The sequence below is a fragment of the Acinonyx jubatus genome, chromosome D4 (genome assembly GCF_027475565.1).
Source record: "Acinonyx jubatus isolate Ajub_Pintada_27869175 chromosome D4, VMU_Ajub_asm_v1.0, whole genome shotgun sequence".
Classification (NCBI taxonomy): Eukaryota; Metazoa; Chordata; class Mammalia; order Carnivora; family Felidae; genus Acinonyx; species Acinonyx jubatus.
The window spans coordinates 91,104,841-91,249,019 of NC_069391.1; the positions used below are offsets into that span (position 1 = coordinate 91,104,841).

General features: G+C 40.2%; 1 protein-coding gene and 1 pseudogene across 21 annotated transcripts; both read right to left on the reverse strand.

Annotated features, from left to right (window-relative positions):
* Positions 1-37,888: 37,888 nt before the first annotated feature.
* ZNF169 (zinc finger protein 169) lies at positions 37,889-97,852 on the reverse strand. 21 transcript variants are annotated; one of them, XM_053205388.1, is made up of 7 exons: positions 77,241-77,328; positions 75,875-75,961; positions 75,599-75,793; positions 65,532-65,674; positions 53,420-53,546; positions 52,837-52,932; positions 37,889-39,592 (listed from the first exon to the last, which is right to left on the reverse strand). In XM_053205388.1, exons 5-7 carry the CDS (start codon positions 53,538-53,540, stop codon positions 38,076-38,078), a joined length of 1,734 nt encoding a protein of 577 aa, XP_053061363.1. In that variant the 5' UTR covers positions 53,541-53,546; positions 65,532-65,674; positions 75,599-75,793; positions 75,875-75,961; positions 77,241-77,328; the 3' UTR covers positions 37,889-38,075. The 21 variants fall into 21 exon arrangements, with proteins under 21 accessions (XP_053061363.1, XP_053061361.1, XP_053061354.1 ...); XM_053205386.1 differs by lacking the exon at positions 77,241-77,328 and adding an exon at positions 76,421-77,234; XM_053205379.1 differs by lacking the exons at positions 65,532-65,674; positions 75,599-75,793; positions 75,875-75,961 and adding exons at positions 93,660-93,877; positions 97,514-97,852.
* On the reverse strand, positions 53,553-57,436 carry LOC106985726 (heat shock cognate 71 kDa protein-like; annotated as a pseudogene).
* Positions 97,853-144,179: the final 46,327 nt, after the last annotated feature.

Genomic DNA, 144,179 nt, shown 5'->3' on the forward strand with positions numbered 1-144,179 from the left:
GGGCCGTCGCGGTTCCCCTCCGAGGGCGCGGGGCCGCCAGGCCAGCGGAGCACAGGTGGGGCCGCAGGAGCTTGTCCGCTGGGAGTGTGGCACGTGTGTTCGCACGTGTGGGGTAGTGCGGTCTCGGGGCGTTTGTGATGAAGGGGCCAAGCCCGTGTGTGAGCGCGGGCGGAGAGGCGTGTGTGGACCGGGAGTGCCTAGCTCCTCGGGGAGTCGGCGGCTAGCTGTCGGGACTTTGGGGAACGTGGCACGTGCGATTGTTTCCCCCTCTGACTCGGGGGCTGGTGCGAGTCGCGGCAGACGTGGAAGGATTAGGCGCATGTGCAAGGGGGCAGGGTTTGGACCGGCGCCTGCGTGTGTTAGTTTCGGTGTGTGGCGTGCTGTGTGTTATTCGGACAGCGTCGGAGGACCACGTGGTTCATGGTTGAGTTTCTTTTCCTGATTGTCGGCAGCCGTGTATCTATCCCTCTCCAGCTACAGGAATTACCCAAGTTGTTCGCAAGGCGTGAAGGCTTTAGGAGCATTCCAAGGGCATTTCTTTGGATAGTGGAGCTGTGTGTGTGTGTTGGTGTGTAGAGGGCAAGTCCGTGACTCGTTCCTGGCGTCGGGGGTGGGGGGGTGTTTGATGTGCCGTCGTGACGTGGGCTTGTGTGAAGTGTTGGGGTGTGCTGGAAGTGACTTGTGCCGACTCGGGATGGTGAGTGGTGCGCATCTGTTCCTCGTTCTGTGTTTAGTGTCAGCAGGCGGGTCGCTTGAAGGAGTCAAGCTGCGAATGCTAGGTAAAAGCCACAAAGGAAGCCTTTCCCTCCTTTCTCCGGGAGCATTTTCTTGAGCATTTAGGAGCACACCACCGGTCTGTGTGGATGGATGGATGGGTGAAGCAAGCATATTCGGGCATCCTTGGGTGTATGGGGGGGGCGGTGACTCTGTGAATTGTGAGTGGAGCTTCCGGAGCTCTGGGCCCTTGTGTGTGTGCACCGAGCCTGGTCATTCTGAACCGCTGCGTCACTCCTAATCAGGTTGGCCCACTGGTTAGGGCCGAAGCATCCCTGTAAACATTGGTGATGTGCAGATAGGTTGGGGGTGTCTGTTAGGTGGGTGGAGACTCCTTCAGCACCTGCGGTCCTGGCATCTGGGTCCCAAGTGGGATGGCCTGGTGGGCATCGATGGCTGTCGGTGCAGAACCTTCACCAGTGTGTTGTTGGTGTGATGGGGATTCCTGGACGGGAGGTCGGAAGGTCTGCTCTCCCGGGCAACCCCTGCAAGTCAGCCGGGCAGCTACGGGCACTGCTGTCTCTTCTGGGGCATGGCTGGGAGGCAAGGACACCCTCCACGGGGGTTCCAGGTGGTGACGGGCTGTAGAAACCTGTATCTGGGAGTGCAGCAGCCCCAGGTGGTGGGGGATTTTGGTGATCATGCTGCTCAGCCATGTCACTAGTTCTCAACCAGCTCATCTCAGTGGAAGCCTGAGTCCTCCGTGCTCGGCAGGACCTCTGAGGGGCGGGGTCAGTGAACTGACAAGGCTGGAGTTGGGAGGCTTTGTCCCTGCAGAAGGGCTGGGGGCTGAGACCCGGAGAGACTGGGATGTTGTGCTCTGGGTAGGTATGGCTGTGATGTTCCAGAACCCTATAGGTATGCTCTCTCTTCTTTTTGAAGGTTCAGGATGCTCCTAGTCCTGGGAAGCTTATCTCAGCTTCATGTTTCTCTGATGGGATGACCTGATGCTCTTTTCTCAGTCCACATGGACCTGCAGACCCACCAGAGGGTTCGATCAATATGGCCACCAGCTGACCACATACACAGCTGCCTCCTGCCTCCCCTCTCCCTTGGACCCACCCAAGCCTTTCTGGGCCTTCCTTATGGGGAGTCTCCCACTGGCCTTTTCTCCCTCATGGTGGATCTCCCTCCAGCAAAAGGTGCCGACGTCACCTTCTTGAATGCCCCAATACCACCTCTCTTAGCACTAGCGGATTCCTAGTGGCTCTCACTGCCTCCTTTGTAACCTATCCCCAATAAAGGGACAGTACGGTATGTTAATTGCGTTGTGTTTTGTTGGCAAAATGGACCTTTGCCAGTTTTTTGTATTTTAAAACATTTTATGTTCTAAAAAGAACACGATGTAACACATGCAAGGTAGACGTTCTTGGGTTTCTTTGTTTTGTTTTTGATATGGGAAGATGTAGACCCTGAGCTTTAGGGGAGAAGAGCAGGAGTGTCTCGATATCCCAGACCAGCACTGAAAACGCCCCACTCTCGTGGAATGGACGGAAATGTCTGGAATGGCTGAGGCCGATCACAGCTGGTTGTTCTGGGGCCACTGGTGTTTTGGAGTGTACGTTGCGGCACGTACCCTGTGTTCCCCCGTCTCTCCCTGGGCAGAAGGGATCCTCTGTTCCGCACGGAGCGGCCCCTTTGGCCAGGCCATTAGGAGCTCCACCCCTTCTACTTCGCAGCAGTTGGTGGGGATAAAGGAGCTGAACGCTCTCATCCACACTGGGCTTTGGGGGCTCAGGAGCCCTGCAGCAACACAGGCGTGGGTCTGAGGACACCCAAAAGGTGGCTCCAGAAAGGAGGCTGCTCTGATGTCTGCTGTAGGAGCTGCGCGCCCAAGGGCTTACAGCCTGCAGAGACTGGGAAAAGCAGAGCGGGGTCAGTGGGACTAGGAACAGAGCAGGGAGAGGATGGGAATCAGGCCGGGGCTGGAGGCAGGCTTTGCCTCTGCTGGGAGAGGAGGAGGGAGCAAGTCAGGAGATGAATTCTGCCACCCTCATCCCTCCGCCAGACCCTGCTCCTGTGGCTGCTCCTGGTTAGGGACCCTGAGAGAATGTCAGCTTGGAGGTCAGCGGTCTAGCTCCTTCCCGAGGCTCACTCACGCTTTAAACGACAAACGTGTCCATGGTGCACCCTGGTTAGAAATGCAGCGTTTAAGGAAGCTCAAGGCCTCTTCCTTGGGAGCGCCCCAGAAACAAAATTAGAAACAGTAACCGGTTTTTAATAAGTTGTAGATCGGTGCTTGTAGCCTCTCCTCCTGCCATGTGCAGAGATCAGAGTTTTTGGTCAAAGTGCTGACTGGACATTGGCTAATGCTGTGCGTGTGTGAGTGTGTCCGTGTCCGTGATGCAGCTCTGTGTTTACCATCTGTTTTCTCCACTGGAAAGTAAGAGCCAGAAGCGGAGTCTTTACCGTGCTTGGTAAATACTTCTTGTAGCTTGGATTCTTCAGAAAACAGACCTGAACACGGAGTTTAGGGAACAGGATGTTTACTAAGCAGCACCTGTGAGGGAAGAAACAGAAAGCAGGATTGGACCCATTGATGTCTCCCCCAGACTCCAGCACAGCCTGTGCTTCCCCCACTGAACTCTCTTTCAGAGCTGTCTGTCCTCAGTTGGAGGAATCCGGCCAGGCCGCCATCAACCCGTGGGACATATGCCTTCCTGGAAAGGGGATGCCCCGTGGTGAGGCCACCGTGTGTAGCTGGGCAGTCCCTGAAGGAGCCGGGAGTCGACACTGCCTCCCGAAGGCACCCTTGCCAGCGGGGGACACAGGGCCTTCCCTGAAAAGAGGTGCAGGTGATACTTGCCATTGTCACCAAACTCATCCCCATCGCAGTTTCTATATGTAGATTCTGAGTGTGTGAGTGTCTTCAAGGTGGTGGAAATTGTGTAAGTGCGCATCGGTGTTGTGAATATCGTGAATGTTTGTACGAGCGTGGAGTTTTTGTGTGTGAAGTTGGGGAGTGTGTAGGTTTGCGCTTGTGTCTGGGCGGGGGCGGGGGGTGGGGGGTTGGATGGCCCTTGCATGTTGTGCTGAGGATTGTTGGGGGTCCCGAGCTGGTAGATTGTATTAAGAACCAGTCTTGTATTAAGACCTCCTTCAGCAGGTCATACCCACGCGGCCTCAGCAGGGAGCTCCCTCAGCACCTGGGCAACACCGTGGGGAAGTGAAAAGCACAGGGTGGTTTGATCGAACGCACAGTTTCAGCACACCCCCCTCCCTCCAAGGAAGGAGAGTCACAAGATTTACTTCCAGGTCCCTGTAACGGGCGTGCAGTGAGCCAGGGGAAGGGCAGTTGTCCATCTTGGGTCACAGCCAGCAGACGTAGAGTGCAGGGTAGCAAGCACCTAGTACTGCCAGGTGGTTGGGGTGGAGGTTGCTCGCTTTTCGCGGGCTCAGCTCTGGAGGGTTACTTTCCAAGGTGCCCTAGGAAAAGCAGAGTGGGAGCTTGGGGTGGGAATTCTAAGCTCAGGCCCTTATCGAAATGTCCAGACTGGGTGTGAGCAGGCTGTCCTGCTGTAGACACGCGGGCAGCACCTCATGAGGGCGGTTTTCTCATTGTGAGACTGGAGCTCTGTACGCGTGTGTGCCAGTGACGTGAGAGTGTGTATGTGCTGGGGTTGTGTGAATTTCTGTGAATATTCAGGGTGTTTGCAGGAAGTTTGTGTGGTGTGTTGAGTGTATATAGTACAGGCTGAGTTGTGTGTGTGAATTCAGTGTTTAGTGAGTCATCTTTTTCTTTAAAAACTTACTTAAATTCTGGCTAGATAACATGCAGTGCAATATTGGTTTCAGGAGTAGAATTCAGTGATTCATCCCTTATGTCTAACACCCAGGGCTCATCCAAAGTGCCCTCCTTAATACTCATCACCCATTTACCCCACCCCCGTCAACCCTCAGGTTGGTTCTCTGTGTTTAAGAGTCTCTTATGGTTTGCCTCCCTGTGTATTTTCCCCCCTCCCATATGTTCATCTGTTTTGCTTCTTAAATTCCACGTATGAGTGAAATCATAGTGAGTAATCTAATATATACATTTGAGGATTGGGGGTTGCTTATGTATGTGTCTGGGTGCATGTGCACTTGGGACATGAAAGGTCGCGTATGTGTATGTTTCTATTTGTAAGGGGTCCATAGTGTGTTTGAGGAATTTTGAAGGGTTCCTGTGTATTTTGAGAGGTTTAAGGGGTTGGTTCTATATATTCAGTACTTTTTTCTTCTGGAGGCCTCGGGTTGGGACAGCGGTTGGGGGGACTGTTGTATGTGTGTGTGTTTTGTGTTTGGAAGGAGGCTGGGGAGAAGCAATGTGAATCAGGACAAAGAAGGTTGTGGAACAACTTGTGGGTATATGGGGGTATGAGATAGTTTGGGGTAATTTTAAGGATGTGTAGGGATTGTGTATGTGTGATTATGGGGGGCAAGGAGAGCTGTGTGTATACAGGTGGTGTGGAATGGTGTGTGGGTGGGTGTGGGTGCGTGTGGTTTGGCTGGGTGGTGTGGCTGATTGTGTGCATCTTGAGACTGGTGAATATGTGTATGTGCGTTTCAGAAGAGGTAGAGTTATGCATTTTCATGCTTCATGTGTTGGTTTTGTGTGTATTTGCAATATCAGTGTTATACCTGTATTCATGCATCCTGTCAGGTAAGAATTTAGGGAGTGGAGGGATGTGGGAAATTGGGGTTGTTAGTGTATTGGGGTGTTTTGAGTTGTGTGTGCAGAATTGAGGGGTGTAGACATGGTATTTGTAGGTTCTCAAGAGGGAGATGGGTGTACGTTTGTATCAGGGTGGTAAGGTCATTGTTTTTTGGGGGGAGTGACCATTTAGGAGAAGGTAGGAAACCCTGTCTGTGTCTGTCTGAGGGTATTTATGTATTTGAGCTTTGAAGGCATACCTGTGTGGATGTTCACAGCTCTAGGGGACTGTGTGTGGTATATGTGGGTTTAGAGGATTGTGTCTAACATTAAGGAGTATGTGAGTTTGGTTTTAATGTATTCAGTTATTTTTGGAGGGTTTGTGTGCATTGCATTGGGGGTTTTATGAGGTTGAGTGGATTTTGGGGGGATACGGGGATGGTTGGAAGTGCATGTTTTTAATTAAAAATTTTTAAATGTATGTTTGTTTTTGAGAGAGACAGAAGGAGGCAGAGTGTGAGCGGGAGAGGGACAGACAGAGAGGGAGACACAGAACCCGAGCAGCCTCCAGGCTCTGAGTTGTCAACAAAGAGTCCGACGCAGGGCTTGATCCCATGGACTGCAGGAACATCACCTGAGCCGAAGTCGGATGCTGAACTGACTGAGCCACCCAGGTTCCCTGGGAGTGCATTATTTTATTGAAGACCATAGCTGTAATTTTATTGGGGCTGGAGGTTTATGTATATTTGGGGCATGAGGGTTCTGGGTACACAACCAGGCACCGGATAGGTAGAGGGTTTGTGTGTTTGAGGATGTGTGGAGCTCTGTGGGCCTGTTTGATGGTGGCACAGATCACTGTGACTGGGTGGAGTGTCTGTTGGGCTGGGAGTGGGATATGGGGCTGTATTGGTGGCTGTAAGTCTCCCCCATGTGTACTGACCGTTGTTTGTTGTGACCTCCTGTGGCTTGCCGTCATCCTGTCTCTTCTCTAGGGCAGCCATTCCCCTGGAATTGTCAGCAGTCTTCTCATTTTCACCTGGATTGGTCTGGGAATATCACTTCTGCTGGTGGCTGGATGCAGAATGGGGCTGAGTCCCCCAGGAGTCCTGTCCTCAGTGGGGTGGCTGGTAGGTCAGGACTTCTTGCCCTCCAGGAAGTCAGACGTGACCAGTCCTCTCCAGAATGTGCTGGCAGGACTGACCTATTGGATGGACTCTGCTAGGAGAAAAGTAGACCCAGATAGTTCCTGAAAGAGAAACCTGTTTCCTCCCTTGGGTGGCTCCCAATGGAGCAGGCATGGCATAGAACTTCAGTAGACTGGCTGTAAAATTATAAACGGTGACCTTTTTAGAATGCAACATGTTTCCCGTTATCCAAATGTTGACAGCCAAAACTCTTGGTGTCCTAAACTGTTGAAGAAAGAGCAGAGCCAAACTGAGTGCCCAGCTGTGTTTATCAGGCTCCATTGAAAATGCAAATTTGCATCATCACTGCATCACTTGAGTTTCTAGTGTGTGCAAGGCCCTGTGTGGAGTACTTTCACATGCATGTATTCCAAATCCATAAAAACCCGACTAGGTGGAAACATTAATCGTTTCACTTTGGCAGGTGATGCAGTTGATGTTCAGAGGTGGGCAATCATGATAAGCACCTTGTATGTGCCAGGATATCACTCATACTTGTTAACCCCTCCCAACAAACTAAACATAAGCCTGATCAATGCATCCGGATGCCAGGCTCTGAAGACACAAAGTAGATCCCAGCAGCAGAATCTCTGTTTTTATCTAGTAGTTTCAGGTCTTAAGTCTTTTTTATCCATTTGGAGTGGATTTTTGTGATGGAAGTCGAATAAGGGACCAGTTTCACTCTTAAGCATGTTTTCCCATCACCAGTTATTAGAGACTACCCTTTCCCCACTTTGTGACTTCTTGGAATCCTTCTTGAAGATCACACTATAGATGGATGTATTTCTGGGCTCTTGGGTCCATTTACCTGTATGTCTATATGGCAGCACTGTATTATTTTGATTATTGTAGCTTTGTAATCTATTTTGAAATCAGGAAATGGGATGCCTCAGGCTTTGCTCTTGTTCAAAATTGTTTTGGCTCTTCAGGATCTGTGGTTCCCTATAAATTTTTGGATTGTTTTTCTATTTCTGTAAAGATTCCATTGGAATTTTAATAGGGATTGCGTGAAATCGATAGGGCACTTTAGGCAGTATGGGCATTTAAACAATATTTTTTGGGATTCTATATTGTTTATTTCTGGTCTGATCTTTATTTTTTCTCTTATTCTGCTGGCCTTGGGGTTTCTTTGTCGTTCTGCTTCTAGTTCGTTTAGGTGTGCTGTTAGATTTTGTATTTGGGCTTTTTCGTGTTTCTTGAGATAGGCCTGAATTGCAGCGTATTTTCCTCTTAGGACTTGAGGCATCACTTTTTATTGCATCCTCTTTCCCTTCTGATTTTCTTGATTCGAGTCCTTTTTACTTAATGTAGTTAAGGGTGTGTTGAATTTATCTTGTCAAGAATCACCACTTAGTTTTTAAAACTGTTTCTGCTGTTTTTTCTGTTCTTGATATAGTTCTGTCTTAATCTGTACTATTTCCTTCCTTCTGCCAACTTGAGGATTATTTTTTTTTCTTTTTTTCCTTAGGTCCTTGAGGTGTAAAGGTAGGTTGTTTATTTGAGGTCCTTTTTATTTTATTTTTTTGATATAGGCATTTATGACTGTAAACTTCTTAGTACTTACTGCCTTTGCTGCATCCTGTGAGTTTGGGTGTGCTGTGTTTCTTTGAGTTTGTCTTGATACACTTTTTCAATTCCCTTCTGATTTCCTCTTTGAGCAAATGGTTGTTCAAGAGTGGGCTGTTTAGTTTGTACATTAGTGAATTTGTTTTGTTCGTTTGTTTGTTTTTGCTGCTAGTGATTTCTAGTTTCATTCCCTTGTGGTCAGAAAAGATCCTTTGAATAATTTTGATCTTCTTAATTTAAGATCTGTTTGTGGCTTAACGTATTTATCCTGGAAAGCGTTGCTTGTGTACTAGAAATGAATCTTTGCTGCTGTTGGATGGAATATGAGTTCTGTGTATGTCTGTAAGGTCCATTTGATCTATACTATTGTTCAAGTCAACTGTTTCTTTGCTGATTTTCTGTCTGGATATTCTATGTTATTATAAGTGAGTTTTTGAAGTCCCCTAACATCATTATAGTGTAATATAATACGTCAGCATTTACTTTATATGTTTAGGTGCTTGGATATTGGGTGTACATATGGTTTTTATATCTTGCTGTTAAATGGACTCTTTAATCATCATATACAGACCTTTTATGGTCTACAGAAAGTTTTTGACTTAAAATCGATTTTGTATAAAACTCCTGGTTGGTTTTTTGTTTTTGTTTTTGTTTTTTTTTTTGTATAAGAACTCCTAGTTTGTTTTGGTTACTATTTGAATGGGGTATTGTATCCTTTTCCATCCCTTAACTCTGAGTCTATATAGGTTTGAATATAAATGAATATCTTGTAAGTAGTGTATACATGTCATCCTTGAACTGCATGAATTTGAACTACATGGGTCCATTTTTTCTCCACATTCTTGCCAACAGCTGTTTCTTGTGTTGTTGATTTTAGCCATTCTGACAGGTGTGAGGTGATACTGTAATTTTCATTTTCATTTCCCTGATGATGAATGATGATGAGCATCTTTTCACATTGGCTATTTGGATTTCTTTGGAGAAATGTCTGTTCATGTTTTGGGCCCATCTTTTAAATATTAAACATTTAAATTCAAGTTAGTTAACATACCGTGAAGTATTGGTTTCAGGAGTAGAACCCAGTATGATTTATCACTTACATAGGACACCCAGTGCTCATCCCAACAAGTACCCTTCTTAATGCCCATCACCCATTTAGTCCATTCCCCCCCAGCTCCCCTCTGTTAACCCCCAGTTCTCTGCTATGGTTTGCCTCCCTCTATTGTTCCTTCCCTTCCCCTATGTTGATCTGTTATGTTTCTGAAATTCCACATAGGAGTGAAATCATGTGATATTTGTCTTTCTCTGCCTGACATTTACTTACCAGATACACTCTAGTTCCATCAGCGGTGTTGCAGGTGTCCAGATTTCATTCTTTTTCATCGCTGAGTAATACTCCATTGTGTGTATGTGTATATACGCATCTTCCATATCCAGCCGTCAGTGGACATATGGGCTCTTTCCATAATTTGGCTGTTGTTGATAATGCAGCTATAAACATTGGGGTGCGTGTGCCCCTTTGAATCAGCATTTTTGTGTCCTTTGGATAAATACTTAGTAGTGCAATTGCTGGGTTTTAGGGTAGTTCTGTTTTTAATTTTTTGAGGAGCCTCCATACTGTTTTCCAGTTTGCTTTCCCATCAACAGTGCAAAAGTGTTCTCCTCTTTCTGCATCCTCACCAACATCTGTTGTTTCCTGAGTTAATTTTAGCCATTCTGACAGGTATGAGGTGGTATCTTGGGTTATTTGCTTTTTGGGTGTTGAGTTTTATAAATTCTTTATATGTGTTGGATGCTAATCCTGTATTGGATATGTCATTTGCAGATATCTTCTTTTTTTTCTTCATATTTTAACGTTTATTTTTGAGACAGAGAGCACAAGCAGGGGAGGGCAGAGCGAGGGAGACACAGAATCCAAAGCAGGATCCGGGCTCTGAGCTGTCAGCACAGAGCCTGACGCGGGGCTCAAACTCATGGACTGCAAGATCATGACCTGACCCAAAGTCGGATGCTTAACTGAGTCATCCAGGTGCCTCAAAACCCACAAAATTTGAATAAAGCCATCCCCCAGTGAATTCGGATATAAAGTTTGCTTTAAATACTTCTTTGGGGAAGACAATACCACGCTGCTACTCAATTGAAAGAAACATTTTTACAGTCTTGACGTCTTGTATTTTTTTTACATTTATCACGCCATGAATTCATAGGGAATGGGCTCCAACAGCTCAGGCTCCTTTCCATTGTTCTCACAAAGTATGCTTCTCTGGGTGGGGCAGGGTGGCGCTTCAGTTGAACCCAAGTACCTTTCTCCTTGGCTTCCTTCTTTTTCTGTTCATTTTCCTTCACACACTTCAGGAAGCTGTCTCGGCTCTTTGAGTGCTTAATGTGCTCGGTACCTAAATTAATTCTCTTAGCAAGAATCTTGCCCTTGTTTGTTTACAACAGTGCCAACAGCATGCTGGGTAACATTGTTGACTCTTCCAGTTTTGCCATGGTAACATTTGTGGGGCATTCCTTTTTGAACAGTGCCCATTCCCTTGATGTCCACAATATCCCCTTTCTTGTAGATTCGCATGTATGTTGCCAAAGGAACACCTCCATGTTTTCTAAAAGGCCTAGAGAACATATAGCGAGTACCTCTCCTCTTTCCCTTTGTGTTGGTCATTTTGGCGAATTACTGGGAGATGGCGGTTCCGGCCGAAAGGCAAATATCTTCTATTCTAAAGGTTGTCTTTTAGTTTTGTTGGTTTTTTTCCTTCACTGTGCTGAAGGTTTTCATTTTGATATAGTTCCAGTAGTTTACTTTTGCTTTTATTTCCCTTTCCTCAAGAGGTATATCTAGGAAGAAGCTGCTATGGCCTGTGTCAAAGAAAATACTGCCTATATTCTCTTCTAGGATTTTTAAGGTTTCAGGTCTCACATTTAGGTCTTTAATCCATTTTGAAATCATTTTTATGTATGGTGTAGGAAGATGGTCCAGTTACATTCTTTTGCATGTTGAGCCCAGTTTTCCCAACACTGTTTGTTGAAGAGACTGTGTATTCCTATTGGATGTTCCTTCTTGCTTTGTCAAAGATTAATTGACCGTATAGTTGTGGGTTTATTTCTGGGTTTATGTGTCTCTTTTTATGCCAGTACCATACTGTTTTGATTACTATAGCTTTTTGATAGAACTTAAAGTCCAGATTGGCAATGCCCTCCAGCTTTGCTTTTATTTTTCAAGATTGGTTTGACTGTTCAGGGTGTTTTGTGGTTCGATACAAATTTTAGGACTGTTTGTTCTAGTCCCGTAAAAAATGCTATTAGTATTTTGATAGGGACTGCATTAAATGTATAGATTGCTTTGAGTAGTATGGACATTTTAACAGTATTTGCAGATGACATGATGCTGCATACAGAAAGTCCTAAAGACTCCACTGAAAAACTGCTGCAGCTGATAAATGAATTCAGTAAATTTGCAGGATACAAAATAAACGTGCAAAAATCCGTTGCATGTCTATACACCAACTGTGGGAGATGCAGGAGAGAAGCATCAAAGGAAAAGACTTCAAAAGGGAAGGGCTGGAGAAGGTGCAAGGCCTTAGGACCTGTTTACAGGACCTGTGTAGGACATGTTTACACAGCTGAACACGGCTGCGACTAGTAAGGAACGCCAAAAGCCATTAACATTGTCCAGGGCCAGATCCTCCTTCACAGCTGACACTTCCTAGTGTTATAGAAACCAATTAACTCGAAATTCAGCCTTGAAAAACTAAACCATTAGATTGATTAACACACTTGCTTAGCTGACTTTATGCACGTAGTCCTTATCGATTATCCTAATAAAAAGAAGCTTCATGGTGGAGTCAGGGCCTCATTCCGACTTGAGTATGAGGACCTTCACTTAACTGCACTTTGTTTGCAGACTCCTCTTTTGCGACTCCGGCCATACTCCTTGCAACGACCAACAAGGAAGCATCAGAAAGAGAAATTAAGAAAACAGTCCCATTTACAGTTGTAGCCAAACTAATAAGATACCTAGGAGTAAATCTTACCAAAGAGGTGAAAGACCTGTACTGTGAAAACTATAAAACACTGATGAAATAAATTGAAGATGACACAAAAAATGCAAAGACATTCTGTGCTCATGGATTGGAAGAAAAATATTGTTAAAATGCACTGACTGATTTTTTAGGGACTCTTGGGTGGGTTAGTCGATTGGGCATCTGACTTCGGCTCAGGTCATGATCTCGCAGCTCATGAGTTCGAACCCTGCATTGGGCTCTGAGCTGGCGGTTGGGAGCCTGGAGCCTGCTTCAGATTCTGTGACTCCTCTCTCTGCCCCTACCCCACTCGTTCTGTGTCTCTTTCTCTCTCTCTCTCTCCTTCAGATTCTGTGACTCCATCTCTCTCTGCCCCTGTCCCTCTCATTCTCTCTCTCTCTCAAAAATAAATAAGCATTAAATTTTTTTTTAATGTCTTGACTAATTTTTTTACAGAAATACTTATTTTTACTTCCTTTGTGTTTTCCTGACTCCATACTGTCATTTTTGTTGTTTGCTTTCTACTCAGAGTTCCCTTTAATATTTCTTGAAGGGCTGGTTTAGTGGTCATGAACTCCTTTAGTTTTTGTTTGGCTGGGAAACTCTATCTTTCCTTCTGTTCTGAATGATAGCCTTACTAGATAGAGTATTCTTGGCTACAATTTTTTCCCATTCACACGTTGAGTATATCATGCGACTCCCTTCTTGCTTGGAAAGTTTCTGTTGAAAACTCCCCTAATAGCCTTATGAGGGTTCTCTTGTTTGTTACTGTCTACCTTTGTCTTGCTGTTTTTAAAATATCTCTTTTTACCACTATATTTTGACAATTATATATCTTGGAGCGAATCTGCTTTTGTTGATTTTGTTGGGGGTTCCCTGTGCCTCCTGCATCTGGATATGTTTCCTTTCCCAGATTAGGGAAGTGTTCAGCTTTATTTCTTCAAATACATTTTCTGTCCCCTTACTTTCTTCTAGGATGCCTATAATGTGAATATTACTATGCTTGATGGAGTCACTGAGTTCCCTGAGTGCCTTCTTGTTTTGCATAAGTCTTTTTTTCTCCCTTTTGTTCAGTTTGATTACTTTTTGTTACTCTGTCTTCTAGGTCATTATGTTCCCCTGCTTCTTCCAGCCTGCCATTCATTCTATTATGTGTGCTTCTCATTTGTTTATTGAACAATTTATCTCTCTGTTACTCCTTATCTCTGTGTTAAGGGTCTCACTCATGTCTTCCATTCTTTTCGCAAGCCCAGTAAGTATCCTTATGATCACTGCTTTAAATACTCCCACCAGGCATGTTACTTATATTTGTTTTGCTTAGGTCTTCAGCTGTGGCCTTGTCCTGTTGCTTCGTTTGGGATAAATTCCTCTGTCTCCTCATTTTGCTTATGTCTCTGTGCCTGTTTCTGTTTGTTAGGCAAGTCAGCTGAGTCTCCTGTTCTTGAGGATAATGGCCTCATGAAGAAGAGGTGCTGTAGTGCCCTGCAGTATAGTGTCACCTGTTCCCCAGGACCTGGTGCTTCCGGGAGTGCCTCTAAGGTATGCTGTTTGCGCTATGCTATTGAGTACGGGCTGCTTTATTCTTTGGGCCAGTTACTTGCAGAGCTCTCTTTGCCTGCTGTGGGCAGTGTTTGGTTCCTGGCTTGAATGTGGCGAGTTTTAACTGGGTGCTCCCTGGTCTGCTTGTGGAATGAGCCCTGTTGCCACTGCCATGGGAACCAAGACTCTGCAAACCTCCTGATTGGGAGATACATGTGAGCAGGGGTTTGGGCAGGTCTTCATGAGGAGGGGGCCTGCCAAGCTGGGAATGAGGCTGTTGACTGGGAAGAGTGGTTCTATCAGAGGGTGTGGGGGTGGGACTTGGTGTAAACAAGTTAGGTTGTGAGTGCTGATACTGCACTGGTTCCTACAGTTTACCCTGTGCTTTTGCTAAGGGGTAGAGGAGGGAAATGGCTCTGGCCAGTTCCTTTGTTCCCAGAATGTTCCATGAATGCTGCCTCTCTGAGATGTGCTCTAAAATGAGCACATAACCTCCCCACTGTGTACCCCAGGCACTCTTCAGATTCCTGGTTTTTTTTCTTTTTCTCTTTTATTTATTTAAATTCAAGTATTGGCATACAATGTAGGCTTGGTATCAGGAATAGAATCCAGTGATCCCTCACTTGTGTATGACACCCTGTGATCATCACAAACAAGTGTCTTCCTTAATACCCATCACCCATTTAGCTCATCCTCCACCTCCCCTTCAACAACCCTCAGTCTGTTCTCTGTACTTAGAGTCTCTTATGGTTTGTCTCCCCACCCTGCCCCGTTTTTATCTTATTTTTCCTTCCCTTCCCCTATGTTCATCTGTTGTGTTTCTTAAAGTCCACATAGGAGTGAAATCATAGATATTTGTCTTTTTCTGCCTGACTTATTTTGCTTAGCATAATACACTCTAGTTCCATCCACATTATTGGAAATGGGAGGTTTCATTCTCTTTGCTTGCCAAGTAGTATTCCATTGTGCATATATGTGTACGTATATGTATGTAGGTATGTATGTATACGTACATATACACCACATTTTCTTTATCCATTCATCAGTTAATAGACATTGGGGCTCTTCCCATAATTTGGCTATTGTTGATAGTGCTGTTATAAACATTGTGGGTGCATGTGCCCCTTTGAATTGGCATTTTTGTACCCTTTGGGTAAATACCTAATACTGCAATTTCTGGATGGTAGGATAGTTCTATTTTTAATTTTTTGGGAAACCTCCATACTGTTTTCCAGAGTGGCTGCACCGGTTTGCGTTCTTACCAACAGGGAAAAGTGTTCCCCTTTTTCTGTGTCCTCACCAATATTGGTGGTTTCCTGAGTTGTTAATTTTAGCCATCTGACAGGTGTGTGGTGGTATCTCATTGTGATTTTGATTTGTATTTCCCCAATTATGAGTGATGTTGAGCATCTTTTCGTGTGTCTGTTAGCAATCTGGATGTCGTCTTTGGAAAAGTGTTCGTGTCTTCTGCCCATTTCTTCACTGCATTATTTGTTTTTTGGGTGTTGAGTTCTTTATAAATTCTTTATAAATTTTGAAAACTAACCCTTTATCTGAGATGTGATTTGCATATATCTTCTCCCATTCCATAGCTGCCTTTTAGTTTTGTTGATTGTTTCCTTTGCTGTGCAGAAGCCTTTTATCTTGATGAGGTCCCAATTGTTCATTTTGCTTTTGCTTCCCTTGCCTCTGGAGACATGTCTAGTAAGAATTTCCTGCAGCCATAATCGAAGAGGATGCTGTCTATTTTCTCCTGTAGGATTTTGATTGTTTCTGGTCTCACATTTAGGTTTTTCATCCATTTTGAATTTATCTTTGTGTATAGAGTAAGAAAGTGCTCCAGTTTCAGTTGTCTGCATGTTGCTGTCCGGTTTTCCCAGCACCATTTGTTGAAGAGAGTGTCTTTTTCCCATTGGATCTTCTTTCTTGCTTGGTTGAGGATTAGTTGGCCATATGTCTGTGGGTCCATTTCTGGGTTTTCTGTTCTGGTCCATTGATCTATGTGTTTGTTTTTGTGTCCATACCATACTGTCTTGATGATTATAGATTTGTAATACAGCTAGAAGTCTGGAATTGTGATGCCTCCAGCTTTGGTTTTCATTTTCATCATAACTTTAGCTATTTGGGGTCTTTTCTGGTTCCATACAAATTTTAGGACTGTTCTAGCTCTGTGAAGAATGCTGGTGGTATTTTGATAGGGATTGTGTTGAATGTGTAGATTGGTTTGGATAGTATCGACATTTTAACAGTATTGTTCTTCCATGAGTATGGAATGCTTTTCCATTTTTTTGTGTCTTCAGTTTCTTTCATAAGCTTTCTATAGTTTTCAGTATACAGACCTTTTACCTCTTTGATTAGGTTTACTCCTAAGTATCTTACGGGTTTTGGTGCAATTATAGATGGGATTGATTCCTCAATTTCTCTTTCTATTGCTTTGTTGTTGATGTATAGAAATGCAACTGCTTTCTGTATGTTGATTTTATATTTTGTGACTTTGCTGAATTCACATATCATTTCTACCAGTTTTTTGGTGGAATCTTTTGGGTTTTCCATAGTGTCACGTCATCTGAGAAGAGCCAGAGTTTGACTTACTCCTTGCCAGTTTGGATGACTTTATTTTTGTTTGATTGCTGAGACTAGGACTTTCAGTATGATACTGACAACAGTGGTGGGAGTGGCCATCCCTGTTGTGTTCCTGATTTTAGAAGGAGGGCTGTCAGTTTTTCCGCATTGAGGATGATATTAGCTGTGGGCCTTTCATATGTGGTTTTTATGATCGTAAGGTATGTTCCTTCTATCCCTACATTCTTGAGGCTTTTTATCAAGAAAGGATGATGGGGGTGCCTGGGTGGCTCAGTCTGTTAAGCGTCTGACTTTGGCTCAGGTCATGATATCACAGTTCATGAGTTCGAGCCCTGCGTTGGGCTCTGTGCTGACAGCACAGAGCTCAGAGCCTACTTCAGATTCTGTGTCTCCCTCTCTCTCTACCCCTCCTTTACTCACACTCTGTCTGTCTGTCTATCTCTCTCTAAGATAAATAAACATTAAAAAAAAAAAATAAAAATTTTTAAAAAAGATGATGATAAAGAGGTCAGAAGAAATTTATTTTTTTAATTTACATCCACGTCAGTTAGCATATAGTGCAACAATGATTTCAGGAGTAGATTCCCTAATGCCCCTAATGCATTTATCCCATCCCCTCCCACACTGCCTCCAGTAACTGTTCTGCATATTTAAGAGTCTCTTATGTTTTTGTCCCCCTCCCTGTTTTTATATTATTTTTGCTGCCCTTCCCTTCTGTTCATCTGTTTTGTATCTTAAAGTCCTCATATGAGTGAAGTCATATGATATTTGTCTTTCTCTAATTTCGCTTAGCATAATACCCTCTAGCTCTGTCCACATAGTTGCAAATGGCAAGATTTCATTCTTTTTGATTGCTGAATGATACTCCATTATATATATATATATATACACACACACACACACACACACACACACACACACGCACACACCAGATCTTCTTTATCCATTCATCCATTGTTGGACATTGGGCTCTTTCCATACTTTGGCTCTTGTTGATAGTGCTGCTATAAACATGGGGGTGCAGGTGCCCCTTCAAAACAGCATACCTGTACCTGTTGGATAAATACCAAGTAGTGCAATTGCTGGGTCGTAGGGTAGTTCTATTTTTAATTTTTTGAGGAACCTCCATACTGTTTTCCAGAGTGGGTACACCAGTTTGCATTCTCACCAGCAGTGCAGAAGAGATCCTCTTTCTGTGCATCCTTGCCAACATCTGGTGTTGCCTGAGTTGTTAATGTTAGCCATTCTGACAGGTGTGAGGTGGTATCTCATTGTGGTTTTGATTTGTGTTTCCCTGATGATGAGTGATGCTGAGCATTTTTTCATGTATCGGTTGGCCATCTGGATGTCTTCTTTGGAGAAGTGTGTTCATGTCTTCTGCCCATTTCTTCACTGGATTATTTGTTTTTTGGGTGTTGAGTTTGATAATTTCTTTATAGATTTTGGATACTAACCCTTTATCTGATATGTCGTTTGCAAATATCTTCTCCCATTCCGTTGGTTGCCGTTTAGTTTTGCTGATCGTTTCCTTTGCTGTGCAGAAGCTTTTTATTTTGATGAGGTCCCAGTAGTTCATTTTTGCTTTTGTTTCCCTCGCCTCCAGAGACGTGTTGAGTAAGAAGTTGCTGCGGCCAAGGTCAAAGAGACTTTTGACTGCTTTCTCCTCAAGGGTTTTGATGGCTTCCTGTCTTACCTTTAGGTTGTCATCCATTTTGAGTTTATTTTTGTGTATGGTGTATCCAGGTTCATTTTTCTGCATGTCACTGTCCAGTTTTCTCAGCACCACTTGCTGAAGAGACTGTCTTTATTCCATTGGATATTCTTTCCTGCTTTGTCAAAGATTGGTTGGCCATATGTTTGTGGGTCCATTTCTGGGTTCTGTCTTCTGTTCCATTGATCTGAGTGTCTGTTCCTGTGCTAGTACCATACTGTCTTGGTGATTACAGCTTTGTAATACAGCGTGAAGTCCGTTTATCGTCATTGTCTTGAACTCTCTGTTGGGTAAGTCACTTATCTCCCATTTCATTAAGTCAGTTTCTAGAGATTTATCTCATTCCTTTGTTTGGAACATATTCCCATTTCTTCACTTGACTGTTGGTGTGTGTTTTTTTTTTTTTAATTTTTTTTTCAACGTTTTTTATTTATTTTGGGGACAGAGAGAGACAGAGCGTGAACGGGGGAGGGGCAGAGAGAGAGGGAGACACAGAATCGGAAACAGGCTCCAGGCTCTGAGCCATCAGCCCAGAGCCCGACGCGGGGCTCGAACCCACACACCGCGAGATCGTGACCTGGCTGAAGTCGGACGCTTAACCGACTGTGCCACCCAGGCACCCCGTGTCGGTGTGTGTTTTGTCTCACAGTTGAGTGATTGGCCTTGTGCAGGAGAAGCTCATCAGTCAACCTGGCCTGAGCTCCTCTGGTCTCTTAAACCTTTGTGGTTGTTCCAGTTCCTGTCTTTGTTCTTGGTGGCTTCCTGTGGTTGAGGGTATGCCAAGAGCCATCAGTTTCCCAAAGGCATGGGAAATTGCCACTTGCCTTTCAGGTTCCTGATAAACTATTAATTGCCTACCCCTTCCAGCTCCCTTAGGCTAGTTGGAAGGCCAGTCATCAAGCAGCAAGTGGGAAAGTCAGGACATAGAATATACGATCTAGCCTCTGTTGGGGAGAAACCAGGAGATGGGTTTTTTGTACTGAAACAAGGGAAATTATGCATTGCTGTGAATACTTTTGCACCCAAATACAACCTCCACCTTTTTTTCAATTGTCCCAGGGACTACCACATTTCATCATTACATAGAGATGGTGATTTGGGCTCCAGTCCCTGGAATGGCAGCTGAAAGAGTTGTGATGCTAGATATGTGGACAAGCTCCTTTCAAGAAAAAAACTGCAGATTTGATTTTACTGTTTAAAAGTGTCCCCTCCCTGTGCTTTATCAGGGTATCAGGAGGATCCCAGTCAGCTACCACATGTAGGCTAATTAGAAGCCAGAATCTTAGGCAGCATCTAGGCAGATATGCACTCCTATTTCTTCCAGGTGGTAACTGGGAAATGGGCATTTTTACCTACACCCACTGTGCTGAATCTGGGTGCACAGATACAGGAAATCCTTGTAAGCCCATTTAAAAAATGCTTGTTTGCTATAGTCCCATGAGACTCATCAGTGCATGCCCTATTGGCTTTCAGAGATAGTTGCTTTGATCCTTCACCCCTCAAGTGGAAGTTATAAAATTTGGGCTATTAGGTGGGTAGGCAAGCTGCTTTCAAGGATATGCAGGTGACTTAGTTATATTGTTTCAGCAAGCTGGAAAAAGAGGGCAGGAGAAGAGCCCCCTGGCTCTTCTGGGCTCCAGAGAAGATCACAGTCAGCTCTAAAATTCAAGCTGATTAGAAGCTGAATATTCAGGCAGCAACTGGGAATGTATGCAGGGAAGTCTTCTTCAGTGAAAACTTGGGAGATAGAGATTTTTGTCTGCTCTCTCTGTGCTGAGCCCAAAGGGATAGCTAGGGGGAGTGTTCATGTACCTGGCAACAGCTGCTTCCCTGTTTGCTATACTTCAGTGGAACTTGTGAATCCAAGACCCACCGGCTCTCAGTGCTAGGTAATTTAGATAGATCTATGTCCCTCAGGTGGCATTCTCAAAAGTTGGGGCACTAGACATGTGGTCTAAACCCTTGTCTCCTCAGGGAGAAATAGGAGTTGGGGGTTCCCTACTGATTAAAAAGCAATAGGCCAAGGTAGGGTTATGGTAAGAGTGTGTCACAGCCTTTCCTATCCAATTTGATGTGGGTATTTTCTTTGTCACCTAGTATGTAGGAGTTACTCAACTAATTTATGGGTTTCTCTTTGGAGGAATTAACCTTTGTGTAGTTGTATATTCAGTTCATCTATAGAAGATTCAGGAGCTTCTTGGGGTGCCTGGGTGGCGCAGTCGGTTAAGCGTCTGACTTCAGCCAGGTCACGATCTCGCGGTCCGTGAGTTCGAGCCCCACGTCGGGCTCTGGGCTGATGGCTCAGAGCCTGGAGCCTGTTTCCGATTCTGTGTCTCCCTCTCTCTCTGCCCCTCCCCCGTTCATGCTCTCTCTCTGTCCCAAAAATAAATAAACGTTAAGAAAAAAAAAAGATTCAGGAGCTTCTTATGTCACCATCTTGGTGATATATACCTATTGATTTTTTGAAAAAGGCAACTCTTGGTTTCATTGTCTGCTTTTCTGTTCTTTATATCTGTGCATATTCTTTATCTGTGTTTATTATTGTCATATACTAGTTTTGAGTTTAGTTTATTCTACTTTCTTAAGGTGAAATATCAGTTTCATCATAATGTGTCTCAACGTGGGTCTCTGACTTTATCTTATCTGGGCTTTGTTTAACTTGTATTTTTATATCTATGTATTTACAAAACTAGGGAAGTTTTTGTTTTTTTCAGATAAGCTCTCTGGCTCTTTCTCTCTTTTTATTCTTTCTGGACTCACATAATACATATATTAGTTTGTAAGATGGATAACCATAATTCCCTTAGATTCTGTTTACATTTCTCTATTCTTTTTTCCTTTTCACTCTGAGAATTGATCACTTCACATCACTGTCTTCAAGTTTGTTGATGCTTTCCTCTGCCTGTTCAAATCTGTGTTTTAACAAACCCTTTTATGAAATTTTCAATTTAATTACAATTTTTAGTTCTAGGCTTCTGGTTAGTTCTTTTTCATAAAGTCTTTTTGTTGATATTCTCATTTTGCTCATATATTATCTTACTGGTTTTCTTTAGTTCATTATTTGTGTTCTCCTGTTCCTTGAGCATATTTAAGATAGTTGTTTTAAAGTGTTCCTCTAGTCAGTCCAAAGCCTGTATTCCTTTAGGAATGAGATTTATTGTGTTTATTTGGGCTTCATTTTCTTCTTTCTTTCTAGTTTTGTGAGCATTGTCAAAACCTGGATATTTGAAAACCAGCCACCTCACCTAGTTTTTACAGACTAGATAGATACATATACAGAGGAAAACCTTCACTATCAGCTAGCGTAAAGACTTGAGTTCTTCCCAGCTTCCTTCTGAGGATGTGTCTTCCCTCAGCCTGTGTATATTCTTTCCTTCTCAATTATTCTGCATCCACAGCTGGTTCTAAAAGTCTTAATTTCCCTAAGAATCTCTGCTGGATTCTTGAGCCCTAGATGTTGTATCTATCACTAATCTCTGACCTCCAGGTGTGTGCAAATCTTAAGTTATCATAAAGTTTTCATGTGCCATGGCATCCATCACTGCTTTCACAGCCACTAATCTGCTAAAATATCATGTCATTTCTATCTCAGCTCCAAGTCATGTGAGACACAAATTAGTGTCTCAGACAGCTTCTGACAAGTCAAACATTGCAGTCAAGCAGCACTCTTTTCTGCCAAGGGTGAAACAGTATTGGTTGGCATCACCCTACTGCACCATATCTCACCAGAATGAGCTAGGACAAGAGTGAGCAAAAATAATGTGAAATTTCCTGTCCTCTTGAGTGTGGCTCTCTCTTGAATGGGTGTTCACTTGGTTGCTTCAGATCATTGACTGATCTCTGGAGCTCCCACAAAGCTGTTTTACTCAGTCGTTATCTACTTGATGTTTTCTGTGGGAACAAGGGCCTGGAGATTCCTTGTTTGTCATCTTGCTTATGTCACTCCTTTCCATTAAAAAATATTAGCTTTATATATACCGTTTGATTCATTTGGACCTGCAAACATGGTATCATCATTTGAGTCAAAGTAATAGCCCTATACAATAGCTCCTAAAGTATACTTGTGTGTCTGTTTGGTGTTAAGAACACTTAACATGAGATCTAGCCTCTAAAATTTTTTGAAGTTCATAATACATACTGTTAACTGTATACATCATGTTGTGTAGGAAATCTGTAGAGCTTATTCATGTATTGTAACAGAAACTTTATTTCCACTATTGTATGGTCTGTTTCTCTGAATTTAACTATTTTAGTTAAATATCTTATGTAAGTGGAATCACATAGTATTCCTGTGTGACTGGCATATTTCGTTTATCATAATGTCCTCCAGTTTCATCCATGTTGCCACAAATGGCAAAATTTGCTCCTCTTTTAAGGATGAATAATATTCCACTGTGTATATACCACATTTTGTTTACTGTTGAGAGATACATGGGTGTTCATTTGGTTGCTGCACATCTCTGAATCGTTTCTAGGGCTCCCGCAAAGCTGTTTTTACTGTGTCCTTTAGTAACTTGATGTTTGCATGGGGATACAAGGCCTAGAACTTCATACTGTTGTTTTCTGAATGCTTTCTAAAATTTGTATTTTTTAAATTTTCAGACAACATTTAAGATTCAAACCTTTGACAAAAGTGTATTGAACACCTGGTCACCCTGAATTTTGCTTTCTATAAGTATTTCACTGAGAATATCCAGTGGTGATATTTTGAATATACGTATTTCCACATCATGCCACAGACTGCTAGTGCCTTTTCATTCATTTGTTCATTCATTTATGTATTTATAGCATGAGCAGGGGAGGGGCAGAGAGACTGGGAGAGAAAATCCCAAGCAGGCTGCATGGTCAGTGCAGAGCCAAACATGGGGCTTGATTCCATAACCCTGGGATCACAACTGAAGCCAAAACCGAGTTGGACACTCAACCGACTGAGCTCCACAGGTGCCCTGTTTGTGCCTTTTTAAAATGACTAAAAACAGAATAGTTGAGTCCATTCATGTTAGGTTATCAATTCCAGAACCCCAGAAACCAGTTCAGATTGACCTTTTGTTAAACTGGAAAATAAAATGAAATTTAGTGGTTGCTCTGGTGCTGGAGAAAGGGAAGGAAATAAAACCATGAAGTCAAAGCTTTAAATTCCCAGTTAGAACTACACATAAGTGACCTGAAATTATCTATCTCTGCCCTAAAAGAAATATTTATCTCCTGTAGCCAAAGAGCTGACATTTCTGAAAACAAAACCCAGCGTCTCATTCTGAATTACTGTGCAGGGTGAGTTTCTCACTTTGTATGGTGTGTTCTGTTAAAATGTGGACATTTATTGAGGAGGAATGGATCCCTGAAAATTGGAGTAAAAACATACAGAAAGATTCTGATGAAGCTAGAGGCATTGAACCCCTACATTACACTGACTCTTTTCTGCTAGTAGAAATAGCCATTCTGTCACCATCTGAGATTAATCCTGCTTTGCATGAATAAACTGTAATGTCTTTCTCTAAGGAAGTTATCTCACAAGATACGCTGATTTTTTTCACAATTCACCCCCACCACTGTTCTTGTTTATGGACTTGAATTAGACTTCAGTTTCAGCAGGCCACAGGGTGAAGTCAAAAATGTGACTCGGAGGAGGGGGATACTACACTCCAAAAAACTGTATGGGTGTTTCAGTATATACAGACATAAGTTTAGGAGTATGTTGGAAATTTTATTAATGGTGTAGGATAATGGTAGAAGGAACATAACGTTGTATCAGGCCTAATGTATTGGTAAAGGCCCACTAAGAGGTTTTAAACTTAGTTATTGAGTGGATAGACAGGGCTCTAACAATTTGGTTGGTTGGTTGGTTGGCTGCAACATGGAACAAAAGGTGGCCTGTGCTAAATGAGGTTGAAATGCCAGAGCTTTCTTGATATACTGTAAAGTATTCATAGATTTAGGGAGATTGTTTAGGGAGGATGTCAGGATTTATCATGGTCTCACCCCAGGAGGGACCAGAGGGCCCAACTTTCACTACAGCTGTTAAGAAAGAAATCTGTGAGCACGTCCCGAGAATCCTTGGAGAGCATCATGGTCACTCTTCTCTGTAGGTCAGAAATTACAGTGGGAACTGTAGCCACTGAATTGGGATCCTTTAACTTTAGTTTAAATTGTGGTAAGGGCACATGATATAAACTCTATCCAGTTAATATATTTCTAAGTATACATCACAATATTCTTAACTAAAAGTACAATTTGTACATATTTTTAGGACTTTTTCATCTTGCATAACTAAAACATTATGCTTGTTGAGCAGTAAAAATATGTCTGTATATATCTTCCTACCTCCATACTCATTCAAAGAACATTCTACTTCCTTCATCTGTAAGCCTCACTGGTTTGTGTACTTCATGTAAGGAGAATTGTAAAGTATTTGTCCTGTAACTGACTTATTTTGTCATATTTTTGCATATAGCAGGATTTGCTTATTTTTTAAGCTGAATGGTATTCCATTGTATATGTACTTTTTCTTCATTTATTCATCAGTGGATGTTTAGATTGCTTCCACATTTAGGCTATTGTGAATAATGCTGCAATGAACATAGAAGTGCAAATATCACTTTGCTGTCTTGATTTTAATTCTGTTGGATAAATACGCACAAGTAGGATTGCTGGATCATATGATAGTTCCATTTTTAATTTTTTGAGCGGCTTCCATGCTGTTTTCTGTATTGGCAGAACCACTTTACAGTTTCACCAACAGTGCACAGGTGTTCCAGTTTGTCCACATTCAAGTCAAGACTTGTCTTTGAACTTTTTAAAAAATAATGGCCATCCTAACAGGGACGAAATGATCCTATTGTGGTTTTGATTTGCAGTTTCCTGTTGATTAGTGATGTTGCACCACAGTTTCATATACCTCTTAGCCATTTGTATGTCTTCTTTGGAGAAATATCTATTAAAATCCTTTGCCCGTTTCTAAATTGGGGTATTTGACTTTTTGCTATTGAGAGTTGTAGTTTCTTCTATATTTTGGATATTAATCCCTTACCAGATAGATTATATGCAAATATTTTCTCCCAGTCTGTCAGTTTGCCTTTTCATTCTGTTGTTTCTTTTGCTGTTCAGAATCTTTTTTTATTTTGATGTAATCACATTTGTCTATTTTTGCTTTTGTTACTCTGCTTTAGGTTTCATATTGAAGAACTCACTGCCAAGACTGATGTTATGAAACTTTCCTTGTGTTTTCTTCTAGTAGTTTTACAGTTTCAGATCTTAATGTTTTTCAAGTCTTTAGTCCATTTAGAGTTGATTTTTGTGTATGTGTAAAATTTGGGTTCAACTTTGTTCTTTTGTACGTGAATATACAGTTTTTCCAACACCATTTATTAAGGAGACTATGCCTTTCCAATTGTATGTTCTTGGCACCTTTGTTAAAGATCTGTTTATTGTATATGCATGGGTTTCTTTCTGGGTTCTCTATTCTGTTACATTGGCCTATGTCTGTCTTTTAGCCAGTACTGTATGTTTTAATTGCTGTAGCATTGTAATATATTTTGAAATCAGGGATTTTGATGTCTTGTGCTTTGTTTTTCTAAAGATTGTGTTCGCCCTTTGGGGTCCTTTGTGGTTCCATATGAATTTTAGGATCATATGTTTTATTTCTGTAAAAAAAAAAAAAAAAAGTTCGTATTTTGGTAAGGTTGCATTGAATCTGTAAATTGCCCTGGCTAGTGTGGACATCTTAACAATATTAAGTCCTGTTGTCCATGAAAACAGCATGTATTTCCATGTATCAGTGTTGTCTTTAATTCCTTTCATTAGATTTTTTATACTTTCTAGTTTATGAAGCTTTCACCTCTTTGGTTAAATTTAACCGTAAGTACTTTTTTGTTCTTTTTGATGCTGTTGTAAATGGGATTCTTTTCTTAATTTTCCTTTCCTATATTTCATTGTTAGTGTATGGAAACATAATTGATTTTTGTATGTTGATTTTGTGTCCTTCAACTTTATTGTTTCTAAGAGTTTGCGGACTCTACAAACAGATAATTTCACTTCTTCCTGATTTGGGTGCTTTTTATTTTAATTTATCTGGCTGAGACTTCCAGAATCATGTTGAATAAAAGTGGCAAGAGTGGGCATTTTACCTTCTTCCTGATCTTAAAGATTACAAAGCTTTTAGTTTTTCACCACTGAGTATGGTTAGCTGTGGGCTTTTCATATATGGCCTTTATTATATTGAATTAATTTTCTTCTATTTCTGTCTTGTTGACAGTTCTTGTCATGGAAGGGTGTTGAATTTTTTAAAGTCCTTTTTCTGCATCTGTTGAGACAATTGTATGTTTTTTTGTTCTTTCATTCTGTTAATGTGGTGTGTGTATCACACTGATTGATTTATATATGTTGAACTATCCTTGCATCCCTGGGATAAACTCCACTTAGTCATGGCATATAGTCCTTTCAACAACCATTTAATGTGCAGCTTGCTAGTGTTTCATTGAGGTTTTTTTTATATCTGTATACATTAGGGGTATTGGCCTGTAATTTTTTTCTTGTAGTGTCTTTGTCTACTTTTGATATCAATGTCATGCTAGCCTCATAAAATTAGTTTGGAAGACTTTCCTGCGTTTAATATTTTGCAGGAGTTTGCTATGGTCTACATGTGTTCCCTGCCACACCCCATTCACATATTGAAAACTTAATGGCCAATCTGATGGCATAAGTAGGTGGGGCCTTAAGATGCTTGGGTTATGAGGGCAGAGCCATCATGAATGGGATTAGTGCCTTTAGAGAAAAAAAGACTCCAGACATATCTGTAGCTCCTTCAATGTGAGAACACGATGAAAAGGAACTAGCTTTGAACCAGAGAGAGGGCCCTCCTTCAACTATGCTGACACCATGATCTCAGATGTTCAGCCTCCAGAACTTTGAGCAATAAATTTCCTTCATTTATAAGTGACTAAGTCAGTGCTATTTTGTTATAGCAGTGCAAATGGCCTAAGAAAGCTTGAAAAGGATTGTTGTTAATTCTTCTTCAATTGTTTGGTAGAATTCATCTGTGAAGCCATCTGGTCCTGGGGTTTTCTTTGTTGAGATGATTTTGATTACTAATTCAATCTCTTTATTGGTTATAGGTCTGCTGACGTTTCCTATTTTTTATTTAGTGTTTGTAGGTTGTATGTTTCTAGGAATTTATCTGTTCCTTCTAGGTTATCCAGTTTCTTGGCATATTGGCATATAATTGTTCATAATAGTCCCTTATAATCCTTTTTATTTCTGTGGAATCTGTTTTAATGTCTACTCTTTCATTCCTATTTGATTTATTGGAGTCTTAGTGTTTCTCAGCTTTTTGGCTAAGATCAAGTGATCTTATTGGATCTTATTGGATCACTTATTGGATTTATTGGAGTGTTTTCACTCGCACTTGCAAGCTGTTTGTTGGTTTTCTGTCTAGATGTTCTATCCATTGTTGAGAGTATTGAAGTCCCTTACTATTGCTATGTTGCTGTTGTCTCCCTTCTGTTACATCATAATTGCTTTGTGCATTTATGTACTCTGATGTTAGGTGAACTTAGGTTTATAATTGGTTATATGTTCCTGGAGAATTGATTCATTTATGGTTATACAATGTCCTTTTTTGTCATTTGTGACAGTTTTTGACTTAAATTCTATTTTGTCTGATTTAAGTATTCCTACCCTGCTTATCTTTTGGTTGCCTTCATCATGGAATACTTTTTCCATCTCTTCACTTTGAGCCTGAGTGTGCTTCTTAAATCTAAAGTGAATTTATTGTAGACAGCATGTAATTGGGTCTTGTGTTTTGTCTTATCCATTCAGCTGCTCTTTTGACTTGGGACTTCAAATCCATTTACATTTTAGTTAATTATTGGTTAGGAAGAACTTAGGATTGCTGTTTTGCTAATTGGCTAATTGTTTTTCTGTCTTGTAACTCCTTTGTCCCTCTTTTCCTATCTTGCTTTCTTCCTTTGTGTTTCACTTTTTGTAGTCAACATGCTTTGATTCCTTTTCTTTAAGCTGATAACAGAACTTCAGTTGTATGCAAAATATGTATACATTTACTTCTCTTCCTACACAGTGTTATTGACATCAAAGTTTACACCTTTTATACTGTGAATCTCTTAACATATTTATATATTTTTATATGTCTATTACTTCTATACTAGAATTAAGTGATTTTCTCATCATTCTTACAGTATTTCAGTAGTCCATATTTTTCTACATATTTACCTTGACCAGTGAGTACAATACTTTTATTTGCTCTCCTGTTGCTGTTTAGCATGCTTTCATTTCACCTTAAAGAATTCCCTTTAGCATATCTTGTAAGGAAGGCTAGTGGTGATGAACAACTTCAGCTTCTGTTTATCTGGGAAAATCCTGATCTCTCCTTTGCTTTTAAAGGATAGTTTTGCAGGGTGCCTGGGTGGCTCAGTCGGTTGAGTGTCCGACTTCAGTTCAGGTCATGATCTCGCAGTTTGTGAGTTTGAGCCCTGTTTTGGGCTCTGTGCTGACAGCTCTGAGCCTGGAGCCTGCTTCAGATTCAGTGTCTCCTCCTCTCTGCCTCTCCCCTGCTCATGCTCTGTCTTTATCTCTCAATAATAAATAAAAATGTTAAAAAAAAAATAAAGGATAATTTTGCTACATACAGTGTTCTTAGTTGGCACTTTTTTTCTTTTAGTGCTTTGACTATGTTGTCCCACTACCTTCTGGACTGCAAGGTTTCTACTGAGAAATCTTAAATTTTATGGGAGGTCCTGTACATGAAAGGTTGCTTTTCTTCTTGTTGCTTTTGAAATTCTTTGGTTTTGGCTTTTGACAATTTGATTATAATGCTTCTTGCTGTGGACTTCTTTGGATTCCTCTTACTTGAGTCTGTTAAGTTTCCTGGAAATGGATGTCCATTTCCTTCCCTAGACTTGGGGAAATTGGGGCCATAAGTTTTTTTTTTTATTAAATTCAATATTCTGTGCTGTCTTGACATTTGAAGCCATCAGGACCTCATATAGTATACTGGCAAGGTCTCCTCTCCACTCTTGTCCTGTCAAACAACCTTCCTTTTCATAAAGACTAGGCATAGTGCCTTATTCATGAGAAGTAGGTTTCAGTTTCTTTACAGTCCATAGAATTACTCAAACAAAACAATAACATAGTCCTGTGGAAACCAGAACACTGTACAGTTTGTCTCCCATCATGGGGGATCAGTGCTTTGTTCCTAGTGGAATAGACACTTAGTCTATTAGATATGGTTTTGCATTCCCTGCATGCACTGCTTTTGCCAAAACTATCATCTGTGGATTTACAGAATGTTTTATCTACCATCATGGTATTCCATACAGCATTGCTTCTGGTCAGGGAACTCACTTCACAGCAAATGAAGAGGGAATGGGCTAACACATGGAATTCACTGGTCTTACCATTTCCCCACCATCCTGAAGCAGTTGCCTTGATAGAACAATTAATTGGCCTCTTAAAAACTCATTTATAGTGCCAGGCTAGATGGCAATACTTTGCAGGGTCAGTACAGTGTACTCCCAGAAGCTATATATGCTGTAAATCTGCCTTCAGTATATAGTGATGTTTCTCCCACAGCCAGGATTCACTGGTCCAGGAATCAAGGGGTGGAAGTGAAAGTAGTTCTGCTCACTATTAGCCATAGAGATTTGTCAAAAATTTTGCTCCGACTAGGAGACAGCAGTAATTCTACTGACCTGGAAATTGCTACTTTCAGATCCTCATGCCTCTCAATAGGCAAAAAAGGAGGACACCATACTGGGTGGGGTGACTGATCCTGATTATTAAGGAGAAATTGGGCTGCTACTACACAATAGAGTTAAGGAAGAAAGGGTCCAGAACAGAGGAGATACCTAAGACATAAAGGTGTGATTCAAGACATAAAGATGTCATTCATCCTGTGATTAAAGTCCATGGAAAATTATAATTCAGCTAGAACTAATGGCCCATTCAAAAATGAAAGTTTGGGTCACTTCATTTGGCAAAGAAAATACGGAATGGGTAGGGGAATAAGGTAGGTGTAAATACCAGATTCAGCCACATGACCAATGAACTCCATATAACCAAAAAGGAACTACCACTTCCCTGCAAAGGAGTTGTATCATGTTAGGCAGAATGACTTTGTTGTTGTTTTTATTTGGAGATTAAGTATGGTTTAAGGAGATGTATATAGGTGTTGACAAGGGGTGGGCTGTGATAGATAGTTCTATGTGTTAACTTGGCTACACTGTAGTACCTAGTTATTTAATCAAACACAAATCTAGGTATTTGTGTGAAGGCATTTTGTGGATGGTAATTAACATCTACCTACCATCAGTTGACTTTAAGTAGAGATTACTCTTTGAAAGTGTGGCTGAGCCTCATCCAGTGATTTCAAGGCCATAACAGCGAAAACCAAGGTTTCCCAGGTAAGTTATGTCCTAAGCATCATTTTTGTTTGTTTTTGCCTGTGTTCCCCTCTGGGAATCATGAGTTTGTTTTCTATATCTGAGTCTATCTCTGTTTCTGTTGTTGTTGTTCATTTGTGCCCCCAAGCATACCTCTCACTGGGTTTTCAGCCTCCTGACTTGTCCTACAGATTCAGAACTGCTACCCTTGAATCATATGAGCCAATTCCTTAAAAAACACACATAAATCTATTGGTTCCGTTACTCTGGAGAATCCTAATACACTGAAGTTTTTTTTGTTTTCTGTTTCATTTAGTTTCTACTATTATCTTTCATGTTTTCTATGTTCTTTTTCCTTGAGCATTTACCTGTTATTTTTCTGACTTTCTGAGGGAAATGCTCATTTCCTCCAAATATTAGTGTCTAATGATGTCATCTTGGCTATTGATATCCCTTTAACATTTTAGTTCTCTGATATATATATTGGGTTTAGTGTTACTCAGTTACAAACATTATTAGATTTACACTATGATTTCATTTCTGATGTGTTAATAGAATTTTGTTTTCTAAGACGTTTTTTATTATTTGTAATTTTATCGTATTTTGGTCTAAGAAAATGTTGTAAGGTCAGCTCCAATGTTTTGATTTTGGATTTTTGTTCATGTTTTATTTGATGATTTCCATTTTTCAACATAAGTTTTGTATCAAAACTGTATGATTTTCTAGAATTTCTGTGTTGGGGAGTGGGTATATACGTTAGCACAGTGTGTCCTATTCCAGGGAACCTGATGTTTTATTTAAGGGGAAAAACCCCTAAAGTTTTTACTTTACAATTTGTTATAGAAGAGCTAAAGTTAGCAATGGGAGGTTTCTAATATTTGTTGATTTCCCTCTATACCTTGAACATTCTACATGTTGTCTCACTTATTTCTTAAACAAAAAACCTAAATGGTAGATGTTATTATGACCAGTTTCAAGGGTGACAAATAATTGTCCTGTGGACAGAATAAATGTGAGTCGTGTGCTTGGCCTCCAATATCCTGGAGTCCTGTGACCGTTTGTGCCACCTTTTCTCTATCTGGACCATTTCTTCTGAGAGTTCTCAGCACACTTCAGTCTGATTCCTTCTGGAATGGAGCCAGGGACCCAGAGAGGGGGCAGTGCTGATTGCAAACCCTATCCCATCAGGAGACCCAAGAGTGAATAAATAGTGGCTTGCGAAGGAAACCAGAATCTTCCTACAAAAGACCCTCTGTTTTGTGCTCAGCTAGACCAACCATAGGCCAGAGCCTCCAAAAGATTTGGGGGATTTAATAGAAGAAAAAATTGTTTCCCATGTTTCCACCATTTTAAAAAAGGTGATTGGACTTTTTGTTCCCAAATGGAATAGAAGCAGCACCACAGTTGCTTGGAATTGGGAAGATCCACGTTCTCTGTTCTGAACCTCCAAAACACACCACTACACAAACTTCCCTTGTGGCGTTCAGCTCTGCCCTGGTTGATATAAGGTCAGTGGACTTTATTAGAAATGTGGTGCTTATGGGGCCCTACACATTAATTTTTTTCTCCTTTGTAAAGTTTTGAGTTTATTTACAATTACTGAAGTGCTTATTGGCCTGAAAAGTTAGCACAAGAGCAGTTGTAGATCTTAAAAGTTCCTGAAAAAGAAACCAGGCCTAGATGGTTTCATTGGAGTAATTTACCCAGCATTTGGATTGGATGGATGGATGAATACCAATGCTGTGCAATCTCTTCCAGAAAAGAGGAAGGAATATTTCCTAACTTATTTCGTGAGGCCAGTTCTACCCTGATACCCAAAGCAGACAATGTTTAAGTGTAAAACGAGAGACCAATATCTCCTGAAAATGAATGCAAAAATCCTCAAAAACATTAGCAAATAGAACCCAACCATGTATAAAAAGAATGATACTATGAATTTAGTTTTCTTAGTGGTTATGTAAATACTCAGATTCTATCTATTTGATTTAGAGTTTTCAGATGTGTTTTTTGAGGAGTTTGTCCACTCCAAAGATACATAGTTCATGACCGTAGTAAAAATTGTTCATAGCACTCCCTTGTTACCCTTTTGATGGCTACAGGATCTGTAGTAACAGATATCCTACTTTATTCCTGACTTTGATGATTTGTATTTATGCTCTAATTTGTGTCATTCGTACAAAAGGTTAGTCAAGTTTATTTTACTTTTTGGAGAACCGGCATTTTGTTCCCTCCATTATTCTTCTATGTGAACTACACTGATTTTTGTTTTTAATATTTCTGTCCATCTGCTTTCTTTGGGTTTACTTTGCTCCACTTTTTAAGCTCTTTAGTATAAACTTCTGTCACTGATTTGAATCATTTTTGTATGTATAATGTGAACATTTAGTGCTATCAGTTTTCTTCTCATGGTGTTAGCTGCATCCCTTAATTTGCTATGTTGTATTTCATTTTCATTCACTGCAGTATATTTGTTAATTATTTCCTATGAAACATCTTCCTGTTTGACCATGGTTTAGTACTATGTTGTTAAATTTCAGAGTCTTTGTAAGTTTTCCTTTTGTCTCTGTTATTGATGTCTAGTTTGATTCCATTGTAGCTAAAGAATATACTCCTTATGGGGAGCCTGGGCAGGTCAGTCATTTAAGCATCTGACTTTTGGTTTCAGCTCAGGTCATGATCTCATGGTTTTGTGAGTTTGAGCCCCAAACTGGGCTCCATGCTGACAATGTGGAGCCTGCTCGGGATTCTCTGTCTCCCTCTTTCTCTGCCCCTCTCCCACTCACGCTGTGTCTCTCTCAAAATTAATAATAAATTAAAAAAAAAACTAAAAACAAAAGAAAAATATATGATTTCAATTATTTTAAATTTAGGTGTGTCTTATGAGTCAGGATATGTATGGACTGTCTTGGTGAATGGTGTTTGAAAAACATTCTGTTGTTTTTGGATGGAATGATCTATATGTCAGATCCTAGTTCTTGATCATGGTGTTCAGGTTTACTGCATCCTTGCTGATATTTGTTCTGTAGTCCTCAGCTCCTGAGAGAGCAGTGTGGAAGTCCTCAATGATTATGATGAATTTTCTCAGTTTCTGTTTCAGCTCTATCAGTTTTTGCTTCATGCATTTTGTTATTTGGTTCATTCACATTTAGGATTGTTATACCTTCCTGGTGGATTGATTCCTTTATTACTATATAACATCCCTCTTTGTCTCTAGTCAGTTTCTTTGCTGTGAAGTCTACTATATTTGATATTAATATGGGAACTTAATGCCTTTTAAAATTCATGGTTGCGTGGTTTTGTTTTGTTTTTTCTTTTGAATCCACCTTCGCAATCTTTGTCTTTTGATTAGCGTAATTAGAACCAATGTCTAGATAATAAAGTAATTGCTGCTATGTTAGGGCTTAAGTTGGCCATTTTATTAATGAATTAAAATTTGTTTTCCCTAGATCTTATTTTTCTGTATCTCTTTTATTGCTTTTCTGTGGGTTATTTGTTTAAGATTCCATTTAGATCCATTCCTCATGTTTTTTAGTGTATCTCTTTGTATAATTTTCTTAGTGGTTCCTGTGGGTATTACAATACACATGTGCCTTATCACAGTATATCAGTATATTATCACTTGGAGTGAAGTGTGAAAATGTTACTTTTGTTTAGGCCCCTTTATTACTGTCCCCACTTTTAAGTCATTGTCTAGAGTATCGATTGATATTACAACTTACCACATTTGATTTTAAAAACCTGTGGGTGGAAGGATGCCAATTTATATAGTTCTATTTTTGCTCTTTCCATGATTTTTTCTTCCTTCCTGATGTGCCAGTGTTTCTTTTATCATTTTCTCTATTTGAAGAATTTCCTTTTAGCCATTTTTCAAGGTCAGGTCCGCTAGCAGCAAATTCTTAGTTTTCTTTCCCTGGGAATGTGCTTAATTCTACCTTAATTTTTGAAGGATAGTTTTGGTAGATATTCACTCTGCAGTCAACAGTCTTCTTTTAGGACTTCGAAGAAAAATGTTGTGCCACCTTCCTGTGACCTCCGTGATTTCCTGAGAAATCTGCTCTCATTTGAATTGCTGTCCCCCTATGGGTAGTAAGTCATTTCTCTGGGGTTGCTTTCAAGATTTTTTTTTTCCTTTAGATTTCAAAATTTTAATTATGATGTCTTAGTGTAGATTTCTTAGGATTTGTTTTATTTAGTATTCATTTGGCTTCTTGAATCTGTATATTTATGTTTCTTGCCAAATATGGGATATTTCTGGGCATTTCTTAAAAATATTTCTTCAAATATTTTCTCAATTCCACTTCTTTTCTTACTTTCTAGGACTTTGATGACACATGTTAGCTTTTTTTGTTTTTCTCCCAAAGATTCTGGCTCTTTTTCTCAGTCTTTTTTCTCCATTGTTCAGATGGGCTGAATTCAATTGATCTGCCCTCAAATTCTCCCCAATTCCATTTTGTGCCATAACAACTCTACCCTTAAGCCCGTCCAAATAGTTTTTAAATTTGTTGTCTAGTTTTTTTTTTAACGTTTATTTATTTTTGAGACAGAGACAGAGCATGAATGGGGGAGGGTCAGAGAGAGAGGGAGACACAGAATCTGAAACAGGCTCCAGGCTCTGAGCCGTCAGCACAGAGCCCGACGCGGAGCTCGAACTCACGGACCGCAAGATCATGACCTGAGCTGAAGTCGGACGCTTAACCGACTGAGCCACCCAGGCGCCCGTTGTCTAGTTTTTAATTTAACAATTTCCCCTTCAACTTTGGTGTAACTTCTATTTTTTGTTGTTGCTGAGATACTGTACTTTTTTCATTTGTTTCAAGAGAACTTGTGATTGCTTGAAGCATTTCTATGATGGCTGCCTCGATATCCCTGTCAGACAGTTCCATTGTCATGCTTATCTCAGTGTTGATGTCATTTGATTGTCTTTTCTCATTTTAGTTGTGTTTTCCTGGTTCTTAGAATGATGAGTAACTTTTTATTGCATTCTGTACATTTAGCTGTTAAGAAACTCCAGGTCCTCTCTAAACCTTTCATTTAAACAGGGTGACCAGGCAGGCAGTCACCCTGCTTTAAAGGGTACCTCCCCAATTGCAGCCTACTTTTGTGGGCTCTGTTTGATCCAATGACAGTGTAGCTTTCAGAGTTCTTGCAATGCTATTTAGGTCTACTTGACTTATTTGGTACCACTATTCCTCCCACTTTTCACTGCTGGTATTAGAGTATGGAAGGAGTTTCCCTCAAACAGACTACTTGGTGTCTCCAGATAGAAGGGATGCTCTGGCCCCAAAGAAGAAAAAGCTTCACAGGTTGAGCTGCTAATGCGTCAGGATCCCCATGGTGTCTATCGGTAAGGGAGATGGGTCTCCAGATGTGGAGGAGGGTTTAGAAAGCAGCCATGTCCAGCTCCCCTCTCTCCTCAGCCGTTGAAAGGACCAGTATGCTTCTTGCATTCCACTTGAAGAAAGTGCAGCACTGCCCATTGCTTCCTGCTGGCTTCACACTCATGGGAAAGGAAAGGTCATGACCCTTAATGGCAGGGGTTGAGGGCCAGGTAGGAATTTGGGGGAGTCCAGAGAGCAGAGTGCTATGAACTGAATTTTCCCCAAAAGTCCTTGATGAAGTCTTTTCCCTAATGTGACAGTGTTTGGGTACAGGACCGAAGGAAGTAATGAAAGTTAAATGATGTAAGGATGAAGCCCTCGTCTGCTAGGCCTGGCATCCTTATAAGAGTAAGAAACACCAGAGCTCACTCGCTTTCTGGCACACATACAGGGAAGGGAAATACCATGTGAGGAGAGCACACCATCTGCCAGCCAGGAGGTGAGGCTTCAGTAGGTCAGGGTGATCTTGGACTTCCTGTCTCTGGTTTTGTTATGGTAGCCCTGACAAAAGAATACAGTTTTGGTACTGAGAGTGGTGTGTTATCATAGTATATATGAAAAACTATGGAGGTGGTTTTAGAGCTGGGTGATGGGTAGAGGATAGAAGAGCTTTGAGGTGCTTGGTAGAGAAAGCTGGGGTTGCTTGAAAGAGACTATGGTAGGAATAGGGGCATTAGAAGTGATTCTGCCTCAGACATAAATGTGGAACATTACTGGAAACTTAAGGAAAGGCATTCCTTGTTATTTATTTACATATATATGGCAGCAAAGAATGTGGCCAAGTTGTGTCCCAGTGTTTGGTACAAGGTAGAAATCTTAAGTAACAGAAGTGACAAATTCCTAGCAAAGTGATGGAAGGTGTAACCTGTTTCTTCTCATAGAAAAATGTGACAAGGGAGGTGAATCGAAGGAAGTGTTCAGCAAAAAGAAGCCAGAACTTGAAGATATAGAGAATTCTCAGCCTGTCCATATTGCAAAATGAGAAAGCAAGTTCTGGAGAAAATACCAGTGGTGTTGCTGGACAGTCATTTGATAGAGATTAGTTTGGAACCAGTCAACCCTCAGTGGAAACTGTGTGGCTCAACTAAGGATATGTAGATGGGACACAGTGAAGGTCAGGTGTCGGACCTCTGTGGTGTTATCCACCAAGAGGAGGAAACAGTGACCCTCATGGTGAAACATACCAGGTCTGCCATCCCCACAGTGGGCTCAGAGGGTGAATGCCTCCATGGTCTCACAGGGGCTGCATGCTGCTACAACAGCAGGACCAGAGGGCAGAGCATCCAACCAGAGAATTTTCTCAAGCCATAAAACGTAACAGAATTTGCTTGCTAGGTCATAAGATGTGCTTGAGACCCATCAATTTTTTCTTCTTTCCCCCTGTGGAAAGGAATGCAAATTCTACATCTGTGGTAACTTGTCTGGTTCACAGATTCACAGCTGGAGAGGAACTTTGCCTCAAAATGAAATATACCCCTAACCTTACCCACACTTGATTTACATGAGATTTTGGATAGAGTCAGTGCTGGAATGGGTCAGCACTTTGGGAGCTTTTAAGAATATGGATGTGAGGGGCGCCTGGGTGGCTCAGTGGGTTGGGCGTCTGACGTCGGCTCAGGTCATGATCTCGCGGTCTGTGAGTTTGAGCCCCGCATAGGGCTCTGTGCTGACAGCTCAGAGCCTGCAGCCTGTTTCAGATTCTGTGTCTCCCTCTCTCTCTGACATTCCCCCATTCATGCTCTGTCTCTCTCTGTCTCAAAAATGAATAAACGTTAAAAAATGTTTTAAAATATTCTATGGATGTGAGAACATGAATTTTGGGGGTTTGGAGGATTATTATGGACTGAATTGTTCCAAATTCATACATTGAAGCCAGAACCCCCCAATGCAACCTTATTTGGTCATAGATTGGGGGCTCTAACCTAGTAAGTCTGGTATCCTTAGAAGAGGGGGAGACACCAGGAAAGAGCATGCACAAAGGCCATGTGAGGACACAGTAAGAAGGCGGGCATCTGCCAGCTGAGGAGAGAGGCTTCAGTAGAAACCAAAGTACACACATTGATCCTGGACTTCAGTGCCAAGAACTGTGTGAAAACTGTTCTTCAGCCATCAAGTTTGTGGCGTTTTTTTAATGGCAGCTTTAGCAAATCAAAGCCATCGCTAGTACAGAAAATAAACCATAAATTAGTGATCTTACAATCATTGAAAACACTTTTTTTCCCTCCACTGCATTTGAAGAAAGTGGAACATTTCCTAGTGCTTTCTGCCATCTTCACAACCGTGAGGAAAGGAAAGGTCAGGAGAGCAGCTCCTGAGGTGGGAGGCGATGGCCAGACTTGGTCCTCCTATGTCTGTGGAGGTGAGACTTCTGGCTGAAGCCTCGGCCACACTCCCTGCACACATACGGCTTCTCTCCTGAGTGGGTGCGCTGGTGTCTGATGAGGGCCGACCTGAAGCCGAAGCCACGCCCACACTCACTGCACACGCACGGCTTCTCCCCTGAGTGTGTCCTCTGGTCAGAGGTGAAGTGAGACTTCTGGCCCAGTCCTTGCTCACACACTCTGTACACATCAGTCGCCTCCCCTGAGTGTGTCCTCTGGTGTCTGGTGAGAAGCGACTTGAAGCCAAAGGTACGTCCACACTCCGGGCACAGGTAAGGCTTCTCCCCTGTATGTGTCCTCTGGTGTCTGATGAGGGTAACCTTCTGGCCAAAGCCACGCCCACACTCAGGGCACAGGTAAGGCCTCTCCCCTGTATGTGTCCTCTGGTGTCCCATGAGGGAGACCTTCTGGCTAAAGCCGCGGCCACACTCAGGGCACAGGTAAGGCTTCTCCCCTGTGTGTGTCCTCTGGTGTCTGACGAGGGTGACCTTCTGGCGAAAGCCATGCCCACATTCAGCACAGATATAAGGCTTCTCCCCTGAGTGTGTGACTTGGTGACTGAGGAGCAGTGCCTGCTGCCTGAAACCACGCCCACACTCAAGGCACAAGAAGGGTCTTTCACTCGAATGTGAGCTTCGGTGTTGGAGGAGCGATGCCTTCTGGCAAAAGCCTCTCCCACACTCGGGACACACAAAGGGCTTCTCCTCCAAGTGTGTCCTCTGGTGCAGGATCAGGGCGATCTTTTGGCGAAAGCCTCGCCCACATTCCTGACATTCGAAGGGCCTCTCCCCAGAGTGTATCCTCTTGTGGTTGGTAAGTGAGGACGTGTACCTGAAGTGGCGGCCACACTCCCGACACACATAAGGCTTCTCCCCTGAGTGTTTCCTCTGGTGGATGGTGAGGGAGGACTTGCGGCCAAAGCCTCGCCCGCACTCCCTACAGCTGTAAGGCTTTTCTCCTGAGTGTGTCCTTTGGTGCTTGGTGAGGTCTGACCTCTGGCAGAAGCCTCTGCCACATTCAGGACATACGTGATGTTTCTGGAGGCTTAAGAGACTGGATTTGGGACCAAGTCCCAGTCTGTATTTCCCACACATGGCTGCTCCAGATGCTGAAAGGTCTGTTTCTTCAGGACACATCCCCTGGTCTACTCCCCCAGCTCTTTTGCCTTCTACCCAGTCTACTGGGCGACCCTGAGAGGATCTGAAGAGCACCCCGGAAACCCCACTCAGCTCAAGTCTCCCTTCTATCTCTTCCTCATCTCCTTGTTCACTTGAGCAGCTTGGAGCTTCCGTTGAGATGGGGCTTCCTGCATATGAGCTTGGGAAGATCTGAGGAAGGTGACCGCACAGCACGTACTGTTGAAGGAACTGTGGACTGGAAAAGGCCACCGGGCAGGAATGGACACAGGGCTGGAATTCTGTTCCTGGTCCTGCTGGAGAGAAAATGTTGGTCAGAATCACTACAGGCACCTTGTGAAAGGTTGGTTGTACCTGCCCAGCAGTCATTGCTCCGCTGTTCTCACAACCAAGACTTCCTTTACAGACCTACTTTCCATCCTTTGCTGACACATTATTGCACATCTTACTACAACACAGAAGATACACATGATGAGGCAGCTCTAACACCAGCCCAGCCCTATAAACTGCTGCCATTAGAGTTACACATTTCCACCAATGCAGTTCACTTGCAAGACATAATCAATGCTAATGCAAACGTTAATCCACAAATGTATATATGCTTCCACTAAGAAACAACGTGACTCATGGGGGCAGGGAGCGCAAGATGGTGGAGTAGGAGGACCTCAGCTCACCCCATCCCATGTTTACAACGAGGTGTCACTCACATTCACATCAGTAAACTGGAGAGTGATCTGGCAGAACAGACTCCACAACTAAACAGAGAGCAGCCACCTCTGAGAGATTATGAAGGACAGAAACGGTCGTCAGGAGCTGCCCAAAAGGAGCAATGAGGAGCTGTGGTCATGGGGATGGGAAGCCCACACAGAAAAAGGAAATCCCCATAGCATCCTGCCCGGAAAACTAGAGGAGCTGAATTCTGTGAGTTTGTATACCCAGTGGGATTTGGAACCTAGAGCTTTAAAAGTCAACCACTTCAGCACTGGGTGAGTGATAACCAGGGCCTGCCCCTAAAGTGCAGCCCAAGGAGAGTCAACACAGAAGCGACAGCTTGCACAACAGGAGGGAGATCTGTTTATGCTGATTTTGGAGTGTGCTGAGGAGACTTCTCTGGGAACAAAGGAACTGGCAGGTGACATTTTCCTTCCCCCAGCATAAACACGGGGCCACCTGTGGGAAGTGGGGCTGCACGGACACTTGCTAGCACTGTGCCATGTCCATGTATTCTCCTGAGGACGTGCTCATCCTGCTGGCCTTGGCCCTGGGCTTATCACAAATTCTTTTAATACCCTGTGTGCCATGGCCCTCTGGCCTGCATTTCTTTGGGGGATCTGGTTTAGGATTAGCAGCTCAGTGCAAATTTTGCTAATGTAGTGTACATGCCCTGCCCAGTTCCTGCAGAACCCCAGGTCACAGCCACTCCTGGGCTCTGCACTCCTGGCTGTTGCCTTGCTTTGGGGGATTAGCCTAGGACACATGGCTCAATGCAGATTTTGTTAACATCATACATGCCATGACCGTCTATCACATGTCAACTGCCATGTGCCCGTTGTTGCCACCTCAGCTGCTCGCGTTACCCCTCGCCACTGCCAATGTGCACCACGCTCCTAGCCACCACCGTGCTTTATGGCATCTATAGCCTAGGACTAGTGGCTCAATGCAAATTTTGCTAATACTGCCATCCCACTCTTGAGCCCTCGTACGGTCACTCCACTTTCAGAGCCAGCCTGATTCAGTCTCCCTAACACCACAGAGCAGGCACAGCCCATAACAGGCAGAATGAGTGAAGTCTGGACTGAAAAGAAAAGCTACTCAGACACAATAGTAGGATGCAAGCAACACACATAGGAGACACCCCTGAAGCGCCAGCTCCTGGTGAACAGGGGACACTACAGGACCTCTTCTTCATAGAACCACTGCTTTCAAGAGCAAGAGACATTGCAGACTTTCCTAACACATAGAAACAGACAAGATGAGACAGAGGAATATGTCCCAAATGAAAGACCATGATAAAAACACAGTAGGAGAGCTAAGAGAATTTAAATTAATGACCATAAAGATACTCACTGGACTTGAGCAAAGAATGGAGGACATCAGTGAGATTCTTAACACCGAGATAAAAAATAACGTATCAGAGATGAAGAACTCCATAAATGAAACCAGAAATACAACAGATGGAATAGGCAACAGGAAGGAAAGGAATATATCAGCAACCTGGAGGATAGAGTAATGAGAGACAAATACTCCATAATGAGAATAGCGTTAGGGAAGTCAGTGACACCATCAAGCATAGTAACATTCACATTATAGGGATCCCAGAAGAAGGGGGGGGGATAGAAAATCTATATGAAGAAGTAATAGCTGAAAATTTCCTAAATCGGGAGGGAAACAAATCCAGATTCAGGAGGCACAGAGATCCCTCAACAAAATCAACCCAAGGAGGTCTGCACCAAGACACATAGCAAGAAACAGTGGTAAAGAATTTAGAGATTGCAAGAGAAAAGAGGACAGGTACATGGGGAAACTCCATAAGGCTGTTAGATTTTTTAGCAGAAACTTGCTGGCCAGAAGGGGTTGACATGATGTACTCAAAATGCTAAAAGGGAAATATCTGCAGCCAAGAATACTCTATCCAGCAAGGCCATCATTCAGAATAGAAGAAGAGAACAAGAATTTCCCAGACAAAAACTATAGGAGTTTGTGACCACTAAACCAGACCTGCAAGAAATGTTAAAGGGAATTCTTTCAGTGGAAAGGAAAGTTGATAAGTGAGAGTGTGAAAAGTAAACACAAAAATAGTAAGAATAAGTATTTCTGTAAAAAATCAGTCAAGACATTCATAAAAGGATATAAAATGGGACACCATGTATCTAAAACATGGAGGGAAGGAGTAAAGAATGAGTTTAACATTGAGCAGCCCTCAGCTTAACATAGACTGCTACAGATGCAGAAAATGTTAGATATAAACTGAATGGTAACCACAAAAAAAAAAAAAAAGTAATAGATAAGCAAAACATAAAGAATCTAAATATATCACTAAAGAAAACCAACAAACCACAAAAGAATCAGAAAACTACTGGGGCGCCTGGGTGGCACAGTCGGTTAAGCGTCCGACTTCAGCCAGGTCACGATCTCGTGGTCCGTGAGTTCGAGCTCCGCGTCAGGCTCTAGGCTGATGGCTCAGAGCCTGGAGCCTGTTTCCGATTCTGTGTCTCCCTCTCTCTCTGCCCCTCCCCCGTTCATGCTCTGTCTCTCTCTGTCCCAAAAATAAATAAACGTTGAAAAAAAAAAACTACAAATATAACCGCAAAACAAGTAACAAAATGGCAATACATAACTGTCAATAATTACTTTCAATGTAAATGGAATAAATGCTCCAATCAAAAGAATGACAGAAGGGTGACAGAATACATTAAAAAAAAAAAACCCATCTATATGCTGCCTACAAAAGGCTCATTTCAGACCTGGAGACACATGAAGATTCAAAGTGAAGGGATAGAGAATATCATGCAAATGGATGTCAAAAGAAAGCTTGGGGTAGCAGTACTTCTATCAGACAAAACAGACTATAAAACAAAGTCTGTAAAAAGACAAGTACACTATATAATAATAAAAGGGACAATCCAACAAGATCTAGCAATTGTAAATAGTTATGCACCCAATATGGCAACACCCAACTATGTAAAACAGTTAATAACAAACATAAAGGAACTATGTTATAGTAATACAATAACAGTAGGGGACTTTAATATCCCACTTACACCAATGGACAGATCATCCAAACACAGAAAAGCAACAAGGAAAACAGTGGCTTTGAATGACACATGGGAACAGATGGATTTAACATATGTTCCGAACATTCCACCCTAAAACAAGATAGAATACACATTCTTTTCAAGTGCACATGGAATGTTCTCCAAAATAGATCACATATTATGCCACAAAACAAGTCTCAACAAATTTAAAAAGATTGACGTCATACCATGCATTTTTCTCAACCACAACCCTATGAAACTAAAAACCATAAAAAATCTGGAAAGACCACAAATACATGAGGGTTAAATACTATGCTACTAAACAATAAGTGGGTCAACCAAGAAATCAAAGAATAAATCAAAGAGTACATGGAAACAAATGAAAGTGAAAACACAATGGTCCAAAAACTTTAGGAATGCAGCAAGAGTTGTTCTAAGAGGGAAGTTTATAATACATCAAGAAGCAAGAAAAATCTCAAACAACCTAATCTTACACCTGAAGGAGATAGAAAAAGAACAACCAAAACCCAAAACCAGCAGAGGGAAGGAAAGAATAAAAATTAGAGCAGAAATAAGTGATACAGAAACTAAAAGAACAGTGAAACCAGGAGCTGGTTCTTTGAAAACATCAAGAAAACTGAAAAGGTTCTAGTCAAACTCCTCAAAAAAAAACACAAAAAACAAAAAATCACAAGTTGGAGAAATAGTAACCAACAATAACACAAACTGTAAGAGAATGTTATGAAAAACTACATGCCAACAAGTTAGACAACCTAGAAGAAACAGATAAATTCCTAGAAACATATAACCTACCAAAACTGAAGCAGGAAGAAATAGAAAATCTGAAGAGACCAATTATCAGCAAGGAGATTGAAATCAATAATCAAAAACTTCCAACAAACAGAAGTCCAGGACCAGATGGCTTCACAGGCAAATTCTACCATACATTTAAAGAAGAGTTAACCTATTCTCGAATTCATTTTGGGAGGCCAGTATACCCGATAGCAAAACCAGATAAAGACACCACCAAAGAAAAGAACTACAGGCCAATATCTCTGATGAACATAGATGCAAAAATCCTTCACAAAGTACTAGCAAAGAGAATCCAACAATACATTTAAAAAATCATTCACCAAGATCAAGTGATTTATTCCCAGGATTCACAGGTGATTCAGTATTTGCAAATCAATCAATTTGATACATCACATCAATAAGAGAAAGTATAAAAATCATATTTCAGTAGACAGAAAAATTATCTGTAAAAGTAAAGCATCCATCCATAATAAAAACCCTCAACAAAGTAGGTTTAGAGGGAATATAACATAATAAAGGCCATATATAAAAAACCCACAGTAAACATCATCCTTAATGGGGTAAAAACTGTTTTCCCCCTAAGGTCAGGAACAAAACAAGGATGTCCACTCTCACCACTTTTATTCAACAAAACATTGGAAGTACTAGCCACAGTAATTAGACAACATACAGAAAAGGAATTCAAACTGGTAAGGAAGAAATAAAGCTTTTACTACTTACCAATTTGAATTCCTTTTCTGTATGTTGTCTAATAACATAGGTGACAGGAGAGTATACATAGAAAATCCTAAGGACTCCACCAAAAAGCTACTAGAACTGATAAAGGAATTCAGTGAAGTTGCAGGATACAAAAGCAATGTGCAGAAATCTGTTGCATTTCTATACACCAATAATGAAACAGCAGAAAGAGAAATTAAGAAAACCATCCTATTTACAATTGCACCAAAAGCAGTAAAATACCTAGGAATAAACTTGAGAGGTGCCTGAAAACTATAAAGCTAATATAAGAATTTTATACTATAAAATTCTATAAACTATATTTATAAAAAACTATAAACTATAAAAAACTATTAAAAACTATTTATAAAAAACTTTATAAACTATAAAACTAATATAAGAAATTAAAGACAACATAAGGAAATGAAAATAACATTCCATGCTCACACATTGGAAGAACAAATACTGTCAAAATGTCTATACTACCCAAAGCAATCTACACATTTAATGCAATACCTATCAAATACCAACAGCAACAATCCTAAAATTTATGTGGAACCACAAAAGACCCCAAATTTTATGAGAAACTGATCTTAAAATTTAAGTGGAAATGCAGAGGACCTACACTACCCAGAGCAGTCTTTAAAAAGAAAAATTAGGGGTACCTGGGTGGCTCCATTGGTTGAGCATCTGACTCTTGATTTTGGCTTGGATTTTGGCCCAGGGTCATGGGATCATCCAAGCCCCATGTCGGGGGGTGGGGGAGGAGGGGGTTGAGCATGGACCCTGCTTGGAATCTCACTCTCTCTAAAATAAAAGAAAAAAAGGGAAAAAAAAGAAAAACTTCTACCTGACTTACAGAGAGAGGGAGAGTACTTCCACTACCTGACTTCAAGACTTCTGATGGTCCTGCAGTAATACAGTGTGGTTTGTTTAAGGATAGGGCTATTCTATTGAAGAAATAGAACTGAAAGTGTAAAACAGACCCACACATAGCCATTGGATTTTCAACAAAGCAATTCAATGAGGGGAAGGCAAGTCTTTCCAGCAGTTGATGCTAGAGCCACTGGGTATCCATATGAAAGAGTAAAATCTTGATTCCTGCCTGACACCGTATACAAAAGTTACTTCAAGGTGGATCATGGACTTAAAAGCTAAAACTATATAGCATTTAGAAAATATAAATTATCTTCATGACAATAAAAATTTTAAAGGAGAAAAATTAGACTTCCTCAAAATTAAACATCTGCTTATCAAAAGTAACTTTAAAAAATGAACAGAAAGGTTTCAGACTAAGAAAATGTTTGCAAAATGTACATATGACAAATTGGTATCCAGGATTAATAAAGAATTCATAGAACTCAACAGTTTTAAAATGCAATAAACTGGAAGAAGATTTAATAAATACTTCACAAAGTAAGATATAGAATAAAGCACAAAGAAAGTGCTCAACACTTAACCATCAGGGAAATGGAAATTAAAGATCCCCTGAGAAACCACTACATATCCATCACAGATAAGGTGAAAACTGTGGGGGAAGTTGTGAGACAAATGTCACTCTCTTCTTATGTGTTCATGGAAGTGAAATATGGTACAGCCAGTTTGGAAAATAGTCATTTCTCATAATACTGCATATACTGTAACCCTGTGACCCAGTGTATCAAATTGAATGGTATCCCACCAAAATCCATTTCTACCTATAGGACTTCTTTTGAAATCCGGTTTTTGCAGATGTGATCAAGTTAAAATGGGTCATACCAAATTAGGGTGAGCCTTAATCCAATGACTGGTGTCCTTACAAGGAGAGAGACTTAGATACAGAGATGCCTAGAAGGAAGAAGGCTGTGTGGTCACAAGGCATGGATTGGACTGACAAAGCAACAAGCCAAGGAATGATTGCCAGCAACCACCAGAAGCCAGGAGAGGTGAGGAACAGATTCTCCCTCCAAACCTCCAAAAGGAACCAACCCTGCCAGCAGGTTGATTTTGGACTTCTAACTTCTGAACTGTGAGAATAGATTTGTTTTAGCCTTTCAGTTTGTGGTAAATTGTTACAGCAACCCTAGGAAACTAATACACCTGGCGTTACTCTAGGTCTTTATCCAAAGGAAATGAAAACATAGGCTTACCAAAACAAAAAACCTAGCATAAGATTACTAATAACAGCTTTTTCACAATAACTAAGGACTAGAAACCATCAAGGTGTCTGCCAAGGAGAAAGGATAAATAGTTGTATATTCACATGATGGGAAGCCACGCAGCATTAAAAAGGAACAGGTTACTAATGTATGCAACGACATGGATGAAGTTCAAAACCTTTGTACTGGGTGAAGAAGCCTACACAAAAGAATACGTATCATTCCATTCATGCAAAATTGTATAGTGGGCAAAATTAATCCATGATGAAATAAAATCAAGACCAGAGGTACCTCTGAGGGTTAGGGTGGGAGTTTACTGGAATGGGCCATAAGGAACTATCTGGAATGCTAGTAATCTGTATTTTGATAAAGTTTGGATTGTAGAGATAGACACATTGTTTGAACTCTAGCAAACTTAAGAATTTGCATTTCCTGTAAGTAAATTCTATCTGAAAAGAAGAAATACACTAGGTAATGATACACATCTACCCATTGCTCCTGTGGTCAGCCACCTTACATGACTCTGCTTAGCTGAGAAGAACTACCAGGGATTACCCTCTTAAAATGCAGTGTCTGAAGATGCTTAGCTGGACACCCTAGACCTGAGTCCGTGGGCCCTTGCCTGCCAACCACTCACATGAGCCAACCTAGGAAGAGATTGTCTCTTTCCTCTCACTTGTTAGACCATCTTTGCCAGATCCATTCAGTGGTCAGATCAGATCTTAACACACACACACACACACACACACACACATATCTGCCAACCACTTTTGGATAGAGATCGTCTGGGAAGAATGAACAGAGATGCAAGGACATGCCACAAAGACCTTGCAAAATGACAGCAACAGCCACCCATAACCAGAGGCCTCATAAGCTCTTTACCCACAGGGAGAACACCAGTCTCTTTTCCAAGGAAACTAAATCCTTTATACAGTGCACAGACTCAGATATGCCCAGCTCTCCATGAGAGGAACTGCTTGCACTAAACCCCTCACTCTTACTAACCAAGGAGATATTTCTAGAAATCTGTCAGAATGGCCAAAATAAAAAATAGGGCTAATACCAGATACTGGCAAGAATGTGGAGAAACAATCATGCAGACGTTGCTAGTGGGAAGATAAAATGGTGTAACCATTCTAGACATGGCTATGGTTGTTTTTAACAAAACTAAACATTTATTTACTATATGACTCAGCAACTGCACTCTTCAGCATTTATCCCAGAAATAAGGCCTTAGGTTCACACAAAAACCCGTATAGAAATGTTGAAAGCACCTTCACCTATAAAAGCCCCAAACTGTAAACAACTGAAATATCCTTCAGTGGGTGGATGGTTTAACAAACTGTGGTACATTCATACTATGGAATACTAGTCAGCAATAAAAGGAATGAAGTATTGGTACATGCTACAGTTTGGATGGATCACAAGAGAATTATGCTGAATGAAAAAAGGCAATCCCAAAATGTTAACATACTATATGATTTCTTTTATATAACATTCTTGAAATGACAATTCATAGAGAAAGAGAACAGATTAGTAGTTGCCAGACAGGGCAGGGGAGGAGGGAGAGAGTTGGCTGTGGCTATAAAAGAGCAGCACAAGGGATCCCTGTGATGGAACTATTCTGTATCTTTGGATATACCGGCAGTTACAGGAATGTACATGGGATAAAATTTCATAGATCTAAACAAACATACACCCACACATACAAAGGAGTGAAGGTAAAACTGGTGAAACCTGAATAAGGTCAGTGCATTATGTTAACAAAAATACAAGCCTGATTTAACAAGGGGAAAAAAAAAACGCCATTCACCTCATATGTGGAATTTAAGACACAAAACAGATGAACATAGGGGAAGGAAGGAAAAAAAAAAAGAGGGAGGCAAACCATCAGAGACTATTAACTTTAGGAAACAAACTGAGAGTTACCAGAGGGGAGGTAGGTGGGAGATGGGCTAAATGGGTGGATATTGAGGGCACTTGTAATGAGAACTGGGTATTAGATATAAGTGATGTATCACTAAATTCTCCTGAAACCAATATTACCCTATATGTTAACTAACTAGAGTTTAAATAAACTTGAAACAGAAAAAAAGGACTGCACTTGTCAAGAATGACACATGGAATTGTTTTGAATCACTCTATTGTACACCTGAAACTAATGTAACACTGTATGTTAACTAAAATTAAAAACTTTATAAAGGACTAAAAAAAAAATAGATCATAAATGATCACCTCAAAAGATGCCCAGAAAACATTTAACAAAATCCAACATCTATTCCCAATAAAAACTCTTAGCAAAGAAGGAACAGAAGTTTGTTGTGCTCATAAAGGGCAGCTATAAAACTTACACTTAGGAGAAAGCATTCCCCCATAAGATCAGGAACAAGGAAAGGATGTCCACTCTCACCATTTAAATTGATCATTGCACTGGATGTTCTTGCCTGTGCAATGTGGCAAGAAAAAGAAAGACATACTGAATGTAAAGAAGTAAAACTATACTTATTCACAAATAACATAATCATCTATTAGAAAATCCTATAGAATTTGACAAAAGCTACTAGAACTAAAAAGTATGCAAGTTTACCAGATACAAGATGATTATCCATAAGTTAATTGTGTTTCTCTGTACTTTCAACAATTGAAAACAATGTGAAAATAGCTTCTGTAGTATAAAAAAATACGAAATATAGAGGGATAAATCTGAGTAGAAATGCATAATACCTCTGTACTAAAAATTATAAAACAAGGCTGACAAAAATTAAAAGAACTCCCATAAAAATGGATATACTGTGTTCACATATTGGGTGATGCAGTGTTATTTCCATGTAAATTCTCTCCAAAATGAGGTAGATTTAATTCATTCCAAATCAGAATCCCAAGTAGGGTGTGTGTGTGAAAATTGCTATTCTAAATCCATATGGAAATTCAAAGAACCTAGAATAATTGAAACAACTTGAAAAAGAAAAAAACGTTGGAGATTTATACTGTCTGAACTCCAGACTTATAAGGCTACAGTAATCAAGACTGTGTGGTATTGGCATCAAGGTAGAAAAAGGAGTGAAAAAAAAATAGAATCCAAATATAGACCCATACACATTTGGTCAATTCATTTACCACAAAGGTAAATAGGCGATTCAATAAACAACAGGTTGCCTTTTCAATAAATGGTGCTGGAAAATTTAGGTATTTGTATGCAAAAATAAATGTACTTAAATCCAGAGGTGGTACCAAGTATAAAAATTTATTCACAACAGATTATAGAGCTGAATATAAAATAAAAATTGTAACACTTCTAAAAGGAAAAAAAAATGAAAATCTCTTTCACCTTAAGTCAGGCAAATATTTCTTAAACACACTACCAAAAGTGAAATTCGTGAGACAAAAACTTGGACTTCATCAAAATTAGGAATTTCTCTTTGAAAGACTATTAAAAGATTGAAAAGGTGGGGCACCTGGGTGGTTCAGTCAGTTAAGTGTCCAACTCTTGATTTCAGCTCAGGTCATGAGCTCACAGTTCATGAGATTCAGCCGCATGTCCAGCTCTGTGCTGACAGCACAGAACCTGCTTGGGATTCTCTCTCCCCCTCTCCTTGCACACACTCTCTCTCTCAAAATAAAGAAAAGAAAAGGAAGCCATAGGGAAAATACCTGTAAATGAAACATCTGACAATGACCTTCTATACAGAATATATGAAGAACTTTCAGAACTCCGTAACAAAAATATAAGAAAACAATTTTTTTTTAATGGGAAAAAGATTCAAAGAGACATTTTACCAAAGATGTACAGATGGCAAATAAGCATATGAAAACATCATCATCAGCCATTAGGAAACTGTCAGGCAAAACCACAGATGCCACTACACAGCTATGCAAATGTCTAAAATGAAAACAACACCAGGGTGCCTGAGTGGCTCAGTCGGTTGGGTGGCTCAGTAGGTTGAGTGTCCGACTTTTGATTTCAGCTCAGATCATGATCCCAGGGTGGTAGGATCTAGCCCTGCATCCACACTGAGCATGGAGCCTGCTAAGATTCTCTCTCCCTCTGCCCCTCTCCCCCCCTTCACATGTGCTCACTCTCTCCCTCTTTCTCACAAAAATAAGAAACTTTTTATTTCTTTGCCAAGTTTTGGCAAAGATGGGGAGCATCGGGAACCCTCATACCTTGCTGGTGGGAATGTGAATAGCATAGCCACTTTGGAAAATAGCTTTTGAATACTGTAAAAAGTTAAATATACACTATATCCTATAACCCAGCCATTCCCAGTTCCGGGTATTTATCCAAGAGAAATAAAAGACTTGTCATGAACATCCATGCTGATTTTACTTGTATTAATCAAAACTGGAGACTACTCAAATGTCTTTCAGTAGATGAATGGTTAAATGAATTGTGCTATCTATGTAATGGAATACTATCCAGCAGTAAAAAGAAATGAACTATGATACAAACAGCATTATGGATGAAATTAAAAATAATTATGTTGAGTGAAAGAATCTGGTATACATTCTATATATTTAACTTACATTAACTCTGGAAAATGTGAGCAAATCTATGATAGAAAGCAGAGCAGTGGGTACCTGAGTCTGCGGAGGAGGGAAAGACAAAAGGATAGGAGATAGGGACTATAATGAGGCACAAGGAAACTTTGAGGTGACAGTTATGCTTGGTATTTGGATTGTAGCAGTGATTCCATAGCAGTAGCCAAATTTTACACTTTAAATACATGTAGTTTTTTATATTAAAGTATCCCTAAACTATTATACCATAATACATTTTATATTATACCATTATTATAGCTTATATAATAGTTTCTCTTTAAAAAAAACAAAAGCACTGATTTTGCTATAAAGTACAAGTCCAGATATATGGTTGTATTTAGAAACAAAATGCCAGGAATGTTGAAAACAAAAGAATAAAAAAAATCAGGAAAAAATTTATTCTTACCTCCAGTCATTCACATAAAATTAATTCCCACTGGATTAAAGACCTACATGTTCCCAGAATTTATATGGAATTTCTACAAATCAATAACAGAAACAGCCCAAATGAAAAGGAGGGAAACCCCATGAACAGACAAATCACAGAAGAGGTAAATGACCAAACAACATAGGAAGAGATACTCATGCTCCCTGAAAAGCAAAGCTCCTCTGAGATTCAAAGCAAAGGGAAGAAGTCTGACAATACTTAGTATTGGTGAGGATGTGTGGGACAAGAACCTCTGAGATTCACTGCAAAGGGAAGAAATCTGACAATACCCAGTATTGGTGAGGATGTGGGACAAGAACCTCTAGGCTGGAAAAATTCTTGCCCGTTTCTATGGAAGTAACAGGAATATGAAGATAGCATTATTTAATGGCCAAAATTGGAAATAAGTGTCCAAAAGAAGGGAACTGGTAATGTGTTTTAACAGGATACTCACACAAAGTCAGTGAAGAAGCATGTTCCAGAAGGATGTGTACAGGACAATACTATGTGCAGAGTTTATAAACATGCAAAACAACACTATATGGTTGAAGGACGCATCGAATGGGGAAAAAGAAAAAGGGCACATGAGAATGCTAATGCACAAACTGGATTCTTGGCTGGGGTGGAAGAGCAGGACACAACAGGGAAGGTGTGGGGGCTGTTAACTGGTGTTCTAACATCTATTTCTTAGGCTGCAGGGAAGGCACACAGGCACTCATATAATTCTACACACCCTGTTGTAATCTTAAATAATCCATCATAAAAGAAGCAAGCTTATGGGAATTTATGGAGTAAAACCAATGCACTAAGAAATTCACATGTTATGAAAAAAACTAGATAGTGTCTCCCAGAGACAGCAGATTTAGTCTCAGAAGGCAAGTGCTATGCAGAATATCAGGCCAACCAACAAAAGCCCAAGAACAAGGAGATCCTAGAACTGGAAAAGGTGCTGGAAAAGAGTCCCCACATGAACAGAATGAGCCTGCATAGGGGAGGGGAGGACGGCCAGGGAAACCCTCTCTGGGTAAGCAGGATATCATGGAAGGGGGGCCCAAAGAAGAGCCCTCCTCAGGAGTTCATAAGCACTCCTTCCTCATCTGCTAAGCACCTCACTGCCTGGTCTCCTCACCAGCCCACTGCTTCCCACTCACCTGGACAAAGGTCCAGAAGACATTCGCTCTCCTCTCTCCAGGGCTCATCCCCTTGCTCCAGCTGGGTGATGAGTTTGGGTTTGGAAAAGGCAATTCCTACTCACAGGGAAAGAAACCAAGGTGACCCTGGGTTAGTGGTTTAAGAGGCTATGGCAGAACTCAGAGTCAGCAGGGGAATGCAATAACCCAGAAAGCTGGCGGGGGGGGGGGGGGGGGGGGGCGGTGGCAGTGTGCAAAGGCTCTCTGAGTGCTGAGAAAGGATGACTAAGGGGAGGGGGAGTCCCGGATCTAAAGTCTCCCCTGTGGTTAACTGAATACCAGTATTCCCAAATTTGAGGCAAGATCACTTTGGAGGAAGGGCCCAACCTTGAAAGAGTCCTGGCAATTCAGTGTCACATAGCTTCACCCCCACCCCCACCCCGCCACACACACACCTTCACTATTTCAGCTCTACAGAATCCAAACACTCTCTAGGGATATAGGGAAAATATTGTTTTTCTTTTTGAGCCAAAGTATCATGGCTACTACATAAAATCTGAAGATGTTCACAGGCAGTCTGAGACCTGAGACAAGACATCCTTACCCAGCGACACCAAGTGGCTGTAGTTCTCCAGCATCACATCCCGATACAGGGTCCTCTGAGCAGGACTCAGTAGCCTCCACTCCTTCTGGGTGAAGGCCACAGCCACATCCCTGAAGGCCATTAATGCCTGTAACACAAACACATTCGTGCTCACCCAGAAGCAAACCACATGCACTAGTCAACCTAAGCTAAGCCACTAACTAGGGCCAAGGCAGGAAGAAAGGCTGGTGTGGGGCCCCAGGTGAGATTCAAAGCCCCTGCTTTTAACCCAAAATCTAGTGCTGTGTATTCAAGACTATTAATCCGCTTCTCACATTGCTCATGGGTCTAGTTAGGGGGTCCTCTCTTTTCTTCTCTTGATCTTATGTCTATGATGCTGCTATATAGTAGGTCTTGAAATCAGGTAGAATGATTCCTCCCACCTTATTATTCTTTTTACTCTGTTGACTGTTCAAATCCACAAATGTGGTACGTCTCTCCATTTATTGTCTTCTGATTTCTTCCATCAGCATTTTGTGATTTTCAGCATACAAATCCATATGTTTTGTTAGATTGACACCTTAGAATCTCTTTAAGTGATTTTAATGGTATTTTTAATTTCAGTGACACTATGTTCATTGCTAGGATACAAAAATACAATTGTTTCTATCTTTATCTTAAATCCTACAGCCTGGCTGAACTCACTTAGTTCTAGGATTTTTTTTCCTCCTAGATTCCTTTAGATTTTCTACATAGACAAGCATGGCATTATTTCTTCCTTTATAATCTATAATCTATATGCATTTTATTTCCTCTATTTTTTTGGTGCCAATTTTAAATACAGTTTTAAGATATTGCATTTTCTACTTAACAATACAGTGCTTATAAAGTGTAATGTTGTATTTCCTTTCCTTGTGCACGTATTCCATATTCAAGTATCAAGAATGCCCAGTTTATTAACTATAGCAGCTCAACTTCACTGCCATGGAGTTTGCTACAAATTTGGGTCCTTCAAATGTTTTGTGTGAAACAATGCTCAACCTATTCTCAGGTTGGCTTAATCAACCTCTTCAATGGTGGGCCCAGAGGAGGCACCACCAGAGGGGGCAGCCCCACCACCAGGGAAGCCTCCAGGCATTCCTCCAGGCGTGCCTCCTGCACTCTGGTACAGCGTTGTAATGATGGGATGGCAGACCTTCTCCAGCTCTTTCTGCTGATGTTCAAATTCTTCCTTTTCTGCAGTCTGGTTCTTATCCAGCCAGTTGATGATTTCATTACACTTATCCAGAATCTTCTGTTTGTCCTCATTATTGATTTCACCCTGAAGCTTTTCATCTTCAACAGTTGCTTTCATGTTGAATGCGTAAGATTCAAGGGAATTCTTGGAGGACACCTTGTCTCGCTGCTTCTCATCTTCAGCTTTGTACTTCTCAGCTTCCTGGACCGTGCACTCGATGTCTTCCTTGCTCAGGCGACCTTTGTCGTTGGTGATGGTGATCTTGCTCTCTTCCCGTACTCTTATCCACAGCAGAGACATTGAGAATGCCATTAGCATCAATATCAAAGGTGACCTCAATCTGAGGAACGCCATGGGGGGGGGGGGGGGCAGGACGTATGCCTGTGGGTTCAAACTTGCCAAGTAGGTTGTTATCCTTGGTCATGGCACACTCACCTTCATAAACCTGAATGAGCACACCAGGCTGGTTGTCAGAGTAGGTAGTGAAGATTTGAGTCTGTTTAGTAGGAATGGTAGAATTGTGCTTGATGAGAACAGTCATGACTCCACCAGCAGTTTCAATGCCAAGAGAAAGGGGAGTGACCTCCAACAGCAGCAAATCTTGAGCATTTTCAGATTTGTCTCCAGGAAGGATGGCTGCCTGGACAGCTGCACCATAAGCAACAGTTTCATCAGGGTTGATGCTCTTATTCAGTTCCTTCCCATTGAAAAAGTCTTGTAGAAGTTTCTGAATCTTGGGGATACGTGTAGAACCACCCACCAAGACAATATCGTGGATCTGAGACTTGTCTAGCTTGGTATCCTGAAGAGCTTTCTCTACAGGGTCCAGGGTGCCACAGAACAGGTCAGTATTTAATTCTTCAAACCGGGCACGAGTAATAGAGGTATAGAAGTTGATTCCTTCATATAGAGAACCAATCTCAATACTGGCCTAGGTGCTGGAAGAAAGTGTATGCTTGGCATGCTTGCAAGAGGTACAGAGGTGATGGACTGCCTTCTTGTTCTCACTGATGTCCTTCTTATGTTTGCGCTTGAACTCTGCAATAAAATGTTTTACCATTCGGTTGTCAAAGTCTTCTCCACCTAAGTGGGTGTCTCCAGCAGTAGCTTTGACCTCAAAGATCCCATCTTCGATAGTGAGGATTGACACATCAAAAGTGCCACCTCCCAAGTCAAAGATCAGCACATTCCTTTTGGCTCCAACCTTTTTCTCTAAGCCATAAGCAATAGCAGCAGCAGTTGGCTGCTGTACTTTGATGATTCAAAGTACATTAAGACCAGCAATAGTTCCAGCATCTTTGGTAGCCTGACGCTGAGCATTGTTAAAATAGGCAGGTACTGTGACTACAGCATTGGTAACAGTCTTCCCAAGGTAAGCCTCTGCGATTTCCTTTATCTTTGTCAAAACCATAGAAGACACCTCCTCTGGATAGAAACTTTTGGTCTCTCCCTTGTATTCTACTTGGACCTTGGGCCTGCCAGCATCATTCACCACCATGAGGGGCCAGTGCTTCATATCAGATTGGACAACAGCATCATCAAATCCACGCCCAGTCAGGCGTTTGGCATCAAAAACTGTGTTGGTGGGGTTCATTGCAACTTGATTCTTTGCAGCATCACCGATCAATCGTTCAGTGTCAGTAAAGGCTACATAACTTGGGGTGGTTCAGTTTCCCTGATCGTTGGCAATTATTTCCACTTTCCTGTGCTAGAAGGCACCCACACAAGAGTAGGTGGTGCCAAGACCAATGCCAACTGCAGGTCCCTTAGACATAGTTGCTTCATTATGGGCCTGGCCTGGCTTGCGAAGGAAACAGCTACCTGGAGAGCAGTCAATGATCTGTTTCCTCTTGCTTTACTGTAGAACTTGTAGCACAATGAGAGTGGTGAGAGCAGACATCTTTGCCTTATTCTTAACATGAGGAGAAAAGCATTATGTCTCACAGCGTTAAGATAAGATGCCACGCCATACCCTCTATGATGGCTACTACCAAAGAAAAGGGAGAGAACACGTTCTGGCATTGTGGAGACATTTATGCATTTCTGATGGGAAATGTAAAATGGTGTGGTTTTTGTGGAAGAGTCCAGCAGTTCCTCAAAATGTTAAACATACCACTGACCCTGCGATTCAGCAACTCCACTCCTAGCTATCTACCCCTATATACTTGTACAGCAAAGTCCCTAACATAATGGCATTATTCACAATAGCTCAAATGGCCATCAACATAAAATGTGGTATATGCATACAATGGCATATGTTGAGCCTTAGAAACAAAGGAAATTCTGATACATTCAACACCAAGGATTAGCGTTGAAAACGTTAAGTGAAATATGCCAGTCTAAGAAGGACAAAAAGTGTTTGATTCCACTTACAGCAGGTAACCGAGAATGGGCAAGTCCATAAAGTAAAACAGAGGTTACCAAGAGCTGGGAGGAGTGGGGAATGAGGAAGGAGTCCATGTTTAATGGACACAGTTTTAGCTTGGGAAGATGAAACAGTGCTGGAGATGGAGAATGGGAATGGTTTCACAACAGTGTGCATGTACTTAACACCACTGAACCGTGCATTTAAAAATGGTTAAGGGGCACCTGGATGGCTTGGTTGAGTGTCTGACTCTTGATTTTGGCTCAGGTCATGATCCCAGGGTCATGGGATAAAAGCCCATGTTGGGCTCCACACTGAGCGTGGAGCCTGCTTAATGCTCTCTCTCTTTCTCCCTCTGACCCCCTCTTTAAAATAAATTTGTGAAATGGTTAAAACAGTAAATTGTTTTATATATATAGTTATATATTATTACAAATAAATATGTATATAGCAGTAGACATGTATGTTTATATAAGCAATAAAAAATGTTAGATATATATATTTTTGTAGATGTTCCTACTCAAGTAGAAGAGTTCCCCTGCATTCCTTTTGTTCTAAGATTTTTTTTTCCCCACAGTGGTTATTGAATTCTGACAAATAATTGATTTTACTGCATCAACTGATATAATCATGTGGTTTTTCTTTTTTAGTCTGTTAAAATGGTGGATTACACTAAGTTTCATATATGGAACTAGTCTTGCATGCCTAAAGTAAATTGTACTTGGTAATAGTGTATAATTATTTTGGTATTAACATAATGCCTGCTTCACAGAGTGAATTGGGAAGGGTTTGTTTCTTCCTCTTCTATTTTCTGGAAGAAATCATGCAGCACTGGCACTAAGTCTTTAAAGATTTGGCAGAATTCCACAGTGAAAACATGTGGGCCTATACATTTCATTTGTAGTAATTTTTAGATTGCAAATTGAACTTCTGTAATAGCTATAGAGTTGTTCAAATTATTCCATATTGGGAAATTTTCAGTAGTTTGTGTTTTTCAAGGAAGCAGTTCATTTCATGTAAGTTGTGAAATTTGTAGGCTGGTATTCTTTTGATGGCTTCAGAGTATGTAGAGATACCCTTTTTTCATTCTTGATGTAGTAATTTGTGTCTAGTCTCGTTTTTCTTAGTCTTGCTAGAGGTTGTTTCAATGTTATTATTTTCAAAAGAGCAGCTCTTTCTCTGTTTTTTTCAATTTCACTGATTTCTGCCTTTATCACTATTATTTCCTTCTATGTGTTTCTTGAGTTTATTTAGCTTTTATTTTTCTAGGTTCCTGAGATAGAAGCTTATTGATTAGAGACTCTTCCTCTTTGGTAACGTACACATCCACTGCTACAGGTTTTCCACTCAGGACTGCTTTAGTTGTACTCCACATACTTTGATACATTGTATCTTCCTCTCCATTCTCTTTTCATGGAGAATGTTTTATTTCCCCTCAAAACTTCATTTTTGATGCATGGATTACTTGGAAGTGTGTAGTTTAAATATTTTCTAAGTGTTTAGAGACTTTTCTGTCAACTTTCTCTTACTGACTTCATGTTTGATTCCATTATGGTCAGAGAACATACCTTGTGTGGTATCAATTCTTTCCATTTGTTAAGATAAACAAATTTCTTATGTTTTATGGCCCAGGATATGCTTATCTTGGTATATGTTTTTGTGAGCATTTGAAAAGAATATGTATTCTGCTATTTGGGGATGAAATGTTCTGTAAAGATTAGATTCTATTGGTTGATGGTGTTGACAAGCTCTTCCTGATTTGGGGTTTAGATTTTCCACCATTCAGAGAAGGGTGTTGAAGTCTCCACCTGTTGATTTGTCTATTTCTTCTTTGGGTTTCCTCTTCACATGTTGTGAAACTGTATGTGAGAGACACATATTCAGGATCACTGTCTTCCTGTAATTGATCACCCTCTGTGTCTGGTAACTTTCCTTGCTCAGAAGTCTACCTTATTGATTTAGTATAGCCACTCCTTTCCTTTGATTAATGTTTACATGTTTCTTTTTATCCTTTTAACTTGCGTAAGCTATAATATTTGAAGTTTCATTTAGGCAGCACATTGGGTTTACTGTGGCTTTTTTTCTTACTCTGTTATGCCAATTTCTCTCTTTTGGTTGGTGTATTTAGACCATTTTGTTTGTTCTTTTTGCTTGGTTTTCTTTTTACTGACTTCCTTTGGGTTATTTGGACCTTTTTCTTTTTCCTTTTTAGAATTCTATTTTGAAATATCCAGCGCTTTCTGTGTATCTCTTTGTATATAGCATTTTTAGTGGTTACTCTGGGAGCTCCATTACATATGCATAACTAATCAGTCTACTGGTATCTTCATTTTATGAGTTTGAATGAAGTATAGAAGCTTTATCTCCCATTACATCCTTTTGCCCTTACTGTAATTTTAAGTGTTTCCTCTCTATGTATTTAGAAGCATAGCAGAATGTGTAATAATTTTTGCTTCAACCATCAAAATTAGTTCAGAAAATTCATGTGTAAGAGGAGTGCCTACTGTATTTACCCATATTTTTCCTGTGTTTTCTTTCTTCCTCATTGTGTCAGGGGTTCCCAAGACCACCCCCAGGTTCGATGTTCACTAGGACTCACAAGACTCACATGGTTGCACACTTTATAACAAAGGGATACAAAGCAAAATCAGCAAGGGGAAACCATACAAGAGACAAAGTCCAAAGGAAACCAGGAACAAGCTTCCAAAAATCCTCTCCCAGTGGAGTCACACATGACCCACTTAAATCCTCCACCAATGACTGTGACAACATGTGTTAAATGTTATCTAATGAGGAAGCTCATTAAAGGCTCAGTGCCCAACTTTTTTAGTGGGGGCTAGTCACACAGGCACATTCAACATAACCCTACAGTTTGCATAGTTTTAGGCACAGTGAGCCATTCTTATCAGTTCTGGGAATGGTGCCAACCCTCTAGAAATGCAAGATCCCAATACCAGCCAAAGGATAATCTTGCAAGCAGGATTTCCTAACAATAGCAGTCTCAGGCCTATAATGTTAACTCCTTACTGCACACAGATGTTCCAAGGTTCCCTCTCTCATTGTTTCCTTTTTGCTTATAAAATTGCCTCTATCCGCTCTCCTAGGGACAAATTCTCAGTTTCCCTCCATTTGAGAATGTCCTGAGTTTCCCTTCAATTCCTGAAAGATATTGTCATTTGGTACAGGATTTGGGGTTGACAGTTTCTTTCAGCACCTGAAGAACATCACACCCCTTCCATCTAACCTCTGTGGTTTCTGGTAAGACATCCACTACCATTCCAATAGTTTTCCCTATAAGAAAATGTGTTTTCATTGGCCACTTTCAAGATGTTTTCTTCATTTTTAGGTTATGGAGATAAATTGTAATGTGATTTGACATGGATTTCAGTGGGCTTATCGTGTTTAACATACATTCAAGCTCTTTGAATCTTTAGGTTTCCATCTCTTGCCAAATTTGGGAAGTTTTAAGCCATTAGCTCTTCTAATACTGCCCACCTTTACTACTTCCAGAACTACAGTGACACAGATGTTATTTTGTCATACTCCCATAGTTTTTGAGGCTCTCTTCATAACTTTTTTCCCAGTATAATTTCTATTGTTCTGTGTTCCAGTTCAGTAACTTGTTACCTCTAATGTGTTAGTAAGCCATCTACTAACCATTCTCTTTCAGGTATGTATTTTTCAGTTCTGAAACCTCCACATATGTATTCATTATATCTACTTCTTCAGAGACTTTCTAATTTTTCATTTATCTTGTGTTCTTTTAGCATAGGTATCCAGTTGTCCAAGCACCATTTGTACAGACTGTCCTTTTCCAATTGTATGGACTTGGTACCCTTGACAAAAATCAATTGACCATATATGTGAGGGTTTTTCCTCAGGCTCAGTTCTGTTCCATTAATCTATATGTTTATCCTTATGTCAGTAGCAAACCAATTTTGCCACTGTTTGTAGCTTGGTACGGAGTACTGAAATCAGACAGTGTGGTTCCTCCATACTTTTTGCTTTGCAAGACTCAAGGGTCTTGTGATATTCCAAATGAATTTTAGGATAGTTTTTTCTGTTTCTGTAAAAATAACCACACACACAAATGGAATTTTGATGGGGATTGCTTTGAATCTATAGATCACTTTGGGTAGTACTGTCATCTTAGCAATATTAAGTCTCCCAGTCCATAAGTATGGGAAGTCTTTTCATATACTTTGGTTTTCTTTAATTTCAGCCATATTCTTTGGGTGTCAGTGAACAAGTCTTTTGCCTCCTTGGTTAAATTTATTGCTGAGTACTTTATTCTTTTGGATTCTGCTATAAATTGGAATTTTATTAGAATGTATTCTTTGGAATTTTATTTTATTGGAACTTAAAAAATATATACTTCCTGTTCAGATAGTTCATTGAAAGCATATGGAAATAAAACTGACTTTTTTGCATGTTGATTTTGTATCCTGCAACTTTGCTAAATTCATTTATTAGCTCTGACATTTTTTTCATGTGTATGGATTCTAATGTTTTATGGATATGACAGAGTGGCTCTAGTGAAGATATCATTTTACTTCTTTTACAATTTAGATGGCTTTTCTTTTTTCTGTGTAATCATTCAGGCTAGAACTGTCAGTACTGTGTTGAACAGAAGTGGCAAAAGCTGACATCCTTATCTCATTCATGTTCTTCAGAAAAAAGGCATTCAGTCTTTCATCAGTAAATATGATGTCAGTGTGAATTTTTCATATGTGGCATTCATCATGTTGAGGAAGTTCCCTTCTATTCCTAGTTTACTGAATGTTTTTTTTTTTCGTGAAAGTATGTTCAGTTTTGTCATTCGCTTTTTGTGCCTCAGTTGAGATCATGTGGCTTTTATCATACATTCTCTTAATGTGATGTATTACAGAATTGATTTTTTTTATATTTTTTTTAATGTTTATTTATTTTTGAGACAGAGAGAGACAGAGCATGAACGAGGGAGGGTCAGGGAGAGAAGGAGACACAGAATCCGAAGCAGGCTCCAGGCTCTGAGCTGTCAGCACAGAGCCCGACGCGGGGCTCGAACTCACGGACTGTGAGATCATGACCTGAGCCGAAGTCGGACGCTCAACCGACTGAGCCACCCAGGCGCCCCTACAGAGTTGATTTTAACAGGTTGAAACATTCTTGCATTCTGGGAGTAAACCTCACTTGCTCAAGAGGTACAATACTTTTTTTTTATTAAAATTTTTTTTAACATTTATTCATTTTTGAGACAGAGACAGAGCATGAATGGGGGAAGGTCAGAGAGAGAGGGAGACACAGAATCTGAAACAGGCTCCAGGCTCTGAGCTGTCAGCACAGAGCCCAACGCAGGGCTTGAACTCACGGACCAGCCGAAGTCGGACGCCCAACCGACTGAGCCACCCAGGCGCCCCAGAGGTACAATACTTTTAATACGCTGCTGAATTAGCTTTGTGCATATTTTGGCGAGGATTTTTGCAATTGCTCATAAGAGATATTAGCCTGTAGTTTTCTTTTCTCATAGTGTCTTTGTCTAAGACTTCTGGTATCAGAGTAATGTTGTCCTCATAGAATGAGTTAGGAAGTGTCCTCTTCAATATTTTGGAATAGCTGGAGAAAGATTTTGTTAATTCTTCTTTATACGCTTGGTAGAGTTAACGAGTAAAGCCATCTTTACTTGGTTGTGAGCTTTTCTCTGTTGGGAGGTTTTTTATTATTATTGATTTAATATCTTCACTATTTCTAGGTCTTTTCAGAATTTCTATTCTCTCCTGAGGTTTGGATAGATGGTGCATTTCTAGAAATGTATCCATTTCACCTTGGGTAGCCAATTTATTGGCATACAGCTATTCCCTTGTATAAGTATTTACTTGTAACACTTCTTAAAAAAATTAACAGTAATGTCTCCAGTTTCATTTCTGATTTTAGTAACTTGGGGGGTTTGGTTAGTCTAGATAAAGATTTGTCAATTTTATCTTTTTCAGGAACCAGCTTTAAGTTTTGTTGCTTTCTCTATCATTTTTCTGTTCTCTGTTTTATCTCATCTTTCCTTTTTTATTATTTGCTTCCTTCTTCTAGTTTGGGTTTAGTTTGCTCTTCTTAAATTGTATAATTAGGTTGCAGATTTGAGATCTACTGTTTACATGATGCATCTACAGCTATAAAATTCCCTCTATGCATTGCTTTTTCTGCATTCCTTAAGTTTTAGTATGTCAAGTTTTCACTTCCATTGTCTCAGTGTATTTTCTACTTTCTCTTGTGATTTTTCTTCTTTGATACAAAGGTTTGAGTGTGCTATTCAATTTCCACATATCTGTGAATTTTCCAGAGTTCTTTCTGCTGTTCATTTCTAGTTTCATTCCACTGTGATCAGAAGTTACTTTGCATGATTTCAGTAATTTCAAATTCATTAAGACTTACCTTGTGGCCTAATGACCTATCCTTTCAGGTACAATTAAGTGAAATATATATTTTGCTGTTGTTGGATAGATGGTGTGTATGTGTGTATTAGTGCAGTTCAAGTTGTATATTGCCTTTGATCCTCCTGTCTGGCTGCTCTGTTATAGAAAGTTGGTTATTGAACTACACCCATTATTGTAGAACTAGTTTTCTCTTCAATTCTGCCCATTTTTACTCCGTATATTTTGGGACTGTACTATCAGGTAGTTATCTAATTGTTATATCCTCTCTTCATAGTGAACCTTTTATCAACATATGATATCCTTCTTAATCTTTTGTAACTTTCTTTTTAAATTGAAGTATAATTGACATACAATTTCCCATTAGTTTCTGGTGTATATCATAGTGTTTCCTTCTGCTATACATTGTATCCTCATGAATTATTTATAATTAGAAACTTCTTAATCCCCTTCTCCTTTTTGGCCTACTCTCAATCCCTCCCCACTCTGGTGACCAATAGTTTTGTCTATCTGTGAGCCTGTTTCCATTTTGGTGTATTTTTTAGACTCCACATATAAGTGAAATTGTACAGTATTAGTCTTTCTCTAACTTATTTCACTTGGCATAATACCTCTAGGTCCATTCATGTTGCCACAGACAGCAAGCTCATTCTTCTTTTATGGCTAAGTAATATTCCCGAATGTGCGCGTAAACAACTTCTTTATCCACTCATCTGTTGTTGGGCACTTAAGTTGCTTCTGTATCTTGGCTTTTATAAATAATGGTGATGCATATATCCCTTTGAATGGGTGTTTTTGTCTTATATGGATAAATACGTAGAAGTGGAATTGATGGATCATACAGTTCTATTTTTACATTTTTGAGGAGTCTCCATACTATTTTCCACAGTGGCTGCACCAGTTTTTATTCCCACCAACAGTGCATGAGGGTTCCCTTTTCTCCACATCCTTACCAACATTTGTTATTGTCTTTTTGATAAAAGCCAGTTAGACTGGTGTGAGGTAGTATCTCATTATGGTTTTGATTTGCATTTCCATGATGATTACAGATGCTGAACATGTTTCCAGATGTCTATTGGCCATCGGTATGTCTTCTTTGAAAAAATGTCTATTCAAGTCCTCTGCCCATTTTGAATCAGGCTGTTTGTTTTTTGTTTCCTGGGTTGTTTTGTTTTGTTTTTTTGTTTGTTTTTTTGTTTGAGAGCGAGCATGCAAGCGAGGGAGAGGGGCAGAAGGAGAGAGACTGAGAATCTTAAGCAGGCTCCACACTTAGCATGGAGCCTGAGCAGGGCTCAATCCTGGAATCATGACCTGAGCCAAAATCAAGAGTCAGACACTCAACTAACTGAGCCACCCAGGCACCCGATTGTTTTTTGAGTACTAAGGTGTATACACTCTTTATATCTTTTGGTTATTAACCACTTCTAGGATGTAGGATTTGTAAATATCTTTTCCCATTCAGTAGATTGCCTTTTCATTTTGTTGATGGTTTCCTTTGCTGTGCAGAAGCTTTTCAGTTTGTCATAATCCCATCTTTTAATTTTAGCTGTTGCTGCCCTTGCCTGAGGAGAATGGTTCAAAAAAATATTGCGAAAACCAATGTCAAAAAGCTTACTGCTCACATTTCCTTTTTTATGTTTTATGGTTTTGGGTCTTACATTCAAGTCCTTAATTCATTTTGACTTGGTTTTTGTATATAGTGTAAGATAGCAGTCCAGTTTCATTTCTACGCATGTAGCTGCCCAGTGTTTTCAACACTATTTACTGAAGAGACTTTTTCACACTGTATAATCTTGCCTCCTTTATCACAGATTGACCGTATATGCATGGGTTTATTTCTGGACTCTCTATTCCATTGATCCAGGAGTCTGTTTTCATTAACCTTCTTTTGATTTAAAATCTAGTTTGTCTCATAATACAGCCTTTTTTTTTTTTTTGTATGGAATACAAAATCTTTTGCAATATTTTTTTTCCATCCTTTTACTTTCAACCTCATTCTTTATAGTAACTCTCTTGTAGGAAGCATATACATAGATCTTGGTTTCTTAATCCAGTCTACTAATCTGGACCTTTTAATTGGGAAGTTTATTCCATTTGCATTTAATATGAATACTGAAAAGTACTTACTTATACCATTTAGTTGTTTGTTGTCTGTGTCTTTTGTTCCTCCATTCTTGCCTTTTTTTATATTTACTGATTTTTTTTGTAGTGTCACACTTATTTCTTTCTTCTCTTTTCAGTTTTTCTTTTAGTATTTTCTTAGTGTTTACCTTGTGGATTTAAAATTAACATAGTAAACTTATAAAAATCCACTTAGTTTCAGTAGTATATACTGTTTATATACTTTTTAATCCCTCTCCTACTTTTGTAATTGTCACAGATTGCATTGTTACACACTATAACCATTGACATAGATTTATAATTTTCTTGTCTGTTTGCCTTAAATCATACAGGAAAAGCAGAAGTTACAAACCAATAAAAAGTACAATATTGGCTTTTTTTAATGTTTATTTTTTAGAGAGGGTGTGTGCACAAGCAGAGGAGGGGCAGAAAGAGGGGGACAAAGGATCTGAAGCAGGCTCCACACTGACAGCAGAGAACCTGATGCAGGGCTCAAACTCATGAACTGTGAGATCATGACTTGAGCCAAAGGTTGGATACTTATTAACTCACTTGACCCACCCAGGCGCCTGCAATTACATTTGCCTATGACATTACCTTTTCTAGCGTTCACTTTTCTTTCTTATGGTTTAGAACTACTGCCGTGTCCTTTCATTTCATCCTGAAGCATTTTTTGTTTTTAATTTTTTTTAATATTTGTTTATTTTTGAGAGAGACAGAGACAGAATGCTAGTGGGTTAGAGTCAGAGAGAGAAGAGGCACAGAATCCAAAGCAGGCTCCAGGCTCTGAGCTGTCAGCAGAGCCTGATGCGGGGCTTGAACCCACAAGCTGTGAGATCATGACCTGAGCCAAAGTTGGACGCTCAACCAGCTGAGCCACCCAGGTGCCCCCTGAAGCATTTTTTGTAGAGCAGGTCTACTATTAATGAGCTCTCTCAGGTTTTGTTTTTTGTTTTCATTTTTTTACTTCTGCAAACCTCCTAATTTCTTCCTCATGCTTGAAGGATATTTTGCTGGATATAGAAATCTTAGCTGGGACGCCTGGGTGGCTCAGTCAGCTAAGTGTCCAACTTCAGCTCAGGTCATGATCTCGCGGTTTGTGGGTTCGAGCCCCGCGTCAGGCTCTGTGCTGACAGCTCGGAGCCTGGAGCCTGCTTCAGATTCTATGTGTCCCTCTCTCTCTGCCCTGCCTCCCTTGTGCTCTCTCTCTGTCTCTCAATAATGAATAAATGTTAAAATTTTTTTTTAAAAAAATCCTAGCTGACAGTCTTTCTTCCAAGACCTTAAATATGTCATCCCACTTACTAGTAGTCTCCATGGTTTCTGATGAGAAATCAGATCTTATTGAGGATCCCTTGTAGGTAACAAATAACTTCTTGCTGCTTTCAAAATTCTGTGTGTATGGGTTTTGAGAATTTGACTATAATGTGTCTGGGTATGGATTTTATGGAGTTTATCATGCTTGGAGTTTACTAAGCTTCTTGGATGTATATATTTATGGATTTTTTTTTTAATCGAATTTGGGGAATTTCTGGACATGATTCCTGAAAACTTTCCCTGTCCTTTCCCTCTGCAAGCGTATGCAAGTACATCTGTTGGTGTCTCACAGGTCTCTCAAGTTCTGTGCATTTTTCATTATTTTCTTTCTGCTCCTTGGAGTACATAATCTCAGTTGAACTATTTGCAAGTCAGTGTCTCTATTTTGCCTATTTAAATAAGCTGTTAAACCCCCTAACAAATTTTTCACTTCAGTTTTTGTACTTTGCAGCTCCAAAAGTTCTGTATGGCTTTTTATAATTTTTCTATCTGTTCAAACATTGTTCACCTAGTTCTTTTAGTTCAGTGTTCATGGTTTCCTTTAGCTTTTTGTGTATATTTAAACAGTGCAGGTAGTTTAAAATGCTGTAGCACTCTCCTGCCATAAATTAAGAGCTGCTTCACCAAATTTTCCACTTTTGACTAGGTTCCAAAGTTCGACAAAAGTTAATTCTGGCAGATTTTAGCAGCTCATTAGTTGCTTTGGGGCAGGCACAGAACCTCCTACTTCCCTTACTCTGACATTTTGATGTCACAGTGTTTCTAACTGTGTGATCCCGTTTATACAAAGTATCCACAACAGTTAAATCCATAGAGACACAAAGCAGGTTAGTGGTTGTCAGTATCTGGAGAGGAGCCAATGAAGAGTAATTGCTTAATGACTCCTTGGTTGCACAACACTGTGAATGTCCTAAATGCCACTGAACTGTACATGTAACGAAATTTTTTTATTTTTATTTTCTAGAGAGTGCACATGTAAGTCAGGGAGAGAAGCAGAGGGAGAGAGAAAAGGTGAGGTGGAGGGAGAATCCCAAGCAGGCTCCATGCCCAGTATGGAGCCTGACATAGGGCTTGATCCCACAACGCCGGGATCATGACCCAAACCAAAATTAACAGTCAGATGCTCAACCGAGCCACCCAGGCACCCCTGAACATTTTTAAATTGTTAGTTTTATGTTATGTGAATTGCACATCAATAAAATTTTTTAAAGTCACTTTCAAGGAGGAGATCTGTTTCGAAGGGCACTTTCCATATCCTAGTAGATGGCTCAGAATAGTTTCAACAAACTGGAACAGAGACTACTTACATGATTCTCACCATCCTATACACAATCACTGAGTTTCCTCAGAATCTCCCTTACACTTGCTGGTGTCATTACTCTCATGTGGAATTAAGCCCTATGTGGGCTTAGCACATAAAAGCTTCCTCTATGTCACTTGTAGCTATGGGCTTTCTCCCTCTACCAATTCTGACATTGAACAAATCCAGAGAGTCACATTGACTGCATTTACAGGTTTCTCTTCACCCCTCTGTATTTTCACTTATGGATTGTCTATTGTTAAGTCATAAATTTTTACTAAAGGCCTTTCCACATTCATGACATTTATCGGGTGCTATGGAGTGAACTATGTCCTTCTAAAATTGATACGTTGAAGCCTTAACCCCTAATGGAGACAACAGCCTCCAAGGAAGTCAGGTTAAATGAAGTCATAAAGGTAGGACTCTGGTACAGTTGGGCTGGTACATAAGAGACCACAGCTCCCTATCTCTCTGTCTCTGCCATGTGAACACACAGCAAGAAGATAGCCATCTGCAAGCCAGGAAGAGAGACCTCACAAGGAACCGATCAGCCAGCACCTTGATTTTAGACTTCCCAGCCTCAAAAACTGTGGATGATGAATTTGTTATTTAAGCCACCTAGTTTATGGTACTTGTTAAGGCAGACTTCTCAAACTAATACAGATTTTGGTATTGAGAGCAAGGAGCCGCTGTTAACACATACCTAAAACTGTGGAAGCAGCTTTGGAACAGTGTGACAGAGGCTGGAAGACTGTTGAGCCACACAGTAAAAGAGCACAAGATTTGGAACAGTGTGACAGAGGCTGGAAGACTGTTGAGCCACACAGTAAAAGAGCACAAGATTTGGAACAGTGTGACAGAGGCTGGAAGACTGTTGAGCCACACAGTAAAAGAGCACAAGATTTGGAACAGTGTGACAGAGGCTGGAAGACTGTTGAGCCACACAGTAAAAGAGCACAAGATTGACATGAAGGGACTGCTAATAGAAATAACAGGAGCTAAAGGTGATTCTGATGAGAGCTCAGAAAGAAAAGAGCTGGAGAGAACACTTCCGTTTTAGAGAATACACAAATAATCATGAAAATAATACTGCAAAAATACAGACATTAAAGGCCATTCTGATGTCTCAGATGGAAATGAGGTACAGGTTACTGGAAACCACAGGAAATACGATTTTTGTTATAAGGCAGTAAAGAACTTCGCTGAACCATGTTCCAGTGTTTTGTGTAAGGTAGACCTTGTGATTAATGAGACTGGATATTTTAGCTGAAGAGATTTCAGAGCCAAGTGTTGAAGAAATGACTTGGTTTCTCCTGACTGCTTACAGTAAAATGTAAGAGACGTAAGATGAGCTGAAGAAAAAAATTGTTAAGCAAAAAGGAATCCAAGCTGAAGATGTGGAAAATTCCATTTATCCACATTGCAAAAAGAGGGAGAGAGAGGGAAGGGGAGAGAAAACTTGTTCTGAAGAGAACACTGAAGGTGCGTCTGAAAAATAATTTGATACAGAGATTAGTATCGATGTAAACCATGAATTTAATCAGCCACCTAGAAGCCAGGAATTGAGATGGAATTATACCAGCAGAAACACTGCCAGCTGGGATTAAACAGAGGAAACAAGACAGAATGAGCAAGGCTGCAGACACCCGTTATCTTTCAAAAAGGGGAAAGAATGACCCTGAAGGCAATTCAGAGGTTGTCAGAGCTGCCAATCCCACAGCAGGCCCAGGGGCAAGGATGCCCATCACTCCTCAGTTTGGCAGGGCCTTCTCAGAAAGCCACAGAGGTGGGGTCACCCATCTGACCTAAAGGGACACTCAACCCAGTGGGTCTGGAGGGTAGAACATCAAACCACGGAGGATTATTCATCAACATTAAGATTTAATACATTCTCCCTTGGTAGGTTTTAGACTTGGTGGGACCCATCACATTTCTCCATTTTGGAATGGGAGTATGTATCCTATGTCTGTCTACCATTTTATTTTGGAAGTATATAACTTACCTAGTTTCACAAGCTCACAAGAAGAGAGGGATTTTGCTGTAGGATGAATGATACCTAGATTCATGCCTGAGCTATATCTGACTTGGATGACATTTAGATGAAACTTTGGACTTTAAATCTGATGCTGGGTAAGTTAAGGCTTTGGAGGCTGTTAGCAAGAAATAATGTATTTCTGGGGCACCTGGGTGGCTCAGTCGGTTCAGTGCCCAACTCTTGATTTCAGCTCAGGTCATGATCCCAATCAAGCCCCACATTGGGCTCCACACTGAGCATGAAGCCTGCTTAAGATTCTCTCCCGCCCCCCTCTCCCTCCCACCCCTTCAGATAAATTTTAAAAATAATTCATCTTCATGTGAGAAGGACATTGAATGGGGGGTGGGGGGTTCCAGGGGTGGAATGTTATAGCCTGAATTATATACTGAAATTTCATATACTGAAGCACTGATTCCAGTATCAGTGTTTGTAAAGAAGTAACAAAGGTTAAGGGTGGGGCCCTGATCAAACAGGAATGGTACCTCATAAGAGGAAGAGATACTTTAGCTCTCTGTCTCTACCATGTGAGCAAACAGTGAAAAAAGCAGCCATCTACAAACGAGGAAAAGTCCTCACTAGGAACTAAACTGGCCAGCACCTTGATCTTGGACTTTACAGCCTACAGAACTGTGAGAAAATAAGATTTCTGTTGCTTAAGCCACCTACTGCGTGGTATTCTTTTATGGCAGCCCTAGCAGACTAATGCATGGGGTTTCTTTCCAGTGTAAACTTTCTGATGCTGAATAAGGTTTGCATTTTAACACATTTATCACATCCGTAGGGCTTCCCACCCGTGCGGATTCTGTCGTGGAGACAGTGAAAGCTCAGGCTGAAGCGCTCCCCACAGATGCTGCATTTTTATGGCTTTGTCCCCATGCTTCAGGTTCTGTGACACTGGCCAAATTGTGGAAACCCCTCCCACATTTATCACATCTGTTGGGCTTCTCTCTGAAGTATTCTTTGTTGTTGGGCCAGATGTGAGCTACAGATAAAGTACCTCCACGCTCCATACACTCATAGGCTTCCCCCTAGGAGTCTGTGAGAACAAGGCATGAGCTCTAACTAAAGGCTTCCTCACCCTTCCAGAATTTCTAGGGTTTCTCAGGGGGGGTGCACTGATTCTGAAAGAGATTTAAGCTGGATTTGAGTCCTTTCTTTTCCTACATTTGTTGCATCCATAGGGTTCCTCTCCAGTATGAAATTTCTAATACTGAAGATTCGAATTCTGACTGAAGCTTTTTCAACATTTGGTACGCTTGTAAAATTTCTCTCCAGTGTGAATCCTCTGATACTAAGTTTTGAACTTTGAATGAAGAATTTACTGTCACACACAAAAGGTTTCTCTCCAGAATAGATTTCCTCATGCTGCCTAAGCTCAAAATTGAGTAGGAAGCTTCCGCCACGATGAGACACTGTGAGTTCTTCTTTCTGAAGTCTCACTCTGTAGGAAGGTCTGCATTTAGACTGACATTGTTTACATGCTCATCACCTCCCTGGGCTCTTGCTCACATGGAATTTCTCTTGTGGAATATGGGTGCTTGCCAGGAACACAAGAGTCCCTTGGGGAGAGACTTGCAGAAATCTAACCTGAGCCAGTGTCACAAGCAGCCTCCACACCAGGTTCCTGAGGACCATTCCTCAATGCCAAGAAGAAACCATCATCTGAGATTTCTTCTTTCACAAAACAAGACTGTGTGTCTCCGTCTTTATTGTACAGCTGCCTGTTTTGATTTAGGTTGTGTACATGAATCTTCTCCTACTTGAATAATGAGTCCACTGAAGGCAGAGCCTGTGAAGTTTCTGTCCTGAAGTTCTCGTTTGCATTAGGCAAAAAGGATGCCCTGCCTTCTGGCCAAAGTGTCTAAGACCTAAGAAATGCAGATCCAAAGGGGCTCATCAGCCAAACTGGCAATCTAGCACTGTGGCCACACAGTCACCTCTGTCCATGTCTGAGAAAGCAAGCAGGTGTTGGCTATAGTCACTTTCCAACTGCTAACCCGCCTTGTCCATCCTCGGTGCTGACCCTTATAACCTCACCATCAGTCACAGACCATAAGCTTCAACATGAAGAAGCAGAAAGTCAGACAGAGGGAGAACATGGAAGCCCAATAAAGCAATAGGCTGTCCTCTCTTGATCCCTCTGGCGATATCCAGAATGCCAGGGTTGAGGCTAGCACAGAGACCCTATCCCAGGGGTGGTAGAGGGCACTGCCAGAGTGCTGCTGGGGCAGAGCCACCAGACTGGCCTCCCACAAGATTTAATGATCTATTTCTATCATTCTGTTTGAAATATTCTCTTAATTTTGCAATTTCTCCCTTGATGTAAGGATTAGTGAAGAATGTGTCGTTCAGTTTCTAAATATTTGAGATTTACGTAGATATCTTATGGGTCTCTAATATAATTCAACTGGAGTTACAGAATATACACTGTATTCTTTAAATCCCTTCAAATTCACTAAGTCTGTCTTGCTGAGCATACCAAATGTACTTGAAAAAGTATATTCTGCAGTTGTAGGGTACAGTGTTCTATAATTTTTGACCAAGATGATGCATTTGCTAGTTTTCTTTAAATCCTATGTCTTTTCACCTAGTTGTCCTATCAGTTGCTCAGAGGGGTTAAATCTCTTTTTAAAGGTATAATTGCCTTTTTCTCCCTTTAATTCTGTCAAGTATTTTAAAGCTTTGTTATTAGACACATATATAATTGTCATGTCTTCCTGAAGCTACTCTTTTATTATCATTCTGAAATGGTCTTCTTTCCCTTCGTCATGAAGTGGATTTTATTGATATTACTACATTTTCCTGTTCCATACTGAGCATAGTTAAAATAGAGACTTTGAAGTCTGATTATTTCATCCACAGGATGAATTCTAGGTTGTGAATTATATCTCTAAAAAATTAAAATTTGAAAGATGGGTAAGATTCAGAATAATCAAGAAAAGAGTAGAGGGCTGAGAATCTAAAATGAAGCATGTAGGAAAGTAAGGAACACAGATATCATGAGAAGAGGAAGAGAGGGAAAAAGCCCATGATGTGGGTGAGAAGCACCTGGCAGGGGGAAAAGGTAGCTAGTGGTAGACTAGAAAGCAGAGGTGTTCTAGTATCCTGCAGATGGTTTTGAAAGCCAACAAAAAAAGAACACAGACACTTTTATTACAGAGTTGTAGCTCATAAAACTTAAAATACTCGTGTCATCTTACTTGGTCATTTGTGTTGAGAATAACTGACTGTAATCCTAAAATTCATTTCATGAACAAAATTACCCACAGAAACAGGTTCTCAGACATTAAGAATAAGTTAAGTTTGCAATGACTGAGAAATAGTGGGATGGGATGGTGAAAATCTGAATGTTTTTAACCTGTAACGAGTCATAGATTTGAATGTGAATGTAAGTGGTTTCTTCATCTTTAAAGATCTGACACTGGGGTAGTCACTAGTTTTAATACAATTTTATCATTAAAATCTATCAAAAATGTCCACAGACCAAAGATATTAAGTTCCAGTGACAGGACATGTCTATCAACTGATGAATAAAAAACAAAATGTCATATATCCATACAATAGAATGTTATTTGACCATGAAGAGGAATGAAATATTACTGACTCGGGCTACGACATGGATGAACCCTGAAAATATGCTAAGTGAAAGAAAACAGATACAAAGACTACATATTATATGATTCCATTTATATGAAATAACCAGAATAATCAAATCTATAGAGATAGAAAATAGATTAGCACTTGCCAGAGGTCAGGGAAGGGGAGAAGAGTGACTCCTAGTGGGTGTGAGATCTCTTTGGGGGTTATGAAAATATTATGGAATTAGATAGTAGTAAGGGTTGCACTACTGAACTATACACTTTAAAATGGCAAAATTTGGGGCACCTGGGTGGCTCAGTCGGTTAAGCGGCCGACTTCGGCTCAGGTCATGATCTCGCGGTCTGTGAGTTCGAGCCCCGCATCAGGCTCTGTGCTGACAGCTCAGAGCCTGGAGCCTGTTTCAGATTCTGTGTCTCCCTCTCTCTGACCCTCCCCTGTTCATGCTCTGTCTCTCCCTGTCTCAAAAATAAATAAAACGTTAAAAAAAATTTAAAAAATAAATAAATAAAATAAAATGGCAAAACTTATCAGATGTGAATTATACCTCAGTAGAAAGAAACAAATGTTTAATTCCATTTGAAGAATGATGACTAATTTATAATTTCTTAAAAATATCATGTATAGAATTAATACCTTGCTTTTATCATACAAATTCTAATTTATATGTAGCACAGTAGGGATTATGAGGAAAAGCACTGCCATTCTGCATTGTATAGTAATGTGCTATCTTGTGGGAAGAGGTCTATTGTGCATTGTTTTATTAGAGATTTAATGGTCAGGAGGAATTTTCTCATTTAGGTTTTCACCACTGAAAGAATAAAAGTGCAGTTTGTCTTCAAAAAAAAAAATGTTTAATTCCAATGATAGGTAAACCCTTAAATAAGATGGGAATCTTATAAGAATGGACACTGTGGGGCACCTGGTGGCTTAGTCAGTTAAGCATCTGACTTTGGCTCAGGTCATGATCTCAGTTTGTCAGTGCAAAGCCCACTTCAGATCCTCTGTTCCCCTCTCTTTTCCCGTGCTCCATGTGCACACGTGTGCTCTCTCTCAAAAATAAACACACACGGGGCGCCTGGGTGGCGCAGTCGGTTAAGCATCCGACTTCAGCCAGGTCACGATCTCGCGGTCCGGGAGTTCGAGCCCCGCGTCAGGCTCTGGGCTGATGGCTCAGAGCCTGGAGCCTGTTTCCAATTCTGTGTCTCCCTCTCTCTCTGCCCCTCCCCCGTTCATGCTCTGTCTCTCTCTGTCCCAAAATTAAATAAACGTTGAAAAAAAAAATTTTTTTTTAAATAAACACACACACAAAAAAAGAATGGAGGCTGTGCTATAGGTATCACTATTTGTTGACCAAAGACTCCTTCACACAGCAGACATTCAAAACAAATTTTAAGATTCAGTAAAATAGTGCTAATTTCATACTAGCTAAGAGCCTTTAGGGCCAGCCCCAATCTATGCCACAATCCTAAAGCACACTACAATTTCTCCTATTAAGCCAAACCCTTTAGACATGCGTAAATATCATGTGTGTGTATGTAGTCAACAATATATTCAATTAGAACATAGATCAGAATATTCTGTATAATTCAGATCAGCCACATACTTAAGTATCTCGAAATGTAATTTAAGGAATCCTAAAATATGTAATTTCTATGCCTCAAATAACAAACTTAAACCCCTTTGTTCTTTCATTCTTTCAAAATAAGTTAAAATTATGGTCCCTTTATGAAACAAGCCAGTGCCATGTTCCATTTTGGCCAAGAATGCTTCTCTATTAACACCATAAATGGTAAAGCGAAATATAAAAAAGTTCTCTCTTACCTTAAGGAACACTCTGAACTGCATGCACTAAATAAACATGTTCTCTTAAAGGTATACAAGATTTGGCAAAGGAGAGACACACAGTTCTCAATGGTTCTGATGACGTCAGTCATTTTTAATTTGTACATTAACAGGCAAATGTCCACCATATGAACCCAGTATTAAGATCAAGTTGAGATTTTCTGCAAAGAAATTCTACACTTGATATGACAGGCACTGAAAAACTGAATGACAGTATTTTGTGTAATTGATATAATAGGCACAAAAGTGTCTTACCTGGTATCTATTTAGGTGGTTAGTAAATGTTAACTTTATCCAATTATGTCAAGTTCACATGCTGCCTAGTCTTAAGGATGAGAAAATCTGTCCGAAAGGACATATATTCACTCAGTTACAGTTAACAGTTGAACAACATAGGGGGATAGGGGTGCCAACCCACCATACAGTCAGAAATCTGCGTACAACTTTTGACTCCCCAAAAACTTAATAGCCTATGATTAACCAGAAGCCTTACTGGCAACATAAACAGTCAATGAACACCTATTTAATATGTTATGTATATTATATACTATATTCACACAATAAACTAAAGAAAGTATTAAGAAATTGGTTTAAAAAAAATTCTTAAGGAAGAATAAATAGGTTTATAGCACTGTCCTGTGTTTACTGAAAAAAATCCACATATAAGTGGACCCACATAGTTCAAGTCCATGTTGTTCAGGGATCAGCGATACCGCTTATTTCCAAATCCTTGATTTCAACATGGCAAACTCCTTCAAAATCCAGCTTGCTCCGAGTTCAGGCCCCCACTCCTCAGCCCACCTTTGTAGATTCTGGCTGAATCTGGCTCAGAGCAGGTGAAGGCAAAACCTTCACAGGCCAGGAAAATGAGTGAGGCAGACTCTTCAGCCATGGTCGGGGGTGAAGGCACGACTGCACCGTGGAGACACTGTTTGGCTTCAGCTACTTGTCATCCACCAAAAGGGTGGGCTCTGGAGAGTGGTAAGCAATCTGTTCTCAAAGAGGTTGGCAATCCAGACCTTCAGGCACAATCTTCCAGTTTTCAGGTGTGGAAAACTCATGTAAATATAAAGCATGGGGCTGGCCAAACTAAACGTATCCGTGAGTCCCAAGCAGACAGCAGGTCTGCATCCTCACCTCTACACAGAGAAAACTGATGACCAAAGGCCACTGGCTGTTCCAAGCTTTCCAAATAGTGAGGGACAGCCTTCCCAGTCACCCAGTCTCTGATATGTACTAGACTTGCTGTCACACTCCCACTGGAAGACTTTCTCTCAGTTCTTCAACTTGCCAAGTCCATCAGAGGCAGCTCAGGCAACTCTGAAAAGAGCTCTCTCCTGAAAGCCTTCCTTCAATTTTTCAGGCCTTGGGAATCACTGGGCACATAAGCATGAATGTCCTATATTTGTATGTTAATTGTACTAATTATAGTCACACTTTACTACTTGGTGAATGCCTGAGTCATGAATGGAGCAGAGTCTGAGAAAGGGCTCCAGGTTAAGATGGGCCGCATCTCCAAAATCGGGGCTAAATATGACCTAACACCACCAGGGGAGCTCTAAGGACAAGGAAAGGCAAGGAGTCCATCCTGCAAGAGCTAGGAAGAAATTCCAGGACTCACCTCATCCCTGGTTGTCAGGGGCCCTGGGGCCATATTCCTGGTCAGCTGAGTGCTCTTTCTAGAGAAGAGTCAAGTTGCAGAGGTAGAGCTGGGGAAAGAGAAGAAAGTGAGGGGGCGCTTGGGAGGAGTACCCTTCTATTAGCCTCCCAGTTCAGGGGCGATAAGGCAGGTTGCAGAGGGCATCAGAACAGCCTATTCTTAACCAGTGTCCTGTTAAAAAGGCCCCCCAGAACTAGGCCAGCAGCAGGCTCAGCCCCCATCTCCAGTTGGGAATCGAAGCCTCCAGCCCCCTACAGCTAGGTGAGACTTTTATCACTGTGGGGTTTCTATTAAGCAGGAAAGGGCCTCAGAATACCCACAGGAGAGCACTCACGTTGAAAGCCAAAGTGACCTACCATGGGGAAAACAGAAACTCTCCATCTATATCTGCCCTAAAGCTAAAGGACAAGTCCTAGGAAATCCAAACAGAAAGAGTGCTACAAGTCTCCACAGAACTTGAGGGGAATGTGAAGCAGGGTGGACACCATTATTTGGTTGCCCCCCTCATTTATATATCCAAGATTGAGTTCCCAAGATTTGAAATGAGACTTGAAATTTAAGGGGCAGTCAGCAAATGGCCCAGGTCTTCAGCACGACAATATCATGAAGAAATAGGAGAGGGAAACCTTTCCTTAGGCAAAGATATTTACAAGGTAACCATTCTTCAGATGTCCTTATATGCTTTGACTAGGTCCTGTTTTGCACAGATGAACTGGAAAGCATTTTGGGGATTACAAAGGACACTTCAAGAGGAAGTGGGTGTCAGATGGTGTTAATTATCATGAGCATGGTTAGCTGTGATCATGATATTCTGCACATGGGGAAAATAAATTGTTATTAAGTGGTGCTGAAGTACTGAAGAGTGAATTAACATATGTTTAATCTTTTTAAAATGTGAAGCTTTCAACAAGTTAACAGCGTAAAAAGAAAGAGAGCTCTTGTAGAAATAAAAAAAAGACTTTAGATATACAGCAACCAAATGCAACACATGGACACTGTTTTGGCAGTTTTGAGCAATCCAGGAAATATGAACACTGAATGTCAGAGAACAGTAAAGGAGTGACATTAATTTTGTCAGGTTCACAGGTTAAAAACAGACTGTGCTGACAGCCTCTGCAAATAACTGTGGTCGTGCTTAAAGAAAGGGTGGAAAAGCCACCAATCACAGTACTGCTTAGTGCTGAGAAAACAGATGCTGTCCCTGAAGAAGAGGAACAAGGCAAGGATGTCCCCTCTCATCTCTCCTATGAACATCACATTGGAAGTCCTACCTAACCTAAGAAGACAAAAAAAAGAAATAACGGTACACAGATTGAAAAGGAAAAAACAATACTATCTTTGTCTGCAGATGACCTGATTGACTATATAGAAAATACCAAAGAGTCAAGAAATTTCTGGCACTAAGAAGTGATTATATTGAGGCTGCAGGATACAAGGTTAGTAATATGAAAAAATCAACTATTTGCCTATATACCAGCCATGAACAAATGGAATTTTAAATTAAAAACACCACAACACTTATATTAACACCCAGAAAAATGAAATACTTAGGTATAAATCTAAAACAAATTTGCATAAAATCTGTGTGAGAAAAATTATAAAACTTCTTAAAAAAAATCAAAGAATATCTAAATAAATGGAGAGATATCAGTCAGTTAAGCATCTGACTCTTGATTTGGGCTCAGGTAATGATCTCATGGTAATGGGATCAAGCCCCATGTCGGACTCTGTGCTGACAGCATGGAGCCTTCTTGGGATTCTCTCTCTCTCTCTCTCTCTCTCTCTCTCTCTCTCTGCCCCTTCCCCTCTTGTGCACACGCATGCTCTCTCTCTCTCTAATAAATGTGCACAGCAGGGTACAACAGAACCTATTCTTCATAAGGCCATGACTTTCAAGACCAGGAGTTGTATGTAGCTGACTTTCCTAACACAGAGAAAATGCACAGAGACTTAGACAAAATGAAGAGAGGAGTATGTCCCAAATGAAAGAACAGGACAAAATCACAGCAAGAGAGCTAAATGAAACAATGATAAGTAATATGCCTGATAGAGAATCTAAAGTAAGTTTTATAAAAATTCAAATACTCACTGGACTTGAGAAAAGATTGGAGAACTTCAGTGAGACCCTTGACAAAGAGATAGAAAATATAAAAAACCAATCAGAGATGAACTTAACTGAAATTAAAAATACACTAGAGAGGGGCGCCTGGGTGGCGCAGTCGGTTGAGCGTCCGACTTCAGCCAGGTCACGATCTTGCGGTCCGTGAGTTCAAGCCCCGCGTCAGGCTTTGGGCTGATGGCTCGGAGCCTGGAGCCTGTTTCCGAGTCTGTGTCTCCCTCTCTCTCTGCCCCTCCCCCGTTCATGCTCTGTCTCTCTCTGTCCCAAAAATAAATAAAAACGTTGAAAAAAAAATTAAAAAAAAAATACACTAGAGAGAATAAGCCCTAGACTAGAGGAAGCAGAAGAACAGATCAGTGACCTGGAGGACAAAAGTAATGGAAAGCAATCAAGCTTAACAGGAGAAAAAATAATAATAAATGAAAACAAAAAACTCAGCGACACCATCGAGAGTAATAATATATGCATTATAGGGATCCAAAAAGAAGAAAAGAGAGAAAAGGGAACAGAAAATTTATTTGAAGAAATAATGGCTAAAAATTTCCCATATCTGAGGAAAGGAACAGAATTCCAGATCCAAGAGACACAGAGAGTCCCCCACAAAATAAATTCAAGACACATAGTTATTAAAATGGCAGAAAATACTGATAACGAGAATTTTAAAAGCATCAAGAGAAAAAAGTTACCCACAACAAAACCCCAAAAGGCTATCAGCTGATTTTTCAGAAGAAGCTTTGCAAGCCAGAGGGAGTGGCATGATATATTCAAAGTGCTAAAAGGAAAAAACCTGCAACTAAGAATCTGGCAAGGCTAGGGGCACCTGGGTGGCTAAGTTGGTTAAGTGTCTGACTTTGGCTCAGGTCACGATCTCACAGTTTGTGGGTTCGAGCCCCGCATCGGGCTCTGTGCTGCCAGCTCGGAGCCTGGAGCCTGCTTTGGATTCTCTGTCTCCTTCTCTCTCTGCCCCTCCCCCACTTGTGCTCTGTCTCTCTCTATCAAAAATAAATAAATGTAAAAACAAAAAAATTTTTTAAAGAATCTGGCAAGGCTATTATTCAGAATGGAAGGATAAATAGCTTCCCAGACAAACAAAAGTTAAAGAAATTCATGACCACTAAACCAACCCTGTAAGAAATGTTAAAGGAAACTTCATGAGTGGAAACAAAAGGCCATAACTATGAGTGGAAAGAAAAGGACAGAACCAGGAGTAAGAAAAGTAGGAAGCATAAAAGCAGTAAAATTAAGTACACCTATAAAAATCAGTCAAGGGATTCACAAAATAAAAGGATATAAAGTATGACACCATATAACTAAAACATGGGAGGGAGAGGAATAAAGAACGGGTTCAAACTCCTACAGCCATCAACTCATTATAAATTGCTGTATGCATAAGATGTCATCTATAAACCTAATGGTAATCACAAATCAAAAGCCAATAATAGATATGCAAAAAAAAAGGAAGTAATCCAAATATATCACTAAAAAAAACCCAGAAAACTGTGAGAAGAGACCAAGAGAAAAAAGGAACAGAAAAGAACTACAAAAAAAAAAAAAAAATCATAAAACAAGTAACAAAATGGTAGTAAGTACATACCTAACAATAATCATCTTGAATGTAAATGGACTAAATGCTACAATCAGAAGACACAGGGTGGCAGAATGGATTAAAAAGAAACAAACAAACAAAAAAAAGCAAGATCCATCTATATGCTGCCCAAAAGAGCCAGACACACACAGATTAAAAGTTAAGGGATGGAAAGGCATTTATCATGCAAGTGGTAGTGATAAGAGAGCCAAGGCACAGTGTCGGAGAAGAAAGTATGCCAAGCCTGTTTTTAACCTGTGAACCTGACACTGTGCCTTGGCTCTGAAACTGGCCATAGCAACATTTTTCTAGATATGTCTTCTGAGGCAAGGAAAACAAAAGTAAAAATAAACCATTGGAATTACATCAAAATAAAAAGCTTCTGCACAGCAAAGGAAATAATCAAAAAACCTAAAAGACCTACTGTATGGGAATATATATACTGGCAAGGTACGTATGCAATAAAGGGGTTAGTATCCAAAATATATAAAGAACTAATACAAAATATATAAAGAACTAATACAACTCAACACCAAAAAACAAAACAAAAACAAAAACTAGTCCAATTACAAATGGGCAGAGACAAGAACAAACATTTTTCCAGAGAAGACAGATGGCCAACAGACACATGAAACGATGCTCAATATCACTCATCAGGGAAATGCAAATCAAAAGCCACCTTACACCTGTCAGAATGGCTAAAATAAAAAATAAAGGAAACAACAAGTGTTGGCAAGGATGTGGAGAGAAGAAAACTTTGTGCTTTGTTGATGGGAACGCAAACAAGTGCAGCCACTGTGGGAACCGTATGGAGGTCCCTCAAAAATTAAAAATAGAACTACCATATGATGAAGTCATTTCACTACTGGGTATTTACCCAAAGAATATGAAAACAGTAACACAAACAGATACATGTACCCCTATGTTTGCTGTAGCATTATTTACAAGACGAAAGATATGGAAGCAACCTAATTGTCTATTGATGGATGGATAAAGAAGATGTGATACACACACGCACGCACATACACACATAGTGGAATTAATCAGCCATAAAAAAAGAATGAAATCTTGTCATTTACAACAAGAATGGATCTAGAAGGTACAATGCTAAGTGAAACAAACCAGTCAGCAAAAGACAAATACCATATGGTTTCATTCATATGTGGAATTTAAGAAACAAAACAAATGAACAAAGGAAAAAAAGAGACCAAAAAAGACTTTTAACTATAGAGAACAAAGTGATAGTTACCAGAGAACAGGTAGGTGGGGGGATGGGTGAAACAGGTGAAAGGGATTAAGAATACACTTATCCCGGTGAGTACTGAGTAATGTATACAATTGTTGAATCACTGTATTGTATACCTGGAACTAATACAACAGTGTATGTTAACTATACTAGAATTTTTAAGAGAGAAACCCCTCAAAATGGGTTTCTCACCTAAATGTGAGAACTGAAACCATAAAATTCCTAAAAGAAAACAGAGGCAGTAATTTCTTTGACATCAGCCATCACAGCATTTTCCTAAATATGTCTCCTCAGTCAAGAAAAACAAAAGCAAGAATAAACTATTCAGACTACATCAAAATAAAAAGGGTTTTCACAGTAAAGGAAACCATCAGCAAAACAAAAAGGCAACCTACTGAATGGGAGGAGATATTTGCAAACAATATATCCAATAAGTGGTTAACATCCAAAATACATAAAGAACTTCTACAGTACCACAAAAAATAATTTTCTTAATTGTCAAAGGACCTGAATGACATTTTCCCAAAGAAGACATACAGATGGTCAACAGACACATGAAAAGATAGATGCTCAACATCACCTATCATCAGGGAAGTGCAAATCAAAACTACAATGAAATATCACCTCACACCATTCAGAAAGGCTAGTATTAAAAAGACAAATAACAAGTGTTGGTAAGGATATGATGAAAAAAGAATCCTTACATACACACTGTTGGTAGGAATGTAAATTGGTACAACCACTGTGTACAACAGTATGGAGTTTCCTCAGAAATTTAAAAATAGAATACCATATGATCTAGTAATTTCACTATTATTTACCCAAAGAAAATGAAAATGCTAATCTGAAAAGATACATGCACCCCTATGTTTATTACAGCATTATCTAAAATAGCCCAAATACGGAAACAATGTGTGCCTATTGATAAATGGATAAAGAACAAAAACACATGAACCAATAAAAAACAGACTCACAGAGAACAAAATGGTGGTTGTCAGAGGGGAGGTGGTGGAGGTATAGGCAAAATAGATAAAGGGGATTAAGAAAAACTTCCAGTTATAAAATAAGTTATGGAGATGAGAAGGAGTATAACATTGTATGGTGACAGATGGTGGCATTTGTTTTGGTAAGCACTGAATAACGTATAGAATTAAGTCAATATGTTGTACACCAACTGATGATAATAATGTATGGTAATTATATTTCAATAAAATTTAATAAAATGTTTCAATTCCTAACAGATGCATACTGAAGTATTCACTGGTAAAATGATATCTGGGATTTGCTGCAAAATACTTCAGCAGAGAAAACCAAAAAGGAAGAGGGGAAGAGCAGAATGTTGACACCTGCTGAACCCGATGCACAGATGCTCTTTGAAAATTCTCACTATCTTTGTATTTGTAAAATTTTCATAATAAATTTTAAATTTAATAATCCCATTTCCCTCCACACCCTCAAAACTAAGAAAAGTAGAAGAAACTATAAAGGTAGTGTCATTAATGTCACCAACAGAAGTTCATGTCATTAGGGGCTGAGACCAAGGATCAGGAGAAAATTTGGGGGTGTGGGGAGCCTGGTGGCTCAGTTGGCTAAGTGTCCAACTTTGGCTCAGGTCATGATCTCACGGTTTGTGGGTTCAAGCTCCACATCTGCCTCTGTGCTGACAGCTCAGAGTCTGGAGCCTGTTTCAGATTCTCTCTCTCTCTCTCTCTGCCCCTCCCCTGCTCGCGCGCTCTCAAAAATAAACATTAAAAAATTTTATGAAAATGAATTTAATTAGCATTAGATGTATGAGACAGTCTAAAAATAGAGCACCTCTCTTTTTAAATTTTCATTAACTTTGAAAGTTAAAGAACAGCTAGCTCCGTGGTAAAAGTTATTTAATCCTCTACTGTACCATTTACCTTTCTACAAAATGAATATTCTACCACATAATGTGCAAGATGGCTGAGGAAATAAAAACATGGCCAATACAAGACGACTGTTCTCACAACAGCACTTCTCACCATCTTTGTTTTGGCAACAGCACAAGGCCCTGAGAATACAGCAGAGTGAAATGTATGGAGATGCTGAAAAGCTCCTGAATGAAGGCAGAGGATGTGCCCGAGGACACCCTGTGCAGGAATGTGTCCTTTCAAGAACAAGCCTGGCTTCCTGGGAATCCACCTGCAGCTCTGAGCCCCACAGGGCATACTACACACACACTAAAGTCCACACCACAAGTACAGGAGGAGGTGGTGCCCATCCACAACAGGCTGCCAGGCCCCTAGGAGTCCTCCCCTCCCTAACAGGCAGGTAGTTCCCTCTGGATTGAGGGGGAGTAGGGAGGGGAGACTGCTTCAGGGCCCACCTGGGCACACCAGAAGTAGTTCCCACCTTAGGAGTCTCTCCTGGCCCAGAGAGCAGGCTGGAAACCTCCAAGTATGCAACTGGGTTCCACTCCACTAAAGTACTGGAAGCAGGCAGGGAAGGTAAGGACCACCCCAGGAAGAGTCGGGGTGTGGGTTTTAGAGCAAACCTGCTCTCAACGCATGCTGACGCCCAGTAGATTAATCCTCTATGTGCCGGGGGGGGGGGGGGGGGGGGACACGGCTTAGTAAAAACACACGTGAATGTTTTCGAGCACTTAGCATGGGTCAGACACAAGTTTTAACTCTTTCCACACTCCACTCCAGGAGGTTCGGTACCTTGCCCAGGATGAGACCGTGAGAAAGGGGCAGGTCTGGATTTGAACTCTCCCTAAAAGGAAGGGGGGTCGGGGGCTCCGACAGCAAGCCTGGCATAGGCCGGTGGGCAGACACAGTGCCCAAAGAGATGTACACGTGGGGGTTGCAGGCTGGGGGAGAAAAGATAGGGTTCTCATTGATAACTGGTGGATCAGACTGATGAACCCATAGAACTTCACGGCTACTCCTGGGTACGCTCGAGTTTCATTTTCACAAAGGAAAGTTTAAGGCCGGAGTTCTTACCATTCATTCCCTCTCCCACCTCCGGTGACTAGGGGATCTAGGGAAACTGCTCTGCCCGGTAGGGTCCACTCCAATGGCACCACCCCATGCTCCTGGAAGGGCCCCAGGAGGGGGCTGACACAAGCGGAAAGTGCCGAAGGGGACCCAAGGGCTCCCCCACGCAACCAGGGGATGTCTGACCCCGCCGGGCCCTTCCAACGCCCCGAGGAGCCCACGGTCCCGAGGCCGCTGACCCGAGTCTCCGCCCCGGCTGCCCCCACCATCGAGGCGAGGTTGGGTATCTGCCCCAGGCCAATCTTCCTCCAAAACCTGGGGGCAGGTGGCCAAGCGGCACCCGCATCACCAGAGCCGGCTTCGCCGAGCAGCGCCGCCCCACCGCCCGTGTGCCCCAAGTCACCCAGGCCAGCCCGGCTCCTCCAGGACGGGACGCTGGGCCCCCAGCCCCGCCTGACGGCGCTTCCCCCAGACTCCCGCCCACAGCCCCTCCCAGGTGGGCCGCCCCAACCCCGCCGGGAAACCCGAACCTCCAGCAACCCGCGGCGACAGCGAACCGACCCCGTCCGCTCTCGCCCGGCTCTCCCCACCGAAGTGCCCCGGAACGGCGGCAGCGGCGAAATCACTCACCACAAGCGCGCAAGGACGGTCACCAGCCACCAGCGACGCCGGCGGGCGCAGGACAGCACTACCCACAGTGCTCCGGGGTGCGCTACCCACAGTGCCCCGGGACGCGGGACTGCGCTACCCACAGTGCCCTGGGAGAGGGTCTTCAATACCCACAATGCCTCAGACCACAGCGCGCTGCGCCACCGCCTCCCGGACAGGGCGGGGTCTAGGGCGACCTCATCTGGTACTTGCCCCTGAGCTCCATAGGCTGCCTTAACTGGAGGGATTGGGTTACAGTCCGTTCGTTGGGCTCTTGAAGAGATTGTGAAAAGTCAGGTGAGCAAAATCAAACTGACTTTCAGCTGCAAGAGAAGGGTGGTTTAGGTGAGCAGAAGGTCGTCTTAATTTATAGAGCCTTGTAATTTTCGTTTAATAATAATAATAATAAAGTCAGTTACCTGGATGTGTGCTTGACCTCCATCCTGAAGATTCGCCCCTGTGAATCTTAATTTGAATAACAGTATGAAATAAACGAACTTCTTAAAAAATGCCAAAGGTACTGGCATTTTTCTTTGTTAAAGAAGCTCATGAAGTTTTTTTTTAAAAAACATAGGGGTGCATGGGTGGCTTAGTTGATTGAGCTTCCAGCTCTTGGCCTCGGCTCAAGTCATGATTCCAGGATCATGAGACTGAGGCCCCCCCCACCCACCCTGTGTCCGGCTCAACTAGTCCTGAGAAATGAGGATGGTATGCACCATGAAAATGTTGTAAAACTGGCCAAACAGCACAGATTTGTCAAACCACCTGACTGGTAAAAGGGGTTTACAGGTGAATTCTCCCAAACATTTAAAGAAGAGTTAATACCTATTCACCATAATCAAGTGGTATTTTTTTCAGGAATGCAAGGAATATTCACAAATATTTACTATTCACAAATCAATGTGATTTGCCACATCAAGAGAAAGGATTAAAATCATATGATCATCTCTATATATGCAGAAAAAGCATTTGACAAAGTACAACATCCATTCATGATAAAAATTCTCGACAAAGTGTGTTTAGAGGGAAGATACTGCAACTTAATAAAGGCCATATATGAAACACCTGCAGCTAGCATCATATACAATGGTTAAAAGCTGAGAGCTCTTCCTCTAAGGTCAGGAACGAGACAAGGATGGCCACTCTTGCCACTTTTATTCAACATAGTACCAAAAGTCCTGGCCACAGCAATCAGACAAGAAAAATAATAGGCGTTCATATTGGCAAAGAAGAAGTTAAACTGTCACTATTTGCAGATGACATAATAGTATACATAGAAAATCCTAAAAGACTCCACCAAAAAACTAGAATAAGTCAGTAAAGTTGCAGGATACAAAATTAATTCCCAGAAATTGGTAGCATTTCTATTCCCTAATAATGAAGTAGCAGAAAGAGAAATAAAGAAAACAGTCCCATTTACAATTGTAGCAAAAAAGAATAAAATACCTAGGAATAAACTTAAAGAGGTGAAAGACCTGTACTCTGAAAACTATAAAACATTGATGAAAGAAATTGAAGATGACGCAAATGAAAAGATACTCCATGCTCATGAATTGGAAGAATGAATTGTAAGAATGAATTGGAGGAATAAACATTGTTAAAATGTCCATAATACTCAAAGCAATCTACAGATTTAATGCAATCCCTATCAAAATACCAATAGCATTTGTCACAAAACTAGAAGAAATAATACCAAAATTTGTGTGGATCCACAAAAGACCCAGAATAGCCAAAGCAATCTTGAGAAAGAAAAACAAAGCTAGAGGTATCACAATTCCAGATTTCAAAATATACTACAAAGCTGTAGTAATCAAATCAGTATGGTACTGGCACAAAAGCAGACACATTGATCAATGGATCATAATAAAGCACCCAGAAATAAGCCCACTATTATACAGTCAATTAATCTACAACAAAGGAGGCAAGAGTATACAGTGGGGGAAAAGATATTCTCTTTAATAAATAATACTGAGGGGCAACTGCGTGGCTCAGTTAGTTGGGCACCCAACTTCAGCTCGGGTAATGGTCTCGCAGTTCGTGGGTTTGGGCCCCGCGTCTAGCTCTGTGCTAACAGCTGTTACCCTGGAGCCTGCTTCCGATTCTGTGTCTCCCTCTCTCTCTGCTCCTCCCCCTCTCTTTCTCTCTCCCTCTCTCTCTCTTTCTCAAAAATAAACATTAATTTTTTTTTTAATTTTAAAAAATAAATAATACTGAGAAAACTGGACAGCCACATGTAAAAGAATGAAACTGGACCACCATGCAAAAAAATAAACTCAAAATGAATTAAAGGCATAAATGTGAGACCTGAAACCACTAAAAATCCTGAAAAAAACAGAGGCAGCAATTTCTCTAACATAGGGGACATTTTTCTAGTTATGCATTCCAAAAGAAGGAAAAAAAAACCAAAATAAATTATTGGGACTATACCAAAATAAAAAGGGTTTGCATAGCAAAGTAAACCACCAACAAAACAAAAAGGCAACCTATTGAATTAGAGAAGGTATTTGCAAATGATACATCTAATAATGGGTTAATATCCAAAATACAGAGAGCTTATATAACCGAACACCAAAAAAAAAAAAAAATCCAATTTAATAAATGAGCAGAAATTCTGAATAGACATTTTTCCAAAGAAGACATATGTATGGCCAAGAGACACATGAAAAGATGCTCAACATCACTGATCATTAGTAAAATGCCAATCAACACCACAATGAGATATCACCTCACATCTGTCAGAATGTCTAAAATCAAAGAGGTAAGAAACAAGTGTTGACAAGAATATGGAGAAAAGGAAACTTCATACACTGTTGATGGGAATGTAAACTTTTATAGCCACTGTGGAAAACAGTATAGAGGTTCTGTAAAAGTTAAAAATAGAAATACTATATGATCTGATAATTCTACTACTGAGTACCCAACAAAAACTAAAATACTAACGTGAAAAGATACATGCACTCCTATGTTTATGGCAGCATTTATCTATAAGAGCCAAGTTATGGAAGCAACCTAAGTGTCCATCAATAGACAAATTGATGAGGAAGATGTGGTATGTATACACATACACACACACACACACACACACACACACACACACACACACACAATGGAATATTATACAACCATTAAAAAGATGAAACCACGCCATTCATAAAAACATGGATGAACCTAAAAAGTATCATGCTAAGTGAAATAAGTCAGACTGAGAAAGACAAATAACATGATTTCACTGTGTGGAATCTTAAAAAAAATGAATAAACAAATAAGCAGAATCAGAACTTTAAATACAGAGAAGAAATCGATGGTTGCCAGAGAAGAGGAGAGTGAGGGCATAGGAAAAATGGGTGAAGGGGAGTGGGACATACAGGCTACCAGTTATGGAATGAATAAATCATGGGAATAAAAGGTGCAGCATAAGGAATACAGTCAATAATATGATAGTGATGTATGGTGACAGATAGTAGCCACACTTATGGGGAATATAGCATAATGTATAAACTTTTCAAATCACTATGCTGTACACCTGAAACTATTATAATAGAGTGTGTCAATTACACTGAAATAAATAAAATAAATTACTTTTGGTTAAATCAGTGCACATGAGGAAGGACCATAGTCGTGTGTGTGTGTGTGTGTGTGTGTGTGTGTGTGAGAGAGAGACAGAGACAGAGACAGAGAGAGTGTGTGTGCACATGAGCAGGGGAGGGACAATGGGAGAGGGAGACAGAGAATCTTAAACAGGCTCCACACTCAGCATGGAGCCCACCACAGGGCTTGATCTCACAACGCTGGGATCATGACCTGAGCCAAAATCAAGAGTTCACACTCAACCAACTGAGCCACCCAGGCACCCCTGACCATAGTCTTTTTAAACATAAAACTAGCTGGAGTACCAGTGTGTGTTGGGGGGAGTATTCTCAAAGTATTTTGATGACGGGGATCCCATTTCTTAGAGATTTTTCTCTACAGCAAAGAGAAAAATCCTGAAAAAAACACAATTTCAGCGGGAACAGTCTGGGTCCAGAAGGAATCAGACCAAAGCCAGCATGGTTCCAGTAGGAACAGACAATTCCAAAAAGAAGTTGGATTGAAGGCTAAATAAGTACTCTCAGAAAAAATAAAGCCCTAAAACAGATCCTGAATAAAGCTTAGAGAGCTGGAACACAAAGAGAGAAGAGCTCAAAATCCGGGAGAAAATCTACCCTCAAACTAAAGAGCCAGCAGGACCCAATGAGCCTGGTTTGCTCCGAGGGGACCAGCACCCATTTGCTTCCTAGTCTTGGAGTGGTTTAGGGTCTTTGCTGGATCTCACTTCTGATTAGCAAATAATGTTAACCTTAGGAATAAGGCAGCCAGTTATTTCACCAGCAAAAGCTGGGTTTATTTGGGAACAGCATAGGATTGCAATCTGGGACAAGCAAGCTCCAGCAAATGGTAGGCGAGCCCAGAAATTAAAAGAATGAAAAGTTCTTTTATAGAGGAAAGGGGGATTTGGGAGGAGATGTTGTAAACTACAAGTCCATTGGTGTAAACGCGGAGCTGAAAGTGTAGTGGCTTCTCATTGGCTGAACTGTGACAGTCTCTCATTGGCTGGGAAGTTGCTAGGGAGGAAGAAATCTTACTTTCGCCTGCTGGCTTAGTAAATTGGTAGCTACGGTAGTGTCTACTTGCAAAGTGCGCCGCCTCCTGTTGGGTCTGCAGTTGACCGTGAGCGGTGATTCGGGAGGGTGTGACAGTTCTCCCTGCTGCCCCCCTGACTCAATGCTAAACCAGATTTCCTTTTATTAATTTTTACACAGTAAATGTGAAAACACTTAAATCTGTAGTAATTAAAACTGAAATTATTTGACCAGTACAAAACAAATCACTGATCTGATGTAATAGAACAGAGAGCTCAGAAACATCAAGGTCTTTATAAACAGACACACCTCTTTTTCTAGGAATTTAGCAAGTGTTTTCAAGTTACTTCCTATTAGCTTCTGCTCAAAATGAAGTAACAGGAACCAGATTTAACCTCCTGCCTAAAATAACTTTCAAAAGGACAAAATATATCGGAAAGTAGGTTTGAAGACATTGGATTAAGACAATGAAGAGCGGTGACCCTTGGGAGGTCAGTAATAAACCAGGTGAGCCCTTGAACTTTCTGGATGCAGAGAAAGTTCAGGTCACAGTCCAGAGAAGGGAAACCCAAGTGGGGATGCTCCTCAAGTGTCAGCTGAGTGCTGACCAACACACGTGTGTGCAACCCCGAGCAAGGAACCACTGGATGGGATCAGAAAGAAATACGGTGAGCTCACATAGGCCAGAAACCGCCCCTGTTCCCACCAGATAGAATGAAAAATCTTCATAATTCACATGGCCTGGAATAAAGTACTCAAAAGGTTTTGTCTCAACAGTGGGGCAAAATTACACCTGAATGCTTGATAGATAATTCTTATATTAAATTTGGGGGAGAAAACATATGTCTTAGGAACCTTAGAAGTCACTTTCATTTTTACATGAATTATGTATTCAGAATTACACATATTCTTATATAAATAAAATTTTAAAGAAGACTGAATTCATGGTCTCCATAAAGTGAGCTGTACACTTAATATGATCCAATCAAATAGCATTTGCATACTTTTCAACACCACAAAGCAATTATCTGGATGACTATATTTTCAATACAATGGTGACAAACAATAGAGCTTAATTTTCTGTATCATTAGCATTTTAATACAAAACTATAATAATCAGTGTGATGATGGTATGAGTCAGCTGAACGGAACTAAAGGGAACTAGGAAGGAGACGGAGAAAGAGAGAGGAAAAGTGAGACAGTTTCAATTCAGTTTGAAGTGGTTGAGAAAATAGTTATTTGCAGGAAGTTAAGTTGGTTCACAAAAGAAATGTAAAAAGAGAAATCAGAGACATAATATGATGAAATATAAATGATTTTGCAAACCACTCTGTTCCATCTGGTGGTATGGAAGGGCTTTGCATGAATTATAACAAAGCAGAGACACGGAAAGAAAGCCTCAAGACAGCAGCACCAGGACAAATGTGCTCATGCTCGTACACAGAGATCTCTCTCATCTCACTGGGATGAAGTTCAGTGGAAGTGACTGAGTCTGCTATGGAGAGAGAGAAGGTACATTTCTGGAACTTCGTTACTGGTGGCTTAAGTTTTGAAACCACAGAAGAAAGTTTGAGGAACCACTACAAACCATGGGGAAAATTTACAGACTGTGAGGTAACAAGGAATCCTGCAAGCAAGAGCTCAAGAGTATTGGGTTTTGTAAGTTCTTCATACATGGCAGAGATTGGTGCTATCATCATGGCTGCAAGATCTCATTCAAATGATGGGGCAGCAGTTAAGTCCAAATGTGCTGTAGCAAGAGAAATCCAGAAAGCCTGGAGATCATGTAACTATGAAGAAGCTGCTTGTGATGGAATTAAAGACAATACTAAAGAATATCAACCTAGAGATTATGCAAGGAATATAGAAAGCTTTATACCATTTGAGATCATTACTGATAGGCAGACTGGAAAGAAAAGAGGCATTGGTTTTATTCCTTTTGATGACCATGATCCTGTGGATAAAATTGTACTGCAGAAATACCATACCACCAGTGGGCTTTGTGCAGACAAGAAACACGGGAGGTAAAAAGTTCTAGGAATGGCAGAGAAAGGCATTTTGCTTTGAAGGGTTAATGCCGAGGCAATGGATCAGGAGGCAAGTTTAGAGGAGGTTCTTGTGGATAAGGAAGAAGACATGGATTTAGGGATAGCTATAATGGGTATAGAAGAGGATTTCGGTGGCAGTTTTGGAGGCAGTACTGGTTATGCGGGACAAAAATGAAGATATAGTGATGGAGGACCTGGATGTGAGAACCGGGGTGGGGGCTACATAGGTGGTTTTGACAACTATGTAGGAGAAATTATGGAAGTGGAAAATACAGTGACTTTGGATATTGCAACTAGCAACCTTATGACTATGGTCTAGTGAAGAATGCACATTTTGGTGGCAGCAGGAACACAGGGAGAGCATACTGTGAAGGAAACTATGGTATAGGAAGGAGTGGAAGAAGTGAAGGTTGTGTAGGAAGAACCCAGTACTGACTTTCTTCCTATTTTCCATGGGCTTCACTGTAGCCACTGAGCCGAGAAGTAATAAAACAGCTTTGGGCTTTCAAAATAACAATATTTAGAAAACATATCACAGACATGCATAAATATGGAATGATATGGTCATACTTCCCCCTAACATGTAATTATCCTGCATACAAATGAAGACACTAACCCTTTTTCCAAAAGACAATGCAAAGACCTTAAATGATGTTTACTGTTCTCCTTTGATATCACATAACTTAAATACTATAATGTAAAATTAACAATATTTAAAGACTGTAATATAAAGTCAATGCAGCTTACATTACATGATAAGAGGATAAGAGAACAACAAAAACAAAGATACTGTATTATGTACACACACACACACAACCACAACCACAAACATGTTCATAACAAAATAAGGAAGAAACATTCATGCCAATTACAGTTCTCATTTCTGTAACTGAGCACATGGTTGCAGCTGATATTGATAACTACCTTTATCACTGCCCATTCCATATTCTCTTTGCCCTCAGCAAATATCTCAGCTGCTCATGGTTATTTACCTGGTGGGGTGACCCAAACCTTCATTCCTGAAGTTTTTGGGCCAGTAGCCAACCTGCCTAGATTGCATTGTTGTACTTTTCCATTGACTTTAACCACAGATAATGGCAATACTAAGATACCCTGAGGAATCTCCTCTGTTCCATATATACTCTTCCTTACCTCTATTGTGGAGTTGTTCAGCTTCTCTGGGTAGTCCAAATCAATCAGCCCAGCCAGCATAGCAACTCCTTTCTCTCCCTGTTGATTCAGAGGCATGAGGAGTCCAAAATGGCCAGATGGCAGTCTTAATTCCCAGTTTGATAAGATCATTGTTGTATCTCCTGGTGGAAGTATTCCTGCCTTTGGAACTAAGACTTCTAGGCCAGCAGAGTATAAGACTGTGGGTATAAGAGGCAAAAATATTGTTAGCAGGTTATTAGGGGTAGTTGTGAGTGATGCCACTCCCAATTCCATCCCTAGATTCCTGGACCTGTGAATCCTGGCTACGGGAGTAACAGCACCATATATTGAGTGGTGATTCAGAGTATATTTAGCCTTCTAAAGAATCTTGTCTCATTCCTACAATGTATCGCCACCTGACTGGAAATGTGGTGTGAATCACCACCCCTGCATCTTTCCAGTCCTTGATGGTAGCACTAATCTCAGAAATCCCTCCAGGAATTCAGTTCTACTTTTACTTTACTATTTTTCTAAGTAGAGACAGTTCTAGTGGCTTCCACTTGGCCTTTCCCACCATGGTAGCTCTTAATCCACAAGTCAGGGAATCCATGTGAGAATTCCTCAGTTACTGAGTCTATTTTAATGATGCATTCTAGAACTGGGGAAATAACCACAGGATGGTTTGGGGACCCACTTGGCCCAGTGTGAGAGGAATATGAGCCAAAACTCCATTTATCATGTAACATGCAAAATCCCTGATTTTAACTGGTGGACACCAGTGACATTTGAGTCTCCTGGAATTGGTGTCAGTTCAGAGCCCCAAAAAGTCTATTATTATTATTCCCTTTTCCCCAGTACAGAGTTAGCCTGGTAGAGGCTATAGGTTCCTTTGGGAAAGGCTGGGAAAACAACTAAAATAAATTTTAGCAGTATACCAGTATACCAGCAGTATACCAGTGTCCTTCCTCAAGGGAACCCATTCTTCATTCAAGAATTTCTGGATCTAACTCAAGTCTGATAATCTACTCAGGGGCTGTGACTCCCTATCTTTATTATTCAGGTACAACTTTTGTTCACTTGACCTAGAACTCTTCTCCTTATACAGACCAAGTAAAAATGTAGTAGGCTTCCAATCGACTTCACTTCTAAGGACACCACAATCAACTAGCCAAAGTCATAGGTCTGGAAGCAGAGAAGGGTGGTAGGGGTGGATTCTGAAGAGAATCAGCATTGTTTTGCAAGGCAACTGCCTCAAGGGATGCCATCAACAGTTTCCTGAGACAACACAGTTAAGTCTCCTCAGACTGGGTGAAGAGGTTGCTACTACTGGCAAACAAGGTTTATCAGAATTTAGGTGCTCGATGTCCCCAGATTCATCAAGGTCTTTCCACACATCCCCGTGCCAACTTTCAGAATCTCATTTCTTCCTAATCAAGAGACATCCTGCAAAGCTGGGAATTCAAAATGTGCTGTAAGTCATCCACTTGCAAAATGCAATTCTGGGTTTGATTTTCGGCAATCTTAATCCTGTGGCTATAGGAGATAAGAGCCTCTTTCAGGAAAGACATAGACACTTTCAGGTCATTTATCTGGCACTTGAGCCAGAAATTTAAATCCCTGAACTCATCTGTTTCTTTCTCCACTTTGTTCAGTGATATTAGGAGCAACCAGCAAAGTTCATTATACTCATTAGTTTGACAAAAGTGTTTGAAAATATATACCTTACCACTTAGATTCTTAGTTCTTATAAGTGTTTTATTAGAAGTATCCAATGATGTGGTTTCATTCATATGTGGAATTTAAGAAACAAAATGAAGAAAAAAAGAAACCAAAAAACAGACTCTTAACTACAGAGAACAAACCAATGGTTACTGGAGAAGTGGGTAGGGGGTGGGTGAAGGGGATTAAGAGAAGTAAGTGAAGGGGACTAAGAGTATGTGTATCATGAAGAGCACTGAGTAATGTATACAATTGTTGAATCACCATAATGTAGACCTGAAACTACTATAACAATGTATGTTGACTATACTGGAATTTTATTTTTATTTATTATTTTTTTAAGTTGGCTTCACACACAGCACAGAGCCCAACACGGGGCTTGAACTCACAGCTCTGAGATCAAGACCTGAGCTGAGATCAGGAGTCAGATACTCAACTGATTAAGAGATATGGGTGCCCCAACACTACTGGAATTTTAAAAAATAAAATAAGAAGTATCCAATGATGATATTTTATATATCTCTGTTGCCAAATCACATCATGGCTCTCTTTATTAACAGAAATAGAATAATTAGTATCTTTAAGTCTTATCAGGTTAGAGAGCCAATTTTAGAAACCCTAGAAGCAATTCAGAAATTTCATCCTTAAGATTCTATTCCTAGACGATTCTGGGAAGATGGTGAAGTAGGAAGCACCAGGAATCTGTCTCCTCATCCAAACAATTGCACTGGAAGAATCTATCTAATGTAATTATTTGGAACTCTGGAGTCTGTTGAAGGATCACAAGTTCCAGGGGAAGATTGGACAGTAAATTGTGGCCACGTTCATTCAACTCCAGCTCTTAGCACAGTAACAAATATCCCACATACCAGGAAGCTGTACTCGTGTTCCTGTAGCAGCTTGCACAGAGCTTGTGAAAGTTGAGGTAGGCAAAAAGAACTCTGTCCCTCAAGTATTGGAGTTCTGTGCTCTGATTGCTGCTTCTGAGTTCAGAGGTGCAAAGAGGTGGGCAGCCATTGTTGCTGCACTGCCCCCTATTGTTGCAAGCCCCTCCCCACTCTGGCTCAAGTGACTTCCAGAAGATTTAAAAGTCTAGAACTCATTATTTTTCCTTCATTTTTTGCTTTTCTCCCTTGGGAATGAGATATTAATGACTAGGACATTCAAAAACAAGTGCATAGATGGAGAACATTACAAAGTGACAGTGTATGCCCAAGGAAAAGCTCAGAAAAGACATAAGAAGACATTAGGTTTATACCTCAGGTAGACTTTTGGCATGGAGAGGCTATAAAAATTTTAAAAACCCAATAACAATAACAGAGCAGCAAACCCTAGGGGAGTGGAGGGATTCAATTTTACCAGATTTACCACTTATTTTACCAGATTTACCACATTATTAAATTCAAATGTCTAGTGTTGAACAGAAAATGACAGACACACAAAGAAACAGGAAAGTATGGCCCATTCAAAGGGAGAAAGAAATAACAGAATCTGCCCCTGAAAAATACTTAATGGAAGATATATTAGACAAAGAATTTGAAACAGTGGCCTTAAAGATGCTCAAAGAACTAAAAGAAGCTGTGGAGAAAATCATGAAAACAAGGTGTGAACTAAATGGAATTATAAAGAAATATAAAAAAATAAATAGAAATAAAGAAATAGAAAACCTAAATTAAAAAAAAAGAAATTCTAGAGCTAAAAATACAGTAACTGATATGAAAATTTTATTGTAAGGATTCAAATACAGATTTGAGCAGGCAGGAGGAAGAATCAGTGAACTTAAAAACAGAACATTGGAAATTATCAAGGTTGAGGGGCATAAAGAAAAAAGTTTGAAGAAAAGTTTAACAAAACCTAAGAGATCTATAGGACACCACCAAAAGTACCAACATTCCCATTGTGGGAGAGGAAAGAAAGAGGAGAGAGAGAAAGGGACAGAAAGAATATCTGAAAAAATAAAAGCTGAAAATTGCCCAAATGTGAATAAAGACATGAATATGAACATCTAAAAAGCTTCACAGACTCGACATAAGATGAACCCCAAGAGACCTACGCTGTGACACATTATAATCAAACTTTCAAAAGACAAAGAATAAATCTCGAAAACAGCAAAAGGGAAGTGAATCATTACATACAAGGGATATTCAGTAAGAAAATCTGCAGACTTCTCATCAGAAGCTTTGGAGGCCAGAAGATGGTAGGTCAATATATCCAGAGTGCTAAAAGGAAAAAAAAAAAAACTATCAACCAAGAATTCTACATCCTGAGGGAGAAATCAAGACTTTCCTGGATAAATAAAAGCTAAGGGAGTTTATGACATTAGACCTGCTCTGCAAGTAGTACTCAAGGGAGTCCTGAAAGGTGAAACAAAAGGATACTAGACTAACTCAAAGCCATATAGAGGAATAAAGGTCTCCATAAAGGTAAATACATGTACAATTATATAAGCTAGTATTATTGTAACAATGGTTTATAACTATACTTTTTGTTTTCTTCATGATTTGATACTAATACAATTAAAGAAACAATGATTATTAATGTAAGCTGCCATTATAACTTTAGTTTGTAACTCCAAATCTTGTTTTCTACATAATTTGGGAGACTAACTCACTTAAAGGAATTAGTAGTTTAGGTTTTCAGACACACGATGTATAAGATGTAACTTTGTGACATCAACAGCTGAAAGGGGTGGGGTCAGAGTTGTAAAGGAACATAGTTTCTGTGTTATTGAAGTTAAATTGCCATAAATTCAAATTAGAATGTTATAACTTAAGAATGTTGAATGTAATCCCCATGGTAACCACAAATAGAATAGCAAAATATACACAAAAGGAAATTAAGAAGGAATTTAAATGGTTCACAACAAATAAATCAACTAAACACAAAAGAAGACATGGATGTAGGAAATGAGAAACAACAACAACAACAACAAAACCTATATGGCATATAGAAAACAATACAATGACAGAATAAATTCCTTCCCTATCAGTAATTATTTTAAATATGAACAAATTAAACTCTCATATCAAAAGCCAGAGATTGGCAAAATGGATAAAAACACATACGCTGTCTATAAGAAACTAACCTGAGATCAACAAACAAGTTGAAAGTGAAAGGCTGGGAAAAGATATTTCACGTAAAAAATAACCAAAAGAAATAAGGAGTGGCTATATTAATATCAGACAAAAACAGACTTTGAATTAAGTTTACAAGAGACAAAGAAGGACACTATATATTAATAAAAGGTTCAATGCAATAAGAAGATATAATAATTATAAACATTTACACACCCACGTATAGACCATTAAAATATATGAAGCAAAAACTGACAGAATTGAAGGGAGATATGGACAGTTCTTCAATAATAATTAGAATTGTCAATACTCCACTTATAATAATGGACACAAAAACTAGACAGAAGAAAATAGAGGACTTAAACAACACAGTATACCAAATAGGCACATACAGAATACTCAACCCGACAATAGTATACACATTCTTCTCAAATGCACATGGAACATTCAGGATAGACCATATATTAGGCCACAATTTAGTCTCAAAAGATTTCAAAAGATACCTATCACACAAAGTATCTTTTCTGACCACAAGAGGATAAATTAGAAATCAATAACATAAAGAAAACTTCACAAAATTGTAGAGACAAAACCACACACTTTGAAACAACCAATGGATCAAAGAGATATCACAAAGGAAATTAGAAAATAGAAATGAGTAAAAACAAAAATACAACATACCAAAATTTATGGCACACAGCAAAAGCCTGTTAAAGGAAAAATTTATAGCTATAAATGCTTCCATCAAAAAACAAGAAAGATCTTAAATCAACAATCTAACCTTACAACTTAAGGAATTGGAAAAGAACAAACCAAACCCCAAGCTAGCAGAAGGGAGGAAATAATAATGCAGAGATAAATGAAATAGAGAATAGAAAAAAAATAGAGATCATCAATGAAACCAATATATCATTCTTTGAAAAGATCAACAAAACTGACAATACCAGCAGCATTTTTCACAGAACTAGAACAAACAACCCAAAAATTTATATGGAACCACAAAAGGCTCCAAATAGCTAAAGAAAATTTGAAAAAGAAAAGCAAAGCTAGAGGTATCACAATTCCAGACTTCAAGTTATATTGCCAAGGTGTAGTAATCAAAACAGTATGGCACTGGCAGAAAAATAGACACATAGATCAGTGGAAAAGGATAGAAAATCCAGAAATGGGGGTGCCTGGGTGACTCAGTCGATTGAGCATCTGACTCTTGATTTTGGCTCAGGTCATGATCCCAGGGTCGTGAGATCAAGCCCTGCATTAGGCTCCTTGCTGAGTGTGGAACCTGCTTATGACTCTCTCTCTCTCTCTCTGTCTCTCTGTCTCTCTCTCTGTCTCTCTCTCTCTCTCTCTCTTTTCTTTTGCCCCTCTCCACCACTCATGCTCTCACTCTCCCTCCCTAAAATAAAAAATAAAATAAAACGGAAACGAAAAGAAAACCCATAAACAAACCCACAACTATATGGTCAATTAATCTCTGATAAAGCAGGAAAGAATATCCAATGGTAAAAAGACAGTGTCTTCAACAAATGGTGTTGGGGAAACTGAATAGTAACGTGCAAAAAAATGAAACTGGGCCACTTTCTTACATTAGACACAAAAATAATTTCAAAATGGATTAAACACTTAAATGTGAGACCTGAAACCATAAAAATCTTAGAAGAGAGCACAGGCAGTAAGGTCTCTGACATGGGCTGCAGCAACATTTTTCTAGATATGTCTCCTGAAGCAAGGGAAATAAAAGCAAAAATAAACTATTGGGACTGCATCAAAATAAAAAGCTGCACAGCAAAGGAAAAAATCAACAAAACTAAAAGGCAACCTATGGAATGGGAGAAGACATTTGCAAGTGACATATCGGACAAAGGATTAGTATCCAAAACATAGAATGAACTTATACAAATAACCCCAAAAACAAAGAATCCAATTTAAAAATGGGCAGAAGACATGAGCAGACATTACTCCAAAGAAGACATCAGATGGCCAACAGACACATGAAAAGATGTTCAACATCACTCATCATCAGAGAAATGCAAATCAAAACTATTATGAGATATCACCTCACACCTGTCAGAATGACTAAAATCAATCCCATTTCCAAAGTGGCTGCAACATTTCACATTTCCACCAGCAGTATATGCAGGTCTCCATATTATCACCTATAAATATTATTGTCTTTTTTATTATCACATCCTAGTGGGTGTGAAGTGGTATCTCATTGTGGTTTTGATTTACATTTGACTACTAGTTTATGATGCTGAGCATCTGTGTGCTTATGGTACATTTGTATATCTTCTTTAGAGAAATGTCTGTTCAAATCCTTGCCCATTTTTTAACTGGACAATCTTTTTATTATTGAGTTGTAAGAATTCTTTACATACTTTAAAGTCCTTTACCAGACATGTGATATACAGAAATTTTCTCTTAGCCTGTGGATTGTCTTTTCACTTTCTGATGATGTACTTTAAAGCAAAAACATTTTAATGAGTGAGGTTCAATGTATCTATTTTATTGTTGGTTGCTTATGCTTTGGTGTCATATATAAGAAACCATTGCCTAATTTAAGGTCACAGAAATTTATGCCTATGTTTATCCTAAGAGTATTGTAATTTTAACTCCTATATGTACATCTTCAATCCATTTTGAGTTAATTTTTGGGTATGGTGTAAGAGGAAGTTCAATTTTTTTCTATTCCATGTAGCCATCCAATTCTCTTGGCACCATTTATTGAAGAGAATGGTTACCCCCACTGAATTTTCTTGGATGTTTGTCAGAAATCAGTGAATCACATACATTCAGGTTTATCTGTGGACTTTCAATTTTATCCCATTGATCTACTGTCTACTTTATGTCAGTAACACCTTGTCTTGATACAGTAGCTTTCTGGTCAGTTTTAAAATAGAGAAGTGTGAATCTTGCAAGTTTGTTCTTCTTAAGATTTTTTTGAAATCTAGGCTCCTTGAATTTCTATATGCATTTTAGGATCAGCTTATCAATCTCTGCAAAGGAGCCAGCTGGGATTTTAATAGAGGTTGCTTTGAATCTGTAGATAAATTTGAGTAGGACTGCCATCTTAAAATAAATCTTCCATCCATGAATATGGATTGTTGTCCCAACTCTTTAGATCTTCCCTAATTTATTTCAACAATTTTTGTTGTTTTAAGCATATAAGGTTTACATTTCTTCCATTAAATTATTCCTAAGAATTTTATTCTTCTGATGCTCTTATAAAATGAAATTGTTTCTTGGTTTTATTTTTGGATTGCTAATTATAAATTTATGGAAATAAAACTGATTTTTATATCTTGATCTTTTATCTTACAACCTTACTGAACTCACTTATCAGTTAACTTTTTAGCGGATACCTTAAAATTTTCTATATACAAAGGTCATCTACAAATAGAGAAAGTGTTATTTTTTTCCTTTCTTATATGGGCCTCTTTTATTTCATTCTTTTTTATGTTTATTTATTTATTTTTGAGAGAGAGAGAGAGAGAGAGAGAGAGAGAGAGAGAGAGAATGCATACGTGAGTTGGGGAGGGGCAGAGAGAGAGGGAGAGAGAGAGAATCCCAAGCAGGCTCCATGCTGTCAGCAGAGCCCAACGCAGAGCTCAATCCCACAACCCTGGGATCATAACCTCAGCCTAAATCAAGAGTTGGCCAGGCTCTCCATTTCATTTTCTTAACCTAATTCCCCTAGCTAAAATCATTAGGGAAATGTGAATAAAAGTGGCAAGAGAGAGCATCCTTGTTCTGTTCTTGATCATAGGAAAAAAAAACATTCAGTGTCTGAACATTTAGTATGATGTTGATTTTTAGCTGTTGATTTTTCATATATGCCCTTTACTAGGTTGATAAATTTACCTTCTCCTCAAATTTGTTGAATGTTTTTATATTGAAAGTGTGTTAAGTGCTGTCAAATACTTTTTCTAAGGCTATTAAAATGATCATGTAAATTTTGTCCTTTGTTCTATTGATATGATATACCATGTTCATTAATTTTCAGACATTAAATCAAAGTTTTGATGCCTTTCTGAGGATAAATCCCACCTGAATGAGGTACATAACACTTTGTATGTGTTGTTGGATTCAGTTTGGTGGGTTTTTATTGAGGAATTCGCATCTATATTCCTAAGAGGTATTGGTCCATAGTTTTCTTTTCTTTTTTTAAGATTTATTTATTTTGAGAGAGAGAGCACAAGTCAGGGAGGGGCTGAAAGAGAGGGAGACAGAGAATCCCAAGCAGGCTCCATGTTGTCAGCACAGAGCCTGATTCAGGGCTTGAACCCATGAAACCATGAGATCATGACCTGAGCCAAAACCAAGAGTTGGATGCTTAACCTACTGAACCATCCAGGCGCCCCCATAGTTTTCTTTTCTTGTGATGGCTTTGGTTTCATATCAGGGTAATGTTGGCATAGATTGAGTTGAGAATGTTTTCTCCTCTTATTTTTGGGAAGAGTTGATGAGGAATTGCTATGCATTCATCCTTAAATTGGTAGAAATCATCAGCAAAGGCATCCGGGCCTCAACTTTTCCTTTGTGGTATTTTGATTACAGATTCAACATATTTCTTATTATAGGCTTATTCACATTTTCTCTTTCTTCTTGAATCAGATTCAGTAGTTTGTATCATTCTGAGAATTTGTTGACTTCATCTAAGTTGTATGATTTATTGGCAAACAGTTGTTCATAGTAGTTCCTTAGAATCATTTTTCATTTCCATAAGGTCAGTAGCAATATCCCCTGTCTCTTCATGTTAGTTATTTCAGTATTCTCTATTTTTTCCTTGATCAATGTAGCTAACCATTTGTCAATTTTGTTAATCTTTTCAAAGATCCAACTTTTGGGTTTTGTTTTTATTTTCTTTCCCATCCCCCCAAATTCACATGTTGACATCTAATCACCAATATGATTGTATTAAGAAGTCATTAGGTCATGATAGTGGAGCCCTCATGAATTGGATATAGTGTCCTTGTAAAAGAGACTCCAGAGAACTCCTTCACCCCTTCTACCCAGTGAGGACACAGTGAGAAGACAGCTATCTATGAATGAGAAAGTGGGTCCTCACCAGACACCACATTTTCCTGCACCTTGATCTTAGATTTCCCACCCTCCAGAACTGAGAAAGAAATGTTTAAGCCGCTCCCCTCAATCCAACTTTTGGTTTCATCCAACTTGTCGGCTGTATTATTACTATTTACCATTTCACTGATTTTCACTCTCCTTTCATTATTTCCTTTCTGCTTGTTTTGAATTTAATTTGCTCTTATTTTTCCAGTGTCTTAAAATGGAAGCTTATTAATTTGATATCTTTCTTCAGTTTTTTTTTAATGTTTATTTTTGATAGAGACAGAATGTGAGTGGGGGAGGGGCAGAAAGAGATAGCGACACAGAATCCGAAGCAGGCTCCAGGCTCTGAGCTATCAGCACAGAGCCCCATGCCGGGCTGGAACTCACAAACCATGAGATCGTGACCTAAGCCCAAGTGGGATGCTTAACTGACTGAGCCACCCAGGCATCCCTCTTTCTTCAGCTTTAATATGGGTGTGTACAGTTATCAATGTTCATCTAAGTACTGCTTTAGCTGCATCTTTTAAGTTTTGGTGTATTGGGGCCTTATTTTAATTCATCTCAAAGTACAGTGCTTTCTAACTCCCATTGTGGTTTTTCCGACTTATTGGTTATTTAAAAGTCTGAATTTCTACATATTTGTGAATTTCCAAACTCTCAGTCTGTTATTAATATCTAATTTTACTCCATTGTGGTCAGAGTCATATTTTGTATTGTTTAATCCTTTAAATTTATTGAGGCTTGTTTGAAGACTTTGTGCATTTATCCTAGTTCTTGAGAAGAATGTGTATTCTATTGTTGGGTCTGGAGTGTTCTATAGATGTCTGTTAGGACTATGTGGTTTATAATCTTGTTTCAGTCATCTATTTACTTTTCAATATTCTGACTAGTTGTTATATCCATTATTAAAAGTGGCATATTAAATTCTTTAACTAGTATTGTTGAATTGTCTATTTCTCACTTCAGTTCTGAGAGTTTTTGCTTCATGTGTCCTGAGTTTTGATGCCAGATGCATCTATATTTATAATCATTATAAATTCCTGATGGATTGGTCCTCCTGACATTATAACATATATCACTTTTTATCTATTAAAAGTTTATGTTTAAAAGTCTATTTTGTCTGAGATTAGTGTAGCCACTCCAGGTGTCTATGGTTGCTGTTAAATAGGATATATCTTTTTCCACTCTTTTGCTTCCAAATATTTGTATTTTTAATCTGAGGTCTGTATTCTGTAGACAGCATATTTTTGGATCTTACTTTTGTATCCAGCCTGACAATGCCTTTTGATTGGAATGTTTAATCCATTCACATTTAACATAATTATTTTGTTCCATATGTATCTGCTATTTTATTTTCTACATAACTCATGTGGTTTTTATTCCTTTTTCCTCTTTTACTATTTTCTTTTGCATTAAATGTTTTCTAGTATAATATTTAATGACTATGTTTTAAAAATTCCTTTCTTAGTGGTATCCCTAGGACTTACCACATATATCTTATTAGAATCTACTTCAGATTTATACTAACTTAATTCCAATTAGATACAGAAATGTTACTTCCATGTAGCTCTATTCTGTTTTTTATGCTATCAGTCTTATAAATATTGCTTTTATATATGTTTAAAAACCAACATACTACATCTAATTTTATGCCTATTATATAAGCTGAGAAAAGAAAGGAAATATAAATTTCTAGAGTTTTTAATATTAAAATTGTATATAATATTAATATTGTTAATATTGTTATATTAGCCTTTCTATTCACCATTTTTGGCTTTCTTAATTTGGTTCAACTTACCACTGGATGATTTCCCTACTCCAATACACCTTTGCTCTGAGCTACTACCTTTGTGCTGTTGAATATATTACATTTCTATATGTTATATATTCAACAATATATTTATTTTTATAATCAGTTAATAGAAGAAATGTGAATTTATACTCTTTTATAATTACATAATTACTTTTACTGTTGCTCTTTGTCTTTTTCATGTGGATTCACATTACCATCTGTGATCAGCCTAAAAGTCTTCCTTTAATATTTCTTGTAAGTTGGGTATATTAACAATGAATTCTGTCTGTTCTGAATTCAGTTCTTGTGAATGTGTTTCTTCTTGTGGATGTATTCGCTTCTGGGAATGGGTTTATTTCCCCTTCATTTGGAAGATGATTTTTCTGATTAAAGAATTCTTGTTTCATAGTTTTTTTCTTTTGACACTTTGAATGTGTTAATTTGTTCTGGCTTCCAAAGTCTCAGCACTTTGATGTTATCACTTTGAATATGTCAATATGTTCTGGCCTCCAATATTTCTGATAAGTCACCTAGTTAAGTCTTGTTGACGTTCCCTTACATGTCACGAGTTGGGAGGGTTGATGCTTTCAAATTTTTCTCTTTGTCATTCGAGATTTTTGCTATTACATACTTGGGTATGGATCTCCTACTAGGAGTTCATTAAGCCTCTTGGATATGTGAATACATGGTTTTCATCAAATTTGGAAAATTTTGCAGCCATTATTTCTTCTAATTATTTTCTGCTCCTTCCTCCTTCACCTCTTTGGTACTCCTATTATGCGTATGTTGGTGCACTTAATGGCATTCAATGTTTCTCTGAAGTTTTGTTCATTTTTCCTCATCCTTTTTTCTCTATACTATTCAGATTGCATAACCTCTATAAATATATTTCTAATTTTTTTTAGTCTTGTCATTTAAAATCTACGGTAATAATTTTCATTCTTGTAATAATTTTTATAATTTTTAAGAATAATTTCTTGTGGTAATTTTCATTCTTCCTGTTGCACTTTTCAACTCCAGAATTTCTATACGGTTATTTTTAACAATTTCTTTTTTATTGGTATTTCCTATTTGGGCATTGTTATCATAGTTTCCTCTAAGCATAGTTTTTTCTTTAGTTCTTTGAACATATTTAAAACAGCTGCTTTGAAGTCTTTGCTAAATCTGACATCTGGGTTCTGTCACAGGCACTTTCTTTTGCTTGTTATTTTTTCTGTGTATGGATCACAGCTACATTTTTTTGCAAGTTTTATAATTTTTTGTTGAAAATTGAACATTTTAGGTAATATAGTGTAATAATTGAATGTTGATTATCCTACCCCTCTATGGCTTGTTATCATTTGCTTGTTTACTTGTTTAGTGGTTTGGGCTGGACAAATTTAATGAATAGATGATTCTATTTCCTCTGAAGTTTGAAGACCCTGATGTAACTCCTCAGACATTACAGCACTGGGTAATCACAGTTACCCTGGAGAGACAAAAATTTTAGCAAGGTAACTGCTAAACAGGAAAGGCTTTCCTGATCTCCGTGTTATACTCTTTCCTTTGCCTCATATTACACCCATCTGTTAAGCTCCACTAATTGCTGGTTTATCACTCTATTGTTTACAACAAATTCCTGGGGCAAAAATTGCCCCACAGTCAGATATAATAAATTCAGGAAGAGTTTTTCTCATGATTATTTATTTTTGAGAGAGACAGAGTGTGAGTGGGGGAGGGGCAGAGAGAGAGGGAGACACAGAATCTGAAGCAGGCTCCAGGCTCTGAGCTGACAGCTCAGAGCTTGAACCCATGAACCGTGAGATCATGACCTGAGTCAAAGTCAGACACTTAACCAACTGAGCCACCCAGGCGCCCCAGGAAGAGCTATTTTTTGAGACCAGTAGTTGAGGTTTGTTTTAACCCCTGGAAGTTTCTTCCTAGCTGTCTTTCCCTGGTTCTCTCTAGTAAACTAGCTGGTCTACAATTAGCTTGTTGCTTTCATTGCTTACCACCAAGGTTTTGTGTTACTGTCCCACAGAACTGAGGTCCTATTCATTCTTTATCATTTCTATTCTCATTTCATTTCTATTTTCCCTATGTTGTTCAGAATGTGTAATTTCTATTTATCTCATTGACTTCATTAATCCTTCCTTCTAACATCCAATCTATTGTTTTGCCCATCAATGGGTTGTTAATTTCAGTTATTATATTTCAGTTCAATAAATTAAAAAAATTTTTTAATGTTTATTCTTTAGTTTTTGAGAGAGACAGAGAGAGAGAGAGACAGAGCAAGAGCCGGAGAGGGGCAGAGAGAGAGGGAGACACAGAATATGAAGCCGGCTCCAGGCTCCGAGCTGTCGGCACAGAGCCCAACACAGGTCTCAAACTCACAAACCATGAGATCACGACCTGAACCGAAGTCTGACACTTAACTGACTGAGCCACACAGGTGCCCCCAATAATTTTTAATGCTTATTTATTTATTTTGAGAGAACGTGATCAAGCAAAAGCAGGAGAGAGGTAGAAAGAGGAAGAGAGAATCCCAAGCATTCTCTGTGCTGTCAGCGCAGAGCCCAACATGGGGTTCTAACCAACAAACCATGAGATCATGACCTGAGCTGATTATCAAGAGTCAGTCACTTAACCCACTGAGTCACTTTGGCACCGCTCTTTTTGTTTTTTTAAGATTATGTATTTTTCTACTGAGATTTTCTAAATTTTTTCATTTGTCTTGAGAATTTATAATTACTTAGTGAAGCATTTTTATGACTGCTGCTTTGAAATTCTTGTCAGTGGTGTCAGTGTGACCAAGTAAGGAGCTAATATTTTATCCTTTGCCTAGTAGAATGAGGAGGTACTATAATTCAAGTTACAGAAAATCAAAGATGAAGAAAAAATCCTTAAAGAGGCCAGAGGCAGAAAGCACCATGTATATATAGAAACAAAGACAAGAATTACATCTGACTTCAGAAAAACCATGCAAGCAAGAAGAGAGTGAATTGAGTGCTGATAGAAATAAAATACCAACCTAAAATTCTGTACCTTGTAAAATTATCCTTCAAAAATAAAGGAGAGATAAGGAAATACGAGTGCCACCTCTTGCTACATAGAGTGGAATGTGGGTGTAAGATTAACTTCATGCTCAGCCCACTAACTCCATGGGGATAGTGGTAGTTCTAATGGTGTTTTGCTGTGGTAAGGTATATACTGTCAAAGTTTTTTTTGCTATCTTCCCAAGCCATATTTTTCTCAGTCCTTTGGCTAGAAGAAAAGGATTTTCTTGCAGCAAACCCTAGGGAAGAAAGAGAGTCTGATTGCAGAGTTGCCACATTATAAGATTCAAATGTCCAGTTTTTAACAACAACAATGAAAAACTACAAGGCACATGAAAAAAAAAATGCCCATTTGAGAGAAAAAATTAATCCACAGACAGTGGCTCTGAAGAAACACAGACATCAAACTCACTACCAAATACTTTTTAAAAATTGTTTTGAAGATACTCAAAGAGCTAAAAGAAAACATGGACACAAAGGCAAGAAAACAAGATTTTTGACAGGGATGATTTTGCCAAGGGTGCCAACATTATTCAACGGAGAAAGAATGATATTTTTTCCAAATGGTGCTGGCAAAATTAAATACCCACATGCAAAAGAATAAAATTGGATCCTGACCTTATACCACATACAAATATTACCTCAAAAATAGATCAAAGATCTAAACATAACAACTAAAACGATATAACTTTTAGAAGAAAATGTTGGGGAAAGTCTATGTGACATTGGATTTAGCAACAATTTCATGGGTATGATTCCAAAAGCACCAGCAACAACAATAACAAAATTGGACTTCATCATAATTAAAAATTTTTGTGAAAATCAAGAGTGAAAAGGCAATCCACAGAATGGGAGAAAATTTTTGCAAATCATATACCTGATACGAAATTAGATCTACAATATAAAGAACTCCGACAACTTAGTGACAAGAAAACAACCCCGTTCAAAAATAGGCAAGGCTTGAATAGACATATCTCCAAAGAAGACACACAAATGGCTAATGACCACATGAAAAGATGCTCAACGTCATTAGCTATTAGGGAAATATGAATTAAAACCACAATGAGATGCCACTTCATACCTTCTAAGCTATAATCAAGAAAATTAAAAACAAGCATTGGCAAATATGTGCATTCGTACCCCTGTGCATTGCTGGTGGGAATGTAACATAGTGCAGCTGCTGTGAAAAACAGTTTGATAAATAGTTTTATTTCTCAAAAAAGTAAACAGAACCACCATATGCTACAACAATTCCATTCTTAGGTATATATCCAGAGAGTTGAGACCAGGGACTTGAACAGATATCTGTACACCAGTGTTCATAGAAGCATTATGCACAATAGCCAAGTGTCCATCAACAGTTCAATGAATGAACAAAATGTGCTATATACACACAATGGAATATTCAACCATAAAAAGAAATGAAATTTTTATATGTGCTGCAACATAGATGGACCTTGAAAACATGGTGAATATATTTAGTGCCACTGAATTGTACACTTACAAATGGTTAAAATGATAAGTATTATGCTATGTATCTTTACCACAATAAAAAACTGGGTTTTTAATCAGCACAGCGCCTGAACCATACCAGCGCTAGAGTCACTGACCCCTCACACACTCACAATTCCACATATAACTTTACTCCCAAAAAACTTACCCACTAATAGCCTACTGTTGACCAGAAGCCTTACCAATAACATAAATAGTTGATTAACACATATTTTGTATGTTATATGTATCATATGCTGTATTCTTAAATGTTTTTAATTTATTTTTTATTTTAGAGGGAGAGAGCATGCACACACAAGCTGAGGAGAGGGGCAGAAAGAGACAGAATCTTAAGCAGGCTCCATGCTGGGCTCCAACATGGGGCTCAATCCCACGAGCCTAAGATCATATGCCGTATTCTTACAATAAAGTAAGTTAGAGAAAAGAAAATGTTATTAAGAAAGTCATAAGGAAGCAGAGTGCCTGGGTGTCTTAGTCAGTTGAGTGTCTTGACTCTTGATTTAGGCTCAGGTCATGATCCCAGAATCGTGGCATTGAGCTCTACATTGGTCTCCACGCTGAGCATGGAGTCTTCTTAAGATTCTCTCAGATTCTCTCTCTCTCTGCCTTTTTCCATCTCTAAAATTACATATATATATATATATGTATATAATTTCATATATATGTATATATGTATATAATTTCATATATATATATGAAAGAAAAAAAGGAGGATAAAATACATTTAAAGTAATATATTTATTGAAAATATTCCATATATAAGTGGACCTGCACAGCCCAAAACCATGTTGTTGAAAGTTCACCTGTATATTGCTGGCCAAACAATGACAGGATGTCTAATTTTATTTTATTAAAAAAATTTTTTTTAACGCTTATTTATTTTTGAGAGAGAAAAAGAGACAGAGCACAAGCAGGAAAGGGGCAGAGAGAGAGGAAGACACAGAATTTGAAGCAGGCTCTAAGCTCTGAGCTGTCAGCACAGGGCCCGAACATGGGGCTTGAATTCATGGACTGTGAGATCATGACCTGAGCTGAAGTCAGATGCTTAACCAACTGAGCCACCCAGGCGTCCCTAGGATCTCTAATTTCAATTGGTTCTACAAAACTACCTCAGAGGTATATACTATTGTTAGTTTCATTTGTTTCTTTCCAGAACTGTTTAACAATTACAAACCATGTCACAATGAATAGTCTTGAATATGCCAAATTTTGCACAGTAAAAACTGTTCTGTAAAATGCATTTCAAGAAATGAAGTTTTTTGAGTCCTATGGTTTTTATGTATTTTTTAAATATTTTGGACACCAGCTTTCCAACATGGCTATAGGAATTTACATTACCACACATTTTACCATTTACATTTCCAACACACATTGGCCAAAACAGACATTATTCAACTTCTTTAAACTTTTTTTCTATCTTTATTATCCCTAAGTTTTCATTTCCTTAATTATATTTCATCACTGGAATATGATGGTGTTGACCACATCTCCTCATGTTTATACTTCTGTGAATTGCCTGTTTATAAATTGTCCTATTTTTGTTTTTTTCTTTAAATTTTTAAACATTTATTTGAGAGACAGAGCACAAGCGGGGTTGGGGCAGAGAGAGAGGGAGACACAGAATCCGAAGCAGGCTCCAGGCTCTGAGCTGGCAGCACAGAGCCCGACGCGGGGCTCGAACCCACGAACTGCGAGATCATGGCCTGAGCCAAAGTTGGATGCTTAACCGACTGAGCCACCCAGGGGCCCCTGTCATATTTTTCTTTGAACTTGTGTGCCACTAGGTCCTCCAGGAAGCGGATGCTGAGATAGAATTATGGGTGGAAAAGGGCTGATTAGGGAGTATTTTCCTGTGAAAAGGAAAGAAAAATAGCAGGACCAGGCAAGGGGCTGCAAGGACAACACAGGCTGGGCGGAGATGGCTGGCCCACAGACCACGGCATTGCTGAGTCAGTGATGGGGCCACCCCAAGAAAAGTGTGGCCTCAGCTCCAGAGTTTAAGTGAATCTGAAGGAGTCAGAGGCTGAGGCCCTCTGCTAACCACACCCTAGAAGCTGCCTTTTTCTTAGTGGGTTGCTGATTTTCTTTGTATATTATGATTTCGAATCTTCTGTTGTATAAGTGTTTTCTTTTGTGTCCTAGCTTTAGTGTCTTTATTAGATATGCCTTCCTCACACTGATATTATAAAATATATTATTGATATTATAAAAATATTCTCCCAGATTTTCTTCTAATTCATTTAGACACTTAATCTACATATAATCCATTATATACGGTATGAATCATCCAGGTAGTAGAGGTGTGAATATTTTCCAAAATAGCCATCCACTTAGCCTGATAGCCTCTGCCAAGTTCTGGGTCTTAACCACTTATTTGGTAGGCTGTCTTAATTTTATAGTCCTGATCCCTGCACTTCAGTAATCAAAACTCCACAGGAGTGACATAATAGATAAAAATCAAGAAAAAAAGCACAGTTTATAAACCGTCCCATGACTCACAAAAGAAACTATTGAACCAAAACTACGATGTCTGTTGGCAACTCTGTACAACTCTTGTAACAACAGTTTGTTCTGACAGACCCAAATGCATTCTGGGATAGAACCACAGATGAAGCCCAAGAGGAACCTGAAAAAACTTGTGCATTCTAAAAAATAGACCACTATTTATTAAAGTCCCTAATTTATAAATTTGGACTAATCCCTGCCAATGTCATCTTATGACCAACTCCAGCCCCCAGACTTACTCTAGCAACCCCCGCCCTGCCCCATTCTGAGATGCCCCACACAGTTCCGTATGGTCTTTGTTCTCCCCGTTCCGCAGAGTAACAAATATGACTTTGACTACAGGTGTGTTCCTGATGGTCTTTGGGCAATGACTTTATCAATTTTTAAAATTTTAATACTAAACCTGAAAACAAAAAGAATACTATCTCTTGACCAAAAAAGATGACAACTCTCTGAAAGCAGAGGACTAGAACAAGAAGCAGTTAATGGAAGACATAGTCTCATACAACAGCTGCAGCCCAGAAGCAATGCTGGAGAATTCCACCCTAGACAGTGAGACCAGAACAATGGTTTTCTTGCCCCATAGTGAAGAAGCCAAGAACAGGAGCAGCCTAAGGACAACAGATAGGAAAACTGGAGAAACATTTCATCAAAGTTAAAAACGTTTGTTATCAGGGCACCTGGGTGGTTCAGTCGGGTAAGCATCTGACTTCGGCTCAAGTCATAATCTCACGGTTTGTGAGTTCAAGCCCTGCATCAGGCTCTCCACTCTCAACACAGAGCCTCCTTCAGGTCCTCTCTCTGCCCCTCTCTCTCTCAAAAATAAACATTTTTTAAAAAGTTTGCTCATCAAAAGACACTGATAACATTATGAATAGACCACAGACCACAGATGTTTGCAAAGCATGTTTCTGACAAAGGATCTGTATCTACGAACATACAATGATATCTTAGTATTCAATAAGACAAGCAGCTCCACTGAAAAATGGACAGAAGATTTGAAAGGCACTTCACCTAAGAATGTATACAAATAGCAAAGCAACACACGGGCGGCATGCAGCATCAGTCAGATGTTAATTTAAACCTTGGTGAGATACTACTACATATCTACTAGAATCGCTAAAATTAAAAAGACTATCTGTAGCAAGTGTTGGCAAGGGTGTGGTGCAACTGGAACTCTGCTTGCTGGTGGCGATGCAAAATGGTGCAGTTACATTAGAAAAAAGTATGCCAGTTCCTCATATAAAGTTAAATATTCACTTGACGCATGACCCAGCAATTCCACTCTTATGCATTTACCTGGGAGAACTAAGATTAAAGACATATACTTGAGTGTTCATACTAGCCCCAAACCAGAAATGAACCAAACGTGCACCCAGTGGATAAAGTTTGGCGTGCCCACAGAATAGAACACAACTGAACAATAAGAAAGAGTTCTGTTTTGATACACGATTCATAAGAACACGGATGAATCATACAATCCATAGGCTAAGTGAAAGAATCCGGCCAGAAAAGGTTACACTTTATATCATTCCATTCGTGTGATATTCTGGAAAAGGCCACATCATAAGGGCAGAAAATAGATCAGTAATAGATCAGAGGCTGGAGGTGGTGGCGAGGGGATTTACTGCAAAGGGCCATGAGGGACTCTATGGAGAATGGAAATGTTTTGTGCCCTGATTATAGTTGTGGTTACACAACTGTATACATTCTTCAAAACTCATCGAATTGTACAATCAAAATCATGAATTTATTGCATGCAGGTTATGTCTAAATAAAACTGATTATTTCTTCTTAAAAAGCTATTCCTGGGGCACCTGGGTGGTTCAGTTGGTTAAGCGTCCAACTTGGGTTCAAGGTCATGATCTCGTGGTCCGTGAGTTCAAGCCCCGCATCGGGCTCTGTGCTGACAGCTCAGCTGCCGGCTTGCTTTGTATTCTTTGTCTTTCTCTCTCCCAAAAATAAACATTAAAAAAGCTACTCCTTAGGTATTAAAATTACAAATGCACATATCCTTGGGCCCAGTAATTCCATTTCCAGAAACATTCTACAGATACACTTGCACATGTGGAATAATTTGAACACGGGGTTATCACACCATTGTTTGTGATGCCTACTGAAGGGGAAACAGGGTAGTTAGGGGAGCAGATGGGAGGGAAACTCTTTCTTTGCTTTTGTATTTTAAATCACTGAATGTATTCATTACTTAGTTTAAAAAGAAACAGTATTCTTTTTTTTTTTTTTTTTTTTAAGCAATTTCCATGGTCCCGGAGAGAGGTGCTAGTGTCCTGGTCAAAGGTCTCCTTCCCTCAGGGCAGCTGTTTATTTATCATTTGGCTCCAAGCAGGCCATTCCCCTTCATCTCCACATCTGTGAAAGGACTCCTTGTTTCTAGAGCCCTCGCACATCTCTGGCTGAGTATCATCCTGGGTCTTTCAAAATCCCAGGGTACCTCTGCATGTTGGCTCTTTCTGCCCTCTTTTCTCTCACACTAGTTTAAGGGCACCCCAGAGCAGAAAGCAGGTAACTTTCTCTTCTTCGGTGCCAGCACAAAACCTGGCCAAGGGTGGGTACTTGGGCTGCTATGTGATGGCGTCACCACCAGATGGCAGCATGGCTCTGCTTCAGGAGGCCAGGTCTCAGCTGCTGAATCTATCCAATATGGTAGCCACTAGCCATGTAATGGTTATTGAGTGCTTGAAATGTGGCAAGCAAGTCCTAATTAAGATTGTTTTACATGTAAAATACTCATGGGCTTTTGAAGACTTAATATGAAAAAATAACAAAGTACTTCATTAATGTTTTCACATTTGTTACATACTGAAATCATATTTTAGTTAGGAGTTTAAATAAAATACATTAAAATGTACATCTTTTTTTCTTTTTACTCTTTTTAATGTGACTACCAGAAAATATGAACTTACATACGTGGTTCACATTCCATTTCTACTGGACGGTGCTGTGCTAGACCCTCTATTGGACCGCCCAACAGGATCTGCACGGAACCGAAGACGGACTGCTACATGGCACGTGGATGTCACAGAACTCCTTCCCCATCCCAGAGCTCCAGGTCACAGCAAGGCCCTGGAGCAGCAAGGGGACTCTGACCATCTTGCCGGCTCCTGCTCTCAGTCTGGTCTCATGGAGAGCCCGTGCGGGAGAAGGCCGCCCCACTAGGCGCTGGCAGGGCCAGCCATATGCAGCACTTCCTGGATTCTCTCCCTGGCCTCTCCCATCAGCCCAAGTTCGGGGTAGAAATAGGATCAGAGAAGTGGAGACATCTGCCCAAGTTCCCCAGCAGTGACTCGCAGAGCTGTCACGAGATGTCATCAGATGCAGACTGTGTCTTCCCTGCATCCCATCGCTCCTAGCAAACCCACCAAGGCCACCAAGGCCACCAAGGCTGCAAGCAGGGGAGGAACCATCCTCAGACATGACTGAGCTAGAAACCTGGGCCGCCAGTCCTCTCAGCTCTGCTCTGCTCCTGGGTTGCCTGGGAGATCCTGGTGGCAGAAACAGCGCGGCTTACCTCTCAGGAGATGCCCACACGGTGCGCGCGGGAGAATAGCTGGTTTGTGTCCTCAGACCGCACCGTCTGTGGGTGGGACCTGCTGGAGGAAAGACTGGCTGAGACAAGGCCTGAGCAGAGGGCCTCACTGGAGGCTGGCTTCATGCCGTACCCTGTGCTATGTGTGCACTTCTCGTACGTTATCTCACTCAATCCACACGGGACCCTTCCGAAGTAGGTGCTGTTAAGCCCAATTCACAGTTGAGGAAACTGAGGCATACAGAGATCTGTGTGGACAAGCAGGATAAGCTGAGACCTTGCGGTCACAAGCTGTGCCTTTCTCGGGTCTTCAGGCTGTGGTGTCTCAGCAGTGAGTATGCAGACATTACCTTTCTGATGGCAGGTGAGGCTCGGCCTCCCAGAGCCCACGAGGGGAACAAAGAGGGAGGGGAGCATCTAGAATCCACTCTGAGTGACCTCTGCGACGGTTGCAGCAAAACCAGGAGAAAGATGCCCTGCAGGGGACTCAGATGGCCATGTCTTTTCCCCCCAAACCACATGGGTGGACTCCTCCTCACCTGCCGAACAAGAGCCAGCATCCTAGACCTGCACACGTGGTCCAAACGGTCCAGCTGTGGATGACACTCTCACAGCACACATCTTCTGTGCACCCCAGGCAGCCTGCTTCCCGATTTCCATACACGTCACCTTGCTCACCTGTCCCCTGGCCTCTTCTCCCATTACTTTCCTCCTAGAAATGTTCTCTCCCACACGACTTGTAGCAGCCCTCGGCCTGTCCTCAGCTCGCCCACCATCCAAGGCACAGCCAGACGCGCATGGGCTAAACATAGCAATGAGGCATGCCTGACAGGTAAGTTTGTATGGGACTGTCGGGAGACTTGAATGCTGAGGTAATTAAACTTGAGAGAGCTCCTGGCGATGAAGAACAAGCAAAGGTTTGGGTGCAGGTGAGAGACCTCAAGAGCATTCTTTTTTGGAATATGTAACAAAGGTGAGGCAGAGAGCCCAGGAAGCTATTCAGAGACTACAGAACTCAGTGATTCCAAATGATGCCTTGGGCATCCCAGACGTGGGCTGCAGCCTAGTCCTGATGCAAACCATCCACATGGCCCTGGGCAGGTCACTTCCAGTGTGACAGGCAAACATCACAAGCATAATGCTTAATTCTCACAATTACTCTGTGGGATTACATGCTATTTTTATCCCCAGTTTAAAATAAAGAAACCAAGGCTTCTGGATGTTGTACTATCTAACACCGCATATCTGGTAAGAGTTAGTCGCAGGAATCCATAGGCCACATCTGTAATAAGAATAGCAGTCATTTAAACGTCCAACTCCTGATTTCAGCTCAGGTCGTGATCTCGCAGTTTGTGAGTTCAAGCCCCGTGTGGGGCTCTGTGCTGATAGTGCACAGACAGTGCTTGGGATTCTCTCCCTCCTTTTCTCTCTGCCCCTCCCCTGCTCACATGCATGCATATGCTCTCTTTCTCAAAATAAATAAACTTAAAAAAAAAAAAAAAAGAATAGCACAGATGCCTAAGTGACCATCAGGGCACCTATCATATACTAAGCTTCAAGTGAGAAATGCAGCCCTGAACCAAAGCGTGGATGTACTGATGGAGAGAAGCCCTAGGCTCCACAGATACTGAAGCTGCAGGAAAAAAAGCACTTCATCATTAGCAAAGACATGTATGCAGACTGTACATTTTATCGAGCTCATTCACGTCTGTTATTCCAGAAGAGTCTCCCCAGAGATTCATGAGCAGACAGAGCAGGGAATTTCGTCGCTGCTCTACAAGAAGACAAGCAGAGGCGTTTCTGGTAGAGGCAGCTGCACAGTATTCCACGGTGCCCGCTGCTGTCAGGGCTCGGGGGCCGCCTCAACCTCAGCAAAAGGGGAGGATGGCAGGATGATGGGGTGGAAGTGCCCCCTCATAAACTGGGACTGGGACTCAGGACACAGTAGGAGCTTCCACTCCTGCTTAGGACACAGCAAGTCACGGGGAAATCTCCCTCCTACCCTTAAGATCAACAAAAGCCAGATACCCTACAAAATCATGCGTTTTTAAACAATTTTTAATGTTTACTTTAGAGAGAGAGAGTGACAGAGCACAAATAGGTGAAAGACAGAGAGAGAGAGGGAGACACAGAATCCGGAGCAGGCTCCAGGCTCCGAGCTGTCAGCACAGAGCCCGATGTGGGGCTCGAACTCACAAACCACAAGATCATGACCTGAGCTGAAGTCAGACACTTAACTGACTGAGCCACCCAGGGTCCCCTAAAATCATAGGTTTTTTTTCTTTGAAATGATGGTTTAGCCCATAAGAAAACTGAGATCACCAAGAAATCCGCTAAGCTAAAATACGAAAAGTGACAGACTCCTCTTGAAAGAAAAGGCACCCCAGTTATTTCAGCATTGCAAGAGCAGCAGGAAGAAGAGGAGGGTGCCACAGACATGAGTAGGAAGACTTTCTGAAGGCCCAACTGGGGCTGGTTTGACAGTTTGGAATCTTCAGGAGCCCCAGACATAAAGGGAGCCTACAGCCACCACACAGGCTTTCACTGAACACTCTCCAGAAAGATGGGGGCAGAGCAACAGAGCTGAAAGAGACCCCCTTGAGGCACAGACACTCACAGACTGCTGGGAAAAAAATGGGGACAAAAAGCAAAACAGAGGAACTCCACAGGACCTCTGGGTGTTCCACTGGTATGGGTCTATGGTGGTCCGCAGAGTGGGGACGGGCCAGGGGGCCGAGAGAACTGGCTGAGGGGGCAGGCAGTGTCTGCTGAAGTCTGGGGGACAGGAGGAGGGCGGAGGGGACTCTGAGACAGTGGCATCTACAGCGGTCAGCTTCAAGACGGGAAAGATTCTGGATCCAGGGAGGCTCCAGCAGTGGGGCAGAAAGACAGAAACTACAATACCTAGGACAACTATTTCAAGGAATCCAGTGGAAAGAGAGGACAACATGAACAATGGGAAATTCTAGCACACAGATGAAAACTACTTTTTTTCCCTTCAAAAAGAGCCAAAAGGAAATGCTAGAAGAGATACATCAGAGAAGAAAAAAATCTTTCAATGGACTTACCAGCACAACACAGCAGAGGAAAGAATCAATAAATTCAAGACAAGCCAAGAGAAAATATTCAAACTGATACATAAAAAAGTAAACAGTGAAAAAAAATAGTTAAGGAGATTTTTTAATTGAATAATAATACATCATAGTCAAGTGGGTTTATCCTAGAAATGCAAAGTTCACTTAACATTTGAAAGTCCGTGTAACACCCCATATTAATAAGCTGAAAGAGGGAAAAAATTTTAAACAGACACAGAAAAAGTAATTGACAAAATCCAATCCATATGTAATTTTAAAAGCTCTCAGCAAACTATGAGCAGAAGGTAACTGTCTCAACCTGTGAAACCCATACTTGATATCATACTGAATGAAAGGTTTTTGCTCTAATAACAAAAAGAAGAAAACTGTGTCCACTCTCACCACTTCTGTTCAACACTGAATTGGAGGCCAGTGGAATAACTGTAAAACAATAAATAAAAGTCATCCAAAATGGAAAGGAAAAAGTAAAAATGTCTTTGTTCACAAATGGCATGACCATCTATGTAGAAAATCCAATGATTAGTTTCAATGAAACTACTAAGTTTAGCAACTTGCAAAAAATATTTTTAAAAGTGTGTTTTCTAATGAACCCTTTTTATGAAGAATGATCAGAAATTAAAGATTTTATTATAATAATTACAATATCATCAAAAGTATAAAATTCTGACAGATAAATATGACAAAATATTTGTAAGATATAAAACTACAAAACATTGCTTTTAAAAGACATTTTAAAGATACCCTGTTCATGCATAGGAAGACATAATGTTATTAAGATGTTAATTCTCGGGGCACCTGGGTGGCTCAGTCAGTTAAGCATCCGACTTCAGCTCAGGTCATGATCTCACACTCCGTGAGTTCCAGCCCCGCGTCGGGCTTTGTGCTGACAGCTCGGAGCCTGCAGCCTGCTTCAGATTCTGTGTCTCCCTCTCTCTGACCCTCCCCTGTTCACGCTCTGTCTTTCTCTGTCTCAAAAATAAATAAACATTAAAAAAAATTTTTTTTAAAGATGTTAATTTTCCCTAAATTGACCTACTGATTCAATAAAACTCCAATCAAAATACCAGAAGATATTTTTGCAGGAACTAACAAGCTGATTCCAAAATTCATATGGAAATGCAAAAACCTATAAGAGTCTAAACAACTTTTAAAACACAGAACAAAGTTGTAATCTCAAGACTTAGAAAATCTAATTTCAACACTTACCAAAAAGCCACAGTAATCAAGACAGTGTGGTATTGACACCAAGATAGGCAGATAGTAAATGGAGCAGAATTGAGAGTCCAGAAATAGATCCACACATATACAGAAAACTGAATTTTGATAAAGATACAAAGGCAATTCAGTGGATAAAGGATAGTCTTTTCAACAAATAGAGCTGGAATAATTATATATCCATATGCAAAACAAAAAAAGGAATTTCAATCCATACCTTCTACCATATTAAAAATTAATTCAAAATAGATTATAGACCTAATCAGAAAACCCAAAACTATAAAACTTATAGCAGAAATTCAGCACAGTTATAGGATACAAAATCAAATACAAAAATGAACTGCATTTTTTAAAATGTTTGTTTTTTTAGAGAGGGAGAGAGAGACAGAACACGAGAAGAGGAAGGGTAGAGACAGAGGGAGACACAGAATCTAAAGCAGGCTCCAGGCTCTGAGCTGTCAGCACAGAGCCCAACGTGAGGCTCAAACCCAAGAACCACAAGATCATGACCTGAGCCGAAGTTGGACGCTTAACCACCCAGGTGCCCCGAAATGCCTTTCTATATACTGACAACAAACATTTGGAAACCAAAACTAAAACCACAATACCATTTATAATTTTTCCAAAGAAACTGAAATAATTAGATATAAGTCTAATTAAACATTCACAGGATTGGGGGAGGGCAGTTAGATGGCAGCGTAGTATGGGGACCCCGAGCTTGTCTTGTCCCTGAAACACAGCTACATCAACATTGAACCACTTTTGAACACCTAGGAAATTGATCTGAGGATTAATGCCACAATCTGCATAATTTGAGTGAGAGATCTTGGCAGGTACGCAGTGTGGAGAGGTGAACTAGGGGAGAAAAAAGCCACAGAGCAGTAAAGGGTAGGAAGCTGACTTCAGAGAGAGAAAGAGAAAAGGGGAGATAATGAAGCGCGTTGGGATCATGCAAGAAAAGCACTCCCCCTGAAAGTAGCTGGAAAGGAGAGAGAGAAAGAGTGAAAACACTCACAGGAGACTGGACGAGAAATCTGTTCCCCAAAACCACTGTAAGTGAAAAAGGAGAGGATTTCAATACTATGTTTTTTTTTTTTAAACGGAAGAGTGCAGCATCTGCAGTTTTGGAGCTCAGTGCCAGGCGCTGCTCCGGTGAGGAAGTAGGGTGAATCCCTAAGAGTGGCCAGCACGGTCTGAGGCACCCCTATGCCACTTGGAGAGAAGCAGTTTCCCTGCTTAGAGTGCAATTGGTAGAGGCCCTATGGCCTCCCCATGGGTAAAGTCCTGACAGATGCTGGAGAGCTGCTATGTTTACTGATACAGGAACAAAGACGTCAGCTGAAGGCGGCAAATCCTGGTGCCAGCTGTGTGTTGTGATTTGCCCTAAATTCTGAACCTCTGCCCCTGCACAGTCATGTGGATGTTTTCTGGGACAAGTCAGTACCCAGCCATTGCTCAGTGAGACCCTCCCACAGAAGTTCAGTGCAGGTCCAAGCGGCAGGGGTCTCTGAAGTACGGGGTTTTGAAACACAGCCCCATCTGAGATAAAACTCTGCAGAGAGGCACTGCCTAGCAGGTGGGCAGCTTGGACACAGACCGGATAGAGGCAGGGAGTTGACGGAAGCCTGAGACAAAGGAGGGGTGATTGATCATGTGTCTGTGAGGGCATGAAATTCCTGCTCCAGAGACTAGAGAGCAGGGTAAAGCCATTTTCACTACTAGCACACCTGCACTGATCAACCCCAGAGAGCTAAGCAGTACCACTAAGTGGAGAATGGAGTCATTACACCAAGCACCACCCCCCCACCCAACCTGTGCCCTCCAGGCACATTTCCAGTAGGGCAAGTAAGCCTGAGAACCAGAGCAGCAGGCTCCTCCCCCAGAGGATCAGCACAAATCCCTTCCCCCAGGCTTAGTCTACAGATCACAGTGTGCTGCAAAGTTTCAGATCTACGGGAAACTGGGTCTAGCTTCATTTCAGTTTCTTTTTGTTTGTTCATCGTCTTTGCTTCTGTTTTTGTTTATGTTGAGGTTTTTTCTTTCTTTTTCTTTCTTGGATACAGAAAGAGCAAATTTTTGTTGTATTTTCTTTCTTTATTTTATTCTACTTTATTGTTTAAAATTTTTTTGTTTTAATCTTTTTTTCTTTAAATTTTTTTTTTATTTTTTTTTCTCTTTCCTGTCACACTTCTCTTAACAAGCAGACAAAAACACACCTAGGATCTAGCTTCTTTATTTGATTATTTGGTTTTGTTTTTATTTTTTTAATTTTAATTTTTAATTTTATTTTACTAATTTTTTTTCTTACTCCAAAATGACATGGTGAAAGAATTCACCCCAAAAGAAAGAACAGGAAGAAATGATGGCCAGGGATTTAATCAACACAGATACAAGTAAGATATCTGAACTAGAATTTAAAACCACAATTATAAGAATAGTAGTTGGGGTTGAAAAGAGCATAGAAGACACCAGAAAATCCCTTTCTGCAGAGATGAAAGAACTAAAATCTAGTCAGGCCAAAATTTAAAATGGTATAACCCAGAAACAATGAGGAATGGATTCCATGATGGGGAGGATGGATAAAGCAGAGCAGCGAATCAGTGATATAGAAGACAAAGTCATGTTAAATAATGAAGCAGAAAAAAAAAAAAGAGGGAAACAAAGGCAAAAGATCATGATACGAGACTTAGAGAACCTAGAAACCTACTAAAGAGGAATAACATTCATATCATAGGCATTCCAGAAGATGAGAAGAGACAAAAAGGGGTAGAAGGTCTATATGAGCAAATTACAGGTGAAAACTTCCCTAATCTGGAGAAGGATTCAGACATCAAAATCAAAGATGCACACAGACTTCCCATTGAATTCACCAAAAGCTGACCATCACCAAGGTATATCATAATCAAATTCACAAAATACACAGAAAAGGAAAGAATCATGAAAGAAGCAAGGGAAAAAGTCCTTAACCAACAAGGGAAGACAGATCAGGTTTGCAGCAGATCTGTCCAGAGAAACTTGGCAGGACAGAGGGAGGGGCAGGACATATTCAATGGGCTGAATGGGAAAAATATGCAAGAATTATTTATCCAGCAAGGCTGCCATTCAGAATAGAAGGAGAGATAAAGACTTTCCCAGACAAACAAAAACTAATGGAGCTCATGACCACCAAACCAGCCCTGTAAGAAATTTTAAGGGGGACTCTTTGAGTGGAGAAAAAACAAAACAAAGACCAAATACAAGAAAGACTAGAAAGGATCAGAGAACATCACCAGAAACACCAACTCTGCGGAAGACAATGGCACTAAATACATTTCTTTCAAAAATCACTCTGAATGTAAATGGACTAAATGCTCCAATCAAAAACAGAGGGTATCAGAATGGATTTAAAAAAAAACAAAACAAAACAAGATCCAGCCATGTGCTGTCTACAGGAAACTCACTTTAGACCTAAAGACATGCTGCATGTTGAAAGTGCATGGAGGGGAGAGAGAAACATCTATCGTGCTAATGGACGTTAAAAGAAAGCTGGAGTAGCCATACTTGTATCAGACAAACTAAATTTTAAAACAAAGACTGTCACAAGGGATGAAAGAAGGGCACTGTATCATAATTAAGGGGTCTATCCATCAAGAAGAGCTAACAATTATAAATATGTATGCCTCAAATATATAAATCAACTAATAACAAACATAAACTCATTGATAATAATAAAATAATAGTAGGGGACTCTAACACCCCACTTACAGAGATGGACAGATCACGTAAGCAGAAAATCAACAAGGAAACAATGACTTTGAAGGACACACTGGACCGGATGGACTTAACAAATATATTCAGAATATTTCATGCTAAAGCAGCAGAATACACATTCTTTTCAAGTGCACATGTGGCATTCTCCAGAACAGATCACATACTGGGTCATATATCAGGCCTCAACAAATACAAAAAGATTGAGATCATACCACGCATATTTTCAGACCACAATGCTATGTAACCTGAAACGAACCACAAGAAAAAATTTGTAAAGACCATAAGTACTTGGAGGTTAAAGAACATCCTACTAAAAAATGAACAGGTTGACTGGGAAATTAAAGAGGAAATTAAAAAGTACATGGAAACCAATGAAAATGAAAACATGACAGTCCAAAACCACTGGGATGCAGCAAAGGCAATCATAAGAGGGAAAGATTTGGCAATCCAGGCCTTCCTAAAGAAGAAGAAATGTGGGGAGCCCGGGTGGCTCAGTTGGTTAAGCATCAGACTTGATTCCAGCTCAGGTCATGATCTTGCGGTTCATGGGTTCAAGCCCCACGTTGGGCTCTGCACTGGCAGGGTAGGGCCTGCTTGGGATTCTTTCTCCCTTTCTCTCTTCCCAAATAAATAAACTATTTAAAAAGGAAGAAATGTTTCAAAAACACAACCTCACCTTACACTTAAAGGAGCTGGAAAAAAACAGCAAATAATGCCCAAAGCCAGCAGAAGAAGGGAAATAATAAAGATTGGAGCAGAAAGCAATGATATCAAAATCAAGGAAACAGAAGAGATCAATGAAACTAGGAGCTGGTTCACTGAAAGAATTAACAAAACTGATAACCCCCTAGCCAGATTTATCAAAAAGAAAAAAGGAAGGACCCAAGTAAAACAAATCACAAATGAAAGAAGAGAGATCACAAACAACACCACAGAAATACAAAGAATTACAAGAGAATATTATGAGCAATTATATGCCAACAAATTGGGCAAACTGGAAGAAATGGATGAATTCTAAAAACATAAAAAATACCGAAAATGAAACAGGAAGTAATGGAAAATTTGAACAGACCTATAACCAGCAAAGAAGTTGAATGGGTAAACAAAGATCTCCCAACAAATGACAGTACAGGGCTAGATGGCTTCCCAGAGAAATTCTACCAGATGCTTAAACAAGAATTAATACCTATTCTTTTGAAACTGTCTCAGAAAAACAGACATGGAGGGAAAACTTCCAAACTCATTCTATGAGGTCAGCATTACCTTGATTCCAAAACCAAAGACCACTAAAAACCACTAAAAAGGAGAATTACAGATGGATTTCCCTGATGAACATGGGTGCAAAAATTCTCAACAAGATACTAACAAATCAAAGTCAACAATACATTAAAGAATTATTCACCATGACCAGGTATGGAATTTACTCCTGGGTTGCAGGAGTGCTTCAATATCCACAAATCAATCAACATTATACATCACATTAATAAAAGAAAGTACAAGAACCACACGATCCTCTCAATAGAGGCAGAAAAAGCATTTGACAAAATATAGCATCCTTTCTTGATAAAAACGCTCAAGAAAGGAGGGATAGAAGGAACATACCTCAACATTATAGAGGCCATATACGAAAGACCCACAGTTAATATCATCCTCAATGGGGAAAAACTAAAAGCTTTCCCCCTAAGGCCAGGAACATGACAAGGATGTCCACTCTCACCACTGTTGTTCAACATAGTAATGGAAGTCCTAGTCTCAGCAGTGACACAAGAAAAATAAAGGCACACAAATTGGCAAAGAAGAAGTCAAACTATCACTCCTCTCATATGACCTGATACTCTACATGGAAAACCCGAAAGTCTCCACCAAAACAAAACAAAACAAACAAAAAAACTGCTAGAACTGATACATTAATTTGGCAAAGTTGCAGGATAGAAAATAAACACACAGAAATCTGTTGTATTTCTGTGCACCAATAAGGAAGCAGCAAAAAGAGAAATCAAGAAATCAATTCCATTTACAACTGCACCAAAAATCGTAAAATCCCTAGGAATAAACCTGACCAAAGAGGTAAAAGATCTGTATGCTGAAAACTATGGAAAACTTACAAAAGAAATTGAAGACAACAAAGAAATGGAAAAGTGTTCTATGCTTATGGATTGGAAGAACAAATATTGTTAAAATGTTTGTAATGCTCAAAGCGATCTACACATTCAATGCAATCCCTATCAAAATAACACCAGCATTCTTCACAGAGCTAAAACAAATTTGTATGGAACCAGAAAAGACCCTGAATAGCCAAAGTAATTTGAAAAAGAAAACCAAACCTGAGGCATCACAATTCCAGACTTCAAGCTGTATTACAAAGCTTTAATCATCAAGACAGTATGGTACTGGCACAAAAGCAGACATGCAGATCAATGGAGCAGAACAGAGAACCCAGAAGTTGACTCACAAATGTATGGTCAACTTATCTTCAATGAAACAGAAAAGAATATCCAATGGAAAAAAAGACTGGCTCTTAAGCAAATGGTACTGGGAAAACTGGACAGCGACATGCAGAATAATGAAACTGGACCACTGTCCAGTACCATGCACAAAAATATATTTAAAATGGATGAAAGACCAAAATGTAAGACAGGAAACCATCAAAATACTAGAGGAGAAGGCAGAAACCTCTTTAACCTCAGCTGCAGCATTTTTTAACTAGACATGTCCCTGGAGGCAAGGGAAACAAAACCAAAAATGGACTATTGGGCTGATAAAAAGCTTCTGCATAGCAAATGAAACAAGCAGCAAAACTAAAAGGCAGCCAACAGAATGGGAGAAGATATTTGCAAGTGACATATCAGATAAAGGGCTAGTATCCAATATCTCTAAAGAACTTACCAAACTCAACACCCCAAAAACACATAATCCAGTGAAGAAATGGGCAAAAGACATGAATAGTCATTTTTCCAAAGAAAACATCCAGATGGCTAACAGACATATGAAAAGATCCTCAACATCCCTCATCATCAGGGAAATGCAAATCAAAACCACAATAAGATACCACCTCACACCTGTCAGAATGGCTAAAATTAACAACTCAGGAAACAACAGATGTTGGCAAGGATGCGGAGAACGAGGAACCCTTTTGCACTGTTGGTGGGAATGCAAACTGGTGCAGTCACTCTGAAGAACAGTATTGAGGTTCCTCAAAAAGTTAAAAACATAATTACCCTATGACCCAGCAACTACACTACCAGGTATTTATCCAAAGGATACAAAAATGCTGATTCAAAGGGGCACATGCACCCCACGGTTTACAGCAGCGCTATCAACAAGAGCCAAACTATGGAAAGAGCCCAAATGTTCACTGACTGACAAATGGATAAAGAATTTGTGGTATATATCATTCAAAAAGAATAAAATCTTGCCATTTCCAACAATGTAGATGGAACTAGAGTGTATTATGCGAAGCGAAATAAGTCAGTCAGAGAAAGACAAATATCAAATGATTTCACTCACATATGGAATTTAAGAAACAAAACAGATGCACATAGGGGAAGGGAAGGAAAAATAAGATAAAAACAAACCATTAGAGAATCTTAACTACAGAGAACAAACTGAGGGTTGCTGGAGGTGAGGTGAGGGGGAAGATGGGCTAAGTGGGTGATGGGCATCAAGGAAGGCACTTGTTGGGATGAGCACTGGGTGTTGTATGTAAGTGATGAATCACTAAATTAGACTTCTGAAACCAATACTACACAATAAGTTAACTAACTTGAGTTTAAATTCAATGAATAAATAAATAACATGTACAGGATCTGTACGATGAAAATTAGAAAATGCTGATAGAAAAAAGAATTTAAAAAACACCTAAATAAATTGGAAAACTGAACACAGTAAAGATGTTAATTTTACCTAAATTGTTAGGTTCAATGCAATTCCTATCAAAACTCCAGCAAGGTTCTGTGAATTTATTCTAAAGTTTAATGGAAAGGCATAGGGCCTAGAATAGCTAAAACAATAGCTAAGCAGAAGTGGGAGCTTACTATGTAGTTACAGTAATCAAGATAGTGTGATGCTGGCAGCAGGTTAGATACATAGATCAACACAAGAGATCCCAAAATAGACCCCAAAAATGCTCACCTGATTTCTGACAAAGTTGCAAAAGCATTGCAAGAAGAATAGTCTTTTGGGCTAATGGTGCTGGAGCAATTGGACATTCCTGGGGATAGGGGGAATGAACCTCACACTAACCCTCACACTTTATATAAAAACTAACTCAAAATGGATCACAGATGTGGGGTGCCTAGCTGGCCCAGCCATTGAGTTTCCGACGTTGGCTCAGTTCATGATCTCATGGTTCATGGGTTTGAGCCCCACATCGGGCTCTCTGATGTCAGCATGGCTCCTACTTTGGATCCTCTGTCCCCCTGTCTCTCTGAGCCTCTCCTTGCTACCACTCTCTCTCTAAAACACAACAAACATTTAAGGGGTGCCTGGGTGACTCAGTCAGTAAAGTGTCTGACTGCAGCTCAGGTCACGATCTCGCTGTTCGTGAGTTCAAGCCACGTGTTGGGCTCTGTGCTGACAATTCAGAGCCTGGAGCCTGCTTCAGATTCTGTGTCTCCCTGTCTCTCTGACCCTCCCCTGCTCACATTCTCTCTCTCAAAAATAAACATTAAATAAACAAACATTTAAAAAAAAATGGATCACAGACTTAAATGTAATACATAAAACTTTTACCAAAAAACAAAAACAAAAACAAAAACAGAGAGAGAGAAAAGCCTTGAGACCTAAGACTAGCAGGTCTAGGCCTACAATTCTTAGCATTGACACAAAAAGCATGATTCATAAAAAGAAAAAACTCATAAATTGAACCCAATCAAAATACTTCCACTCTGTAAAAGAGAATAAAACGGCAAGCTTCCCACTGGGAGACAATAACTTCAAACCACAAATCCAACAAAAGATATACATCTAGAATATCTTAAAACTCAAACTCAACCCAATTTTTAAAAAGGTCCAAAATATACGCAAAGACATTTCACTAAAGAAGATATATGGATGGCAAATAAACACATGAAAAGTTGGTCAATATCACTAGCTATTAGGGAAATACAAATTAAAACAACGAGATATCACTACACACTTATCAAAATGGGCAAAATAAAAGCAGTGATAACACCAAATGCTGGTGAGATGTGGAAAAACTGGACTGCTCATACATTGCTTTGTGGCATTTATCACAGAGAAACAGAAACTTATACTCACACAAAAACATGTGTACAAGTGTTCACGGCAGGTTTATTCCTAATGACCAAAAAATAGGAACAACCCACTGTCCTTCAATGAGTGAATGTTACTTATCAATAGGAGTACAACAGCTTGGATGGATCCAAGGGAATTATGCTGTGAAAAAAAGCCAACCTCAAATGGTTACATACAAATAATTCCACTTCATAACATTCTTGAAATGCTAAAATTATAGAAATAGAGATCTCATTAGTGATTACCAGGGATGAGGAAGGGGGAGGAAAGAAGGTAGCTGTGGCTATAAAACATTAGCATCAGTGATCCTTGTGATGGAACAGTTTTTTTTCTTGACAGTGGTGCTAATCACATGAATCTACATGTGATAAAAATTACATAAAACAACACACACACACACACACACAAATGCAAATGAGGGCATGGAAAATGTGAAATCTAGGAAAGGTTGGTGGGTTGTACCGATGTCAATTTCCTGGATATGATAGTGGACACCCTAGGACACTGTTAAGAAGAATGGAAAAGAAATCACTGGCTGGAAAAAAATATTGTTGGGGTACCTGGGTGGCTCAGTCAGTTAAGCATCGGACTCTTGGTTTGGGTTCAGGTCATGATATCATGGTATTGTGGGTTTGAGCACCATGTGGGGCTCCACACTGGCAGTGCTGAGCCTGCTTGGGATTCTTGCTCTCCCTTTCTCTCTGTCCCTCCCCTACTCACACTGTCTCAGTCTCTCTTAAAATAAATAAAAATAAACAAAAAAAAACAATATTTGTAAACCAAGTATCTGAAAAATAACTCATATTCAAATATAGAAAGGACACTGAAAACTCAATAATAAGGACTCAAGTGACTCACTTGTTAAAAAGCGGGAAAGTTTCAACAGAAATTTTACCAAAGAAGATGTATGGATGGCAAACAGGCACATGAAGAGAAGCTCAACATCATTAGTCATTAGGGAATGAAAACCACAATAAAATACCACCACACACCTACCAGAATGGCTAAACTTGAAGCCTTTCAAGTTTATAACTGGAGATGATGAAGTGATAGTTTTATGTATGCATACATAGGTCAAAACTTACTAAATTTAAAATTTTAGGGGCGCCTGGGTGGCGCAGTCGGTTAAGCGTCCGACTTCAGCCAGGTCACGATCTCGCGGTCCGTGAGTTCGAGCCCCGCGTCAGGCTCTGGGCTGATGGCTCAGAGCCTGGAGCCTGTTTCTGATTCTGTGTCTCCCTCTCTCTCTGCTCCTCCCCCGTTCATGCTCTGTCTCTCTCTGTCCCAAAAATAAATAAACGTTGAAAAAAAAAATTTAAAAAAAAAATTTTATGTCCAATTTTAATGTATACTTTTATCAAATTTTATGTACATTTTAAATGTCATTACATGTCAATTATTCTTCACTACAGTTTTTCTTTAAAAATGGAGTAAAGCCTCTGAAGTAATTGACACAATATCAGTCTAACCTATGTGTTATTGCAGTACAAGAAAAAGAATTGGACAGATGAAATATTTGAAGATATTATGGCCAAAATGTAACAAAATTAGTGAAATATATCCACCCATAAATCCAACATGATCTGTGAGCCACAAGTAAATAAATGCAAAGAAATCCACACACAGTCACATTTTAGCCAAACTGCTAAAAACCAAAAATAACAAAATCGTGAAAGCAGTCAGGAAAAAAAAAAAAAAAGACAATGCATGTAGAGGAATGAGAAGAAAAATGACTGACATCTCATCAGAAACAATGACAGCCAGAGACAATGGAACTACATCTTTAAAGAGATGAAAGACAGACTGTCAGCTTACAATTCCATATACAGTGAAAATACTCTTCATAATAAGGATACTATTAGACAAACAAAGGCTGGAATATTTTGTCTCTAGTATATCAGACCTACACAAAATGTGAAAAGAAGTCCTTCAGGGTAAAAAAGAAAGGATACAGGGAGAAACTCAATTCTGCAGGGAGAAATAGAACACCTGACAATAAAATCTTTTTGAACGACATACCATTGTATCAGCTGGATATTCCAGAAAGCAAATGACAAGATAGAGTTAGGAATGCAAGAGGTTTATTGAAGGTGTTGCCTGTGAAAGATAAGAAGAGGGGTCAGAATTTGGCAGGGGAAGCCTTCAGACCACAATGTAAATTGAACATCTGAGAAAGGAATGGGAGAAGGAGCAGGATTTGGCAGGAAGATCTGCTGAAACTGTAGCCAATCTAACAGGGAGCTCCACAGCAAAGAAAACCCACCATAGGAGCGAGACACTGTGCTGGAATGGTCAAGTCCTGGCCAGCCCACCATGCTCGTTCATTGGCTGCAGGTTGCCTAAGGAACCATGGCCTCAGTTCTAAAGCTGAGGCAAGTCCTGGATGTTCTGTAACCAGAGGCTCTCATATAACTGCACTTCTCACAGGAACCATGAGTTTTTTCTTAAAGACAGCTCTGAGAGGCACACCTAGTCTATGGATTCCTAAACTGTATAAAGTGAAGATAGCATAACATGGGGGTTTTACCCTATAGAGAAGTAACATATATGACAACAAAGGCACGGAGGTTGCAACTGGAAATATAAAGTTCGTATATTGCCCATGAAGCAACATAACCTATTTTGTGATAGTGATAAGTTGCATGAGTATATTGAAATCTCCAGAGCAGTGGCCCTTAAATTTTTCGGTTTCAGGACTCCTTTAGATACTTAAAATTATTGAAGATGCCAAAGAATTTCATTTATTGGTTAAGCCTATCAATATTTATACATTAAAAGTTAAGATTGAGAAAATGTTTAAATATTTAAAAAATATATTTTTCAAAACAAAAAAAATAGGGAAAGAGTGGCATTGCTTTACATTTGCAAAACACTCTTCAATGTCTGACTTAGTAGAAGACAAGTGCATTCTCACATCTACTTCTCCAGTCTGTGGTGAGAATACTATTTTTGTTGATAAAAATATACCTTCATACCAGTATGCAGTTGGAATGAGGGGATTTTCTTAATAGTGTTTTTTACTGGCTTTTTTTTTCAAGTTTGTTTATCCCAAGAGACAGAGAGAGAGAGAGAGAGAGAGAGAGGGAGGGAGGGAGGGAGGGAGGGAGGGAGAGAGAACACAAGTTGGGGAGGGGCAGAGAACAAGGCAGAGAGACAGAAACCCAAGCAGGCTCCACACCATCAGTGCAGAGCCAGATACAGGGCTCAAACCCACGAACTGTGAGATCATAACCTGAGCCAAAGTCAGAGGTTTAACTAACTGAGCCACCCAGGTGCCCATTTTGTTTTGTTTTTTAGATAATTACGGATATTCTAATTAAAAAAAAATTTTTTTTAATGTTTATTTTTGAGAGAGACAGACAGAACATGGGTGGGAGTGGGGCAGAGAGAGAGGGAGACACAGAATCCAAAGCAGGTTTCAGGCTCTGAGCTGTCAGCACAGAGCCCAATGCCAGGCTCGAACTCACGAACCATGAGATAGTGACCTGAGCTGAAGTCGGACACTTAACTGACTGAGCCACCCAGGCACTCCTGGGTATTCTACTTTAATACTACACTGAAACACAGTAACTGGTAGTTTTTTTTAAGGGAATGCAATGTAGAATCTGAATACCAATCAATAAATTCTCATATTGTTTACATTAAAAACCATTAGCCTAACAGTAATCAAAACAGTATGATACTGGTACAAAAATGGACAATCAAACCAATGGAACAGACTAGAAAACCCAGAAATAAAACCACACTTTTAAGGTCAATTAATCTAGACAAAGGAGGCAACAATATACAATGGAGAAAAGACAGTCTTTTTAATAAAAAGTGCTGGGAAAACTGGAGGGCGACATGCAAAATAATGAAACTGGGCCACTTTCTGACAGCATACACAAAAACAAACTCAAAATGAATTAAATACATAGGTATGAGACGTGAAAACTCCTAAAAGAAAACATAGACAGTAATCTCTTGAACAACAGCCTTAGCAATATATTTATGGATATGTCTCCTAGGCAAGGAAAACAAAAGCAATAATAAACTATTGGGACTACACCAAAATAAAACACTTCTGCACAGAAAAGGAAACCATCAACAAATCAAAAAGATAATCTATTAAATGGGAGAAGATATTTGCAAATGATAGATCCAAAAGGCGTTACTATCCAAAATATATAAAGAATTCATACAACTCAACACCAAAACAAACAAAACCCACAAATAATCTAATTTTAAAATGGGCAGAGTACTTACAGAAGGCCAATAGACACATGAAAAGATGCTCAACATCACTCATCATCAGGGAAATACAAATCAAAACCACACTGAGATACCACCTCACACCCGTCAGAATGGCTAAAATAAAAAACACAAGAAATAACAGCTGGTGACTTAGTTGAGCATCTGACTTTGGCTCAGGTCATGATTTTGCAGCTCGTGAGTTTGAGCCCCACGTCAGGCTCTCCACTGTCAGCCTCTCAATGCAGAGCCCACTTTGGATCCTCTGTCTTCCTCTCTCTGCCCCTGCCCCACCTTGTGCTCTCCCAAAATAAATCTTTTTAAAAAAACGTTAAAAACAGAATTATCATATGATCCAGTAATTCCACTACTATCTACACAAAGAATACAAAAACACTAATTTGAAGATACATGCACCCGTTTATTGCAATATTATTTATAATAGGTAAGATATGGAAGCAACCCAAGTGTCCATTGATAAATAGATAAAAGATGTGACACACACACACACACACACACACACACACACACACACACACAAACGTAATGTTACTCAGCCATAAAATAATGAAAATCTTGCCAGATGGATCTAAAGGGTATAATGCTAACTGAAATAAATCAGAGAAAGACAAATACTGTTTGATTTCACTCATATGTGGAATTTAAGAAATAAAATAGATGAATAGAGAAAGAGTGGATAAACCAAAAAAACCAGACTCCTAACTATAGAGAACTGACAGGGAGGTAGATTGGGTGGGGGTAGGGGGGATTGGGGGGTAAACTAGATGAAGGGGATCAAGAGTACACTTTTCTTGATGAGCACTGATTAATGTATAGAATTGTTGAATCACTATATTGTACACCTGAAACTAATACTGTATATTAGTTATACTGGGATTAAAATTCTTAAGAAAATGGACATAGGACTTCAACAGACATTCTCCAAAGAAGACATACAAATGGCAAATAACTACATTAAAGAGTGCTCAACATCACTAAATATCAGTGAAATGCAAATGAAAACCACAATGAAATATCATCTTACACCTGTTAGGATAGCCATTATCAAAATGGCAATAGATAACAAGTGTTGGCAAGGATGTGGAGAAAAGAGAACCCTGTGCACTGGTGGTGGGAATACATAATGGTGCAGCCACCATGAAAAACAGCATGGGGAGTCCCTCAAAGACTTGAAATTAAAACTGCCATATGATCCAGTAATCCCACTTCTGGGTATCTATCCAAAGGAAATGAAATCAGTATCTTGAAGAGATATCTCTTCCATGTTAATTGCAGCAATATTCACAATAGCCAAGGTATTGAAACCATCTATGCCCCTTGACAGATTAAAATGTGGTATATATGTGCAATCGACTATTATTTAGCATGTGAAAGAAGGAAATCCTGCCATGTATGACAATGCAGATGAACTTGGGAGGACCTGATGCTAAATCCAATAAGCTAGATGCGGGGAGACAAATACTGCAGGATATCACTTGTCTGTGGAATTTTAAAAAGTTGAAACTTAGAGAAATAGAGTACAGAATGGTGGTTGTCAGGGGTTGGGACATGTGGGAAATATTGGTCATAGGGTTAACTTCTTCAAATTTCAGTTAACTTTCAGTTATAAAGTAAGTTATAGAAATCAACTGTACACATGGCGACTACAGTTGATAATGTATCATATACCTGAAATTTGCTGTGAGATTAAATCTGAATAGGTTTTAACACACACGGTGTGTCTATGAGGTGATGGACATGTTAATTTGTGGCACTGGTTACCAGATGTGTTTACATCAAAACACCAATTGTACACCTTAAATAAATACGATTTTTTGTCAATCCCCATCGTAAGTCAAGCTTATAGTCAGGGCTCAACCAAGGCCTTCGGATGCCAGAGACCCACTCTTCAGCATCCTTATCTCAGCCGCAAGGGTCCTTCCCAGCTGATAACCTGGGCACCTTCGCTCCTCTCTCGCAGGCCGGCATGCCTGGGGGCTTGCCCTGCACTTCCTGACCTGGGTGGGATCCAGTGATTTCCTCTGCGGGGAACAGCACACCCACTCACTGTGGTACAGTTCATTCTTCTCACACAACTTGAGGTGTGGAGGTGAGCAAGTGCTGGCGTTGCCCCAGGAGCTCAGTGATGTCAGAGTAGGTGGGCCTGAACCCCTCCTCGGGCTCTTGGTCATCACACAACTGTGTTCAAAGGGAAGCAGCAGCGTTCTCCCCCACAACCTTCCTAAGGAACCCTCTTCCCTCCACCACTCCTTACGTTATCAATGGTTGGACCAAGTCACAACTTATCCCCAGACCAAGAGCTAGGGCACACCTCCCCCACCCCAGCTAAGATTCACACCTCCGTGAATCCAGGACCCTGCAGGGAGCCCTTTGGGGCTGTCCTCCAGCCACCCTGTACCGGCTCCCAGGAAACCGCATATCCTGGGGAAGGGCGGCAAATGCGCCCCCAGCCCCCGCACTCCCCCTAGGCCACCCAGGGAGCCCCACCAGGGCCTGTCCCAGATTGCTGAGCCCCAGCACCTCCCCAGAACCATTCCCACCCTCACTGCCTGCTGGTTAAACCTCCTTTCCGGGTGGAGAAAACAGCTAATCGCGGTGTCCTCCACCTGCTGCTACAATGCGACTCCCTGCCCTCAGTCCTCCGGGTTTACCACTTGGCAAGTTTACATGAAATGCAAAAAAACCCCTCATTTCAAGTGCCTACTTTTGCCACTTATTTTCCAGTTGATTTGGCGCTCAGAATCAAGCATTTGTCCCCTAGTCCTTGCTGCTTCCATGGGGCAAGGAGCTAAGCTTCTTAGCCTAATTCCTGCCACAGAAGAGTTTCGAGCAAGGGAAGAAAAGGCGCTTTAGGCTGCAACAAGGAGCTCAGGTGGCGGTGGCAGGGAGGGGCCAGGGCCCCTGAGCTCTACTTTCTGCCCCGTTTTGCCACGGACCTAAAACCATCCTAAATAAAAGGAGAGTCTGTGAAAGGGTTAAAGGCCTTCTGAGCTGCACTAGGCGGGGAGGTGGCACCTGGCGAGGGCCCCACACAGTCCTGGGGGCAGAACTGGTCTCAGCCGAACGGGTGCCTGCCAGGTGTGAACACTGGGGGTGGGACCGAGCCCACTCATCCTCTGGCTGCCCCTCTGCTGTGGTGCCCTGCATGCGTGTTGTCCCACCACTGACCCACTGGGCCAAGCCACACGCCTAAAGCCACTCCCCAGCCTGCCCCGTGTGACACCCACTGTGGACACAGGGGTCACTAGGTGGCACTGCCGAGAGAACTCTCCAGAAGGCTGGCGGCTGAAAGGTCTGCCCTCCCCTTCCATCCTCAAGCCGGAGAGAAGGGCGATGGCCAGTTTAGGGCAGGCAGTCATCATGATGAAGAGGCGACACCTTAACAAGGGAAACCATGTGTTAGATGGCAGAGAAGCTAGAGCTCAGGGCGTCTGTCAGGACGCCCCCTACAGGCTGTAGGCAGCCAGTCTTGGGCGCTGTGTGAAACATGATTAATAGCGGATAAGTGCAATTACTCTGCCCCACACCCTCTGACTTAGGGAAAAATAGCCTTTAAGTCAAACTAGAATTTTTAGTTAAGGGTTTCAAGCAAGATGGAGGACTCCGTAATCCAAAGGGATCGAATACAGATGCTTCCCCTGGGCGGCCGAGCAACCCCCGCCATTGCCCAGGTCCCACCACTCCCCCCCTGCCAACATCCCAAGAGTGGAAGGCAGAATAGGAAACGTGAAGTGGGGAAAGCAAGGAATGCCTGGAAAATCAGTTCAAGGAAACGGAAGAAAAAACGAGGGCTGGCTAGTGTGGCCCACCTGATTTGAGGATAACTAGAAATAATTTAGAACACTCTTACAGGCAATACTAGAAGGAATTTGAGAGGTTGATTAAAATACCACCCTAACCTTACTATGGCCAATATCATTTCCACTTTCTGGCTCTTTCCCTATGCATTTTCCACTCAAATTAGTGTACAGGGGATTGACAATCTTGCCACTCATGAACTGAAATCTTTAAAGGGATACACAATGTAAAATGTGCCTTAGAAACCACACCCAACTATGTCAATTTACAGAGGAAGTTAAAGCCCCAGTCACAGGTATGTACTATGCCTAGAAGCACCTCCTGACCTTTTCCTCCACTGAACATCCTCTTAAGGGGACAGGATATGAAACTCCACTGAAATTCCCTTGCAAACTTTCCACCCTGGAGTCTTTTAATTATAGTTTAACATAGCTTGAAATAAATTATATCTAGTGCTGGGATACTAATGCACACACATCCCAGGCTCAATGTTTGAACCACACTGGGGAATTAAGGGAGGGACACACCAGTTTCTGCAAGGTACTGTCTGCTTGGGTCGATGCAGAAAAATCACTGCCAGACAGTGGGGCATCCCAAGCACATCCAACTGTGTGTGGAGACACGCAAGCACTTGTAAAAATGGAAATGCCAGATACGGCTCAAGTTAGCTTCATTAATGTGCATCTGTGAACAGCAGATCAGCAAATTATTACGAATAAAACAATGAAATCGAGTACTTTAACATCTTAAAACAAGCCTACATACAAATAAATGTATCTAGTTCTGCAAGGACAGAGGTGAAAGAATGATTTTAAAACAAGTCTTAAAATAGTATTTTATTGAAAAGATATTTAACAAAATATAGTAACTCCACTACTCAGCCCTCATACACATTTAGGATTCAGCCACAGGGGTACATACCATAATGGTGCCCAATGCGACGATGGGTTGCCACAATATGCAACACCAAAGAGCTGCCCCAAATCCTAAGTCCAGACCCAGACCTACTGCAAAAACTATTTACAAATACAGCAAACATTTCCACAGCCTTGTTATATGCCTTCATCCAGGTTTAACAGAGGCCACAGAGGGGGAAACAGCTGGCAGTTTCTAGATCAGAAACAGGAACTTCACCATAAACAAAAAAAGCCTGTTTGCCATAACTTCCCAGTGACCTCAAAGCCAGGCACATAAGCACCTAGTTCTTCAGAGTCCTAACTTCTCACGAGAGGACTCGCAGTTATCGACGTTGGTGCCACGCCACACGTTTGTAAGTCACTAACGCAAGCATCGCTTCCTTGGGTCTTCCTGCAATGTTTTCACTCCTAAGAGGACATGCAGGTCAAACCAAGGTGCCAGGAACCCGCAAGTGTGGAATGATCAGGCCCTAAGAAAGGCAGCAGGTCGTATAGTTACCTCCTTGTGGGCACAACCCCTGCCCTAAAACTATGCAACCCACTACCTCTTCCTAGGGGCCCACGTCCCCGCTGGGCATCCACGTGGCAGGTGCACGGCACAGTAACCTGTTAGGTCAAGGCCATCCTGTTTGGCTCTCAGTTCAAATTCAAACCAATTACGATTTCTTCACTGATGCTTTCAGAAAGGTACTGGCCACGACCCTGGTAAAACTCACAAATCCATTTGCTTAAAACCAAACCTCTTGTCACAAAGGCACAAAAAATGTAACTGCATCCGAAGATGCAAATCGCAGAAGCCTAAAACCCAGTGCACCGTACGTTGTTGGAACCACAGACTTTTAAAACCATTTGAAGTATTACAATTTAAGTATCAAATTTCACAACATCCCCAGCCTCTCTTGGTACCCCAGACAATTAGGTGATACTCATGTGTACATGCTGTTTGCCACTTCTACCGGAGCACATTATCACACCAAGTCCCCTCTGGAGCCCACGGTTTTTGACCTAAGTGTTTTCATAAAATGTAGCCGTTCTCCACAATTTGATTTACTTACTGGATTGCGCTAAGTAAGATCTGAAGTGGGTCTTTGTTTAATCAACGAAAGATACAGATTCATGTTTCCCCAGACCTTAATTATTCAGCTGCAGAACAGCAGGATAGCCACACTAGGGGCAGTACGTGCGTCGGAAAACCACAGAACCCCATGACTCCACTAGACACACAGTGAGAATTATCCAACTTGTCAGCTTCACAAAAATTAAGCCAAAGAGAATTTCTTGAACATTCCTGCTTTTCTTTGGCACACGAACGTAAAAGGTTTCCCCCATCTGTCCAGTGTATAACAAAGATCAATTCTGGGCCATGCAGGTATCCATCTATATACACTAGGAGTGAAATAAAAAGCATAAATCCAGCCCAAAGAGATCACCTGGGCCCGGCCCATCCAAGAGAATTGATGTTTTCTCTCATGCAAAGTTCCTGCTGCCAAATGCAATAAACTGGAATTATCCTAGACATTAAGGTTCAGGACAGATGGAATTATCTGGGAAGAGATGACCTCTCACCTCCACACTTTGCACCTCTTTTTCTTCTCCCACAACAAAATAGACAGCAAGTACTTAAAAAAGGGAGCTCTGAGCGTTGATCCCAAGGTAGGGTATGGCTTGACCACGGAAGAAAGCTGAAACACAGGCCTCCATGGGTGTTACAACTCAAGGAGCCCTTTCTGGCATTATCCTCCCATTTCCTCTGAAACAACACCCTGTGGACTTCCCTCTTTGACAGCTTCAGGAGATTCCTCTTTGCGAATGAAGGACCCCTTCAGGTTTGGGGCGACTAAGGTGAGGTCTTTGCAACTTATCAGAAGCAAGGGTAGAACCCAGGGCCCATTTCTCATTTCCCAAGCTGGAGATTAAGCTGTCCAAATTAACATACCAGTGAAACAGTGGTCACAACTTTGCCGAAGGCCACCCTTGAACCCAAACTGGGGGTGATAAGTGACCTGACCCCAGTTCAGCTCAGGCAGTGCCTTTCTGGTCTGTATTTACCACTGCCACACTGGACACGTGTGGCAGGATATAGAGTGATGAACCTATTCTAATTCCAGAGGGGCTTAGTCCCCTATGAAAATTTGCTCTCTCCACTCTTTGAGATTTCTGTTTAATTTCAAATTCCTGAAAACATACCATATGTGAAACGGAAAAATATTTGATCACTGTCTCTATCGTAGTACACTATCCTTCTTGAACAGAGAAAATCAGCAACTGATGTAAACGAAGTACAAAACAATGTCAAAATTAATTCTTCTGAGTTTTAATATCATCTAGATAAAACCAAAATGCAGCAAGTCTACTCCTCAGGGAAGGCAATAGATTGTATAGTTATCTCCTGAACAGGGTAAAATCACTACCCCACAACTATACAATCTACTACCTCACTCTGATAGAGCAATCTTTTCTTCTGGAATGGAGAACATAATCTTTCTCAAAAGAAAAATGTAACGTAAAATCATCAGCATCAATCAAATTAAAATATACAGTTACTCTTATACACAGAAATGAGAAAAAGAAAGTATTCCCATCACCATCTAGTCTACTTGCTCAAGTTTTTAATCTTTTAAACATGCAAGCAACTTGCACACCACAAAGAAATGCAGCACCACAGCATTTTTACACAAGTTAACTTAAAACACTGTACAATCAGTTATTAACTTTCTAGGAGGTCGCTGAGATGCAGATTGTTCTATCACGTTAGGAAAGACAGTAGATTGTATAGTTATCTCCCAGTGGTGGGTGTGACCCTAAAACTATACAACCTACTACCTCATCCCACAGTGAAGACAAGGTCCAGGGTAAATGCTGGAAAGGGACCACAGATGAGCACCACAGGAAGGCTTTCTCCTCAGTAACCCTGGTTCCCCTGTGTGATTAAAGGAAAAAAAGAAAAGCATTAGAACAATTTCATTCACTCAACTTGAACTAAGTGTAACTGAACAAACCTGAAATCAGCATTTTAAGTTATAGCTACATGTATGATCTATGTGGTGCTCTCATTTCCCATTATGACTGAATAGTCATACATGCTTTGTTATACGAATGTGCTCCCAATATACCATATATTTACAAGATTCAGAAATCACTTATTACTATCAACTTTTGATTTTTTACAGTTGCCACAAATGAAAATTCATAAAATCACATATCCTTCCATGAGACACAAACGAAATCCATTATAAAAGAACATAAGAACCTCTACTGAATCCTTATGCCCTCAAAACCCAGAAGTGCTGTACAGCTTGCATAATCTATGATTAAATGCATTTATATACAAAGGGAGGATATAAAAAATGTAAAAGGAACCTAATTTTTATTAAAAAAATTTTTTTAGTACTTATTTTTGAGAGAAAGTGTGGGACAGAGGATCCGAAGCAGGCTCTGTGCTGATAGCAGACAGTCCAACGTGGGCCTCAAACTCCTGAACCGTGAGATCGTGACCTGAGCTGTCAGACACCTAACCGACTGAGCCACCAGGTACCCCTTGAGAACGTAATTTTTAAATTAACGTAATGCACGTAATTCCATGCCAACAAACACTACGTGGTCTTTGTAAAAGAAAATTAACTGGATCTCACCAGGATCCTTCCTTTAACTGGAAAGGTGCTGTGATGGTGTCAAAGGTAGGGACCAAGCTATCTAACACCTTGGCAAAATACTTTTGAACTAAGCAATATGATCGCTTTAGTTTTATCATCAAAACCTTAAAATCCAAATTAGTCTAAATCACAGTAAATATTAGTCTTCAATATACAGACTTCATACTTGAGAGGTAGCCACTACAGATTATTTTTTTTAAGGCATACACTGATTTTAGTCACAAAGAAAGTTACTAAGTAGTGACTTAGTGACCAAACCCTGTAATCAAAAACACTCTTTGACAATACAACTCAACATGGAATGGAACTGAAAGTCTAAAAATAAACCCCACAGAATGAGAAAACTGATTTTCAGTAACAGTGCCAAGTCAATTCAATTCAATGGGGAAAGAGTAGTTTTTTCAACAAATGGTGCTGGGACAACTGGATATCCACACATGAAAGAATGAATTAAAATTTTTTTTAATTTATTTTTGACAGAGAGAGAGAGACAGCGCATGAGCGGGGGAGGGGCAGAGAGAGAGGAAGACACAGAATCCGAAACAGGCTCCAGGCTCCGAGCTGTCAGCACAGAGCCTGATGCGGGGCTCGAACTCACGAACTGTGAGATCATGACCTGAGCCGAAGTCGGATGCTCAGCCCACTGAGCCACCCAGGCGCCCCTGAAAGAATTTAGACCCCTACCTCACAACATAATGTAAAAGTTACTTAAGACAACCTAACTTAAAGAAGGGCAAAGGATTTGAACAGACATTTCTCCAACGATTAACAAGCGCACAAATGGCCAAGTGTCTAAGATGCTCAACATGATTTAGTAGTTATTAGGGAAACCTAAACCAAAACCACAATGGTATGCCAATTTCAAATCCACTAGGATGGCTCGGATCAAAAAGACAAAAGTGTTGATGAGGATGTGGAGAAATTAAAATTAGAATCCTCATATACTGCTGGTGGGAATGGAAAATGGCACCAGGTATTCTGAAAAAGTTTAGCAGTTCACTGGAAAGTTAAATAGTTACCACTTGACCTAGCAATTCCAAGTCATAGGTATATTCAGGAGAAAATTAAACACAAACACTTGTACACAAATGTTTCAGAGCGGCAATATTCATTCAGAATCGTCAAAAACCAAGCTTCAAATGCTGGCCCAGGTCACTCACTGCAACCAAAACCTCGTACAAGTAATTCAGCCTTTTTAGTCCCTCGGCTTTCTTAGCTGTAACTTCCGTACATTGGACTAAATGATCTGTAAGAATAGGGGAAAGATTTACCATGCTGACATACATAAGGCCCCACTTGTCAAGCCCTTCACAGGTGCCATCTTATTTAATAGCCACCATCTCTATTTTCCATAGGTGGAAACTGGTGCTAAATTTAATAACTTGCCCCAGATTACAGATGATAGCACTGCATCTCCAAAGTTACTACAGCTGAGCTCGTTTACATTCTACATGGCCAGAAGATCCAAGGTATGAACATGCAGACAACTGTTCCTAAAAAGTCAAGCCTTTATAAGCCAAAACCTTTCCTCAGAACCCGCATGGTTCTTTTAAAAGAAATGACAGCCAACAGTAAAACTGGCTGGTACCTTTACCCCAACCCTCAACTCCAAATAATTTTCTCATTTAAAACATGTCTGAATCCTCCTCAAACATAGGTATCTAAAAATGAAATAAATGTACAATCTAGCTTACTCTGTACTATTTTTCCTGATCCAGCAATGTAAATCCAGTACCATACTGGTAGAAAGTAATGTGGCAATTTACATACCAAGGACTACTAAAATATTCCTCAGTTTTGTGGGAAAATATACACAACATAAAGTTGGATGTTTATGAACAAGGGGCAGAGGAAACATATCTACTATGTAGCATCAGTATTCATTACAGCAGTGGTTTCCCTCTTTCCACAACCTACAGCAAGAAAAACATCTCATGTTTCTAAACAGTATTCATAGGGGCGCCTGGGTGGTTCAGTCGGTTAGGCGGCCGACTTGGGCTTAGGTCATGACCTCACAGTCCGTGAGTTCGGGCCCCGCGTCGGGCTCTGTGCTGACAGCTCAGAGCCTGGAACCTGTTTCAGATTCTGTGTCTCCCTCTCTCTGACCCTCCCCCATTCATGCTCTGTCTCTCTCTGTCTCAAAAATAAATAAACGTTAAAAAAAAATAAAAAAAAAAAGGGAACGTCACCTGATGCCATTTAAAAAAAATAAAAATAAAAAATAAACAGTATTCATACATGTCTATACCTAAGTATTACCAATACAATAAATTGTCTATGTTCACAAATCAACACTATCTCTTACTCTTATGTTTTCTATTTCATTATACA

Excerpts from the sequence above, each read along its gene's own strand:
- ZNF169 (XM_053205379.1), bottom strand. The coding sequence starts at position 77,273 with ATGGCCCCAGGGCCCCTGACAACCAGGGATGAG. Across the intron at positions 53,547-77,240 it reads CCCTGACAACCAGGGATGAG|GCATTAATGGCCTTCAGGGA; the intron begins GTGAGTCCTGGA and ends TTTGTGTTACAG. Across the intron at positions 52,933-53,419 it reads CAGCCACTTGGTGTCGCTGG|GAATTGCCTTTTCCAAACCC; the intron begins GTAAGGATGTCT and ends CCCTGTGAGTAG.